This window comes from Chionomys nivalis, chromosome 18, assembly GCF_950005125.1.
Source record: "Chionomys nivalis chromosome 18, mChiNiv1.1, whole genome shotgun sequence".
NCBI lineage: Eukaryota > Metazoa > Chordata > Mammalia > Rodentia > Cricetidae > Chionomys > Chionomys nivalis.
In genome coordinates, this window is record NC_080103.1 from 18,071,035 (window position 1) to 18,214,787 (window position 143,753).

General features: G+C 43.4%; 4 protein-coding genes and 2 non-coding genes across 12 annotated transcripts; 4 read left to right on the forward strand and 2 right to left on the reverse strand.

Moving 5' to 3' along the window:
* Nucleotides 1–9,237: 9,237 nt before the first annotated feature.
* Nucleotides 9,238–11,903, reverse strand: Olfml3 (olfactomedin like 3). The gene is made up of 3 exons (XM_057793507.1): nt 11,705–11,903; nt 10,786–11,071; nt 9,238–10,480 (listed from the first exon to the last, which is right to left on the reverse strand). Exons 1-3 carry the CDS (start codon nt 11,816–11,818, stop codon nt 9,660–9,662), a joined length of 1,221 nt encoding a protein of 406 aa, XP_057649490.1. The 5' UTR covers nt 11,819–11,903; the 3' UTR covers nt 9,238–9,659.
* A 1,894-nt stretch (nt 11,904–13,797) lies between these two features.
* On the reverse strand, nt 13,798–97,977 carry Hipk1 (homeodomain interacting protein kinase 1). Of its 7 annotated transcripts, none has more exons than XM_057793973.1 (18): nt 97,516–97,973; nt 96,666–96,831; nt 95,489–95,671; nt 53,126–54,203; nt 43,923–44,046; nt 38,937–39,056; nt 37,947–38,033; nt 36,598–36,782; nt 36,235–36,295; nt 33,898–34,123; nt 29,848–29,969; nt 28,887–29,021; nt 26,419–26,561; nt 25,850–26,032; nt 25,015–25,221; nt 22,426–22,667; nt 19,571–19,701; nt 13,798–18,496 (listed from the first exon to the last, which is right to left on the reverse strand). In XM_057793973.1, the coding sequence occupies exons 1-18, from the start codon at nt 97,702–97,704 to the stop codon at nt 18,008–18,010; spliced, it is 4,071 nt and encodes a 1,356-aa protein (XP_057649956.1). In that variant the 5' UTR covers nt 97,705–97,973; the 3' UTR covers nt 13,798–18,007. The 7 variants fall into 7 exon arrangements, with proteins under 7 accessions (XP_057649956.1, XP_057649957.1, XP_057649955.1 ...); XM_057793974.1 differs by having other exon boundaries at nt 13,798–18,232; nt 36,133–36,295; XM_057793972.1 differs by having other exon boundaries at nt 36,133–36,295.
* Nucleotides 61,310–61,442, forward strand: LOC130890264 (small nucleolar RNA SNORA51). Its single transcript, XR_009058709.1, has one exon. It is a non-coding gene; the product is annotated as a small nucleolar RNA SNORA51 (small nucleolar RNA).
* On the forward strand, nt 90,846–90,952 carry LOC130890292 (U6 spliceosomal RNA). Its single transcript, XR_009058729.1, has one exon. It is a non-coding gene; the product is annotated as a U6 spliceosomal RNA (small nuclear RNA).
* Nucleotides 97,978–98,151: 174 nt separating the features above from the next.
* Nucleotides 98,152–111,650, forward strand: Ap4b1 (adaptor related protein complex 4 subunit beta 1). Its single transcript, XM_057794018.1, has 10 exons — nt 98,152–98,598; nt 100,559–100,783; nt 101,390–101,520; nt 101,851–101,998; nt 102,837–103,333; nt 104,979–105,062; nt 105,619–105,722; nt 108,448–108,655; nt 108,857–109,138; nt 109,538–111,650. Exons 1-10 carry the CDS (start codon nt 98,486–98,488, stop codon nt 109,963–109,965), a joined length of 2,220 nt encoding a protein of 739 aa, XP_057650001.1. The 5' UTR covers nt 98,152–98,485; the 3' UTR covers nt 109,966–111,650.
* A 14-nt stretch (nt 111,651–111,664) lies between these two features.
* LOC130890075 (60S acidic ribosomal protein P1-like) lies at nt 111,665–112,020 on the forward strand. The gene has a single exon (XM_057794019.1). It carries the CDS (start codon nt 111,685–111,687, stop codon nt 111,997–111,999), a length of 315 nt encoding a protein of 104 aa, XP_057650002.1. The 5' UTR covers nt 111,665–111,684; the 3' UTR covers nt 112,000–112,020.
* Nucleotides 112,021–143,753: the final 31,733 nt, after the last annotated feature.

A 143,753-nucleotide genomic window follows, 5' to 3' on the forward strand; every position in this document is an offset into this window, starting at 1 on the left:
TCTCCTGGGATTATGGCGAGGATCAAAGAAGAAAGCCATAAACAATGATAGTGACATCTATGTGCAGGGTCCTGAACTTACTGTCCCAGAGACTGCTTCACTCAGTTCTCATGACAGTCTGTCAAGCTGGAATTACGTCTCCCCATGTGGATGAAGAAGTAACTTGCTCCAAAGTCATACTCTAGCAAGGGGAAGGAGAGTGCCGTGAAGCCAGGCTTAACTACTCCAGAGCACCAACGCTTCCCACTCTCTTCTGTCATTTCATTGCTTTCCTCCCTTGGAGTCACAGGACATAGACAGGCACAGACAGACTAGTCCTGCCTGAGATGTCATCACCATGGGAAGACTGGACGGCCCTGCAGTTGAACTGGGACCACTTTCAGTGTGTATATACTGCTTGTCTTTGTCTAATTGAACAGAAAAAAAAAATCAAGAGCATTTACTGTTAGCCCACTGTGTGCTACTCCAGAGTCAGGTTCTGAGTTCCAGAGACAACATGCTCCTCTAAGAACTCTTCTCAAAGGCTCACACAGTGTGTTGTGAATGTTAAATACATATGTACCAACATTTACTCATTCAGTAAGTACTTACTGATCCCTTCTCTGGGTTCTGCATTAGGCTTTGAGGACACAAAGATGAACCAATTAGCTGTGATAACATGCCCAGAGAGAATAGGTGCTCATCGCAGAAGCACCTGACTCCGTGTGCCTGGTTGTGGAAATGATCGGAAAAAATGCCACAGGAGGTAATAACTGAGAACCACCACATTTTGCCTGTACCATCTAAGTTTGCATATGTTGTATTTATGCTACAGTAAGAATCTTACTGAGTAGATACTATTTTATAGACTTAATAATTTGTGTTAGAGAGCAGAATCTGAAACTCTTTATAATATATAGTTTGCCTCTGAAGACAATAAACTCAGCTATGATGTTCTGTGGAACATTACTTTAACTACGTGAAGATGTTAACATTTGTTTATGCTGCATTTGTTTAACGATGTAAAGATGTGTTGCGCCTGCCTAAGGTACCTGATTGGTCTAATAGAAAGCTAAATGGCCAATAGCTAGGCAGTAGAGAGATAGGTGGGGCTGGAGGCAGAGAGAATTAATAGGAGGAAGAGAATGAGGGAGAAAAAGAGAAAGACATGTGGGGTCAGACAGCAGACACAGAGTAGGACACACAAAATTAAACAAATACAAAAAGCTCCAAGGTAAAACGTAGATGAAGAGAAATAGGTTAAATTAAGTTATAAGCGTCAATGAGGGGGGGAGAAGGTGGAAATTTTTTTTTTTGGGGGGGGTTTTCGAGACAGGGTTTCTCTGTGGTTTTGGAGCCTGTCCTGGAACTAGCTCTTGTAGACCAGGCTGGTCTCGAACTCACTGAGATCCGCCTGCCTCTGCCTCCCGAGTGCTGGGATTAAAGGCGTGCGCCACCACCGCCCGGCGAAGGTGGAAATTTTTAATAATAAAAAAAATGAGTCAATGAGGGGCTGGAGAGATGGCTTAGCAGTTAAGAGCATTGCCTGCTCTTCCAAAAGTCCTGAGTTCAATTCCCAGCAACCACATGGTGGCTCGCAACCATCTGTAATGAGGTCTGGTGCCCTCTTCTGGCTTGCAGACATACATGCAGACAGAATATTGTATGTATAATAAATAAATAAATATTTAAAAAAAAATAAAAAGAGTCAATGAGACAAGCATAAGGTAAGGCCAAACATTCATAACTAAAGAGAAATCTCCAATTAATGATTGGGAGCTTTTTGGTGGCCCCAAAGGAAGCCTACTACATTTCACCCAATATGGACCCAAATTTCCACATAGGGCCTGAGAAAGCTGGACAAAAAAAAAAAAAAAAAAAGATACGGCTCCTTTAAGAGATTTTGTCATGCAGCAAGCACTTGAATAGCTGGCACACTAGGTAGAAACAAAAGGCTAAGTATAACTTAGCCTGTCACATTGCAGGCATCAACTTCCTAGAACTGGGGAGTTGAATGCAGCATCTGGTTAGACCCAGTATCCAGCTGAACACAGCTCTTAGCCAGACTCATGGGGTGTAAAGCTCAGATGTCATGGACCAAATGGGGCAGAGCCAACCACCAGTGCAAAGCTGCATAGCAGTTTAAGGTTTGACTCAAGCGGTCATAAAAGGCTAGAAACATGCAGTAAGGACAGGTCTAGGTTGGAAACAACAACAACAACAACAACAAACCTCTTTAAACAGTGTGCATAGGTGTTTAAGTAAGAAAAAAAATGGCTATAGACAGTCATAGGAAAAAATAAGTGCTTAAAAATAATAAAACATTTAAAGAGAGAAGAAAAAAGCCATAAAAAAAGTAGAAATACACAGGGAGAATGGATCATGTGTGGTGTTGTGTTGCTTTAAATTGTTTGAGTACTGAGGAGTGAATGGCAGCTGCTGAGAGACATGGGATTGTAAAATGAACTGTTGAATTAAACCAGCCTAGATACTTTAGGGATGTCTTAGCTTTAAAATAGAATTCAGAAAATGTATTGTGTTGGGGAAGAGGTTATGCTTTTGTTTCTACAGGAAATGAAAAGCTGTGGATTCCTTCAAGATTACTAGAAATCAGGTTTGATTGGGTGAGACCTTCTGAAAAATCTTGGCTACAGACAAAGAAATGAATCAAGAAAAACTCCAAGACAGGTTACAAATATCTGACCCTCTGTGTGGGAGCAGTTCTGAGACTGGACAACAATGCCACAACTAGTTTTTCCAGGGCTTGACCATTATCTCAACTTTCTCATGGCCCCCTAAAGATGCCATTGTCCTCAGACAACAGGAAGCAATCTAGACAACACAGCACCCACATTCCCAAGAGATGGGGTGGGTAGTTTTTGGTCATTCAGTGGGTTATGGATGTTTGTCATCATTTGGGGGGAATATAGGAATGTAGGATAAAAAAGATGCTATTAAGCTCAAATATTTTACATTGATATGGATTTTGGTATACTGATAGAAACTTAAAATTATTTTTGTTATACTGTATTTATGTTTCTACTCTTATTTGGAGTATTGTGCTTATGTAGCTCATTTAAAATGTAATGTACAGGGAGCTGGAGAGATGGATCAGCAGTTAAGAACATTAGTTGTTTTTCCAGAGGTTCTGGATTCAGTTCCAGCCACCATCTATAATGGGATCTGATACCCTCTTCTGTTGTGCAGACATACATGCAGACAGAGCACGCGTACCAAAAAAAAGTAATGTATAATTTTAAAATGCAGGTTAGTAAGTACTCATCTATAATAATCAAACTTGTAATCATATTAGGTATGTTATCAAGAATGAACAGATATATTTTAGAAAGATTGCTATGGAATATTAGTTTAAGATGTGTTACATTTGTTTATGCTATGAAACATTTATTTAATGATGCAAAGGTATGTTGCATTCTTTTATGTTGCCTTTGTTTGATTGATCTAATAAAGAGTTGAACAGCCAATAGCTTGGCAGGAGAGGGATAGGCAGGGCTGCCAGGCAGAGAGAATAAATAGAAGGAATGAGAAAAGGAGAGGAAGAGGAGAAGTCAGAGGCCAGCCATTCAGTCACATAACCAGCCTCAGAGTAAGAAATAAAGAAAGGTATATAAAATAGAGAAAGGTAAAAGTCCAAGGGCAAAAGGTAGATAACATTAAAAATGTTTTGTTAACATAAGGCTTTTCATGACAGTGAGACACGTCTGCTCCTGGCAGCACCAATCTACTTCAAAAAAGAAAATTGGCATCAAAGGACCTCTATCTGGAGTTTGTTTTCAATATGGCAAAGCTATCCATTTGGTCAAGAAACAGCCCTTGCCTTGACTGCTGATAGTATGTTGTACAAGACAAGATGGGGCAGTCCTTCAGAATTTCTGCTTCATAGAAAAGTGTGTCAGATATTCTAGGCATGTAGACCAAAGATGGATGTTCCAATGTTACAGAGGAAACTTGGGTGAGTTTCTAGGCAACCAGATGTCTCTAACATTTCTATAGTTTTGGGAGTGGCTTGCATTGTACTTCTGTTTACTCAGGTAATATTATATCCTTCTGGGGTCTTTTATGGAGTTGAAGACTTGAAAGTTATAGCTACAGTTTTTCTTAGTTATGATGAAGGTAAATTAAATACAAAACTTTGGATTCACCAATATAGGATAGATAATAGAGTATTTTCCTTGAATTTGCCAAATACTTAGATATTGTAAATATAATTCTTACTTGATAACTGTTCTCATTGTATATAGTTTTACTATGTTAAAATTAAAACCCTTTTTTATTTAGACAAAGGGGGAAATGTTGTGGAATATTACTTTAACCATGTAAAGGTGTGTTACATGTGTTTATGCTGCATTTGTTTAGTGATGTAAAGATGTGTTGTGCCTGCCTAAGGCACCTGATTGGTCTAATAAGAAGTTGGACGGCCAATAACTAGATGGTAGAGGGATAGGAGGGCCTGGTGGGCAAAGAGAATAAATAAGAGAAAGAATCTAGGCTCAGAAGGAAAAGAAGGAAGAGAATGTGGGAGAAAGAGAGGGAGGTGTCAGGGGCTAGACAGTTGCCAGCCAGACAGACATGGAGTATGACATACAGAAGAAAGGTAAAAAGCCCCAAAGCAAAATGTAGATGAAGACAAACAGGTTAAACTAAGTTATAAGAGCTACTGGGGCAAGCATAAGATAGGGCTTATAAGATAAGCCACTTGTAACTAGTAAGAAGTCTCCGTGTCATGATTTGGGAGCTGGTTGGTGGCCCAAAAGAAAGCTTATTACAATGATGGGATGAAAAGACACACCGTTGTATTAAGTTTTGTCACTTTGATCAAATACACGAGGCTTCGGTCCATCATAAGCTAGCCTGGCTGCTCTGAGCCCGTGACGAGGCGAACATCATGCTGGGAGCATGAGATAGGGTAAAGCGCCGTCCTACAATGGGCTAGGAGAGAGAGGAAGGGGCTAGGAGCCAAACTCTCTCCAAGGACTGACTCCTTGGGGACCAAGACTTCAGCACTTTGCAGGGGCATTCAAGATGCAAACTACGTGGGTCAGAGCAGTGGCTCAGTGACTGCTCTTGTAGAGGTTGGTTGTCAAATTCCTAGCACCCGCATGGTGGCCCACAACCTCCTGTAAGCTCAATTCCAGGGGATACAACACCCTCCTCTGGTTTCAAGGGCAGCAGGCACACAAGTAGTGCACAGACAAGCATGCAGGGAAAACAGCCATACACATAAATCAAAACAAAATATATAAACCATGAAAGAATTGAAGTGACTGGGCAATGTGGAAGAGGAGGAGGCTTCAATGAAGAGCAGGGGCATAGCAAGGGTTCTTTCATTATTCTAGTATACCTCTTGAGTCCTGCTCAGGGAACAAAACCCTACAGGGGCCTAGCTCTTTTCCTAGTAGCTCAGGCATGGTACAACTGTTTTGGTTGGGAGCTAAGGTGAAGACGAGAAGTCACTGGATTGTAGGAAACAGAAACCCAGTCACACTGGGTTAAAGAAAGCCAACAAACCCAAACAAGAAGGCATGTGGGGATTCTGACATTTTATGGGGCCTATGAGACAGAATATGTGTCATCCTCTTCCTGACCCCCAGGGATGGATGTAGACAGGCTGGGAACACTGATTAGGGACAGCCCCTCTTCCCTGCCTGCTTCTCTACAAACGTCCACTTTGGCCTGAAGTCTGGCTTTTACCACCTCTCTGTATAAAAGTGCCTCCAAAGAAAAGACATTTAACTGAGGAGGGGGAGTGTCCAAAGACTTCTTTGGATCTAACTTCTCTGATCTGTCATTTCTAAAATCCCCAGGAAGGAGAACCTGACTTGTTCCTGCCTGAGCATCACAGCTGTGGTCAGGGAGTAAGGGAGTCTAATCTCAAAGAGGCAAATATTCAGGGCGGTAGATGCCAGAGATTCCATGCACTGTTCTGGAGAGCTGAGTGGCTATTGGTAGTTCTGGTGAGCTGGGGCTGGGAGCACTTCCTTTTTTCTGTCTCTGCTGCCCTTTAGATGATACACTGGCATCTATGTTTCATCCTTCTATGCAGTTATTAAATCCATAAATAATAACTTAATCTCTGAAGCTCTGCCTCGGGAGTGTAGACCTTAAAGAGGCGGAGGAGGGGGCAGGAGAACTCCTGATTCAATTCCCAGCACCCACATGGGTGCTCACAACCATCTCTAACTCCAGTTCCAGGGATCCAGCCCCCTCTTTTGGATTCTGTGGACACCAGGCATGTAACTGGTGCATAGATGTACACACAGACAAAACAAACATACACACAAAAGAAATTAAAAGGAGAGAGAGAGAGAGAGAGAGAGAGAGAGAAAGAGAGAGAGAGAGAGAGCACTTAGCAGCCTTGGTGGCTGCAGCAGAGAAGGTTTCATCCTCTCCCAGGCTGCTGGGACCAAGAGGATCCCAACAAGCTGAACAGGTCTCATCCTCCTGCTGAAATGTTAAGCTTGCCAAGAGCATGCTGCAAAGCAGCTAGACGGGCCAGATAGAAAGCCCAAGAGACCCTAATCTAAAGGCCAGGAGGAACACTAGGGCAGGCTCAGCAGTTCTCAAAAATGAATGTGTTTTGAACGAAGCCAGCTAGACAAACAGGGAGCCGTGAGAAGCCTCGGGAACAGGAGCCTGTACAGGGGTGGGAATCAAAAAGGGGCCTGGAAAATCTGAGGCTGTGATGGCGCTCTGTCTGTTCAGCTCAGAGCCCGGTCATGGAGGAGGCAGTGACAGCTCAATCAAGGTCATCCCTCTATCTTTACCCCGCCCTCCCCACTACCTGGGGCTCACAGGCCTCCGGTTAGCAGGAACTGAGGAGCACTCCAACTTCTCTGGCAGGCACCAAGGAGGCAAGCACTTTGAAAACAAACAGGAGAGCTTGACCGGTAAGGCAGGGAGTTTGGGGGCCTGGGGTGGGATGAGAAGACCCTCCTGACCCCGACTCATGGTGGCAGAGCACAGCTGGACCGGCAGTTGAAAGGACAGTATGCAGCCCTTCCCGGATGTCAGTGGGGACTATCCTGTGTCCTGGGATACGGGAAGATGTGGAGCTTCTCCGTGGGCTTGCAACCTCGCTCTTCTCCACTAGGGTCTCTGCCCTCCTTGCTCTTTTGGTCAGCTACAGAGGTCATGGCCTGTTCCAGCCAAGGGAAGGCCCAGGAGGTGTGGGGGAGGGGGGTAAGTAAGGCCGGTTTTGATAGGGTTCAGCTGCCAGACTGTCTCCTTGAGCAACGGGAGTTTAGTTTAATGAATTTGGTCAGTTCACAGAATCTGCCCACACAGTACATCTTACCTTCTGAAAGGCTTCCAAAATAGGCCCAGCCACCGCTCAAGAGACAAAATGAAAAAAAAGAAAATAAAAGGACCAAGTGACAAGGCCCTGGAGACCTCTGCCCTTTCAGATAAGTCTAGGCAAGCTTTTCCAAGGAAATTTTAAGACAAATCAACAAAAAGCAAAAGCCAGCTGCTTTTTTTTTCTTTCCCATTAAGGATTTCGGGCAAAGAAAGATGTCCCAAGTACACACCTGTGTGGGCCAGGAGGCCCCAGTCTGTAGAAAAATGGGTGAAGCATTAAAGATACAATCCACGCAATTCTTCTGGCTGATATTGACACACACCATCTGAGCTAGTCTCATTAGGGTCATCAGAAAGCCACGCCTATATCAACAAAACTCCACAGACCCAGCTGCCCCCTCCAGTGGTTTCTCTCCAGGCACACGATCACACCACCTGCGAAGGAGACAAGTCCTATACACACACACCACACACACACACGCAGATAGTTACACAACACAGAGTTCCAGACAGTGCCCTCCTCCGTCTCTCTCACACACATAACCGCATACAGTTGCACGCAGCCTCATAGACCCACACATCTGTGCACAGGCCGTCTCACACTTGCTCAGACTCACAGCCATGCAGTGAGGCACACGAGCGCATCACACATGCCACAGTACCACACTGCACCTTCCATCCCCTGGTCCTGCGCTCCAGGCCTCCACAGAGAGCTAGCTCCCTCCTCCACAACCCTCCTGTGTGCCCTGCATTGAAGCCAGATGTTCCGTGGGCAGACCCCTCTATGGGCTGACAGGCAGTGATTACTGTTGCCAGCCCCACATTAGGAGAGAATTGAATGGGAGAGAGTCCCCTCCCGCCTCAGGATCCCTACAATAGCGCCATTGTGAGGTGCTTCACTGCCTTCCTTTCCTCTTCCTAACCAACCTACGTCAGGAGCAGCTCTGCCTGAGGAGAGAAGAAAGACAAAAGGAGGATCACAGGCCCTGACTGATCCACCCCATTCTGGGGTGGAGGGAGGGCTGTACTTTGGAGAGAAGGCTGTGTTCCTGTCTCTCCTTCCGCCTGGTAAATAATCCAGAGGGCTGCCTGAGGTAAACTCCCCAACAGAAGCCAGGGCTTCTAAACATTAGCCAGCCTTAAGCCTGTGAGTTGAACTTCGGATGGGGCCTGGGAGGGGGATCTCATGCGGAGACCGGCAGGTCCGCAGAGACACTCCTACAGTCCGCTCTGCCTCCCGGATTGCCCCCCTGCAAACTGGTGCATATAGTTAAGCTATTAGAGCAGCAGGGGTTAAGTTTCCAGGACTCCAGGGCAGACTTTAGTGGCTTCCAGGACTGGGGTAGGAGGGTGGGCAGATGAGGGTGAAGAGAAGAGGATACATTGGGTAACTGGTGAGACCAACATCTGGGATGGTCACTGCCCCTCCTCCTTGCCCAAACCGCAGACGCTGTGGCAGCAGGAAAATCAGAGCGGTTCAGACCAAGGATTGTGCAACCCAGACCCGGGAAGAGCCAGTGTTGGAGGTGGGAGTGGGGACTTGGGCTCAGAGACAGAGTCCACTTCAGAGGGGAGACTAGACCCTCTTGTATGCTGCAGGCGGTTTCCTGCACTAGACTTCAAAGCCAGTAAGATCCACTTTCTGGTTCAAAGTCTACCAAGAGCTGGAATTGGAAGCCTTGCTTTTGCTCCTGGGCTCCAGGGTCCAGCTGTCAGAGGGGCTGTGCCATGGGTGGTTCGCTGTGGCTGCTGTGGCGTACAGCGGGCGTGGAGAGGGAGGCATTTCGTCCAACCTTCTAAAGTGCCCCACAGTAAAATGTGTAACTAGAGAAGTTCCCGAGGGAGCGAGGGGAGCCCAGCCAATCCCTAACCGGCAGGAGGCAGAGAACAGTCACTGGGACTCTGATCTGAGAGCTGCCCCAAACACACACAGGAGAGGAATGGTGGGTTTTCCTTTTAATGCAAAATGTTGCCATACAAAGTGATTTGGGGAAAGCCCCCTTCTTCCCCACACTGGAGGGGTGAATGAAGGAGGGAAAAGTTGTCTTCTTGAGTTCTTCTCTCCCTTGGATCATACTCCTATCTGGGGTTGACCCTATCCGAAGGTCAGGGTTCTGGGTTTGGGACTAAAATTTATGGATACAGAGCAGGAGTGAAGATTTGGGGTGTTTGCTGTTTTGGTTCTAAAAGGTTACTCAAGATCTGGAGTTCTGTATAGAACAAGGGGGCTAGGAGAATTTGGTTGTTGTTATTGTTTAAAAATTAGGGGGTTTGAGCCCCACTGGCTTTCCTTTGAAGAAAGGACAGGAGATCTAATAAGGATATAAACGTGTGGGGACAGGAGAACCAAAAGCACAAGGTGCTTACACTTCCTCCTCTTTCTTCCTCATCTCCAGCTTGTAGACAATCTGGTAGCCATCATCCCAGGCATACAGCTGGCGCTCCCGGGGGTTATAGCGAAGGCTGGCGTGAGCACCATATCGGCGTGGAAAGTAAGAGAGTGCGGCCCGTTCAGGGGTCAGCGTACCGCTGGCATCAAAGGAGCACTGAATGCGGGCCCGGCTGGCAGGGCGGGTGTTGTAGACTACATATAAGGTCCCGCAGATGACAAAGGCCGCCTCTGCGTTCTCTCGGGGACATGGCGTGTCCCACTGCTGCTCTGTGTCAAGCGTTTGCGGATCTAACTTGGCTAGACACAAATGCCTGTCATCGTCCCGAGTGGCATACACAGCCCAAAGGCCCTCCTCGTCAGCTGCCAGGTCAATATAGGTGTCTCTCGTCAGCCCGTAGGGGGGTATCAGCTTCTCCGCCGGGAACACTGAGCTGTCCACCACTGTTCGGTTTGCCAGGTGAAATTTGATCAGCTGAAGAGTATCCTCCAGTTCAGCACCCTCTCCGGGCCCTCCAGGAGGCCTCCGAGCATAATACAGGAAGCCACCATACACCAGCTGTCCGGTACCTACCCAGGGGAAGGGCACCCGAATTCGGGAAGCTTTCCGGGCAGCCATGGCAAGAGTGAAGTCACGCAGCCTTGGGAAGACGAAAGCTGTGTCATTCTGTGTACCATCTAACACGTAAATCTTCTCTGCCGGCCCCAGTGGATCCTTGGTCCATAGACCAGAGGCTCCACCAAACCGCTTCAGGATCTTCATTGACCTCACCTGAGAGATGGTGTAGCCACAGTCTGGTGAGGAAGAAGAGAAGCACAGGAGAATACAGAGGCCAAGAATTAGATAATCTATAGCAGGACTTCCCAGGGCGGGCCATCAGGAGAACAGGGAGACATGTCCCTATGTGTGGGTTCACTCATTCATGGAGGCTTAAGACGTGGGGGACCAATAAGGCATGGGCCTCTAGAAACTCTTTATGGACTTGTCATTAGGGGTTTCCTCAAAATGTATTCTGGAAGCCGGAGCCACGGCAGCTTTGGACAAGGAGAAAAGCGGGTAAGAGGAGCTCTGAGATTGGGTCTCTTCTGAGATCTCTTACCTGTCACCATGTCATACTTCTCGTTTCTTCGGCCTTTGCCTTTGGCCCCAGGGCCTCCAGTCGCCTTCTCATCCTGCTCCACACAGGGCAAGGCTGGGTTCTGGGTCTCCAGATAGTCCACTTCCCGTTCCAGACGGTCCACTCTCCCCGAGAGGGTGTCTGCCTCAGTTCTGAGTGCTTCGCGCTCCTTCTCTGCCACCTCCAGTAGGGGCAGCATCTTGTTCTTGAAGTCCCGCAGCTCGGCAGCCTGCCGGCTACTCTGGTCCTGGCACTGGGCCAGCCGTTCCTGAAGGGACGGGAGAATCAGAGGGAAGGCAGGCTGCGGGGTTAAAACTCCCAGGCAAGCAGAGGCCCAACCAGGGAGACACGACCAGGAAAAGGAGCACTCAGCTGGGCACCAACAGGCTCTGTTGCTCCCACAGCAAAGTCGTCAGGCGCTAACCCATCCAAGGAACCTGGTTTAATTCACCTACGTACGAGTCTTCATTCAGCCTGTGCTGTCTGTGATCTGAGCCTCCAGGAAATCAAGATGCTACAGACTTCAAACTGTTTTAAAGGGAGTGGACATGGGATGCCGGGAAGAAACGGACAGGAAGTTGGAGGCAGATTTTTACCTGGGAAACTTCAACACTATAGGCAGTTAGTTCCGAAATGTAGCCCAATTCTGACTCTCATTTCCACTCTGTCCCCTTACTCCATCTAATGCCGAGGGGAAAGTGTTGCATTTATTTGCTGTGCAACTGCTTGATGTTGGGGAAACAGGAGTCTGTAATTAGGAGGGTCCTCGGCACTACGCTGTGTATTTTCTGCAGCCTCTTACCAGAGCCCGATCTTGTCACTCTCAGAGCCCTGATAACTAGTTGCACCAACAGATGTGGAATCATTCTGGGCTAGGCTAGAAGAGAAACGTATCCCTCACCTCTAAGGCAGCTAGTCGGCGTTCCATGTACTCCACAAGGTGGTGCTGCTGTCCCTGAAGGGGTCCCGTCCATGACAAAAAGAAGAAGAGCAGCAGAGGAGCACTGGGCCCCATGGCAGCCTTAAGTGGGGCCAGAGTAGGAGTGTGCCTTGGGCCTCTTTCCCTCCAGCCCGTTAGCTTTGGAGGCGGGGTGGGGGCGGCGCCTCCTCTTTCTGATCTCCGGGTGTCTCTCACTACTCTGGAATGCTTCAGTCTCTTTACAACCCCCCACCCCCTCCTTCCCGCCCAGATTGATCAAACACAGATGGCCCCTTTGCACGGTCGCCAAAAGCCTTAACCAGCAGCAGCTTAGGTTTGTAAGCTCCTCGGTAAGGGAGAGATGGCAATCTGAGGGCAGAGGCCTTCTGGACAGTCACAGGGGAAGGGAGGAAGCTTCGGGAGGCTGAGACCCCAGGAAAACTCAGCAAACTCCACTCATTTTAGGAGAGGACTCCCAGTGCTCACTTAGTAAGAGACCGACACCCTTCATCAATCCTTCCCTTCTCCAGCAATAATAGAATGGATTTTCTGCCTTGTTCAGTGAAGCCAGAAACACAGAAGAGGTTTGAGGGGTGGGGATTGGCCCGGGGCAATGTGAAGTCAAATTTCTACAGCTCATTGGCGCCACCTTGTGCTGAGCACCTAAGGCCATCGCTCATGATAAATAGAAAAACCAGAGTAGGACTTCACCCAAGTGGAAAAACTACCGAAGTAAGCCAAGTGGGTTGAATTTGTAGGCTTTTCTTTAAAATACAGGACTCTCTATAGAGTACTGTATCTCTGATTTAGCCCAAGGAAAGAAATGCATAAGATAAAAATCAACAATAAAACCTGTTGTTGTTTTGTTTAACTAGCGGCCTTAAATTAGGACCTGAGAGCTATTCAACATAACTTTCCAGGCATTCCCTTGCCAAAATGGGAGGGCACAGCAAGGACAAGCTAATTTACATTCATGGATATAGGGGGCTTAACCTGAAAAAATACAATGTAGCTAAGTCAAAACAAATACATTCTGACTTTCCCATCACTGGGAGAGAACAGGCTTTTAGTCGCCTCTCTTGGTTAGGGTTCAGTAGGGTATTTCTAAGTATTCTCATTTTTTTATTATTATCTTTAATGTTATGTATACCTTTGGGTAGCTGTATTCAGGTATGTGCATGTGGCCAGGCGCCTGTGGGGACCAGGGGAGGGCATCAGATCTTGCAGAGCTGAGTTACAGGAGGTTGAGGGGCCTGACACGGATGCTGAGAACTGAACCCTACAAGAGCAGTCCACCCTCAACTGCTAAGCCGGCTCACCAGCCCCAGGGTTTCTCATGTCTACCCAGCTAAAACTGCAAATCTGCCTAAAGTAAATGAACGGGCCAGTGTAAAGTTAGGCAGGAACATACATAATTTACTCAGGGACCTGCAGTGATTAATCTAGACAGATTCCTGTTTCTTTGCATGAGAAAACTTTGGAATCAAGAGAAATTTTGTTTTGTTTTGGATCAGAGGTTCGCCTTGTTTTTAAAATTTATATTTTTATATTTCTATATGGGTGTATATGCATGTGCCTACAGAGGCCAGAACCCCCTGCAGCTAGAGTTAACACCAATCTGATGTGGGTGCTGGGAATGGAATCCACCCCTCCCTAAGAGCAGCAAGTACTTTACCTCCGAGTTGCCTCTCAAGGCCCAGGTTATTCTTACAGAGGGGCCAAGTTCCAACCGGGCCACAGGAGGGAAACAAAAACATCTTTCTGCAGCTCTTGTTTTCACTCTCCTGCTTTAAATGTTTGGTGACACACACTGAGAGAGAAGTTAGGTAGCTCATCTCAAAAGCCATGCGCCTTTTCAAGGGCCAGAGTCAGGAGTCCAGGGCCCTGGAGACACTTTACTCCTGGGAAGTATTTCTCACAAAACTGTATTCATTTCCATTACAGAGTCCTGTACAAAGATCTCCTAATGTAAGAGTATTCTACTCATGTTCAAAACAGAATGTTTAGTCACTCCAGACATGTCATTAATCAAACCCCTTTACGCCCTAACTAGGAAGTAAAAACAGCCACAGTCAGAAAATTTACCCATTTTATTGATGCATTGCAATTGCTCTACTTTTTACCATATTATGTAGAAAATACTGAAAATACAAGCTACTTTGTAAAACCAAAGACAGACATTGAATCCAAAGATAAACTATGTTTTACACAATGGACCCTTTTCCCATAGTTAGTATTAAATTTTAAATAGCTATTTCTCTTGTTAAAATGATTATTTTACATACTCCCTAAGTACACCTGCATTACAAACAAAGCTCAGTAATTCTCAGAACTACCTGTTTCTAGAAGCTTATTGTAAAAGGAAGCACACAACCAGGAAAGGGAAAAAAAAAAAACAAGTTTAAATCACACACAGTAACTAGCATTATCAAATACATTTAATAAAGTAGGAATTCCATTGCAATAAAGGATTCAAAGCAGAAATACTAACATTACATATAATGTACATATAATGTACTGCTACATATAGTGAGATTATTTTTCAAGCTCAATTGAAACCACACGTTATATAAAGTTTAGCAACAAACAACCATGGAGACATGGAGACATGCTGCACCATCCATCAGTTAAAAAAAAAGTCAAAACACAAAGCAGGCTTGGCCATTTCTGTCACTGAGAGGCAACTTCAGTTCCTATCCTAAAACAAACCATCTCAACTAGTAGATCTCTGCATAATAAATAATGCAGAATAAAGCACACATTTCTGTGCTTGCCTGGCGATGGGCAGTCAAGCTAAGCCCCTCTAGTGGAGGATGGTGGATGAGCAACCACAAAGGCCAGAATTGTTTGAAATGGGGTACTTATTCCTGGGGTTGGCATTTCAGCGGAACCTGACAGTGACTGGGAACTCTGGAGTGATTTTGCGTCCTGGTGTGCCTGGGCGGCTCTATGAACCCTCTCCCTTTCCTCTCCTCTGGAAAGGGAGAAGCTAGAAAGGCAAGTTCTAAAAGAGGGTTTTAAAGCCTTAAGCTAGTCCACGGTCAGGCAATGCCGACCCAGGCCAGTGGCTCACTATATTCATGGGGCTTCTTTCCATGCCAGCAGGGCAGGCAGTCAATGTTTGTGCCCCGGGCAGGATGGATGTAGACCACGTCCAGGACACACACTCGGCAGAGAAGTGGGCGATCTTTGCAGACTGACAACCTCAGAGCTTGTCAGTCACACTGCTAGGCAGATGTTAAAGGCGATGATGTGAGCACTCAGGCATTCTCTTTCCCCGTGGATTGAAGACACCCATCTTCAGTAACTGCTTATTGGATGAGGGGGCACGCTGGGGGTTGGTTTGTTTTTTCCCCTGCATCTCATTCCTACAAAACCAGTAAATTTTGTCCCTTGTAGAGAGGAAAGATAAAGTACAAAAATGTTCCGATTAGAAACTAGAACTGTATTTAAACAAGAAAACCAGAATGCTTGGGGAAAAGGAGGCACAAAAATCACACACACTGACTTACACTGTTTGACACTAGTGACAAAACTACACGAACGTGTGGGTTGTCTCAACAACAGACTGCTGAATGTACAGCTTAATATGATAACTAAAGAGCAGACAGAAAATACAACATGTTCCTGGCAGGCTGTCCTGACGACCTGCCCCGTCCTGGAAACCCCACTCCCCATGATGAAGAAACTCCAAATTCGCTGACAGCTCCTCGGTGTTTCACCTGGGTCAGAGCTTGCTGACCAGGCTCCATGATCTCCCATCTCCATCCTGCACCTTCCGGACACCATCTCGATACAGAACCAACCCTAGACTTCTCACTCAAGTGTAATCTTCGATTCAGGCGGAACACATCTGTAGCTCAGGGTTAACCTTCTCCCTGCCAACCCTTCACGGGCAGGGATGTCCTCATCCCCAGTACCTTCAGCTCGACCCTAATCCATGGAGGAGCTGAGTACCAGGACAGTTTCACAGCTTGAAGGGCCCCAAGAATGTACATGTTGTTAAAAAGAAACCTCAAAAACCTTGGTGATTCAAGAGGCTTTGGTTTCTGTTTAATATTCTTCACTGATTCAGAAGCCTTTTGGTGAGCTTCTTGTCACCAGTAGTTTCTACAAAAGCCTCCTCATAAAATGGGGTCATGTTAAGCAATACAACAGGCTCTTTGGTATAAACACATCTGTTACATGCTTTTTTAAAAAAAAAAAAACCAAGCAAATAGTTTACTAGAAATGTCACCTATGCACAGGAAGGACTACTGCATGGGAAAAGAGAAAAAGAAATCCCATCCTAAGTGATTGCACATACTTTCAAATATGCATATTTAGTACTGGCTTCACTGTCTCACCTGCTCCCTGAACTCTTACAGAAGTCAGGTAGCAAGGCACAGAGAGAGAGAGAGCCACATAGAGGAATGCTTCCATGAGAACTGAGCTAAGGATCCAAAATGAAACGGGACAGCAGTGGCAGTAAAGAAGGAAGGCTGTTGTTTTGATTTTTCTCTGTTGGCAGGGAGACTGAGAACAATGCATTTACACAACACAGCTACTAAACCTGTTCTGTTAATCCCAGTGAACGGCTTGGGGTCCTCTGGGGCTTGCTGGTCCATCCTAAGGCAAGCTCACTGTAAACTCTATTAACCACTACATTATCATATAAGGCACTACAATAAGGGAAGAGAGGAGAGGGGGAAGGAAAAGACACACACTGAACAACTCCTCACCAGACACACCTGTGCAAAACAATCCCAAGGGTCTCCTCTCCTTGCAGGCAATGCCCCTGCTCACCCAGCACTACAGTAATATGCTCTAATATAATTGCAATTAGTTCACATACATTCCAACAAGTATCAGTTCATTTTGGTTTAAATACAATGGAGACATAATCCATCTCCGGGGTAACACTGGAGGATCAGATACACACTAAATACACAATTCAAGTGTAATCACTACACAGTCGATTACAAATAACATTTTGGGTTAGAGGAAAAATTGTTATATTTTTCTAATCAATATGTACATATTTAATTATGCAAAATATTAAAACACCACCATTACAAAACTTCTAAAATATTTTTAAATTCAGTAATAAACTTTTAAAATATTTTTTGCAGTTCCTACATGCACTTATTATATAAGTCTTAAGAGAGCATTCAATTTGCTGTTGGCATACAAAGGAAGCTACTTGAAAGTATAAAAGCTATACACAACTTATCTGGTTTAGTTCTTTAGCTTTCCCCTCAGATAAGTCACATGAAACAGAAGGGAGAGATGAGAAAAACACAGAGGTGCGTTATTGAAAATTCATAGAAATCTTAGGCAAAGCTCACCAGTGCCAGTATCTCTTCCTAGAGAGAGATTCTTCACTTTATATGCAAAACAAAACAAAACAAAACAAAAAACCCACCATACACATCATTCCACTGGCTTTTCTAGTAGAATTGAAGAATTTAAGTTGAACCATAGAGAGGAGGACTTTAAAAAAAAATAATCCAAGAAAGAATTCATGGTGTTTCATTGAAAAAGAATCCTCAGTGGACACAGGTCCTCTCACACCAAGGTCCAGCAAGTGCTGGGCTGCCTTTTTAACATCACTCTGCAACGAACACAGAAGCAACTGCAAACATTTCAATACTTAGCCACTTTTTGCCAACAGTAGTAATAATTGCCCAATAATGAAATACAACATGAAAAAAAAAAAACCTAAATCACTTTAAGCTTCAATGTGCCATTAGCAAAGACCAACTTTTGAGTAAAAGTGTCTGACAGGAAAAGTACAGCCTTGAAAAAGCTGCTTGTAAAATAAAAGGCAAGAAGTCTTGGTTTTTAAAAAAACAAAAAGTAATGACTTTTTCTCATCTGTTACATTTCAAATCTTTCTATTAGCATTTTTCCTCTGACTAGCAATCTTAATAAAACAAAGTAAAGAAACGCTTCACTTGTTTTAAAAGCATTTATAGAAATAAAGAGACAAAATGTATGTCAGAGGATAACATCAGAACGATCTTCCTTCCTTGGTGACTGCAGAAGATGGGCTTCTCACCTCTTCCAAGGTCCAAAAATGCTGTCACAAGAATAAAGAATTAAAAAATCGGGCAGACCTGGGAGACTACAACAATGCAGTCAACACGGAGCGCGGTTCCCGAGCAAAGCCTGCTTTCAGTGGACCCTGCAGAACAGGCTGCGGCTAGCAACGTCCATGAGAAGACAATGGAGGTGTTCACCAGAGCCCATTAAGAACTCAGGGCCAGGAGCAGGCAGCCATGAAGCCTCCCTGGAGCTCATCAACTACAAATAAGAATACTGACTGATCTTGGTAGGACTCAGCGGGTATCCAGTGTAAATTGTTGAGCCTCGGGAAGACCCAATGTAGGACTGAGTGGCAAACTGGTGTTGGTACTGAGCAGGGGCCACGCTGGCAGAAGTGAGGAGGCTAGGCCCAACACTGACCGGAACCTGGTGCACCAGAGTGCTAGGGTGGGTGGTATAAGCTGCAGCATGCCTTGAGGAGCCCTGCGGGGAGAAAAGATGAGCAATGGAACTTGTGGAACCAAGTGCAGCAGCAGAAGTAGGAGCAGCATACGTATACAGGTGAGGCTGGCTTGGCAGGTGAGCAGGGGCTGGGGCCAAGTGTGGGTGCCCCGTCGAGTGCAGTGGGCTGCCATGCTGGAAGGCGTAGGGGGCTTGGGAGAGTGGGGCCACAAATGCCTGCTGTCTGCGGGGAGCAGGGTTGCTGCTTCTTTCCTGCGAGGTTGGAGCTGACGATGACTGCTGGTTCTGGAAGGAGGAAGAAGGGAATGAGGAATCTTGAGGTCAGTCTGGTTCACAGCACCAAAGGCCTTGAGGTTCTGATGTGTACTGTTTCAGGACTGCCTTGGAACAAACTGGCAGTCGATGCTGTAAGAAGATAGCCAACTGCCGGGCGGTGGTGGCACACGCCTTTAATCCCAGCACTTGGGAGGCAGAGGCAGGCGGATCTCTGTGAGTTCGAGACCAGCCTGGTCTACAAGAGCTAGTTCCAGGACAGGCTCCAAAACCACAGAGAAACCCTGTCTTGAAAAACCAAAAAAAAAAAAAAGAAGATAGCCAACTATGCCTCTGCCTTTTGGAAGAACAGATCCTAACTGTTCAAGAAAGAAACGGTTTGCTCACAAGTATGACAGTATGAGAGGAAGTGGAGAATCGAGTTCACAGGGGTGTCCATGCCTGCATGTTAGTAACTTAACACACCCTATCCTGGAATCCGTGGTTTTTCTTTAACCTTCCTTGCTGTTTTCTTTTGCTCTCCTCTAAGGTCTCCACGGGCCTGTTAAAGTGTGGAACCTTGAGTGCACACACTAACTCCATTTCCACTTGCACCTCATGTGCTCTCCACTCTCTCCCACACATAGCTAAACCTCATTCTGATACCACATGAACACCAAAGTTTTAGTGAGAAAAAGGGGAACAGAAATGGAATAAAGTACCCCTTACTATCCCGTCAGAAGATCACATGGCAGGGCAGGAGATGTTCCAAACTCTAGGAACAGGCAGGGTTACACCCAGCTGATTTAAGTGGCTTCTCTGTCTTGACTCGGGTAAACAGTATAAGGCTCCAGGTATATAGGGCCTGGAGACACGGAAGAGAATTTGGTCCAAAGCATGTATGGTGGTGCAGTGTATCGCCAACGCACTCACAGACCAAATGAGAGACATAGCACATGCAGGTACGACGCAGGCACAGAACACCAGGTGCTCAACACAAAAGGAGCTTCATTTGGCTTTATTCAGCAGTCCAGCCAGAAGCAAGGTTCTCCAGAGAGTAACAACAGGGGAGAACTCAAACAGAAGATAGCAGCCCCTAGCGCTTACCTGGCTAAGGTTGAGTGGCTGCACTGCGCTGGTCCCCCCTCGCTGAGCTCGGTACCCTGTGGGGGTGATACAGCATCCAGATGATTGCCCACTCACTGAGGCCACTGGCTTGGTCTTACTGCTAAGGAGACCTAAAAATGGATCAAGGGTTAGCATCATTGCCCTAACTTTAGGGTATCATGCAGGTCCACATTTGTAGTTTGTAAGAGTTAAGTATCCTTATTTCTTCAATTACATTTGTACCACAATAACAGAAACTGTATTATCCATCCCTTCTCTGTCTTTCCACAAAGCCCACAAAGACCCTTAAATGGTCACTTAAGTAAAATTATCTAGTCTCCTATTACATAGAGGACACACACGGTGTCCTCAATAAACCTATACTTTTATGTAGGAATGGGGTTAAATAAAAATGACAATGGGGAACTCAGAAAGATATTTGTAATTCTTAGAATATTTAAAGGTTTCAAAGGGTCTAAGATGAAGGCAAAACTCTATCCTTTGGGGGTATGTACTGTCTTCACATTCTAAGAGATTAAAGAATGATAGAATATAAAAGTTGGCTTTTTCCTGTGTTTCTGGTAGGAAACTGGACTGTGGATTATATTATTAGGGATTAATATTATTCATGTATAATATTTATACTCCCAATAATTATATTCAGAAACCTGGTATCAGTATGTTCTACCTTGTCTCCAAGGAAGCTGACTACCCCTATGGAGGAGAAGCATAATGACGTAACAAAAGTTCTTTTTTTTTTTTTTTTTTTTTTTTGGGGGGGGGGTTTCGAGACAGGGTTTCTCTGTGGTTTTGGAGCCTGTCCTGGAACTAGCTCTTGTAGACCAGGCTGGTCTCGAACTCACAGAGATCCGCCTGCCTCTGCCTCCCGAGTGCTGGGATTAAAGGCGTGCGCCACCACCGCCCGGCAACAAAAGTTCTTAAATCAGAACCTTTTAAGGCCTATAAGCAGAAAGTAGCATAACCCATAAATACTATTTATGTGTAGGACACAGATGGCTATTGTAACACCAAAAGCCATCCTTCCCATTCTGTTGTGGGATATTTGATCACACTTTGAACCTCAAGTTTGCATTTGTGTTGATTAAATAAAATTAACCTTGGGTCAGGGGGCAGAGTTAGCAACTAGCTGACAGAAAGCAATCATAGAACATCAGAGGGCATCCAGGAGAGAGAGACACACAGGAAATAGCCAGGGTGGAGCTTGGAGTGGCACAGGTTTTTCTGGTTTGGTGGAGTGGAAGCACGGGGCTATCGGGGCTGCCAACAAGGCTACTAAGCCTCTGAGCTCGCAGGTTTTCACCACAGCCTTTGAATTTTGAGTCTTATTTATAAATAGAAGGATAGATTTTTAGTTAAAGCTACCTTTAGCTGCAGCAACAGAGCCAGTGCCGGCGGGAATAAACTTCCCGGAAGGTTGGGTCTGAGCAGCCAGGCCGGCTGCTAGGAAAGCAGGCTGTGGAGCTGCAATGCTGGCTGAAACCGCAATAGATTAAGGCCGTCACTGTGCTGAAGCGAAAACAACTTTGCAGTGAAGTTGCCTATAGGAAGTTGCTGCCTAACAAGACTCCCTTTCCTGGGCCTCTCTGCATCTAGAGTCAAGACAGGTTTGTCTCTGCAAACTTCTGATAGGATGCTAAGAATTCCAAGGTTCTAGTCCTTAATTCCATGCAAGTCTAGCAATCAGGGACACTTGCAGTGGTCTGTTATGAAATCAGGATTTGTTTGTTGAAATAGGAGCGGCGGGCCACTTCCCTGCTGCCCCGGCTCCCGCATGGCTTCCCGCCACCCGGCTAGCTTTACCCGAAATTATTACACGGAAACTGTATTCTTTTAAACACTGCCTGGCCCATTAGTTCCAGCCTCTTATTGGCTAGCTCTTACATATTGATCTAACCCATTTCTAATATTCTGTGTAGCACCACAAGCTGGCTTACCAGGAAAGATCTTAACCTGCGTCTGTTTGGAGTAGGAGAATCATGGCGACTCCCTGACTTGGCTTCTTTCTCCCAGCATTCTGTTCTGTTTACTCCACCCACCTAAAGGTTGGCCTATCAAATGGACCTAGGCAGTTTCTTTATTAATTAACCAATGAAAGCAACAGATTAGAAAGATGACCCTCCTCTATCATTTGTTACTGCACAACTAACACAGTACCCAACAGCAAAAATCGATGGAAGGAATTAGGTAAAAATGAAACTAACCAAGTATCACTGCTATCACTGAAAGCCTAAAGGGTATGTTAAAGTCATTTTTAAGAGATTTATTTTATTTTTATGCATGGTGTGTGTGTCTATGTTTGAGGGTGCCCAGAGTCCAGAAGGTGGTGATTTCCCCTACAGCTGGAGCTAAATAGGTAGTTGTATGCTCCTTGATGTGGGACTGGGAATCAAATTCAGGATTCTGGTAGAACAGCAAATACCCTTAACCACTAAGCCGTCTCCAGCTCATGGCCATCATTAATATTATTAAATTATTATAAATTAAACCTATTCTAGATCATCAAATTCAAATCACATGTAGCAGGCCAAACTGCTTACTCGGTTCTTCCTGCTACTTAGGGTATGTCTTATCAACTTTTCCCACCAGAGATAAATATACCTAAGAGACTATACTGGCACCAAACACAACCTTATTTTCATATTAAACCAAGCAAATAAATGTAGGAAGATAAATTGATGCAAACAAACTCTTGCTACTATGAAGAACTGGTTTCTGAATTAAGCACTGCTTAAGAGTATCTATGCTTAGTCTTAACCACTGGCATAGTTTAACTAAATATTAAACATATAAACATCCAAGGAAAATTCAACTCTAACAGCTAGGACCCTTTTTACCTGAGGTCTGGGTTGCTACAGTGCAGTCGCCAAGTTGAGTTTTCAGTGGAGGCACAATGATGGTACGGGTGCCAGTGCCGTCTGTGGCAGTTCTGCCAGGTCCTTCCAGAAGTGACCCACTGTTGCCCCGGAGAGCACTCAGAGTGTCAGTGGAATATGGGCTGCTCAGGGAAGAGTCAGAATCTGGAGAATCATTGACAGTAACGTAACTGATGACATTAGACCTTGCCTTCAGGCTCGAGCTGAGGAGAAGAAAATGCAGACAATTATAACTGCCCGTTTTGGCAATGTGTCCTACATGGTCTGTGGTTCTCTCATAACAATGACAGCAGTAACCACAGCAGCAAATGGCTAAGAAGCATTTATTCTGTATTTTCACATACTATACAAACCAGTGAATCTTCCTGACCCTGAACAATTGGCACTATTAACCCCATTTTGTAGATATGGAAATTAAAACATAGTCCAGGGATTCATAAAGATTACACAAAGAATAAATGGTAAAGACAGCACTCAGACCCAGAACCCAAAGATTTTAAAATCCACAACTAATCCATGCTGCCTCTTAGCTATTCTTGTTTATATTCTTTTAATAATATTCTTCAAGCACTGCCTTTTCTCCTTTATCATTTCCTTAGACTAAAATGTTCCTGACGTTATCTTTAATCTGACTTTTCACTATAGGTTTTGTTTTTGTTTCTTTGAGACAGAGTCTTGTTATGTAGCAGAGTATAGCCAGAAACTCAAAATCCTCCTGCCTCTGCTTCCCAAATATTGGAATAACAGGCGTGAACTGTAATACCATGTTTTTGAAAAAGATTCCTTTGTGACTCTCACTTTGCCATTTTCAGCTTCCTTATTTTTTAATAGGATTGGCTTCAGTCAAAGAAATCATACTGGCTCTATCTCATGCATAATCTTTACCATTACTCTGCCTTCTCTTCCCCAAAGCAGTTCAATGGTCACTTTCAAAACCTGACTTGCAAGTTTACCATCTTTCATATAGTACTTTTGAACTAAAGGCCCAAAATGCTTTCTAATTTTGCTTTTCTAAGTTTATTCAAATTTCACTCAATAGGCTGGGGCTATGGCTCATTAAGAGTGCGTGCTGCTCTCCCAGAGGTATAGAGGTCAGTTTCCAGCCTTAACCACTGTTGACTCTAGCTTCAGGGGGCCCCATGGCCTCCTCCAGCCTCCAGAGGAACCTGAGCAGAAATGTAAAATTTTTATTCCATTTACTTATTTGTTTATTCATAGATTTTTAAGGCAGGGTCTCACTGAGCAGTAGCCCTTTGCCTGGCCTAAAAATTGCAATGTAGACCAGGCTGGCTTTGAACTCATAGAGATCTGCCTGCCTCTGTCTCCTAAATGCTGGGATTAAAGACATGTGGCACCACACCCAGAAATAATAAAGCTTTAACTCTGAGTTATAATTCTGTAACACTTCTTAATTTAATTTCACATGTGAAATGTAGGTAAAAGGTTATACCTAACACCAAAAGCTCATCGAAGAATATAACACAGACCAATCAAGGCATTAGCCATTCACACTAAGAAAAAGGTATGGCACATAGTTCCTAAACTCACGGGTTACCTCTCAGTAAGCTGCCCACTTGATGATGTGGCTTAAATGAGGTGTCCCCATAAGCTCACTTGGTTCCCAGTTGGTGGCAATGTGTGGGAAGGTTGTGGAACTTTTAGGAGGTACTGCATTGCTAGAGAAAGCAGACCACTGGAGCAGGATTTGGTTATAGCCTGGCCTTACTCCCTGCTTCGCTCTGCTTCCTCTCTGTGGATCAAGGATGATCAGCCAGCTTCCTGTCAGTCCAGACTCATGCTCCTGCATCCATGTCTTCCCCTCCATGATGGAATGACCATAGCTATCCTCTCTGAAACTCTAAACCAAAACGTACCATTTCACCCCTAAGTTGCTTTCTGTCACAGTATTCAATACAACAACATAAAAATAACTAATACGAGCCGGGCGGTGGTGGCACACACCTTTAATCCCAGCACTCAGGAGGCAGAGGTAGGTGGATCTCTGGGAGTTCAAGGCCAGCCTGGTCTACAAGAGCTAGTTCCAGGACAGGCACCAAAGCTACAGAGAAACCCTGTCTCGAAAAAACCAAAAAAAAAAAAAAAAAAAAAAAAAAACCTAATATGCTTGCAAAAATGCTAGGATAGAAGGAAATAAGCTGATTTTAAGTTCCTCACCTGTCAGATCATGTAAGGTAAGGGTCCTACCCTTCCCCAAAAAGCCTTCCCAGATTAAGATATATATGAGTTTCAAATAATGTATCTGTCTATTGATTATGATGAACTATTCTTTATACATTCCTGTTATGGCTGTTTTCAGGATAGCCATATCAAATTGCTCTCTAATGTGTCTGAAAGACTGATTTATTTGATGAATAACATTACAGAAAACTTGACAGGGCTCAGTTGCGAGCACTTCTGAGTTCGACTGACATGCTTACAAATTATTTTTCTGCTTGTTCTTTTTGTTTTTTCAGTCAAAACTGAGCAAAGGGATACTAACATTAACAGTTAAAGACAAGACAATGGCTGGCAACCATCTGGTAGCTTTACCTGTTGGGCTTATATTTGTTGTCCTCTTCTTCATCGGTGTCACTGCGGATAGTGATGACGCTCACAGGAGGGCTGGGGGTATCTGGAATGATGATTGGCTGGTGCTGATCTTGGACAGGGACGAGAGAATTGTAAGAAGATGTGGTACGCAGAGGACTGCTGCCAACCAGAGAATAAATTTGGGAAGGCAGAACTTCCAGAGAGGATCTGTAGAGAAAGTTCACAAGTTCAGACTATTTGGTCCTTGCTCCTACCCTCCCAACTATGCATCTTTTCCTTTGACTTTCTAATTGCTTTCTGGTTTGTTTGTTTTTTTAACCTAATCATTTTTTACCTAATCATTACGATTAACAATTAACTAATTTTTACCTAATCATTATGATTAACAATTAATTAATTAATGAAAAATTAATGATTCTGGCTAGTGTTTCCAAAGATAAGAACAGCAAAATACAAAAGAATCTACATTTTTATGCATCTTTGTCTCCAGGTGAAGTTGCTTGCAGCAAGCCTGATGACCTGAGTTCACGCAGGAACTGATATGGCGGGGAGAACTGACTCCTCTACTTCCCTCTGACCTACAGACACCTGCCAGGCATGTGCATCACACTCACGAGCACACACCCCACATCACACGTACAAACAAGAAAAGTAACAAAAAATGAAAACTATACAAAGCTGAGCATACTGAGGACACACCTGCCCAGATGAAGGGGGCAGTTTAAGTGCAGTTTGGCAAGCACTTGCTTCATACCTAAAACACCTACACTGTAACACCCTGAATGCTGGACAATCAAACTCTCAAAGTCTTAACCATAAGCTAACACAGACTTACTTGGATGAGACTGGAGCAGACTGCTTATTCTTCTTTGAAGGGAGGGAACTAGATTGTTGTTGTCTGACAACATGGGCAACACCAACATTCAGAGGCTGAGCAGTGGCCAACGTCACATGGTTAGTTAGCAAAGAAGGCTGCTGCATGATAGTGCTGTACTGGTTGCCATGAGAGTGGGCATTCCTGTACCAACATAAAGAAACAGAAGAGTGACTCTCCAAACCTCCAAGTCCGGGGCGAACGGGTATTAGAGAGGAAGAGATTAGGCACAGCTGTGTTTACTTTTATGACCAGTCACTGGGATTTTAAAGCTTTAAGATCTCACTATGTTCTCTCTAATCACTTAAGGCTTTGTTTAAAAGAGAAGTAAATGATTCCTGACCACAGAACCTCATTTTCATATATTCCAAATTTCCTTATGACTCCTTTTCTAGACTAATGAGTCCTTTTCTCAAAGAATTTCAAATATAAAATTTTCCCTAATTTTTCTTTCCAGTCTCTTCACATCAAGTATCCCCACTCCACAGACTCCTACCCATACACATTTCCCAGAGAAAGAGAGTGCTTGCCTCCAGTCTGCGAGCTGCTGGCTACTCCCCATGGCCTCTGGAATCACTGCTGTAGGCTGGACAGAGTTATGTAGAGCCACGCCAGGCAACTGCTGCCAAGCTGAAGGTAGGAGAATTTGCTGTGTTCCTCCAGGCCAGGCTTGCTGCAAGGAAACACACAGACAAAGGTCCAGACTTGACTCATTCTTAGCTTTTGATTTTGTTTTTCAGATGAAAGAAAAATTTTTATCTTAAAAAAATGTTTGTAGACTGTTAACTTGCAGAGATAAAAGAAAAAAAGAAAGACAGTACAGAGGGCTTACTCATGGCTGCAAGAGTTGTGGGAAGAGAAGAAGCCAATTGCTCTCCTTTGGCTGTCCCCATAACCTGACCAGCAGGGCACTAACAAACAAGGGTCCCTGCAATATGAGTCTCTGTGTGTCAAGAAAAGGAAGCTGAAGGTTCAGGTATACCCTGGTGAATAAAAGCCTCTAAAATACATCCTTTAGAAAGAGTTAAGGGGACTCTCTTGAGATTGAAAAATAGAAATTTCAAAACTTGAAGGCCAATCAGATAAGACACCAGATCAATTCAACCCTTAAAATATAGGGCAGAATTGCTCCCTTTATTAGAAGGGTGGAAAACGCAGCAGACATGGATGACCAAATACCAAATCCCTTGGTAAATAAGCTTCTGCCGGCAAAAGAGCTAACAACATTATTTATAGTCATATGATAGAATTAAAAATTAAGTCAATGAGCAAATACTTTTTAAAATAATTTTTTAAAGCACCACATTATTCTTAAAAGTTGCCAAAAATTTCTGAAAAAAATATAACAGATTTGGAAGTTTCTTTTTTAAACCTGAGTTCAGTAATTCAATTATCTACTAGGGTACATATGGTTCTATTTCATGAATTTCAAATTGAAAGGCTATCAAAACAGTTTTAAAAATATTTCTGCAAGTAACAGATCCACCTGTTATAAATACTGGTTCCAAACAAGAAGCCCTCTGAGCAGAGAAACTGCAAACACGTCTGCTACCATACGTAGAATTTAAAATGAAACAGAACAGAACAGAAAACAAGAGAAGATGTTAAGTCACACCATGCGTCTTTCCAAAGCCAACACCTGCACGAGACAAAGCATGTAGTTTAATACAAAGCAAGAAATAACATTCCAATGTGAGGCAGAAATCTGGCGTTCCAAGCGACGAACTGTTTTGACAGAGGAAAAACAAAAATATGCAAAGCTTAACAAATGGCTAGAGCAAACTTAAAGAGAGCAGCAAAGGTGAAGGGTCAAACTGACATTTCCAATCTCAAAACTACAGGTGTGCAAGTTAAAACGTGGACCAACCACATTGGAATTATATCTGACTCCCTAGCACTTGGGTTCTATGCGTATGAGAAACAATCCACAGGTGACAAAGACTTTTAAACTGAAAACCAAACAAGCTCCATCCACGTATGTTTCTGTGTTTTCATTCATGAATACTTGAGAGATAACAAAAGAAATTTAAATCCACTGTGAAAGTAAGAAATACAAGGAATTCAATAGTATCATTTGGCTTGGAGAGGCTTACCTAATTGTACATTTCAAATAATGAAATGCTGGATTTAAAATAAACAATTCTAACTTGCCCAAATAAACCAAAACCAAACACACTTCAAAGCAAGCCATATTTGTTTTTTCCAGCTCTCAGCTGGACTCACCTACAATTGCAGCTATCAACACTGACTTCTCCCTCAGGACTTCCAATAACAAAGATGCTGTATTGGCAAGTTTGTCAGCCATATTTCCTTCTTTGTATTAGAATTTATTTGTAAAATATTTTCTAAAAAACATTCCTATAAATAAGTTCATCTTTTAATTTTGACCAACAATATGATCTAAGTGTATTTTAAAGGGAATATCTTTAAATGGAAGATAAAAGGTACCACCGATCATGAATGCCAAAAGTACTATCTTCAGTCAGTCATAGACAGAAGTTAGTGTTAATGATAAAACAATACCTTAAGACCATTTTAAACATTTCTATATATACAGAAATTTTAGAAGATTAAGATAACAAAAGGGGGGCACAGCTAGTGGTAGGGAGTTCAAAGTTTGGCATCTGGATACCTGTGGCAGGGCCAAATGGAAGGCCATGTTCTTCAATCTCAAGGGCCAAGGATAAGAAAGGCAGAAAGGTGAGAGTATTAAAGCGCTCCTGAGGCTACACAGAGAGCTTTAACCACACTAGGCTGATGCTCAGAGTCAAACAGTGCTTCAGCAAATGTTGGGGAGGAAGTAATGAGACATTAAAGATGTAGCAAGAACACAGCCACAAGATGGCACATGCTTCCATGCCCTCTGCAAAGACTAGGCTAGTTTGTTTGTTTGTTTAAATGAGAAAACCAGAACAGAACAAAAACAAACAGGAAAAAAAATTAAAAAGAAAGAAACCAAAGAAACTCCGTTAGTAACACAATCAAGCGAGGGAATTACCAGTACAGCAGCAGTCTGTTCAACCAGCGCCGGCCGGCCGGCTGCGCAGTTCAGGGTAAAGGGCACCGCGTACTGCGGTGTGATGGTGGCTACTTGAGGGTGGAGAGTTGCTACCATTAGTGGTGTACAGCTTCCCTGAAATGTAGATCAGGCAGGTGAGTGAAATAAGCACCGAGGTAGCTTATCTGGATTCAGAAGGGTTCTCACTCCCCCCAAGTTATTACTGACCATGAACTAATTTCATGGTACCTAAAACACACACCAAACACAACTTTTCCCTTTCAGCTGTGAATGGCTTTGGCCCACTATGTCAAAAGTCAATGGTATCAGGCAGAAAAAGTATAGGACTCTTTGTTGGACCAGATTCAGAGCATCCAATCTATAAAACATAGGCATTTCATTTATGAAGAAATCTTCCTCCTACTCACACAATAAGTTTGGGGTTTCAGAATTTCTTGTATATCACAGGCCACAAACACTAACATATAGAATTCAAAGTATAATGTTGTATACCATACAAAACCTTCATGATTTTGTCTGTGACCTTAGTTTCTCAATCATCTGGCAAAACAACATTTTAAAGTTTTTCTACTAAACTCATAAAATGAAGAAGTAGCCAGATGTGACCTAGCCTTAACTCTTAGAAAATTCTAAGACTAAACATAAAGGACACCAAAGGGAAGGATGAAACCCTAATTTTACAGCAAAAAAATATGCATGTGTACTACCTTAACCATTTCTCCAGGTATAAAATGTCACCTCTGCAAGTCTAAGGAGGTAATAGAAGAGCCACGAAAGACAGGAATAAGTAAACTGTTCTATTATAGATGCTTCATTTTAAGACCTCTGAATCATGTACAAGAAAGATTTTATACTCAAAGCAAATATTTTTTTTTCAGGATAAAATATCTGATTCTCAATAGTGCTTCAGCAATATTGAGCATGTTGTTCTGGCTTTTACCTGAGTAAGTACTCCTGACTGTATCTGTAGTGGCTGAGCAGCAGGCGCCTGGGGTACAATGGGCACAGCATTATCCATCCTCACAGGGAATCCAGAATGTTTTGTTGTTGCTTGCAGCCCAGCTGGTGGGAAAAACATTATATTCAGGTTGCTTCGCCGGGTCTAAGAATACTGTTGGTGGGCTGTCACTGGGGTACTTCTAGCTTTTTCTATTGCTCAGGTTTTCATTCTAGACACTTAAGACAAAGCCCTTCATTCACATAAATCATTAAAAAAGGAGGCTCTATTCCCTTCAGGGTTAACTTAGTGCAAAGGCATTTCATATAGGGAAGGTGGCTTAAGGGAATGTAAAGTCTTAATGTTACAAAATGATTACACCCCCATTATCAGTACAGGCAAAAGCCCAACAATCTCCACTCTAAGTCACATTTATCTCTCAGTCACTAGGGGAGTGGGTGAGGAAGAAAGTGCTTTTAAGACTGTAATCTATCAAAAACAGAGAATTGAACATAACTCAGTAATTTATAACCTATTACCCTCTTGTGTAAAGAATCTTTTCCTCCTCAAAAAAAATACAACCTAGTTCAAAAATTAGTAACATGTTGTATCTAAAGATAAGAGTAAAGTCAACAGAAAATGAAGAAATTATACAAAAGTAACAGGTATGTTAGCTTATAGAAATCCACTTCTTATCTAGAAACCTGTTCTTGTTGGCAGCTTCCTCATCCGACTCTTACAGTTCAGGGGCAGCTGGGAAAGTGGACCTACTGCTGGAAAACACTCCCTGTGTCTTACTTATCTCAATTTATTATGATTTGGCATAAATATCAAATGGCTCCTATAAATGGCAATGTCTTGAGCTGGGGGAAAGGGCCAACACCACAGTTCTTTCTGTGGAGACTAGCGAGCCCAGAAGATCTCTCGTGCCTACCCTCCTATCAGCACTCTCTACAGACTCTTAAGTTTCTGTCATGCCTCCTGTCTACTAATGCATGCGGCTCTGCTAAATGAAGACATAAATATTTCAATTAGAAGATGCTAAAACTAGTACCAATCTTAATCTCTCTCTGCATCTTTGCCCACTCCTACTCAGCAATGTCTTCTTATGCAGCCCTGAGTAACTACAACGCTATGATCTTACTGTTTCAATCTTCCAAATACTGGGATTACAGTTGTGTGCCACCATGCCTGGCCTTACTGTTGCTTTAACTTTACTACAGAAGTGTCAAGTGAGCATAATTTATAGAGCATAATACTGCTATTTTCAGTCAGTCTTCGAATTTTCTGTGTGAGTAATTTAGTAACAAATTTTGATTAAGAAAAAAGCATTCTAGGAATGTTAAGAGGGGGACTAGTAAAAGCAAATTTAAAACTGCTGAAAAAATGCTTTCTTAAAAAAATGCTACTTATATAGAAACAACTAACAAGGATATTAAAATTTAACAGTTGTTAGCCATGCTGCCTTATGCATTATCTAACAGGAAAGCTAAGCCATACAAAACTCTAGTGCATGACCAACTCCACGTAGTGTTAAGAGCTTCCCAAACATGCAGGGACTGAGGCAAACTCTGGGAGGAGATGCTCACTACAGTAGCTCCTCTATGGCTCCAGAGTGATAAAGTGAAGGGAAAATTAGAGACTAGTTACCACTGGGCAAAATATGAACACTCGTCAACTCTAACAGTACGGGAAGTGATTTACAGTATTGAGCTATACATGCTTGATTGCTCCATTTACTTACACTGAGGCCATTTTGTAAGAGAGAAATGTGAGCAACCTGAAGTAGAGGACTGATGGGTAGAAATCAGCACAGAGCAGAACTATCTGGCAGTATGGAATATTTCAATGCATATCTGATGAACCCTACCGCCTACGTTTCAAACTATCTACCATAAATGACTAGAACACTTTGGTCATAAGAAGGTTTCATCATTTATACATCGGGGTGATATTACCCACCTCCTAGAGCCAAACATACATAAGGATAAACTGCTAACTGAAGGCTGCTTGGCATATGTAATAATGTATTTCAGGTATCACCATCACTACCTTATTTGTACGCTCCCTCTGGTCCAAACATTTAAAATCTGCTCTATTTTATAGTTTCCTTAAGTTATCTAGAGTTTTAGACAGATTTTTCCCCTAAAGCTAATATTTATCAAATTATACCAAAAGGAGTTCCCCCACACTCCTCTTCCATTGCTTTAGTTTACACCTTATTCCATTAAAAGACACTCAAGAGTTCTTTCATCTGAGAATCATCTGAGAAGCAGCAGAGGATCACAGAATCTCACATTTGAGTGTTATTCCTGCAGAATTTACTTTGGAAAGGGTGGGAGAAGAGGTGGCTCATTTGCTAGGTTCTATAGAAGCATCATCAGTTTGTGACAGCCCAAAGTATAGAATTACTCCTATAAGGTACATATAGAAAATAATTTGGTAAGTTAGGCTAAATTTGCATTTACGGATTGTGAATCTGCTCCTCCGCTCTCCCTGCGGTCTCTCCCTGGTTTACATCGCTATCGCTCTCCTGGCCTCCCGGTAAGCTCTCAGTCTCCCCCAGCCCCTCATTTCCTTCCGCTTGCTCCGACTCTGTCAGAAACCAAACAAACAAAAGTCATAATCAATATTTAACTGAAGTAAAAAGATAAAAATGCTATCTGCTTCTATATAAAAAGCTCTGAGAAGTCTAGATCCTAGTTCATTCCCACAGTGATACAGCAAGTTTTTCTTTCTCTTTTTTTCAAAATTAGTGTTTTAGATTTGCATACATGTGTACAGCACTCTCATACACAGGTCAGGATACTTTTCTCTCATTCGTCCTCTCCAGGGTCCTACTCCTCCCCACTCCCCTGGCAGGTGGTTCTCTCTGTTCTCCCAGTTAGTTTCCCTTCTGCTTTCCCATTACATGTACTCCATTACCTTCTTTATTTCCCACCTCCCCTAAGATCTCTTCTCCCCACCACCATCCCTTTTCTAATTTTAAGACCTACAAACACACCCATAAATACACTCACATGAAGAGAAGTGGGGCGAGGACAGGCAGGTGTGTTAGATTTAGGGTCCACACAGAGAAGACGTGTGTTTGTTGTCTCAGTCTAGCTTGTTTCCTATTTTTACTTTGACTTTTTTTTGGAAGATGCCATCTTACTACACTGCCTGAATGGCTCCACAATCTTCCTGTCGGAATTAGAGGTGTGAGCCACTACACTGGCCTGACAGACTTTTAAGGGAAAGACCAGTGTGTTGTCAGAAAAGACTCAAAATAATTTAGCCTTCCAAATAGCTTACCAAAACAATCAACACACATTTCCCATATTTTAGGGAGGGAATGGGAAAGAATTGAGCAGACTGGAGTAGAAAATAATAATGAAAACAATAAGAAAGCATGGGAATGTGAATATTAATCTTATTGGAATGGGAGTCTGAAGACTATGAGTCAGGCTGCAGCAGATGTCTTAATGCCTTCCCCACAAGAACTTCAGCTTGCTTGTAGAATTTCACTTCAAAAATAACAGTCTGTATTACTGAATGATTTTTTTTAGTTTCTATAATCTTAACTGTTTATATCCTATAATAAAATAACATTTTATTTTAGTTTAAAATAGAATGAAGCTAGATTCAATACATAACAATTCTGATTTCGGCAATTTAAAGATGCACAAATTCTACATACTAAGACATATATATTCTACATACTAAGACATATATATTCTATATGCTAATACATATATATGCACATATTCTACATATTAAGACATATATGCTTCTACAAGATAAATGGTATTTTGCTTCAGTGGGCACAAACACATTATGAGGGAATTAAATTAAGGAAACACAAACTGAGCTCCTCTAATCCATCAAGCAATATTATTAATTAGAGAAAAATCAATGTAAAGGGGAAATTACTTTGTGACAGCTCCCAATTTCAGCTATCTTCATCATCAGAGTTTAAACTTGTCAAAAAGCAGAACTAAACAAGTAGACCTGCCTAAGTGGGAAAGTCCAAAGTCCTACTAAGTAAGAACAGGAGTGAGTTTCCACACTTACTCTGGAAAGCAGGTGGACACACTATAAATGTTTGTTGGAACGGATCTGTCTGAGTACAGATCTGGGTGGTTCCAGGTTGTAAAGAAACACCTTGCTGGGCAACTCCAGGAACTGGTGCAGCAGATGATGGGTACAAAGCTGATTGGTAGTTTAGCAGTGAGACATCTGAATTAGCCAGAGAGAGAGTAGCAGCTGCTGCAGTAGAACTGGAAGCTAGAACACTGGCCTAAAATAAAATAAAATAAAATAAAATTATATACATACATCAGTATAAGATGGAGATAAACAGCCATTTATTTATTTATTTAAGGGGAAAAAAAACTTTAGAGGCTGGATCTCAGGTAGCCGAGGCTGGCACCAAACTCTTTATGCATTCAAGAGTGGCATATGAACTCCTGATCCTTCTCTTTCCACCTCCTGAGTGTGGGACCACCAGACTTGCTTTATGCAATGCTGGGGATATAACAGAGGGGCTTTATGCATGTTGACAAGCACTCTGCCAACTGCGTTATATTCCTAGCCTCAAAACAGAAACTTGGAACAAAGGATTTGTTTATTTTATATTTTTGTTCTTTGAGACAAGGTCTTCCTGTGTAGTCCTGGATGGCCTGGAATTCATTATGCAGATCAAGCTGGCCAGAAACTCACAAAGACCTGTCTACCTTTAACTGGGATTAAAGGTGTGCACCACTATATTCGGTGTTTTTTGTTTTGTTTTAATTTATGTATTGCACCATATGCAAGCAAAGTCAGAGGACAATTTGAGGGAGACTTGGAGCTCTTCTTCTACTATAAGGCTTCTGGGGATCAAACTCAGGGTGTCAAACTTGGCAGCAAGCACCCTTACTCATGATGGAGTCATCTTGCTAGCCCAGAACAAAACTTTAGCTATCTTTGAAATAACTCTCAGCTAGGCAGTGGTGGTGCGTGCCTTTAATCCCAGTACTTGGGTGGCAGAGGCAGGCTCATCTCTCCTCGAGACCAGCCTGGTCTACAAGAGCTAGTTCCAGGACTAGCTACAGAGAAACCCTGTCTCGAAATAAATGGAAGGAAGGAAGGAAGGAAGGAAGGAAGGAAGGAAGGAAGGAAGGAAGGAAGGAAGGAAGGAAGGAAGGAAGGAAGGAAGGAAGGAAGGAAGGGGGAGGGAGGGAGGGAGGGAGGGAGGGAGGGAGGGAGGGAGGGAGGGAGGGAGGGAGGGAGGGAGGGAGGGAGGCAGGCAGGCAGGCAGGCAGGCAGGCAGGCAGGCAGGCAGGCAGGCAGGCAGGCAGGCAGGCAGGCAGGCAGGCTATTTAAGAAAATTTCCAGGCCTGGGAATACACAGTCAGTACTACAGTGCTTGCCTAGCAAACAAGAGGTCGAGTTTCAAGCTCTAGAACAAAACTGGTAATAATAGAGAAATACTACAAAGGTGAGTAAGCACAAAGAGTGACAAGTGGTTACTCTTAGTGCTGAACTGGTTTTAACTATATAAAACTCAGCTACTTCTGCACAAAATTTGCTTCATAGGAAATTCCACTAAAATTCATAAGCATTCCTATTTAAAAAGTAGACCAAACTAAGAAACGGAGAAACTTTCGTCTTTATAAACAACAAAAGACTAAGTGTTCACTGGCAAGCAAATACAATACTACCCTTTTTAGATTATTATTCAAAGAACCCTTGAAAAAAGTAAACTCCTATCGGAAAGAGTGGGTTATCTGATTAAACTTAGTAAAACTAGCAGCAAAGTAACTCCATATTCAGAGCCCATATACGCAAAGACTTGAGGGTATGGAGTAGGCTGTAGTTAAAGGCTATCAGCACATGACCAACAAGGATGTCAGTCTAGCTGGATATTTGTTACATTTGCCAAGTAGAAATTTCTTTTTTCTTCAATAGAGGAGACTGAATCTCTGAACTGACCTTCATTATTATTGAATGTGTGCGTGCACAGTAATACTTGTAGTGTGGGTATGTGTGTTCCACAGGCTGAGGAAACTTTTGGGAATCAGTTTTCTCCTTCAACTGTGAATCTCATGATGAAACAGAGGTCACAGGCTTGCATGGCAGGTACTTTTATCTGCTGAGCCAACTTGCTCAGGCCCTCAAATAGAAAATGCTTAAGAAATAACAAAACAAAACAACAACAACAACAACAAAACAAACAAACAAAAAAAACAACCCAAGGACCGGTCTCTTTGCCTTACTGCCTTCTGCCCTATTTCGGCTTGAGCTCCCCAATCATTCCCTGAGTACCTGATTGTGCACTGTGTTGAGCTGGTTGCTGAAGCTCATGGTTAGATTTGTGCTTGTATTTGGAGCAACATGTGTAGTGAAGGGACTCTTGATCTGACTCACTGTGTCATACATGTGAACCCTCCGCTTGCAGATCTCCATGTTCTGGAAACAAGACTTAACACTGAAAAAGATTAAAAAATGATTGAATGAATGCTGAAATTTACATAACAAAAAACTCAAGACAAACATGGAACAAAGTATTTCTTACAAATATTTTCAAGGAAAAAAAAGGCTTTTTATGGTAACAAGAAGAAAAATAAAGACTTCTCTTTAAGTCACACAACTTTTCAGAAAGAAAGAAAAGCATCAGTGAACCAAATACACAGGCCAAAGTTACAGCCAACTTGATAGCTCCCCATATAGAATGGCAGTTAAACCAAGAGCCACATGATGGCAAAAGTCCCCAGATGGTACCATACTCACTGGTTACTGTGTGGAAAATCCAGAAGGTGAGTCATTGTCACAAACTGGTGGTTCAGAGTTTTCAGAGGAGTGATTCTCTTATCCGCATCAATCGTCAGCATTTTCTTTAAGAGATCAATGTATTCTCTCCGATCTGCCTTCTCTGCCAACATGTCTGTTCCCTCTAAGTCCGTAGACATATTTACCTTCCAAAGAAAATTAGAAACATATTCCTTCACTTAAGTTTAATAGTAGATTAAAGATTTACTGTGTCTGTTTTTCCTCTCCAAAACAGAGAAAACAGATATTTAATACTAGCATTTCAGAAAAGAGAAACCTGGGGAAATGAAGTTTGATTATAGAATAATAATTTCCTCAGGCAGAAAATCCTCTGTGTGTGTGTGTGGGGGGGGGGGTACAACCAAGCCAAGCTAATTCATGGCATTAAAATTATTGCTTAAAATAATTAAGCAAAAAATTATTGAAATATACAAGTTTCTATCACTGAAAAGATTAAATGGCACAGTACAAAGTGTTTAAATTTGGAACATAATAAGCATTCTCAGTAACTGTAAGCTCTTACGCAATTTTTATTTTGGTAGAGAAAATAGGACAAGAAAGAAACCTTGCCGAGCGGTGGTGGCGCACGCCTTTAATCCCAGCACTCAGGAGGCAGAGGCAGGCGGATCTCTGTGAGTTCGAGACCAGCCTGGTCTACAAGGGCTAGAACAGGCTCCAAAAACCACAGAGAAACCCAGTCTCAAAAAAACCAAAAAAAAAAAAAAATGAAAGAAACCTTTATAAATATTACTTTAAAATAACGAAACAAGACCCAGTGAGCATAAGCGAGGGAGAAACAGACACAGGCTGACAATGCTTGGGCCTATTTTAGAGCCTTAAGATTTTGGAATATTGATAGCCAGGTAGTAGTGGTGCATGCCTTTAATCCGAGCACTCGTGAGGCAGAGGCAGATGAATCTCTGTAAATTTGAAGCCAGCCTGGTCTACAGAGCAAGTTCCATGACAGCCAGGACTTTTACACAGAGAAACACTGTCTTAAAAACCAAAAAGATTTGGAATACTTGCACAGACTTTACTAACTGAACAGCCCTGACACGAAACCCCAATAAAACCCAAAATCTGGACATTTTTAGTGTCACTTGTGCACAGAGAGCTTCGGATCTGAGAATACTGTTTTAGTTCGCTGTATCTGGGCTACAGACGCTCAATCAAGTATCTTTAAAGCATGCACTACTTGTATTCAAATGTTCTTTTACCACGTAGCAAAATGTTAGCATGTATAATCCTCAGACATGTGTCTCTCACTGAAGCACCACACCTGCCCGCCTTTCTAGGCTTGCCACACTTACCTGAGCCATGTCGTCTAAGCAGTTAAAAATGTACTTCCGGGCTTCTTTTGACTTTATTCCAGTCTCCAATTCATGTTCTTCAGGTGTCTATAAAATACAGATTTTTAAAAAACTCTACATTATTTTCACATTTTTCTTTTAATCTGAAGGCAGAATACAAAGAGACTGTATTGTTGCCTTGTCAACTACAGATGGCAAAGACAGAGCCTGAGAGTCCTACAGTGGAGAGACGGCGTCCTTTCAACAGTGCGAAACAAGCGTGGCAGCAGTGACGCCACACAGCGCTACGGTCAGGTGAATGGGATGTAACCATTTCCTCTTACAGATTCTTGGACATGGACACAGACCCCAATACTGTTTAACAGGCTCAGAGGCAGAGTGTCAGGAGGTTAACTGATTTCTCACACTAAAGGAGAAAGTTCAGTATTAAAAACAGACTCTTACTTCAGGAAAATCTCTAAGGCCTGAATGTGAACGTTAGAAAATACGGTTGTCTCACTGTGCTGGTGATTTCCCTGTTAACAGTCATTAAGTCTCTCTAGCTCCCACGCTTACTGAGCATGAGTCTCCACACCCTCAACTGCTGACCCTAAATACGCAGCACAATCTCAAACAGCTGAACTGGCTTATTATCTTTGTGATTTTTACACATGCATAAGGCATAACAGATGTAATAAAATCATTTTCCAAAGTGTTTTCTCCTACAAATATACCCCCTTCCCATACTTTCCTTCCTCTAAGTCAAGAAATTATTAACTAAAACCTAATTTTTTTTATATTTATTTATTTATTATGTATACAATATTCTGTCTGTGTGTATGCCTGCAGGTCAGAAGAGGGCACCAGACACCATTACAGATGGTTGTGAGCCACCATGTGGTTGCTGAGAATTGAACTCAGGACCTTTGGAAGAGCAGGCAATGCTCTTAACCTCTGAGCCATCTCTCCAGCCCACTAAAACCTAATTTTAAAGTTGTAAGGAAGACACACCTTAAGCCTCCACAGTGGGTACCCCAAATTAGGATCTCTGTTGAAGAACCTGGTTGTTTTAGTTCCAGCACTGAGAAGATATTCAGCTGGCAGGCCTTGTGTTTGTGAAATATAACGAATCTGGAAAAATCAAAACCATCAAACATCAATTTCAAGTGGAAAAATAGATCAAAAGCTTTTACACTGAAATCAACTCTAGCCAGAACAGCCAGTGTTCTTAACCTCTAAGCCATCTATCTCTCCAGCTCTAGATTTTGATATTTGTATACCAATGTTCACAGAAGCATTATACACAATAGGCAAAAAAAGTAACCATGTATATTGCTACTAACAGATAAACAAAAGGTGGTATATACACAATGGAACATCATTTAGCCAAAAAAGTGATGTTCTGATACAAATAAAATAAGTCTATCACAGAGCTCCACACTTTATATGTGATGAATATTTATGACATGCCAGAGAGGGCAAATTTACATAGAGAAAAAAAATCTTAGTATTTGTGTAGAGGTAAGAGGAACCAGGGAGTTTGGAGGAAAATAGGCATTGATACTACTAGGTGTTATTATAGAACAACAGAATGTTCTAAAATTGGTAACTAGTGCATTCCTGTAAACATACTAAAAACCCATCAATCTGTACACTTCAAATGGCTGATATGTGTAGCATGTGAATTCTAACTCTATAAAGTTATTTTTATAAAAACAAACAAACAAAAAAAAAAAACCTTAGCTGGACCCTATTGCACGAATTCTTTTTTATTTATTACCCAGATGCACCAAGATAAACTAGTTCCAGTCCTGCTCCCCAGTAGCATCCTATTTACTCAGTACAGGCAAATCACTTCTCCTATCACCCATCAACATATTACATAGACATTTCCAAAGGACCATATCCTTTTTCTTTACAAGAAAAGCTCTGATGGCTATATCAACTTCTAAAGCCAATTGTACTTGCTTCTAGGAAATTCACACTGATTTGTTGCTAAGGTTGAACGAGTACAACTGAATAGCTGGACTAGGAACTGCATTCCTGGAGGCTATGAGCCCCTCAAGTTCTCTAAAGACAACGTGTGTGCTGTCCGTGTACTACTACGTGCACTGCAGTACCTGCATGCAGCATAACACCTGCACTACAGGACCATTTGTGGCTGGAGGTTTAAACACATATGAAACAAGAATGCCCCTTTTATTGTGTTCCAGGGCAGCTTATATAAGGATCCTTAACGGATAGCCATACCCAAACCAAACCCACCAGAAACCACTCCCCTGCCATCAGGTCTCGTGCTAAGAGCAGCTGCAAACATAGGAAAACAAGTTGTTTTGCTCAGAGCAGCTGCAAGCAAAACAAGTTGTTTACAAGAAATTCAGGGTCTGGGGTCCACAACCCCCAACATGTGTGTATATTTCAAGGGTGGGATCTAAGCTCCATTAGCCTCTCAGAAGGGACCAGGAATCGATGCTCTGGTTCAGTCCCACTTATGAACTTGCATCATATCCTATCCCTCATACTTTTTTCTTCTAAATTAGAAAGTCATTATTTTTCTTACAAAGTAGGAAAGATTAAAAACTTACAAAGCACAACATAACTAGTTACCTATAATACGAGTGACCTATTTTATAATTTACTCCAAGTCAGCTCAAAAATGAGACAGAATTCTGAGCTAAGAGAAAACAATGTTTTGCTCTCTTTTACCTTCTAATTACAAATTTCTCAAAAACAAGACAAAACTTATGTCTGCTATGCGCAGTGGAGGAGGTGGTGTCAGTGGACGGCAGACTAGTGGATGCAAGTCTCTACTCTTAAAGAGCTGCCAGTACTGAGGTGAGCGAGAAATGGGATTTCAAATTATTTCCATAGCAAAACTTTCTTTAATGGACTTTTTTTTTTTTTTTAGGAAACAGTATCCTGTCTTCTAAAACTTGTCAGTTTTAACACAGTAGCAGCATTTACAGCTATGAGTCAGACAAAGTGGTGCAAACCTAGAATCCCAGTACTAGAGAGCGAGGCCAAAGGATTGGGAGTTTAAGGCCAGTCTCCACAACATAAGTTCAAAAAAGTTTTATGACTCAAATGACTGTTCTCATAAAACCTACTTCAAAAGATGCCTAATCTGTAGCATAACTTCTGAAACCTAATGTGTTTAGTTACTTTGTTCTGAGCTATGTATAAAATAAAATAATAATAGCAGTGCTGAGTGAGCCAAAGTTCACTCCCAGAACTCCAGTTAAACTTAATTTCATCTCTTAACTCACAAGACACAGTTGACTAGAGTTAATCAGTACAGAGCTAGAAAAATGGCAACCATATATAATATAGATAAAATCCTTCTTTATCACAGAGATAAAAACACAACTTTAGACCAAATAGGTGGTAGAAGAAATTGTTTTTGTTTTTGTTTTCGTTTTTCAAGACAGGTTTTTTCTGTGTAGCCCTGGCTGTCCTAGAACTTACTCTGTAGACCAGGCTGGCTTCAAATGCACAGATTCACCTTCCCATGTGGTGTGGGAAGTTCTTATGTATATGTATTGCTTTTATTGGCTAATGAATAAAGCTGTTTTGGCCAGTGGCTTAGCAGAATAGAGGTAGGCGGGAAAACTAAACTGAATGCTGGGAGAAAGAAGGCAGAGTCAATGAGAAATGTGTTAGTTTTGGATATAAGAGCTAGCTAGCAATACATTTAAGACATTGGCCAAACAATATTGCAAATAATATAGTTTCTGTGTGATTATTTTGGGACTGAGCAGCCGGGAACGAACTAGCAACGTTCAACACCTCTGCCTTTCAAGTACTGGGAAGCACCACTGCCTGGCAGAAAAAAAATGTTTTGAATTTTCAGTAACAATTAGACTCCTTTTTTTCTCTATCTAAATACTTTGCTAGCACATTTATTTCTCTAGAATATATTGCACTAGTAATAACAGATGGCCAGCCCTTAAAGAACACAGGGTTAAGGCAACAACACTTCATCCTTATAGTCAAAATTTGTATATACCTTCCCCACATCAAGGCTGGTTATTGAATTTAGCCCTCTCAAGATCTTAGTTAATAAGTGCTCCACCACTGAGCTATATCTCCAACCTGACTAGTTTGGATCCCTCAAGACTTAATTACTAACAGCCTAGCATTGGCCAGAAACCTTAGCAAAGCCATAAATGTATTTTTAACACATATTTATTTGTAATAAATGGACAAGAAGTACAAGAGATAAAGTTTTCTTAGCTACCTTAAGCAGAAATGATTAGCAGTATGCAACACTGTAAGTAGATGCTCGCCAACCTTGAGTTCAGTGTGTCAACATCAAGAGGTGACTGCAAAATAACTACAATAGCACAGCAAACACCAAATTATGAGTTAGCACTGTACTGTAATGATTGAGATCTGGTTAAGAATGGCATCAAGGCTGGGCTTGGTGGAACACTCCTTTAATCCTATCAGCCAGCCTGGTCAACATAGTTAGTTCCAGGACAGTCAGGGCTCTATGCAAAGACACCTTGTCTCAAAAAAAAAAAAAAAAAAAAAAAAAAAAAAAAAAAAAGAATGACAACATGTGTGGTCTTATGTTTAAGTTTTTGGAAAGCTTTAACCTTTTAAGAATAAATTTGTAGCTGGGTGATAGTTGCACACTGTTGTGGAATATTAGTTGAAGATTTGATCTATCTGTTTATGCTATGGACTATTTGGTTAATAATGTGTTACATTCTTTTTATGTTGCACTTGTTTAACTCTGTGAAGCTGTGTTACTTTTTGTTGCCTAAAATACCTGATTGATCTAATCAAAAGCTGAACAGCCAAAAACTAGGCAGGAGATGGATAGGCGGGGCTGCCAGGCAGAGAGAATAAATAGAAAGAGGAATGAGGAAAGGAAGAGAGGAGGACACTAGGGGCCAGCCACTCAGCTACACAACCAGCCATACAATAATAATAAGACGCCAGGCGATGGTGGCGCACGCCTTTAATCCCAGCACTCGGGAGGCAGAGGCAGGCAGATCTCTGTGAGTTCGAGACCAGCCTGGTCTACAAGAGCTAGTTCCAGGACAGGCTCCAAAGCCACAGAGAAACCCTGTCTCGGGAAAAAAAAAAAAATAATAATAATAATAATAATAATAAGACGTTAACAGAATAAAGAAAGGTAAAAGGCTGGGTGGTGTGGTGGTACATGACTTTAATCCTAGCACTTAGGAGGCAGAGATAGGAGGATCTCTGTGAGTTCAAGACTAGCCTGGTCTACAAGAGCTAGTTCCAGGACAGCTAGGGCAGTTAAAGAAACCCTGTCTCGAAAAACAAAAAAACAAACAAACAAAAGAAGAAAGGTAAAACTCCAGAGGGAAAAGGTAGATGGGATAATTCAAGCTAGCAAAGCCAGTTAGAAACAAGCCAAGCTAACACGATTACAGCACACACCAGAAGCAGAAGCAGCAGGTAGATCTCTCTGATTTCAAGGCTAACTTGATCTACAAAGCTGTTACAAAGAGAAACATTGTCTCAAAAAACCAAAAAGAAGGAATGACAGGATAGATTTGTAAGAGGGGAGGAATTTAATTATATTAATAAAAGAACTATTTTAAAAGAATAGATTTATAGGGGCTGGAGAGATGGCTCAGCGGTTAAGAGTATTGCCTGCTCTTCCAAAGGTCCTGAGTTCAATTCCCAGCAACCACATGGTGGCTCACAGCCATCTGTAATGGGGTCTGGTGCCCTCTTCTGACCTGCAGGCATACACACAGATAGAATATTGTATACATAACGAATAAATATTTTTTTAAAAAAATAGATTTTTACATATTTTTGGCAGGTATCAATATAATAGACTATTTGTCCACATCTATATTTTGGACTTACGAACACCCTTAATTTTTTTCAATATTCCTACGCTGTGTGGTCTGTTTTGTCAAGTTGTTAAAGAAGCACTCTCTGTATGTATGTGTGGACCTTGCAGTCTGAGTTTGTGTTGCTCTCCAAATTCATTCAAACAAGCACTCTTACCTGATCGTACTCTGAAGCACCAGGATAAAGAGGCCATCCCAGGAACAGCTCCGCTATCACACAGCCCAGTGACCACATGTCAATAGCTTCACAGAATGGTAATCCAAGAATAATTTCAGGGGCTCTAGCAAAATACAAAGACATAAGGTAAAATAGCAAACATCAATCGGGGAAATTAACTATAGATAGTGACTAAATCCTGCTGCAGTATCAGCAACAAGAACATTTGTTTAAGGAAATTGAAAACCATCAGTATATAACTACACAGTCAGAACTTGAATTCAGAAGCTTTAGCCAGGCAGTGGTGGCACATATCTTTAATCCCAGCACTCAGATACAGGCAGATCTCTAATCTACAGAGTAAGTTCCAGGACGGTCAGAACAAAACAGAGGAACGCCATCTTGAAAAAAATTCAGAAGTTTTGAACTGCAGAAAGGTAATACAGAACATAATCTATGTATCCAACAACCCCACCAGAGTTCATGATAGTGCCCACAATTGATACGTTACTATCTCTGTAATAATACTCTAAGTAAGCATATTAAATTGGCTAAATAAAGACATTAACCAATCTTGTATAGATTCAAGGCAGGTCCTGATGATAAAGAAGTTATATTAAACTCAAAGGAAAATGTCTGTTTTGAGAGCTTCTTAAATATTATATATAATTACAAATAAAAGATCATAAAGATTTTTTTTCTGAGCATCTTAGTTGTTTTATTGCCTTCATGACAAAAAGGACTTCTGAAAACCTGGTATTTGCAGCAGACTCAAGTGCCAACCTATGGGAGTTTGAACCTCAGGCCCATTACTTAGTAACTGTCACCATCTAATGTCAACTCTATGCCTTGGGTTTCTGATACACAATGCAGACAGTGGGAGCACCTATCACACAAAATTGAAATAAATTAATAAAATCTTGAGTCAGTAGTTGGCACATAAAAAGAATATGTAAATATTAGGTATAAAAATTATTATTATTTCAGCACCATTATTTTGAGTCTTAAAACTCTACTTTGTTTTTTTAGAAATGTGATTTTCATTAATGCTTCAAGTCCAATAATCCATAAACTAAGAGTACTCTATAGGTGAACACCTCTGAAATGAAATTACTATTACCCCTGACAGAACAGGAAACTGAGACAAGGAGACAGTTGCCTAAAACTACAGTAAGTGATAGAGCAAGGATGGCTCTCAGCACACCCCAGAACTAAATACATACTAGCTACATCCTCACCTTCATTAACTTATTTGAAATGGTGGCATGCATAAGTAGACTTTTCTCAAAGTATGACTAAAAAACTATATGCAGTGGATAAAAAGGTAAACCAAGTCTGTGGACCTGCGTACTGGCCCCAAAATCCACATGGTAGAAGGAAATCAACCTGAAAAAGTTATCCTATGACCTCCATATGTATATATATTTCTCCCACAAAAAATGAAAAACAAACAAAAAAAAAACACTAAAATCTCAACTCGCAAATATTGAAAAATAGATTCAAAAAGACATGATAAAGTTTAAGAGTAGACCTCAGGGGTAGAGCATATGTAATGGGTTATTTGATTCTCAAACAACAACGGTTGAGCAGTTGAATGAGAACAGGTAACATGAATACAGTAACGATGATAAATGACAGTGCGTACCATATGCTGTGTACTTCTAAAGTCTTCATAAATGTTGAATCATAAGCATTGTTGCACGTCAGCAATTCTTAAGTTGCACATGTTTTCACTTTTTTTTTCTTTTTCAAGTCAGGGTTTCTCTGTAGCTTTAGAGCCTGTCCTGGAACTAGCTCTGTAGTCCAGGCTGGCCTCGAACTCACAGAGATCCACCTGCCTCTGCCTCCCGAGTGCTGGGATTAAAGGCGCGCGCCACCACCGCCTGGCTTTGTTTTCATTTCCTATCGTTTCACAGATGAAGATATAGCTCCTTTCATATGGCACATAATGCGGCTGCTTGGAGCCAATCAGAGCATTTTAGGATGGATGAGATAAAGCACTATCTTCATTTGACAGATGAAGAAACTGAGAGGTTAAATTACTTGTCTGAGGCTACACTATTGAATGATGGCACCTGGGCAGACTGGATCTACGATCCAAACTCTGATACCTTCATCACTTTCTCTAAAAATGTCCTTTCCTTCCAATAAATCTAAGAATTTGGGGTCTGAAAATATATTCCTGCTACAAGTCCCTCATGTAAGAGGAAGACAAAAGGCAGACCCTCCATGAAGAGCCATCTAACTGGACATGTATCCTCACAGATTGCCTAAGTTTTCCAAATTTTGGTTTTAGGTAATACATGATTTTTGTTATACTGTGTGTGTGTGTGTGTGTGTGTGTGTGTGTGTGTGTGTGTGTGTTGAGTTGCTTGAGAAAAGATTCATTGGTTATATTGTTGCTGGGTTTTGGCTGTCTGCTGTTTTAAGTATTCTGAGCCAGGGGGTCTTGCAATGTAGTCCCACTTGGCCTTGAACTCATTTTATAACCCAGGCTGCCCTTGAATTTGGGATTCTCCTATCTTGGTCTCCCAAGCCCTAGAACTAGAGGCATGCATCACCATGCCTTGCCTAGGATATTTTTCCCAAAAAAAAAAAAAAAAAAAAAATAACTTCTACAGGTAATTAAACATCAACACCCTTAGGAAACAGGTAGGTTATACGACATTTTCTGATCCCTACCCTAAAACAGTAGACAATTTAGGCCTGTTCAGACTCATTCTGCTAGACAGCTAGAGTAGAGCAAATATCGCCAGCTTTTGTAGTATCTGATAGGAACCCCAACCCTCAGTCGTCACACCTGCACCCATACAGTGATCCATCAAGACGACCACTGCAAACCTGAGGCCCACTTGGTCTACATGGCAGTTCCAGAAACTGTCTTACAAAAGAAAAGGAAGGAAGAAAAGTGATGTGTAATGTTGAAAGTAACTGCAGCCGTTTACGACTGATGGAATTCCAAAATTCAATTAAATTCCAACCACTATGGCATGTTCTTAGGAGAATTAATAAAGCTGAGAATAGGAGTACCCAGAAAAAATATAAAAGCTTTTCTAAAATTGAAAAAAAGGGGGAAAAAATGTCTTACTTCCAGTGAGCAGCAACATCAATTTCCAAGTTCACGACAGCGCCAGAAATAGCTGGCAGGGAGAGCGCACATGGCTTGGTGCCGGAAAGAAAACTGGGCTGAGAACATTCCAAAGCATCGACTGAGAACCCGGAGGTTTTAGCAGCCCTACCTTAGAGAAAGACATTTTCGAAAAGGTAGATCAAGAGGGAATAGTGAGCCAGCTCAGTTTTTAACTTCTTTAAAATAACACAGCTTGAAGTGTCAAAGAAATTAAGGAAAACACTAATTCCAGCCTCATTTAAAACAACAACAACAACAAAAACAGTGAAGGTTGGCTGCAATCTGTTTTTCCTCGGGTCCCCTGGTTCTGGAATGACAAGAGCAGCCAACAGCTCTCAGAGAAAATTGACACAAGATAGCAACTCTTCCCTTACACAAAGGCAAGTACTAAAGAAAACTAATGACAAGTAAACAAATAAAAAAAGCGGATGTGGGGGGTGCGGAAGAAGGAGAAGGAAGAGGAAAGAAGAAAGGGAGTGTAAGAAGGAAAGGAAAGGAAAGAAAGCTGCAGTGGGGGCTTCTCCTCACTGGGCCTAAACACACTCATCTTAACCTCTAGTTAGTGAATGAAGTGTCTTCCCCTTTACCAAACAATGACAGCACCTCTAAATTGAGATTTCAATTGTTGAAATTATTGTCACTGCATTTTCCTCTAGGCCTCCTTTAGACTCTCCAGTCTTAATATAAAGTCTTTGGAGGGGTTGGAGGGGTAGTTCGGTGTAGGGGGCATTTTTAACATGTGCTAGTCCTGAATCTTATCCTCAGTACTGGAAAGTCTACAGACATGGAAACCCTGGTTCTGCTATGTGTTTAAGAAGGCCAAACCAGGCACACACTGTTACCCCAGCACTTAAGAAACAGAAGCACAAAGATTGAAGGGTTAAGGCCAGCCCAGGCTACACCAGGAGGTGCTGTCTCAAAGTTAAATAAAAGAGGAAGAAAGGAAGGGGAAAAATGAAGGATGAGTTAGATAATTACTTATCTAGTCTGTTTCCAGTTACAACATTGTAATACACATAAGGCAATAAAAAGACTACGTACTCAAGTGTAGGAGAAAGCTAGAGATGACAACAACAAACTTGGCAGTATTTTGGTTGTTTTGGTTTCTCTGTGTGGCTTTGGAGCCCCTCCTGGAACTCGCTCTGTAAACCAGGCTGGCCTCGAACTCAGATCCACCTGAAAGCACAACTGGTTTTGTTTTTGTCCCCCCACAAAGAAGACTGAACCCAGGGCCTTGCCTTCGCTAGGCAACCGCTCTACCACTGAGTTACATCACTAACCAACCAAACTCGGCAGCATTTATTTTAATAGGAACATGCTACTAATTGTGCTTTTTGAAGTAATGCGTCTCTCTCTAACAGTGGTTCTCAACGCGTGAGTCTCAACCCCTACAGGATTTGCATGTTAGATATCTGCATAAGAGATATTTATGATTCATAACAGTAGCAAGATTATAGTTATGAAGTAGCAATAACATAATTTTTTAAGGTACCTGGAGGGACAGCCATAGGTGCTGGGAACTGAACTCTTATATTTCTGGTTGTGAGCCTAGCCTTTAACGGGCTGAGCCAGTCCTCCAAGCCACAACAACATAATTTTATGGCTGAGGGTCACTACCACATGAGGAATGGTATTTTTAGTCACAGCATTAAGACAGTTGAGAGCCACTGCCTTAGAGGATACAGCCCCATTCTTAAAGCACAAACACTAAAGGCACTAATTAAAATAGCCAAATGGCAGAAACAGCAGTCCCTGCACATTCATTTCCCAATTTTGAAAAGCTCCTCCAAGGTCATAAAGCCCTAGTTCACTGGCACCCACAGCACGCTGAGTACAAATCATTCTTTGGTTGTTTTCATGAACATTCAGTTTCTTTCTTCCCTTAGCTGAGGCACCAAACCTACTTATTTACCAGATTAGAGATGTTACATAAAGTCCAACTTCCTGCATCTGTGGCTTAGATTGAAACTGTAGTTTCACTGTTACAGGAAATTAGATTGTTTGTGTAGGATAAATTAAGCTATACTTCTCTTCTCTACAGTGTCCACCCATAAATAACAAAGTGATCTAAGCTTGAAACAAATGCTGGCTAGTTTGTATAGAAGAGCAAAGCCCTGCAGTTGCAAGTGCGGCAGACCTCTGTCCCTAAAACTCCAGCCCCAAAGATAGCAGCTTTCAAACATTTCCACTGCCTGGATCATTTAGCCATGCCTATGGCTAAGTGGCAAATTTCTGCCAAATGGTAGTATCTGGGAGTGCTTAACATTGGGACAAAGCAATGAAAACTTAAAAGAGTGATAAGGCTGGATTTGAAGGCAGCTTCCCCAGCTAAAGGTTTGCAAAAGACAAAAAAGTGGGGGGAGGGGGGTGGCAACAAAAAGATATGAGGATGCTCAAGGCCCATTGAGGACAAAACCAGGGATGAGGGAGGGCTGCCTGCACAGCTCTTCTATCTGCTCATACTTGTTATCAAGCATTACTATGAGACAACACAGCACGCAGGGGAATCCTAGGCCGAGCCACAACCCCTGGATGCTGAGCTGCTTGCAGTGATGGCGTGGGAACAGAAAACACTTAAGTACACTTACTTCCCCTTGAAATTATTCTTAAAGCCAACAACCAAATTCATAAGTAGCTTTGTAGAATACTTTAAAACTTAGAAAACCTTAATTTTTTATAAGATCAAAACCAAAAGTATACAGATTTAGTAGCCTAATACTAAAAATCAATCACTTTTAGTCTCTATGTAAAGATCCTATCAAAAATTATTTCATAAAATATCCTACATCCCCTTTTGTTCTGCCGTTTTGTTCTAAAACCGCCTGGCTTCTCTGAGAGGGCGCACAAACGGTTAATGAACACCTGCACACTCGGCTCAGAGCTGAGAAGCTCCTGCCTGAGCTGCTGGGCTCTCACCTGCTGGCCTCAGAGAATGAAGTGGGGCAGGGAGCTCTCCAGCACACCTGTAAGCATGTGGTGCTTTTGAACTGTATGGGGGAGGGGTGCTCAAAGGGGAGTATCAGAAGCAAATGCAGTTGGAGCCTAAATCTCCCAAGTCATAAATAAGTAAACTGAAGTGAAAAATTTCAACATCAGCCTGGGTTGCAGGAGCAGGATGATACTGGGAACCACAGCCCTGTGAGCTCCTTTGCCTCATTTCAAGCAAAACATGTCATAGTTTTATAAAACCATAAAGATTTTTAAAAGTGAGGATAGATTAAAAGACTATCATTAAGCTGTCAGTACTGCACTACCCCCAAAAATTTGCGATGTCAATGTTATTTTTATTAAATCCTATGACTGGAAGGAAAAAATAGAAAAATCTATCCTATAGACCAGTGATTCTCCCTAATGTTGTGACCCTTTAATATGGTTTCTCATGTTGTGGTGACCCCCAACCATAATATTATTTTCACTGCTATTTCACAACTGTGATTTTGCTAGTGTTGTAACATAAATTTCTGATATGCAGGAGATCTGATAGGTGACCCCAGTGAAGGCTCATTCGACCACCAAAGCGGTCGTGCCCCACAGGCTGAGAGCCACTGCTTAGATAGACATGCAGAAATTATCAGTATGGGATACAGAAATAAACTCTTAAATATATGGTTGGATTAACTTGACAAAGATGCCAAGGCCATTCACTGGGGGAACGGACAGTCTTTAGAGCAAAGAACCTTGTGTGAAATAGTCACATGCAAAAGAATTAAACATTACTTTAAACAATAAAAATTGAACAAGCGAGCTGGGCGGTGGTGGCGCACGCCTTTAATCCCAGCACTCGGGAGGCAGAGGCAGGCGCATCTCTGTGAGTTTGAGTTCAGCCTGGTCTACAAAAGCTAGTTCCAGGACAGGCTCCAAAGCTACAGAGAAACCCTGTCTCGAAAAACAAAAACAAAAACATAAACAAAACAAAACAAAAAAATGAACAAGGGGTGGTAGCCCATACTTGCAATCCAAGTATTCAGGAGGCTGAGCCAGGAAGGAGACTGCTGAGTTCAAAGCCAGCTTGAGCTACCTGAGCACCAGGTCAACCAGAGCTATATAGCAAAAACCTTGTCACAAAAATAAATAGATAAATGTAGGAGCTAAAAGTCTAAGATTTGTAGAAGAAAACAGGAGATAAACTCCACAATGATGGGTTTGTAATGCATGACACCTGAAGAATAAACAAGGTCAGAAGATTTGTGTATCAGACATTAGCAAGAGATTCAAAAGCTATAAAAGGATACAAGATATTTGCAAATCATATCTCTTAATGCCTAGAATATATATTTTTTAATTTCTAAAACATAACAAAACCAACTGAAAATCTGGGCGGAGGACCTGAATTAAGTATCTCTCCAAAAAAAATATAAGGTATAAAATAAGGACATGAAAAATGTATCACTGATTAAGAAAACATAAATCAAAACTACCTGAGATACCACTTTATACCCATAAAGATAGCTACTTTAAAAATATATAGAAAATAACAAGTGTTGGAGGAAACATGAAGCAACTGGAACTTTCCTTCGCTGCTGGGAGGAATATAGGAGCACAGCCTCCATGCAAGTTAATAGCTTCTCAAAGCTACTCACAACTCCCTAAGATCTAGCAAGTCTACCCCAAGTCTACAACTGAAAAGCCTAAAAATATGAATTTAGATACATGTACAGCAGTGTTCAAAGCAGCATCATTCACAAGAGCTGGAAGGTGATAACAACCCAAATGCCTATCAACAAATGGATAAACAAAATATGGCATATACATACAATGAGACATTTCTCAACAGAAGAAGGAATGACATCCTTGCTGGGTGCTACAGAATAGATTAACCTCAAAACCATAAATCATTAAGATATAGAGATAGAGCTGGAGAGATGACTCTGCGGTTAAGAGTACTGACTATTCTTCTAGAAGACCTGGGTTCAATTCCCAGTTCCTACATGGCAGATCACACCCATCTGTAACTTCATTGCAGAGAACTGGATCTAGCTTCTGTGGGGACCAGGCACACTCTTGGTACACAGACATACATACTAACAACACCCATACACATAAAATAAACAAAATTCAAAGAAAACAGATAACAAATCTGTTAATCCTAATAGGCAGATCGCTGTGAGTTCAATTCCAACCTGATCTACACAGCAAGTTCCAGGCCAAACAAGGCTATATAGTAAGACCTTGTCTCCCCCCACCCCCGCAAAAAAGGACACACACACACTCCTAAGAGAATACACATAAATATGTACTTTAGAGTTACCTATTTCTGGTGTGGGGAGGCATTAAACTCAGCCTCATGCAGGCTAGGCAAGTCCTGTGTTTGAGCCACATACCCCAGTTCATGCTTCATTTCTTGACTGAATGGTTGTAAAATCAATATGCTATTTATGTTATTAAATTAAGTATCAGATTCTTAAGATCAATAACTAGGTAAAATAAAGATCTAAGAAGTAAGAGCACATTTTTAAAGCCTTGGTTTATAAAACACACAAAACTGTGTATACCAACATAAGTACTGTTATAAGAATTTAAAATAATAAAAGAGCCTTGTATTGGAAGTACTACTTTAGAAAGATAAATCACTAACATACTTAGGTCAGGCTATCTTAGGATAACTAAAGTTCAAAATATTGTAGAGATGTTCAAACAGAAGATCACAGCAATCATCTAATAAGAATAAACCGCTGCTAGGTTAAATCTAAAGGTGTTCCCAAGACATTTACATGCCAAGGTAGGAGCTAAAAAAACCCCTGCAGCATCTGCCCAGATGGATCATCTTGTACAGTCAGTCCTTCAAGTGGGAAAAGTCAGGTGTAATGGCAGTCAAGAACGAGCCAGAAACTAGCACAATTCAGCTAGCAACAACCTTCAGAATGAAATTTGAGCTCATTTTGCTAGTACTAAAGAGGATGTCAGCAAGAAAAGCATGTTACTTATAGGAATGTCACATATACATGTAAGGAGCTAAAACAAACCCTGCTCCCATCTTGGAATCTAGAAATAAGTAGACTCCTGGGTAGTATAATTAGATTTCTATTCTATGCATGTTAAACACAAGGACAGTTCTTCAGGATTTTGCACTTGCCTGTAATAGCGTGACTGCAGGTAGGTTGAACACACAGCTTTGGAAACGTGACTAGCAGAACCAAAGTCAATGACCTTCACTCGGTAGGGCTGGCGAACTGGATCAACCAGCATTATGTTTTCAGGTTTGAGGTCAGCATGAATGAGACCCAGACTCTTCAGCTTCATCAAGGCTGTGGCCACCTGCTGCAAGATTGGCCTGATGTACTTGAGTGGCAGCGGGCTGAACTTGTTCTGCTTTAGAAAATCATACAAGTTCTGCTCCAACATCTCAAACACAAGGCAGGTGTGATTCTTGTGCTGGAAACACTCGTAAGAACGGACAAAATTATACTCATCAGCATTTTCACTGCTTAGACGGGAAAGGATGCTCACTTCAATCTGCCCTTGTCTGGCATAGGACGGGTGGTTCTTCAAGATCTTAATCGCCACAATTTCCTTGGTGCTCCGCTTCCAGCACTTTGCCACCTGTCCAAATGTTCCCCGGCCTAGGAACTCCAAGACTTCATAGCTGTTGGTCATGGAGCAGAGGATCTCATGCTGGACCAGCTGGTAATCCCCTTCTCCGCTAGAACTGCTACTCTTCGTGGTCACAGTGGTGGTCGTGGCAGCAGCACCCACCACAGTTCTGTTTTGCAGCATGAGAGGGGGATGTTCTTCTATGATCTGCACACTACCGTTGCTGTCGACTTCCTCACTTTTTCTTTTCAATCCACATTTTTGATATGGCTCAAGCAAAGAAACGTTGCTCCTGTGCGTCAGGGTCTGGCTGCTTTGGAAGGTTGCCGTAGCGGCACTGCCTGAGCTATCAGCAGCTGTTACCACAATATGCTCCACTGTAGGAGCTGGGAGGAGGAGGCCCTGGTCGTAAGCAGGAATATTGAAATTTGCTACCTGGTGAGAGGAGCTGGCTTGCCCTTGTGTGGCTGGGAGGGTTTTGCTGTGGGTATAATATTTGTCGTTGCTGCTCTGTCCTGAAACATCCCAGCCAGAGGGCTCTATTTTCAGTTTCTTCGCACTGCAGAAGGCACTGGACGACACTGATGGGGGGGAAAACACCTGCAGCTGTGATGCCATACCTACGTGGAAAGAAAGCAAGAATGAGACCACAAGGGTTCGCGATGCAACACTTACCACCAGCATATTGTAGCTGATAAAAGACTGAAACCGCGCTGTTTCCCGCCTCCCAAAGGCTAATTCAGTCCTAACCGACATTCACAGATACAGGTCCACTCCTCTGCACAAGCCACACATAAAATAGTGTTCTGCTCTTCAGCCCTGGAGACCGCCATCAACCAGAAGTCACCCAGGTTGACAAGGCGAGAGGACTTTGTACAGAAAGCTATCTTTAGACAGGGTCAGGAGGTAAGACAGAGCTCAGTGGGCAAAGGCAAGTGCCGGCAATGTGAGCTTTCTTCCAAGACGCTCATGGAGGAAGGAGACAGGTGACTCCCACAAGTTGTCCTCTGACCTCCACGGTCTGAAGATGACATACACACCAGACACATACATGCACATCGTATACATGAAATCATGCTGGACTACACAGGGAGATGGAGTCAGACAAGGGAGAGAGAGAAAGGGAGAAGGAGAAAGGAGAGAGAAATGTAAAGATAAGGGGAGAGGAAATAAGAGTCAGGCCATCCTGAATTTCCCGCAGACATCTAAAGTTCAGTAAACCAAAACATTAATCACCCCCAAAGCTATTTTTTAAGAATAAAGACCAAACTCTTAGCACAGAACACATGCCATATCATCTTCATCTGCTCTCTTCCCACCAGCTGGGCCTTCCCTTCAGAGGCCTTGGGTCTCTACAGCAAACTCCTTTCCTAGTTCTGTACTTTCCCTCTTTATAACCCAATATGTCATCTTAAAAAAAACAAAAAACAAAAAACCCTAACATTTCTATTTCAAATGGAGACTCCTCTCTCTCCTCCTCTTCTACCCCTCCCACCAAATCTATACATTTGATCCAAATGCCCACTTGACTATAAGACACCTCAAGTTCAACATGTCCAAAATCCAACTTGACAGGCCTCACTCCACTCTCAATTTCCTATCTCAGTTATGGTATGGCACCAAACAGCCACCGACTCGAGTCAAGAATCAGGGAGCAATGAGCCTCGGCTTCCTCATCTCTATAATGGTAACAGCACAGCCATGTCCGGAGCTCTTCTGAGAATTGGGTATTAACGCAGGGAAAGCGGTGGCTCCTGGCACACTCATTACATGCACGCACGCCTCTCCCTGTCTTCACAAACTACTACCTGTCTGATCTGTACCTAACCACAGTTCAAGTCGGCATTCTTGTTCACAGTGCAAACAGCCTCCAAAGAACTGCCTCAAACACACTCAATTCCAAAGAACTGCTTTTATTTGTTGTTTTGGTTGAGACAGGACCTTTAGTATCCAATCTACCCTCGAGCTTGCTACGTAGCTAAGGTGGACCTTCAACTTTTACATCTTTGCTCTTAAACAACAAGCTAGATGGATAACTGTTCTCTTTTCTTAACCATCTCTCCTCCTACTCCCCCCTCCCCCCAGAAGTTTTCCATTCTTTGGGCATAAAGTTAAAAACCTTCAAAACAGGTCTTGTTGAGAGATGGGAGAATCCACAGATTGAAGGCCAGCTGAGTTTAAGTCCAGGCTAGGTAACTTAGTGAGAGATCCTGCTTCAAAATAAAGTCAAAAAACAACATCAGGAACAACAACCAAGAGAGTGTGGGGGGGCAGTAGCTAGGGAGCTAGCTCGATGGTAGGATGTTAAGGATGTTATAGCCACAAGTTGCTTAACATGTGCAAAGCACTGATATAACCCTCAGTACATGGGGTGGAGAAAAATCTTCACCAAGGGGCTAGCAAGGTGGCTCGACCAGTAGGTGTTTGCCATGCAAGCATGAGGACCTGAGTTAAGATCCCTTGCACCCACATAAAAGCCAGGCACAGCAGTATGCACCTTATGCACCTATAATCCCAACATTGGGGAGATGGAGACAGGATTCCTAAGGGTTGGTGGCCATCCAGTCTGGCTGAATCAGTAAGCTCCAAGTTCAGTGAGAGACCCTGTCTCAAAAAAAAAAAAAAAAAAAAAAAAAAAAAGGATGGAGAGCAATTGAGAAAGATATGACATTAGCCTGTAGCCTAGACACACACACTCACACACCCTGTTCCTGCAAACATACTCACATGTCCACAGACTCAAAAGCCTCACCAAAAATTCTCAAAATGTTCTTGCTGACCAGCTTTCCTACTTTGATCCATCTCCCCCTGCCTCTGCCTCTGCCTCCTAAGGGCTGAGACTACAGGCATATGCTCATCAGTTCCTGTAAGGCTCTCAACATCAGCTTCTAATACAAACCTCTTCTCTCCCTCAGCATGCACACACATGTACACCCACACACACATCCCTTTGTCCCTTCCATTATGAAGTTGCTGTTCTTCTCCTATAATTTTAAATTATTTACTGTCACATCCCTGCCCACAGTATAAATTCCATGAAGACAGGTACCATCTGTTTTCTTCCTCACTTCTATCACCCAGCCCCTTCCAGAATCTGTTAATGCAATATAAACACAACATTTGCTGGAAAAAGACTTGACCCTACCAAGTTCATTACCTACAACTCACTAACACTAATACATAAACTGGAGTACTTTCAAATGCTTTGACTTTGGTTTTGTTTTCTTTACATGTCCTTCTCTTTTGTTTGCATGGTTCTTAAGATATGGGTAAAGTCTCCACTCCAACCCCCCACAGTACAATTTTACAAGTCACAAGAAAATAAACATATGATTAGAAAGGAAGGAAACATGACAACAGATGTTACAGAACATGAAAAAGCATTGTGTAGGGGCTAGAGTGGAGTCAGAGATTGTGTCTGCCTAGAATTCACAGGGCCTTGGATTTGATCCCTGGTACTGATTTAAATGAAAGAGGGAGGGGAGAAAATACATGCACTTCTTTGTGCCTGATTACAACGTAAAACTGTCTGCACTGTAGTCAGATGCAAAGAAGAAATGTATCTTCAACCTTCAATTTCTAAAATGTGGTTTGGCTTTACTTTAAGCAAGTTTCCATAATTTATATGAACCTCAAGGAGAAAAAAAGTACAAATTAAAAGCTAAGGCCAGTGCACTTCAACTTAGCAGGTTATGAATATACAAAGTATTTTGGTCTACCTACATCACCAATGTAAAACCAAGTTAATAAAAGTCTTGGGGCTGGAGAGATGGCTCAGTGGTTAAGAGCACTGGCTGCTCTTCAAGAGGACCTGGGTTCAACTTCCAGCACCCACATAGGGGCTTACAACTGTCTCTAACTCGCTCCAGAGGATCTGGCACCTTCACACAGATATACATGCAGGCAAAACACCAATGCACATAAAAATGATAAATCTTTAAAAAAATTCTAAAAGAAAACAAAACTGAATTTGGAGTTCCTTTACAAATTTTGCCTATTAAAATAATACAAAGTATTACTTGCCATCATAAAATTGAGCCAAACTTAAAAAGAAATAAATGTTCCAAATTTGTTTTCCCTATTGAAATATAAATTTAACAATTCATCCAAACCATGGAACACAATATTTATGTAGTTAAAAGTAGTAAAAGTTTTATTATAAAATGTACAGTTTGAAGCAACTGTAAAGGACAAGGGGTCGTGGGCCAGTGGTGGCACACTTGTCATATTAGCTCTTGAGATGGTAGGAGCAGGGGTCGGAAGCTCAAGGCTAGCCTTAGCTAAGTGTGAGACTAGCCTAGGCTTTATGACCTGACCTCACAAAACCCAAAATCAAAAGACAAGGTCATAAATATCAGAATTCATGAAAGACCCATTTGTTTATTGCCTGAGTTTTAAGACAGTTTCTTACTTAACTATTTAGTTGAAGATGACCTTGAGCCCCTCCTTCCTCCTCCCTCTCTCTTCTGAGGCATGCACCACCACTCTTGGCCACTGTTTTTTTGTACCCTTCATTACCAGATACTCTTTGAAAACACTACATTTGCCAGAGTGATGTTATTGCCAACTTTTGACCTATAACAAAATAACAAATACTAATGACTTCAAATTTTCACTCAACATTACTCGACCCCACCCCTCAAAAAAGAGAGGAAAGAAAACATGTCCTAGGGCATTTTGAATATAACATACTCAGAAAAACAAACCTAGTCCATGCAAGGGAAAAAAACAAGCAGGATTTCACTAGTCTTTCTCACACATACATATTTTAGCACCAGGATTCTTCATGTGGCTGACACTCACTCAGACCTCAGTAACAAGGTGAGAAGAAAACACAGAATCCAAATGGCCTAGAAAAACTAACACTGTTATTTATAAATCCACTCTGAAATAAGGCTTAAAAAGGCCATTTCTAGACACAGACACTGTCCTACAAATCTGCCTTTGCAAATGGGGATCAATTATTTTCCTAGGCAAGACTTGTCAAACAAAAATATGGGGCAGAATTAATGACTGTATTTTACTGTATATAATGCTCTGTTAAAAAAAATTACAAATCTTTTCAATATAAATGAAGATAGCTTCCGATAAATCAAATATTTCTGACTTCCTGAAACATTTCACCTCTTGGCTCCAGCAATGAACAAAGTTTTTTATTTCAAAATTCACTTTCCAAAGACTTAACTAACGTGACACAACAAATTTGCTCCCCACAATAATCCCAAAGTAGAACTAAGAGGCAAAGGCTGTTTAGTACTTGTATCTACTGCTCACGAACGGTGCCCTGCTGGAGTGAAAGGCTTTCAAACAGGCTCTGTAAGAGCATCTCTACTCCCTGGCATGTACTGCACACCGCTTTCACCACAGGCAGGTGACCCTGCAGCAATTAAAACACAACACTGCAGGGAATGGTTGGGACCACAGGCGAGATAATCATTTTCAAAGTTTTTGTCTCACTGTGTAGCCCTGACTGTCCTGAGACTTGCTCTGTAGACCAAACTAGCCTCCTCTGACACAATGTAACAACTGATGACCTAAATAACTAAAACCAATAAATACTTTACATTGAGTTCTCCCATGTATCTGTCCTGGATGCAGAACGTATATTCTCCAATATACATTCTGACATACATTCTTATCAATAGATAAGTAAAAGAACATGGTTTATTTATTATTTCTGTTATTAGTGAGTGTGTGTGGCATGATGTGATGTGAGATCAGAAAACTGTGGAATTCGTTCTCTCCTTCCGCCTTTACGGAGGATCAGGGATCAAGCCCAGGTGGCCAGGCATGAACAACACGCACTTTCACCGCTGACTGTCTTCCCGGCCCAGGAATACATGTTTGGTAAAAGTAAAACAAGCGCTAGGGAGGTGGCTCGGGGAAAGAAGTACACAACCATGAGGACCTGAGTTCAGATCCTTAGCACCCACATAAAAGTTACGTGCTGGGTACACGCCGCTGCTAGAGGGCAGAAACTGGTGGATCCTTGGAGCTCTTTGCCCAATTTTCAAGCTCCAGGTTCAGTGAGAGATGACCCTGTCTCAAAAATAAAATGGCTATCAGTAAACAGGGACACGAAACACCAACCTGATCTCCACACTGGCATACATGGATGTGTTTGTATACACATATAAACATAAAATAAAAATTTGAGAAAATTCTTTTGCCAGAAACCTAATCTTTCTACTCCACTCAAGTTTTCTCCAGTCCTCCTGCACTAGCTACTTAAAACTTAAATTCTGAACTTTTTACTTAAACAGCCTGCCTGGTCTCCCCCAAACTGTACTTGCAAGCACCCTGCCCACGCTCATCTTTCCCAATTCACTCTTCACCTCCTAGCTGAAGCTTGCTTTAGAAATGTACATCTGGGGGCTGGAGAGATGGCTCAGTGGTTAAGAGCATTGCCTGCTCTTCCAAAGGTCCTGAGTTCAATTCCCGGCAACCACATGGTGGCTCACAACCATCTGTAATGAGGTCTGGTGCCCTCTTCTGGCCTGCAGGCATACATACAGACAGAATATTGCATGCATAATAAATAAATATTAAAAAAAAAAAAGAAATGGCCGGGCGGTGGTGGCGCACGCCTTTAATCCCAGCACTCGGGAGGCAGAGGCAGGTGGATCTCTGTGAGTTCGAGACCAGCCTGGTCTACAAGAGCTAGTTCCAGGACAGGCTCCAAACCCTGTCTCGAAAAACCAAAAAAAAAAAAAAAAAGTACATCTGGAAAAAAAATATACATTCCCCCACCCCCATATAAACCTTCAGGAAGAGCCCAAAGCCCCAGTGTTTATCAGCAGACCTTACAGAGTCTGGCCTAGGGTTACTTTTACAGACTTGGTTTACCCACTCCTTTCTTTCCCAGGACACTCGGGCCCTGACTTCTCCAGTCCAAGTTCCTTCATATACAAATGTGCTTTTCTGAACTGAACTTCATTTCCCTTCTTAACCTTTTCTTTCTCTAACGTCTATGTGTCCTAGGCCCCATTTAAATCTCACTTCAGTGTGTTAGAGCTTGTTGATTTTTATTAAAAAAAAAAAATCTACTTTCTCCTTTATTAGACGCAAGACTAGACTATGTTGAACAGTCTTCTTCGCCAGCAGAGAACAATGAGTGGATAAGGTTTGCAGAGCCCCAAACTTCTACCACGAGACAACATCCAAGCGATGGCAGAGTAACAAGATGGAAGCGTGGGTTTGAAGTGTCCCCGGAGCAGGGAGCAGACTACTAACCTGGAACACCACTTTGACACAGAACATTGACTTTAGGCTGTTACATAAAACAGAAACATTTTTCCTTCTACTAAATTATTTAATCAGACAAAAATACTCGGAAGTCTTCCCTAGGGCTACTTTATAGTAGGTCAGGCTCCTGATAAATACTCCCAAAGCACACGCTACTTTCTTTACAGTTACACTTGCTTAATTTAGTCCCTTAACAAACATGTATTGAGGACCTGATGCCTGCCTGCCAGAAACTGTTCTAGACACAGAGACACGGTGGTATTAAAGATAGGTATGGCCTTTTATCTCTTAGAGCATATATTCAGCTGGGGATAGTTTGTTCTTTCTCCCTTACCACCCCTTCTCTCTCCACACAATCACAAAGAGAGAAAGAGAAATGCAATTAATGTACAAACAGAGAGAGAGAGAGAGAGAGAGAGAGAGAGAGAGAGAGAGAGAAAGATTCAAATAGTGGTAAGCTATGAAGAAAACACAATAGATAGGCCTCCTTGTGCTTACCACAGGCTGTGTTCTTACACTGGCTGTATAGAAAGAGGAGGCATAATAAAGCCACCCCATGTACACCTCAGCCCAGGGCACTGGGCCTGGTCTGTATTGTGAATGGGGAGACATGGATAAAAAAAAAAAAAAAAAAAAAAAAAAAAACACAATAGAGATGGCATCAGGAAAAGCCTTGCATGGTATTGGTATTAAAGCCTTGTATGATGCTGGCAATTGAACTGAGATACAAATGACAGGGAAGACTAGAGAAAGCAGAGACCACTCTGGAGTTTAAGTATCACTATTTAGACTTATTTATTTAAAAGTTAACTCTGGAGATGAGGGGAAGGGTTAGACAGGTGGCTCCATGGTTGGCTTGCTTGTTGCTCTGGCAGGTGACCCCAGGGTTCAGTTCCCAGCTCTCACATGGTGGCTCACAAACATGCAACTCCAGTTTAGTGGAGCTGTAGGGGAGACCCAGCCAATCACCTTGCTAGCAGGGGGCGGGTCCCCCCGAGGATATTTTTTACTTATAAAGATTGTGGGCGTGCTCCCAGCCACCCCTTTTGCTAGAGGATGACATCCCCTCTCCCAACAGAGTTTGCCCTCAGGGTTAGGAACACCTTTTAGTGGTTGGTTTAGGGTTAAGGGGATGGTGAGATATTTTATAAAATTAGGGGTATTTTCAAAAAAAGGGGGGGATTAACTGGTTTGATGGGATGATTGGTATTTGTAAATTACTGTTTTTAGAAAATTGTATTGGTACTGTTTCTTGTATATTGATATATTAAATATTGAATGTGAGTGTTCCTACCCCTATTTTTGTATAAGTATGCTTATAACTTTGTCTATATTGTATTGATACATCTCCCATATTGCAATGTACATTTCTACCTCTGATACTATTTATATAATAACATTGTTTACATTTGATATGTAATGACATTGTTTACAGTTGAAGATCATTGTCTTCATATATTGCACAGTTGTTTATTCACTTAGTCTTCAAGTTAGATAGGTATTGAAAATTATATGTTTGCCATATTTATTTTTAGGTTAATCAGGTTTTTTAGATACATGGAGATTATATTTAGTATAAATAGTATGATCTTCAGCCTCTTCAAAGAACTGTAGAAAAATGGCCTTTAATCTAACCTAGAATTCTTTGTCAACAAGACACAATTACTCCTGGCAACACCACTCTACTCCCGAGAAAATGTTGAGCACCAAAGACACTCCACTGGGAGCTTGTCTTCTTGGCAAAACTGGCCTTTGGGTTAAGAAAAGCCCATACCTCAACTACTGACAAAGATACAAAATATCCAAAAGTGGATAAAACAGGATTGTCTTATCTTGCCAAAACAGGGTAGGATAGTTCTAAGAAAGTTCCTTGCCTTTAATAATGGTATGTCAATTATGTTAGGCCTTAGCCAAAGTTGGCTGACTCAACATTGCAAACGAGACTTTGGGTGATTGCCCAGGTAGTCAGTTGTCTCTGTCAATTGTTGCACATTTTGGATATCTCTTGTTTGTTAGGTAATATTAATTCCCTTCTCAGATCTTTGACGGAGTTAACGATTAGATAATAGTAGTTACTCTCTACATTATTTAGATTCTTTAAAATAGAACGTTTAGTATATTTATTATTTATTCCTATTGTATATAGTTGTATTTGGTTTGGCTCTATCTTATTTAGACAAAAAGGGGAGATGTAGGGGAGACCCAGCCAATCACCTTGCTAGCAGGGGGCGGGGTCCCCCAAGGATATTTTTTACTTATAAAGATTGCAGGCGTGCTCCCAGCCACCCCTTCTGCTTTCCTGTTCTCCCCGGGAACCTCTGGTTCTGTAAGTCTATTTTCCCCATTAAAGCTGTAGATATTTTTACAATCTGTCTGCATTCATTTACGCCGCTACACCGACAGTGGAGCTGACACTCTCTTCTGATCTCAGGTACTAGGCACACATGTGGTGCACATACACATTCAAGCAAAATACTGATATACATAAAATAAATAAACCTAAGAAACAAAATATTTTAAAGCCGACTAGTAGTGGTTCAGCAACATAACTGAGCAGATACAAGCATTTGATACCTGAGCTTAATCCCCAGAACTACAGTAGAGGAGAACTGTCCCGACATGTGTGTATGTTGTGTGTATGTGTATGTTGTGTGTGTGTGTGCATGTACATAATTTAAAAAATAAAAGCCAGCTTCTTTTCTCAAGTTTACATTCTGTAAGGATGATCCTTAACATCAGGGTAGTGAGACATCAGTTTTTTTCTCTTTTCTGTTATCACTAGCACCCATTATAATGGCTGGCATACAGTATGTGCCAAGTATTTCCTAGCATGACTGACTATAAAGACATCACACTATTGTTCCATACATAAATGTAGGGGAATCTCAGAAATAATTATGACTGAATCAGAGAAATACATGATGTGACAGAAATTACAGTCTTTTGTCTGTAATAATATATTACTGTTCTAAGCATAGTAACACTGAAGTAAAAAAGTAAGCTTGAAACCCTAATGAACAACATTTGAATCAAAGTTTGTCACCCCTTGGCAGTACTTCCTCCTTCATATGGGACTGTGGATGACAAACCAATTTCCCAACTGGTATTGCAAAACAAGGTGTGGGAAAGGTGATGTTAGCTGCCAGGAGATCATCTACAACTCTGTGTACCTTCAGCCATTTAAAAAAATGCCCTGGGCTGGAGAGATGGCTCAGTGGTTAAGAGCACTGGCTGCTCTTCCAGAGGTCCTGAGTTCAATTCCCAGCAACCACATGGTGGCTCTCAACCATCTGTAATGAGATCTGGTGCCCTCTTCTGGAATGTGGGCATACATGGAGGCAGAATGTTGTATACATAATAAATAAATAAATCTTTTAAAAAAAAAATGCCCTGACAAGTTTTGATAAGCTAGCTAGCTAAAGGAGGCTTTCCTTGCCGGGCGGTGGTGGCGCACACCTTTAATCCCAGCACTTGGGAGGCAGAGGCAGGCGGATCTCTGTGAGTTCGAGACCAGCCTGGTCTACAAGAGCTAGTTCCAGGACAGGCTCCAAAACCACAGAGAAACCCTGTCTCAAAAAACCAAACCAAACCAAAACAAACAAAATAGGATGCTTTCCTTCTAGGTATGATGTTTTTCCCAGTTTCAATATCTGCTTAGACTGGTTCTGCATAACAAATCTATTGCAACAGAACAAAAGAAAATAGGTCCTTTGTGTTAGAAATGTGGATTATTTTATATGTATCAGAGATAATCAACAAGATTTATAAAGTTTGATAAAGAAAATGGCACAAAGAGTTCCCAACATAAGAACAAAGTAGAGATCACTATAAAACACAAACACCACCAAGTGAGAGCCCAGTTCAGATCAGCCAGCAAAGATGAAAAGGAAGGAGGGCTTAAGTAAGGTAACAATGGCTTGGCAGATGGGAGATGAGGCTGTTTCAAGAAGAATGGGGTACCTTTTGCCAGGATCCAAGGGCTATGGAAAAATGAGGAACTGTGTAGAGGAAGGAAATATATTTGACTGGAGAAGTAGAAAGAAAGAGAAAAAAAAAGTACTGGACTTTTATAACTAACAGACTTTAAAAAGAATCTTTCTAACATCCTCTAATTCTAATATGGGAAAAAAAGAAACCCAAGAAGGCCAAATAAGTTTTACACAAAGCTAATGAGCAAAATGTTGGCAAAGAATTCAGGTCTCCTGGTTCCTTTTCATTAAGCAACAAGGAAAACATGGCACCAGGTGACTTTAAAGAATCCAAAGACATAGAACGTTTATTCAATAACCTTAGAAGACTGCTGAAGTAATACGCACCCTAAAAGGAAAAGGAAACTATAAAAGGCACTAGAGGGCCTGCAAAATAGCTCAGTGGGTAGAGGCACTTGCTGCTAAGCCTGAAAACATGACAGAAAACCAATTCCTGCAATGTGTCCTCTCCTGCACACACTGAATAAATAAATGTGACAAAGTATGCACACAGGAATACATTATACATACACTAGCTCAATTTCTACAATTAAAAAAGGACAAAAGGCAAAATCAAAGGCAAAAATAGACCCACACCAGGCACCATGAAGTTTCAGTGATGCTAACACAAAAACCATCCTTTCAGGTCAGGAGTGTGAGGTCAGCCTGGTCAACAAAGCATTAGTAACAAACAAAAAGAAAATAATCTTAATAACCAGTGTGCAAAACAACATGAATTCCAAGGGAAGAAACTGAAGAGGAACTAGTAGGGAAAGGCCTAACCAAACATAGATGGTTGTCACACAGTCCAGAAAAGGGCAGCTGACAGATCAGACTGCTCAGGCTTACAAAATTATTCAAATTACGAAATGCCCAGTTAAAATACATAACCAACCAGCTGTACAAGTTCCAAGTCTAAGAAGTTCACAGGCAGGTCTGGCTCACTGATTTCTACCAACAAACCACTGGTGGATCGGTGGATCTGGGCTTATAAAAACAAAAACAAAGGAGGAAAGAATTCTGTTTTCCAGAGAAATGTGAACTTTGACTTATTTTTTGTTCAGGAGGAAAATCTGGTTTGATTTTAAATCTCATTACCAATCAGCTTGGTCTAAAATCTGTAAAATATAATACAATGTCCAGAGATCAACTGGCCATGACACTATCACAAACCAGAGCTGGCACACAGACAAGATCGCAGTCACGGTTTCTGTCAGATGCCTTACCAGTTTGGAAGCCTCCAGCTTCGATCTCAAATACTTCAACAAAATACCCTTCAAGCTGAGAAGCTATCTTAAAGCCTTCATCATATGGTAACAACCGACTCCTAAGGAAATTGCATGCAAATACCCAAAATAACCAGCTGAATAACAGTGATTAGGTAAAATCAGTTAAGTTTTTGTTTTACAGAAAGCTTTAGGTTTTTAAATGGAAAAAGAAAAGCTAACAAAGGTTTGCATTCTCTCTAATCTTAAGAACAACAAAAAAACTTACAGACCACGAATCAAAAATAGCTTTATACAAACAAGAGCAAAATTGTAGGTTCTGCTGAGGACATCAGCCACTTAAATTAACCCCACTTCATCTAGAGCAGGAAGCCATACTGCTGTTTTCAGAGTTACTAAGAAACAAGATAAAAAGGGCGGTCTCCGGCAGGAGAATCTACTCTTGAAACTAGAATGTGGCCGCACCACACTGCTGAGACTTCTCAGTGTCACTGACTAGACAAGAAAGAGCATCTTAAGATGAGTATCCACGACCGAGTCAGTGGTTACGTAAAGATTTACTTACTGGAGCTTGGGGTTGTCCACCCCACCCCCCTTCCATTCCCAGTACCCATCCCCAAACAGGAAAGAAAGCGCGCCCAGCATAAACACACAGGCCATTGCTCATGGTTCGTCACCACAACAAACTGGAGGTTAGACCAACGCTCCTGGAGACCAAGTTTCAGGTCTTGGCTGCCAAGCACAAAGGGGGCTCTTCCCCACAGAGCTGTTTATAGCGCGGGCCCTACCCAAGTCATTTTGGTTGTTTCCACCTTTTCCTTTAACCGTTTGGGGTTTTTGTTGGTTTTGGCTTTCAAAGTAACGACAGGCTGCAAAAGTTTCTTTTGAAAAAGACCTCTAGCTTTGTCTTGGGGGGAAAAAAACCACGTCTGAGTGGCTGGTCCCCACATAGCCTCACCACCATCACAAATTACAAACTCAACGATTACAGAACATGAGCGAAGAGAACAGAAAAGCTTCCACACCAACCCGACCATCACAATGTTCTCTACACACGGCTTCCCGGTCCCCCAAAGCACAAATACGCCCGAACTAGAGCGACAGACAGTGGGGTGACATGCACACTCACAAGCTTCTCATAGGGACCTGCCACCGCAGCCAGGGGTAGGGGCGGGGAACCGGAGGGTGGGGACCGCCAGACGGGCCCCTGTCACCTGAGGACAACAGCACGCTCGGGAGGGAAGTGGCAGGAGGCAGGGGGAGTTTCCCGGGCACACGGTCGCGTCCCGCCGCTCGCGACCAGGCAGCGGGACGCGGCTCCCGGGGCCGCGCGGGGCCTGCCCAGAGAGGCTCCCGGTGCAAGCCGGCCGCCCCCGGCAGCCCGCGACCCGCTCGGCGCCACCTCGGGGCGCCCGGACCCCATCCATCCTCGCCCGGCCTGACTCACCGCCGGTGGGTGTAGTTCTCAGCCGCGAGCTGGGGCCGCCGCGAGGAGGCGGCGGAGGAGACGCGATCCGGGGCCCCGCCGCCGGGTCATCATACCCCCCGCACGAGCCGGCCCGGGCCCCGGCCCCCGTCCCCCGGAGCCGTCCCCGCGCCCGTCCCGCGGCCGGAGCCTCGCCAGCCTCCCGCCTGCCCCGCCGCCCGGCCCCTTCCCGCCGCCGCCGCCTCAGCGCCGCGCGCTCCCGCCTCGCCCTCCCGCTGCCGTCCGGGGCCACGGCCCGGCCCTTCGCTCCGCAGCTGCCGTTGTCGCCAGACCCGACAAATGGAGCCCCGAGCGCCCGCCCTCATCCGGCCGGCCCCGCCTCGCCGGAACCGTTCAGCCTCCTAGCGCCATGACACCTACTAAGGCGGAAGTGCGGAGGAGCGGGCCGGTCGGGATCATTGCTTCGTGCTGCGGGCCGCAGGAGCGGGTGGGCCTCCGTGGGGAGCCAGCGTGGACGGTGTGTGGGGACCGGATTCCCCGGCCCCCTCCGCTCAGCAGTCTCCGAGGTGGTTTACCGGCGTCTGGAGCCTGTCGGGTTTCCCGCTGCTAGATGTCATCTCAGCCTATGTGACATCACCCCAAACCAGTGTGATCCCCCCCCCCCCCACAGGCGTATCCTAGCGATTGGGCAGCGCGGGGAGACACTACCTGAGAAGCCCCGAGGATGAAGAATTATCTCAGTTTAGGCTTCAGTGGTTCGCTGCCATGTCGAGTACTTTATGGCAGCAGACGGGATCTGGACGCCTCCCTATACTGACTGAAGCGCTCCCTTTGCGGTGTGGGAGGAAAGAAGAAAACAACTACTCCGAACTCAGCTCCTAAATGCATGCAGTAAACGAAAATGTTCTTACCTCCACAGACGGTAGAGAGGCAGAGGACTCAGGAAACAGCGCACTGGGCACAATGTTCTAAGAAAACGGTCACTGAAAACTGGGTTATCTTAATACACGTTGCCAACTCAGCCTCAAGCGATGCCGTAGGCCTTTAGATGTGCCTTTTGCAAATGTTGACGCCTGAAATGGGGAACATTTTTCGAGGCTAGTATTTATGAGAGTAGGGTGTGATGGTTCCTGCCTTTAGTCCGAGGATTCAACAGGCAGAGCAGGTGGATCTGTGAGTTGAAGGCCAGCTTGATCTACAAAGTGAGGATAGGGGGAGAATCCATGTGTTCCATCTCACAGATTACTAAAGTCAGTGACTGGTTGCCACCATGGATATTTAATTTACATGCTCTCTCTGAGGAGGGGAGCAGACTTCAGAAGCCTTTCTATCTGTTATGTTTCTGACTCCTCACTATATACATCCTTGATTTCTTTGAATTCACCTCACAAAATTTTTCTAGACTATCCTATAATACCTTTTAAGGAAAGTCATTTGACTTTCTCTTCTTACCACCGGAACAGGGAAGTTCATTTCCCTGGAGAGCCAGGGTTAGCAAAAGCATTCAGTCCCACAGGGCAGGTTTGTTTGCTCGTTTTCACAGAAACTTCCTTCTTGACTGTTTAGAGAACATGAAGTCCCCACACCGGCCTGGCCCTGGAAATATCAAGACGCAAGAATGAATGAGCATGCCTGCCTAGTGAGCCAAGAAAAAGGCAGAAACTTGAGGCCTGGGGTTGAACAGATCCTGCTTTAAAAGCAGGCTTTAGTCAAGTATTTTGCCATATTTCACCAGCTTCTAATGACCGGCTTCTAATTTACTCTCGTTATGTTCCTTTTGTGTGTAAAACATCTCAGATTTTACCTGTAGAGAGCCTTTTCTGACTGACTCCCAGATCTGATCTAGCACCGTCATCTGCCTGCTATTTGTGCCTTTGTTACATTAATTACTCTCTATTTTCACTGTTCTTAACTCTTTTCCTCAATCTGTCACATTCTTCAGGGAACTTTTGTTTGCTTGTTTTTTTGGTTTTTGTTTTTTGGAGACACAGGGAAATGTAATCATGGCTATCCTGGAACTCTGTAAACAAGGCTGGCCTCGACTCCCTCTGCCTCCCAAGTGCTGGGATTAAAGGTGTTGTGCCACTACAACCCAGCTTCCAAGATTTGTTTTGTTTTGTTTTATTTGTTTGTTTTCTGATCTTCAGGGAACTTTTCAAAGTCTAGTATTTTCCTTGCTAATGTTATTCGCTCATTCATCCAACAAACTGCTTCATGCCAGACACTCCCTAGACACTGGTTCAGGTGAAAGATGAGTAAGATACAGTCTTTTCCCTCCCAGAGTTTGCAGTTTAGTGAGGAAAAATGAATACAAATACACATGACTTGAATAATGGAGTCAGAGAGCACCATCAGAGAAGACCATATTCGAGCATGCGCTAGTCAACAAAGCTCCAAGTTTGGTGCAGCGACAAGTCTGTAACCCATTCACCAAATCTCTAGAGTTAGGGTAACTGCTGTGTGCCAGACGTTGCTAGAAACTAAAGATGAAACAGCACAACCTATGCACTGATGGAGCTTGCAGTTTACAGCTCCTCTGGCTGGGTGCCAGGTTAGTGAACAGGGAGACTCACATTTTGAAAATTAATGAAGAGGCTTAATCAAAGGACTAATAAGGAAGAAGTGGGAGTAGGGAAGACAGCTGGCTGGAGTGGAGGAAAACTGGAGAGGGGCAGATGAAGTACTCCCTTCCAGACAGGGGCTGAGCAGCTGGAAAAGGAGATGGGGCTATGAGAAGCTGGAAGGGCAAAGCAGAGTCTGAACTCACTTGCAGCCAAACCTAGTGGCACAGGCCTGCAGTCCCAGCGTTTGGGAGGTACAGGCAGGAAGATCAGGAGTTCAAGGCCAGCCTGGACAACAGCCTTGGACCTTGTCTCTATTTATTTTTTCTTTCTTTTGCTTTGGAGCCTGTCCTGGAACTCGCTCCTGGAACCAGGCTGGGCTTGAACTCAGTGATCCACTGCCTCCCAAGAGCTGGGATTAAAGGTGTGTGCCACCACTGCCTGGCTCAAGTAACTTTTTAAAGCTACTTTTCTGGGAGGCAGAGACAAACTAATCTCTATGACTTTGAGGTCAACCTGGTAGACATAGAGCGATCCAAGCCACCTAGAGATACACAGTGATATCCATTCTTAAAAAAAAAAATACCTTGGTGTTTTAAGATTATCAAACTCTATTTAATAGATTGGGTAGCTAGGGGTAAGAGGAATATTTGACTCCAAGAAGGCATTCAGAGATTCGTGTACCTTTCAACCAGATTCTTTAGCTTTGCTATTTTTAGAGGCTTTCATTTCTCCACCTAATCCTTTATCTGAGCACAAAAAAGGAAAGGAAGAATGCGGATTGTAAGGATTTAAATTTTTTTAAATTTAAGTGTAGTACTGCAAGCCTTTAAACCCAGCACTCAGAAAGCAGAGGCAAGTGATTTCTGTGAGTTGAGACCAGCCTGGTCTACATAGTGAGCTCCAGAACAGCCAGAGCTACACAATGAAATCCTGTCTCCCCACCCCCACCCCCAATTTAATTTTATGCCTGTGCTTTTTTCCTGGGTGTCTATATGTGCACCACATGGCTTCAGAAGTCAGAACATGAAGTTAGATCCCCTGGAACTGCAGTTACATGGTTGTGAGCCACCATGTGAGTTATGGGGCCAGAACCCAGGTCCTCTGCAAGAGCAACAAGTGCTTTTAACCTCTGAGCATCTCTCCAGGCCAGTGTGGGAATATTTTGTAGGCCAGGCCTGTGTGCAATGAACACACACATCTGTTCTGCACATATTCAGTGGTGGGAACTCTAGGGTATGGATGCTGTTAATGTGAAGGTGTGCTGGGTGTTACAGCTGAGCAGATGTGCCCAGGGAAGAGAGAGTGTTTTAAAGGGAAAATCCACCTCTGAACCAAAGGCACTTTCCTAGCAGTCTAATCCCAGACTGCAAGGTAGAAGATCCTTTGATGTTTGCTGGGTTTTGGTTTTTCGAGACAGGGTTTCTCTGTAGCTTTGGAGCCTGTCCTGAAACTAGCTCTTGTAGACCAGGCTGCATTGAACTCACAGAGACCACCCACCTCTGCCTCCCAAGTGCTGGGATTAAAGGTGTGCGCCACCATCGCACAGCTGATCCTTTGATTTTTAAGGACGACAAGTCAAGTTCCCCCATACAATTCAGAGACTATGTTAATATAAACCACTTCTGGTAATCTGGATGTGGGTATAACATCCAGCTCTGGCCAGTGAAATTTGCAGGCTAGCCTCCTGAAGAATTTTTTTTTCCTGAAAAGATAGCACTGGTCAAAACTGGGTATGGTAGTGCATGCTTTTAATCTCAGCACTCAGAAGACAGGGGCAGTCAAATATATGTTAGTTGGAGATCAGCATGGTCCACATAGCAAGTTCTAGGACACCCAGAACTATACAGTAAGACCCTGCATGGAGCACTGGCCATGCCTAGTGGTATATATCCATAATCCTAGCATTTAGAAGGTAGAGGCAGGAGAATTACTACAGGGTTGAGGCCAGCCTGGTCTATATAGTGATTATCAAGTTAGTACAGGCTACAAAATGAAACCCTGTGTTAAAAAATAAACCACTCTGAGAGGAAAAAGTCTGTGTGTGTGTGTATTTAAAGTCTCTATATATTTATATGTATATATACATATCTGTGTATATTTACATATATATAAAATATACATTTAAAGTGTATATATACACTTTATTTTTATATATACACTTTTTTATATTTTATATTTACACTTTTTTTGAGACAGGGTTTCACAGTAGCTATGGAACCAGTCCTGAAACTCCCTCTGTAAACCAGGCTAGTCTCGAACTCACAGAGATAAGCCTGCCTCTGCCTTCCAAGTGCTGGGATTAAAGGCTTGCGCCACTACTTTCCAGAAGAAAAAGTCTTTTTGTCCTGCATCTGTCCACTTTCTGAGAGAAAGGAATTCAGACATGAGCCTAAAGCTGCCATGGGGAGCAATAGAGACAGCATTTGGGGGAACAACAAGAATAAGTGGGTCATTGAGCTGCTGAATAAACCTGGAATCGCCCCCATTTCTGGAGTTTATCTTAACGAAGCCACTGTGGGATATATTTTCTATTTGCAGGAATTTTTTTTTTTTTTTTTTTTGGTTTTTCGAGACAGGGTTTCTCTGTGGTTTTGGAGCCTGTCCTGGAACTAGCTCTTGTAGACCAGGCTGGTCTCGAACTCACAGACATCTGCCTGCCTCTGCCTCCCGAGTGCTGGGATTAAAGGCATGCGCCACCACCGCCCAGCAATTTGCAGGAATTTTTTTTTTTAATTTTATTTTTTTATGTGCATTGGTGTGAAGGTGTCAGATTCCCTGCAACTGGATCTTCAGACAGTTGTGAGCTGCCATGTGGGTGCTGGGAATTGAACCCAGATCCTCTGGAAGAGCAGTCAGTACTCTTAACCACTGAGCCATCTCTCCAGCCCCAATTTGCAGGAATTTTTAGCTTACCTGATAATAGGAGAAAGTCTCTTTGATGCTTTGGTGTGGGACAATTGTCTATATTCTGTCAATTATGTTTTAAATAAATGCTAATTGGTCAGTAGCCAGGTAGGAAGTATAGGCGGGACAACCAGACAGGAAGTAGAGGTAGGTCAATGAGAACAGGAGAATTCTGGGAAGAGGGAAGCTCCCTCTGGAGTCCTGCCCAGACAAGAAGAAGGAAGATGTGACCTGCCCTGCTAAAAAAGGTACCAAGCCATGTGGCTAACAAAGATAAAAATAATGGGCTAATATAAGTTATGAGTTAATAAAAAGCCTGAGCTAATGGGCCAATCAGTTTATGATTAATATAGACATCTATGTGATTTCTTTGGGACTTAACAACTGCAGGAACCGTGCAGGACAGAAACCTCAGACAACAATGCTTTATTTTTTTATTTATTCATTACATACACTGGATGCCTGCAGGCCAGAAGAGGGTGCCAGATCTCATTATGGATGGTTGTGAGCCATATGTGGGTTGCTAGGAATTGAACTCAGGACCTCTGGAAGAGCAGTCAGTGCTCTTAACCTCTGACCCATCTCTCCAGCCCCCAACAACAATGCTTTCTAAAAGAAAATGCTGATCTGTGTTTTTCAAATATTTCAAAAAGTAAAGAGGGGAGGGGTGACTGGTGTACCCACTAGATCTGGCAATTAAATAGCCACTACTAATCTCAGTGAGATCAAGCTTAGAGGTACCATGCAGGCAGAAGTAATGTGCTTCTGGATGGTGGTTGTCAGCTGGGAAGGGACTTCTGATCCAACCGAGTGATAGGGTTTATTCTAGGCAATGCCTTTTTCTAGCTTTCCATATTGAAAAAAAATACATGGGTCTGAGCTATCCACCTTTTTTGATTTCTCACTCACTTACCCTAGGATTAACCAAGACAAGTTTTGACCACTTAATTGGTTTCTTGAAGACCAAATCTAGCATGAATGTTGGGGGTAAGAAGACATTTTGAAGATTGAGTCCCAGAGAAAATGACAGTTTGGTGGAGTAAGAGTCTGGGAGAAGGGCATGCCTATGAGATTTAAGTGGAAGATGATGGAGGAAGGTCATTGGTTAAATAATAAAGAAACTGCTTGGCCCTCATAGGTTAGAACATAGGTGGGTGGAGTAAACAGAACAGAATGCTGGGAGGAAGAGGAAGTGAGCTCAGATGCCATGCTCCCCTCTCCTGGGCAGACGTAATGAAGCCAGCCGCCAGGTCAGACATGCTGAATCTTTCCTGGTAAAACTGATGCTACACAGATTATTAGACATGGGTTGATCAGGATATGAGAATTAGCCAGTAAGGGCTAGAGCTAATGGGCCAAGCAGTGTTTAAAAGAATACAGTTTGTGAGTTGTTATTTCTGGTGTAAAGCTAGCCGGGCAGGAGCCAGGCAGGATGAAAAGCAGGCCCGCAGCTCCTACTACAGGAAGAATGAAATACAAGGAACCAAAAGAAGGGACCTGTGTAACTGGAGAACGGTGTTCGTTGCATAGTGTGAGCTCACTGAATACCACTTTACTGTACACATTAAAATAGCTGGCTAATTGCATGTAACTTCAATTTCACCTCAGTAATAAAAGGAGGGGCAGTGGTGGTGCACACCTTTAATCCCAGCACTTGGGAGGCAGAGGTAGGTCGATCTCCATGAGTATGAGGCCAGCCTGATCTACAAAGCAAGTTCCAGGACAGTCGGTGAGGTTACATAGAGAAACCCTAACTTGAAAAACCAAAGCCTTGTCAAAATGAGAAATTTTCATTGACAGCTGTGAATTTAACATTTTTTTTACCATTATTTTTAAAAGTCACTTTGAGAGGTAGGGAGATTGTTTCAGTCTTACCTGAGGTAAGAGATAGCTCCAGGTCAGTCTGAGCTACATAGGGAAGCCCTGTCTTGAAAAGTGGAGTGGGGGAGAAGAGAGAGGAAGAGGAGAAGTTCCTTTTAAAGGCATCCTATGTCTACAGCTACCTGTTATCATTTACATCCAGTACATCTACTGGGAAATCAGAAAGTCTGGGAGATGTGAACCACAAATACTTCAACACTGGTAACTGGGGGCCAGGGAGATGGCCCCATTGGTAAAGTGCCTGTCAAACAAATGTTGGACCCAAGTTCAAATCCCCAGCATCCTGAAAAACAAGTACGAAAACCTGAGTATGGATCCCAAGCACCCATGTAAAAGCCAGGTGCACCCTAACACCAGCACTGGGGATTGAGCAAAAGACAGAAACACACACATACACACATACACACCAACTGACCCAGGTTTGGCAGTTCACACTTATGATCCCAGCACTCAAAAGACAGAGGCAAAAGCAGAGGCAAGAAGTTTGAGGCCAGTCTAGGTTATGTAAAGAAATCTCATCTTACATAAAAAAGTCACTTGTTGGGCGGTGGTGGCGCACGCCTTTAATCCCAGCACTCAGGAGGCAGAGGCAGGCAGATCTCTGTGAGTTCGAGGCCAGCCTGGTCTACAAGAGCTAGTTCCAGGACAGGTGCCAAAGCCACAGAGAAACCCTGTCTCGAAAAAAACAAACAAACAAACAAACAAACAAACAAAAAACAAAAAAAGTCACATCCCCTAAATTTATTGGATTTTTGTTAATTAACCTTCGACAAGGATTTCTGCAGTCCTATCTTAACAAGCAGAGTCTAGAGCCTTATAAAGACTGCAATCTCTCAACCTTCATTTATGTCCTGTTCTGAATGGATACAGAATATTACAACTTGGTGACTTAAATGAATAGACCCAATTCAGACAGTTTGACTAGGATGTATGTATCTTTCATGAGAGCATTGCTTTAAGAGATGGGATATCCCTATGTTAGCCAGGCTGGCCTAGAACTCTTGAGTTCAGGCACTCTCTCCACAACAGCCAGCCAAGTAACTAGAACAAAGGGAGCACACAAGAGCATCTCAATCTTACTGAAGCTTACAGATCTCTCTGCTTAGATGCAGATATTCAAAGTTACATGTTTAGGGGCAGGGCTGGAAAGATGGTCCAGTGGTTAAGAGCACTGTCTAATTGAACTAGAGGACCCAGGTTCAATTCCCAGCACCCACATAGTGGCTCACAGCTGTCTGTAACTCCAGTTCCAGGAGACCCAATACCCTCAGCCAGACATATGTGCAGGCAAAACACCAATGTAGGGCTGGAGAGATGGCTCAGAGGTTAAGAGCACTGGTTGCTCTTCCAGAGGTCCTGAGTTCAATTCCCAGCAACCACATGGTGGCTCACAACCATCTGTACTGAGATCTGGCTCCCTCCTCTGGCGTGTGGGCATACATCAAGGCAGAATGTCGTATACATAATAAATAAATAAATCTTTAAAAAAAAAACCACCAATGTATATAAAATAAAAAAAATTAAAGAGTTGTATTTTTCAGTATTCATACTATTAAATATTCATGATCATTCAAATAACTTTCAAATATCAAGTGCTTTCTAATCAATTGTTTTTTCACTGAAAAATCCTAGCCTTAGGTGGGTATAATGACTCATGTTGATCCCAGGACTACAGACTGAGGCAGGAGGATTGTTGCAAGTTTGAGGCTAGCTGGACTAGAGTGTAAGATGACTGGGTGTGTAAGAACACTTACTGTCAAGTCTGATGACTTAAGTGGCCTTTAGGACCTACATAGCAGAAGGAGAGAACTGATTGCCACAAATTGTCCTCTGACAATGTCTGTCCACAAGCTTGCCACAGCATGCACATACACAATGCAAAATGAATTTTTCTTTCTTTTCTTTTCTTTTTTTTTTTTTTTTTGAGACAGGGTTTCTCTGTAGCTTTGGAGTCTGTCCTGAAACTCCCTCTGTAGACCAGGCTGGCCTCGAACTCACAGAGATCTGCCTGCCTCTGCCTTCCGAGTGCTGGGATTAAAGGCATGCGCCACCACCACCCGGCGCAAAATGAATTTCTTAAAGGAATCCTAGTCTCTCAGGAAATGTGACCTCTGATCCCAAGCCTATGGTGACTCCCAAGACAGTAAAACATGCTTTTGTATGTTTTTAAAAAGTATGAAAGATGTCTATTATAGGAAATACTGTTAATCTATAAAATATCTGTTACTTATAAATTGGCTCACTCTAGCTGGATGTGGTATTGCAGGAGGTGGTGCTCAGGCAGGAGGATCCTGAGTGGGAAGCCAACCAGGGTACAGAAGAGGATGGATGGATGGATGGATGGATGGATGGATGGATCATGGACAGAGTTTTGTGTGTACTTTTCCTTTGTGAAAGAAAAGGTATGCCCTAGAAGCTGCTTCTGTTAAAGAGAAGACTCTAAGAGATTCACCTCAGACCTGTGGTCAAGCCTCTTCCTAAACCCCAGTAGAGCTCACTATCATCTCTCACTGCTGCCAGAGTTTTCAGACTTGGTATCCTGCCTTCTTTCTTCTCTCCTCTCCATCTATTGCTATAAAAAATGTAACTCAGATCATAGCGCTCTACTTTAAAGCATCCTATAGCTTATGGCATTTAGAAAAGTCCAAGCTTCTGGCTTTAACCTATAAGTCACTTCTGAGATCTCCTGCCTCCCTCTCTGAGTTCATCTCCCCTTTTCTCCCCACGCCCCTACCCCCTCTCTCCTTGCTTTGTTTTTCAAGACAGTATTTCTCTGTAGCCTTATTGTCCTGGAACTTGCTCTGTAGACCAGGCTGGGCTCAAACTCAGAGAGCTGTCTGCCTCTACCTCCAATGGCTGGGATTAAAGGTGTGCATGTGCTACCATACCCACCCAGCCATTGTTAGTTTCTTGAAAGCCAAGAACTCTGCTTTATTTCCTGTTTAAAAGGAATGGTATTTGTTGAGGAAGGACAGTCTAAAAGATGTTTGTGAAGGCTAATCTTAGTCGTTAACCTGAGACACCTGGGAAGAGAGAACCTAAATTTAGGAACTGCCTCCATTGGATTGGCTTTTGGGCATATCTTTGGGGCATTTTCTTGATTACTGACTAATATAGGAGGGCTCAGCCCACTTGAGCAGTGGCATACCTTGGCGGGTGGGCTATTTAAGAAGGATAGCTGAACAAGCCAGGGAAAACAAGCCAGCAAGCAGAATTCCTCTCTTGAAGCTCCTACCTTGGCTTCCCTCAATGATGGACAATATATAGACTATAAGCTAAAACCAACCCTTCCCCCACCCAAATTGGTTTTGGTCGGTGTTTCATAACAACAACAAAATGCGAACTAAGACAACATTCAATCGCCTATTCATCCAGATTCATTAAAAATGTTTATTAAGAACCTGTGATACTGTCTACAAACTCAGACTGCAGCAGTGAGCAAAACAAACTAAAGTCAACCAAATGAAACATATTGGTGTTTACATTCGAGTAGAATAAGGTACATAAGAAACAACTACAGAATATTTCAAAAGTGTAAATGGGAGGAACAGAAAGGGAGACAGATGGTTACGATTTTATTTTATTTATTTATTTATGGGTTTTTTTTTTTTTTTTTTTGGTTTTTCGAGACAGTTGTTTTTTGAGACAGGGTTTCTCTGTGGTTTTGGAGCCTGTTCTGGAACTAGCTCTTGTAGACCAGGCTGGTCTCGAACTCACAGACATCTGCCTGCCTCTGCCTCCCGAGTGCTGGGATTAAAGGCATGCGCCACCACTGCCCGGCGATGGTTACGATTTTAAATAAGGTAGCTATGTTAGTCAGTCTTCCATTGACAGGACAAACTACCTGACATAAACTATCTAAAAGGAGGAAAGATATAGTTTGGGCTATAGTTTCAGAGGTCTCAGTCCATGGTGTCTCGACTGGTCACCATGGGCTTATGTTGAGACAGAACATTGTAGCAGAGAGTCCATGGCAGAGGAAAGCTGCTTGCCTCATGGGAGGCATAAAGTAGAGAGACAAAGAGGAAGGGTCAGAGATAAGATATATCCTTCATAGACATATACTCAGTGGCTTACTTCCTCCCTGTAGACTTTATCTCCTAATAGCCCATTCAACTACGAACTCATCAATAGATAAAGGCACCCTCATGATCCAACCACCAAGATGGAAACCAAGTCTTTGAAACATGACTTGCAAAGGAGATGTCATCTCCAAATTATAATAGAAATAAGTAAAACCTTGATGGGCAACAACTTGGATGAGGGAGCCATATGAGTGTCTGTCTGAAAGGGACACTCTAGAAAGAGAACAGGTGACGTGAAGGCTGCTTCCCACACTGGGGTAACTGCAAAGTTAGTAGGTGAAGGTGGCAAATCACATGGGCCATGTAGAACACTCAAGGAACTTTGACTTTTACTCTGAGTAAAAAACCTTTGGAGGATTTAAACAGAGAGCTAGTGTGATCTGATCCAAGTCATGCCCGCTGCAGGAACAGGACTGTATGTTTGTGGAGCAGAGAGGAGCAAGGGAGGAGCAGGAGGAATGCTCAGGAGGCTCCTGCAGTGGCTCAGAGAAGACACAAAGGTTTCCTGGACAAAGGTAGTGTGGAGGCGAGAAGGTGAAAAGCAGTAAGATTTAGGATTGTCTGCAGGTAGAGGTCACAGGATTTTCCGGCAGTGTGAGTGGAAAGGGAAAGAAAAGAGAAAGGACTAAATTCTAGCCTCATGACATGCACAAACCAACGTTGGCACTCAGGACGCAGAGGTGGATGATCTCTGTGAAATGGCAGCCAGCTTGGTTTACATAACAAGTTTGAGGTTAACAAGGGTTACACAGTGAGACCCATCTAAAACAAAACTGTTATGATTTTGTGTGTGTGTGCTCTGACAAATAAAGCTTGCCTTATTAGAGGGTGGAGCTAGCCCCTAGTTAACCACAGAAGCCTAGAATATGGCAGACTTTTCTGTGAAGCAGGATATTGTCCTTATACTGCATATCTGTTGCTACTTCTGCTTAAAGTATTACCTATACAGCTCATACCTATACAATTTGCTTTATTATGCAATATGAATTTTTGGTCCTTAAAAGCTATTCAGGATAATAAAGAAACACAGGCTAATAGCCATCCATATCTATCAAACTTATAGTCATGCTAGTTAGGTTTTCAAGGTAATACAGAGGTATATTTCAGTTAGATAGATAATCTTCAAACACTTCGAAGACCTACAGAATATGGCATTTAAAATGTTTTAATAACTTAGACTTTTCTGTACATGAGGCATATCTGCTCCTGTCAGCTCCAATTACTTCAAAGAGGATGATGGGCATTGAAGAAACTTGTTATGGAGTTTGTTTTCAATGTGGCAAGGCTAGCCATCTGGGCAAGAAACTACTCTTTCATGGACTGCTTGCCAGAATGAGGTATAAACTGGACATGCAGGGCCCACAGAAAAGTGACCGTTAAACTTTGTAAAAACAAGGCAGGATGGTCCTTCAGGGTTCCTGTTTCACAAAAGAAACTGTCAGACATTCTGCAAGACACAGAGAAAAGAGACTGATGAACTTTATCAAAATAGGTGGGACAATCCTTCAAATTTCCTGATTCACTGGAAAAGTCTGCCAGATACTGTAGGCCTGTAGGCTGAATATGGATGCCCCAATGTTACAGAAGAACTTTGGGTGACTGTCCAGGCAGTCAGTTGTTTCTGTCATTTCTAGAGTTTTAGAAGTTGCTTGCTTGCACTTCCTGTATACTCAAGTAATATTATATCTTTCAGGGGTCTCTGGTGGAGTTGAAGATAATTATAGTTTTCCTTAGTTATGATAAAAGATAAGTTAGATATGAAACTTTAGACTCATAAAGACAGGAGAGTTGATAGAGTATTTTCTTTAATTTTGCCAAATACAAATAGCTTAAATATTATAACTATAATTCTTGCTTGATAACTGTTTTGTTATATGTAATTTTACTAAGTTAAAGTTGAAATTTTCCATTTTGATTAGATAGAAAAGGGGAAATGCTGTGGAATGTCTTTCTGTATGCTGTGAATATGTGTTGCTCTCATTAGTTGATAAATAAAACTGCTTTGGCCGCTGGGCGATGGTGGCGCATGCCTTTAATCCCAGCACTTGGGAGGCAGAGGTAGGCGGATCTCTGTGAGTTCGAGACCAGCCTGGTCTACAGAGCTAGTTCCAGGACAGGCTCCAAAGCCACAGAGAAACCCTGTCTCGGGAAAAAAAAAAAAAAAAAAAAAAAAAAAAAAACTGCTTTGGCCTATGGCAAGGCAGGATAGAGCCAGGTGGGAAATCCAAGCAAAGATACAGGAGAAGAAGGGCAGAGTCTGGGATCCACCAGCCAGACACCAAGGAAGCAAGACGTGTAGAAAATTAGGTAACATCACAGACACATGGCAATACATAGATTAACAGAAATGGTTCATTTAAATATGAGCTAGCTAGTAATAAGTCTGAGCCATCAGTCAAACATTTATAATTAATATTAAGCCTCCGAATGGCTATTCAGGAACTGGTGGGTGGGAGAGAAACCCCTGTTTATACAAAACCAAACCAAATCAAAAACAAAACAAGACAATCACCAGCAACAACAGTTAATGAATTCTTGGAATAGAAAGATGGCTCAATGGTTAAGAGTACTTGTTGCTCTTACAGAGGACACAGGGTCGGTTTCCAGACCCACATCGCAGCTCACAATCATCTGAAACTCCAGTTCCAGGGGATCTAAAGCTCTCTACTGCCTTCCATCAGGCACCAAGTACATATGTGATACACATACATACACGCAGACAAAACACTTATCTTTTTCCTTTTTGGAGAGAGGGTATCACTATATAGTCTGGCTGGCTTCAAATGTACAGAGATACTCCTGTCTCTGCCTCCTGAGTACTGGGGTTAAATTCATACACCACCATGCTTGGCCTAAAGTTAAAAAATAATAATAATTTCTTTAAAAGTGAAATAAGAAATGGACCCCATTAGAGAAACATAATTGGATTTGTCAGCAGTGTGGAAGGCCATTTTAGTGTATGAGATCATGACATTAACTGGCCATGGTAGTATGCCTATAATCCCAGCACTCAAGGGGCTTAGGAAGGAGGATCATGAGTTTGAGACAAGCCTAAATTGCATAGTGAGATCCTTTATCAAGAGAGAAAAATAGAGGGAATAGAGAGATGGCTCAGTAGTTAAGAGCATTGGCTGTTCTTCCAGAGGACTCAGGTTTGATTTCCAGCATCCACATGATGGCTCAAACCATGTGATATTCCGGTTCCAGGAGATCCAAACCTTCTTCTGGCCTCTAAGGGCATCAGCTATATTTGGGGTATAGACATATGGGAAGGCAAAATACCTAAGCTAGCTATATTGGTGCCCACTTGTAATGTCCCTACTCAGTAGCCTGAGGCAAGAGAACAGCAAGTTCAGGGCCAGCCTGGGCTTCATGGCAAGACTGGTGTGTGTGTGTACGTGTGTGTGTCCATCCATGTGTACACACAGACGTGGGGGACAGAGGTTGATGTCAGGTGTTTTTCTCAATTTCTTGCCATCTTATTTTTGAGATGGGGTTTTCCACTGGATCTGGAGACTGGGTGGCCAGCAAGCCTTGGGGATCTGCCTGCGTCACCTCTCCAGCACTGGGGTTACAGGCTCATGTTTTCACATTCTACACGGCTTGGGGGCTGGAGTTCTGAACTCAGGTCTTCACGTTCTCATGTCAGGTACTTTCCTGACTAAGTCATCTTCCAAGATCTTGCTTTAAAATAAAATGAAAATAGCCCGGATGAATCATTTCTCCAAAAAACATACAGCTGCTCCAGTGAAGGCAGAATAGATAGTATGATTTATCCAGACGTGGGGTTTTTCAACGCAAGACTGTTTTCGTAAGAGAGACTAAGGAAGTGGTATTATCCTGATGGGTCACGGAATACAGTCAAGTAAAGGCAGGGATTGAAGCTTACAGAATTACGAAAGCAGAACATTGGCTATGCTGGTGCTTGAGCAAAGTCAACCGGGAGAAAGAATAACTTTGAGTTGAAATGCCAGATGTAGCACAATTTCTGGTAATGATAGGGTGGCAAAGACAGAGATTAAAGCTTTAGAGATGAGAAGTCAAGGAACCTGGGCATCCGCAGCACTGACATCATCTAACAAGATGACAGAATTATGAAGGAAAAGTTCTGAGTCAGTGACTCGGGTCGTAAACTGGGAGAGGCAAAGATGGTCTAGCCAGATGGCAGCCATTACCACAGGCAGAAAGAGGATAACAGGAAGCAGCAAGAGGAGCAAGGAGGACCTCAAGCTCACTTCCATACCTTAAGCATTGGGGAGAGAAAAGTGGCTTCTATAAGCAGGTCAGGCTGGCCTCAAACCTAGTGTGCTCGGAGTATGACCTTGAACTCGCGAACTATTGCTTCCACCTCCTAAGTGCTGGAATTACAGGAATGTTCCATCAAGTCTGGCAAAGTAGCTTGTCTTAGAGAGGCTTGCCAGAAAGCACTGTGCTCAGAGGTCAACCTGTCTTCAATTTAGCAATGGGAGGTAATGGAGTCGGTAAGACACTGAAGACAGGAATTTGCTTATCACAGACTTAGACCTGAGAGCCTGGTGAAGGAAGGGAGAGATAGGTGGGGATAAGACCTTAAAGACTGAACTCCTGAGTGCCCGGGGTTTAAATTGAGCTGCAAAGTACAGAAGCATTCAATTCTGACATCCTTGGGGTGAGCGTGAGCAATCACTTATTTCTGAGTTTCAAGGGTCTTGCTTCAGGGCGTCACGGCTTGGTACTCTAGATTTCTTCCTAGGGCTTCATGTGTTGCAACAGTTTGAATCATAAAGGTTTGGAATAACCACGGAGGCACAGGGAACAGGGATCAAGGACACGTGGGAATGGAAAGCAGCTTTGAAGATACCACAGGCTAAAATTTGTGGTGAAACTCCTGTGTTCTTTTCCAGTGAGTGGCTCTACCTTCTTATGTGGGAGTTGAAAAGAAAGGCAGAACTGATTCAAAGCTAATGATTTTTAAAGATGGCGTAGGACCTAGAATCAGATCAAACAGGTCCCTAGCCCCACTTACCTTCAGTATTCTAAAGTGCTCGCCCCAGACTCCTCTGCTCTGTGTGACTACATTTGGGCCCTCTGATCTACTGCTTGTTCTGCTCCTGGCCTTGTCTGAGAATTTTCCAATTAAACCAACCATTTCACGCCAATCCTTTTCCACTGGGACAAATGTATCCTTGAGTGCTTTGGCTAACAGCCCTTCTGGTTGTAATGACTAACCTAAACCCAGCCAGAAATTTTCTATGATTGAAAGATGATTCATAAGCTATCTGTCTATAAATAGAAACAAGGTCAAGATTTGGGGATATTCTTGTGATCTAGTGGGCCGCAGATGAGAAAGCAGGGGCTAGAGAGATGGCTCAGTTCTTATGAGCACTTGCTACTCTTCTAGAGGGCCCCAGTTCATTTCCAGAGCCTATGTTCTGCAACCCACAGCTTCCTATAACCCCAATTCTAGGGACTCCAGTGCCTCTGGCCTCTGTGGGCACACATGCACACATACCCATGCACTGACAAATAACGTAATTCAAAATAAAAAGGAAAATAAAGTTAAACACAAATAGTTAAGGTAGAGGGGCATCATTAAATAAACACGCTGTGGTCAAAAGAGAAACTGAACCATTCTGTGAATCCCTCGAGGGCAGTACAAACTGATGAGAAATGAGAGAAGCACCTCCAGTTCAGGTATAGGTGGGATGTCCTGCGGAGGAGAGAGGAAAAGCACCTGAATCCTGCTAGGGTTTTTTGGGAGGCAAAGTAGCAGCAAAAATGCGTGTGTGAATCCTCACACGGAATTTCTGCTTAAGAACTACTCAAAAACCGAGTATTGTGGTATGCACCTTTAATCCCAGCACGGGTGTGTGTGTATACACACACACACACACACGCGCGCGCGCGCGCGCGCGCGCGCGGAGGCAGGCATATCTTTGAGTCTGAGGTCAGTCTGGTCTGTTCCCGGAAAGCCAGGGCTACATAGAGAAACCTTGACTAAAAAAACAAAAAAAACAACCACTTCAAAAATGCAAAAAGAGATGCTGGAGAGTTGGCTCAACGGTCAAGAGCACTTGCTGTTTGCAAAGGACCCAGGTTCAATTCCCAGCATCCATATGGATGGAGGGTCACGACTAACTCAGGCACCAGGCACTCATGTGGCACACTGACATATATGACGACGTATGGCAAAACACTCATACACATAAAATACGATACATTTTTAAAAATGCAGAAAGAACTGTCTCTCTGGGAGTTGCCTTGGAGAACCTAGGTCAGAGGCTCTTTCCTAAAAAAAAAAAAACAAAAGCCAACTCATATGTCTCCTATTTCCTACCACAAAGGGCAATCTGGGTCAGTAGTGAGAGATGGTCCCTCAAAGCCTGCTAGGAAGATCCCCTTCCCCTGCCCTATAAAGGGACTCGAGCCTGTGGAAAAATACAAGATCTCCACCAATCACGAAACAAGTCACTAATGAATCTCTAGGGAATTTTCCCCCAGGCGCCTTTCAACCTAATTGAAAGACTGTCATATATTAGGGGTGGGGAGTGTCATGCTTAGATTCTAAAAATAAGGTCATTTTAATTGGTGACTTACAGACAGATGGGACAGTGTTACTACGTAAGAGTTCTGCGAAATCAAAGCAACTGCCCATCTCTATGATGTCGGAGATTTTTATCCAGTAAAACGGGATGGGGTCTTCTCATTATTAAAGCATAAACATACTGCCAAATGCTAAATTCCTCAAAGCCTTTCCTTCTGCTCTCAGCTGCGTCCACAGAAACGCTTCAAGGAACACGTATGACACAGCATGTGCCAAAAGCAGGCAGGCCCCTTGCTGCTAGAAGATAATACGGTGGCCCTGACGCTAGTGCCAGCTTTATCTCTTCCAGCCACCTGTGGGGGGAGGGCAGCACTAAGTGTTAGTAAACTATTGCTACTAAACATTAATCAGCAACACAAGAGCAACTGGCATGTGCTAATGTGTCATTCTAGTGACTGCATCTGACCTTGTTATCTTCTGCAGAAATAATGGAGACTTTCCTGGTGGGCAGTTTGTCACAATCTATATCAAGAACAGAAAACAGTAATTCTTTAATAATTTACTGTAAGGATATAAATTAACATGCCAAAATAGATGCACAAGTATGTTCCTTGAGGGCTGCCTAGCGTGTTCAATGCCCCGAGTTTGATCCCCAGCACTGCCAGAAGTTCATTGTAATATTCATAATTAAGAACAGTGTAAAGGCGCTGGAGAAACGCGCAGCAGTTAACATTTGTTGCTCTCGGAGAGGACCCCCATGTCCAGTTTCCAGCACCCATATGGTAACCCATAACCATCCATAAATCCAATTCCAGGAATTCAGCACTCTAGCCTGACTTCCACGGGCACCAGGCATGCATGCAGTCCACATAACATTTACAAAACACTTATACATAAAATAAATTATCTAAAGATTTTTTTAAAAGTACGCAAATATTGAATAATTTGTTATAAGTAATTTCTAATAATTTAGGTTGAGAATGGCTTATTAACATATATCCATATGCCATGACCCTATTAAAATGGGTTTTTTTTGTTTTGTTTTCTTTTTGGTTTTCCAAGACAGGGTTTCTCTGCAGCTTTTGGAGTCTGTCCTTGAACTAGCTCTTGTAGACCAAGCTGGCCTCGAACTCACAAGGATCCACCTGCCTCTGCCTCCTGAGTGCTGCAATTGAAGCACGCACCACCATCGCCCAGCAAAATCGGCTTTTTATATTGGCATTTTGAATCCCATTTAAGAAAAGCACAGCATTGAAAGCCATACACAGTATTATTCTCAGTCCCCCACTCTGCCCTTAACTATTGTTTGTGTATGGGCATGCATGCCAGTCAGCTGGAGGATAACTGTACAGACTCAATTCTCCTTTTCCACTTTCATGTGGGTTCTGGGGGTTGAACCCAGTTCACCAGTTTGTGTGGCAAGTGCCTTTATCCACCGAGTCATCTCACTGGACCCTTTAAAGTCTTTTTAAAAATTATTTTTCTTTGTGTATTGTGTGAGGCTGCACGAGTTTATGGAGGTCAGAGAGCATCAAACGCCCCCGGAACCTGAGTTAATACAGGTGGTTATGACCCACCCTATGTGAGTGCTGGGGACTGAATCCAGGTTCTCAGGAGCACAGTGAGAGCTCTTAACCATTGGACCATCTCTCCAACACCTTTACATTAAAAAAAAATATCGTGTGTGTGTGTGTGCAGGCACACATGTGTGAATTACCTTAATTCAGAAATGCATGCATTTAACATATTTAAATCCTCAGAAAGACCTGAAAAGGACTCATCAGTTTACATGGAAGACAGTTTATTTTGTATTTTTTTGGGGGGGGGGAGGGGTGGCTCAAGAGATCCACCTGCTACTTCTGTGATTAAAGGCATATAGCACCACCACCTAGCTCACTTTGTATTTTTAGAGGGTTTTTTGTTTGTTTTTTGGTTTTTCGAGACAGGGTTTCTCTGTGGCTTTAGAACCTGTCCTGGAACTAGCTCTGTAGACCAGGCTGGTCTTGAACTCACAGAGATCCGCTTGCCTCTGCCTCCCAAGTGCTGGGATTAAAGGCGTGCGCCACCACCACCTGGCTGTTGTTTGTTTTTTTGAGATGGGGTTTCTCGGTAACTTTGGCGCCTGTACTGGAACTAGCAGAGAATTGTTTTGAAGACTAAAGAGAATCAAGACTTTGTTACATTATTATTATTACTGCTGGCACTCAGGATAGAACCCAGGATTTTAGCTTGCTAAACACACATCTTACCAGTGCTATACCGTTAGCTACAAAAACCAATATCTGACATACTGTCATGTCCCAGAGACAGAGCTAGGGAATTTCACCAATAATCTAATCTACATAGCAATCATGGGAGATAGGCATCTCAGCCCCCACTTTACAGCTGAGTCAGGCTCCTCTATTTAAACGATTTGCCAGGTGCCCTGGATTCCAGCCCAGACGATGTCCAGGTTTCCTGCTGTACCACATACCTCACCTGCTGCAGCTCCTGTGGGGCCCTTAGAGGTTATAGGAAGGTCACTGACAAGAACAGCACAGTACAGTGTGTTCACGAGCAAAGCCTTACTTTGCTCTCTAAATTTCACTTCTCCTTCCCAAGGGTAAGAGACCGCCGTCTTCATTGCTAAGGCTCAAGGCTCCATGCTGAAGCTGCTTTTATCCTATGCCCAGTTCCTTGTCTGCACCCTCCCTGAGCACATTCCTCGGGGATGTGCTATCGGCTGCCTTGCTTACAGACTTGGCGTTTTGTTAGGTTATGGGCGGAACAGGAGAAACTGCACACTCTGACCCATTCCAGCCAGCGGGCTCCTTGTTCTCTCCCCTGGATACTAAAACAAACAAGCTCTGCACTCTGGCTTCCTCACTCAGACTGGTGGTGGTGGTGGGATCCCAGCTATGCGAACAATCATAGAAATATCTGGCAGCCTATTTATCTTTTATAGCTTTAACAAAGTAGTGTTTCCAGGTATCCAGTAGCTTGGACATATTCTAAGCTTTAATGTCAAGTTTATTCCGGGCCAGGTCCCTAACCCCCAAATGGCTCTGTTCCAGGTGGATTTCTCAGTTACTAACCGCCTTCATGAAAGAGGAAGGTGTTGTTTTCTCAACAGTTTCAAGACCTCTTCATGGTTTCCTGTTCCCTCCCTGAGGCAGAGACAGGAAGTTACCTGGATAGGGCCACAGCAAGTCAGTGACACTCAGAATTAGGACATGCTGCCCAAGCTACCACTTTATTCTCCAGCACCATGGTTTATAATTCGAAAATGAATAACCTAAGGACTTTTTATCTAGGAACAGAATGAAGGGGACTTGAGGGATATGACACATGGGACAAACCTGGTTCATTTTTGATTCAGATTCTACCATTTCCACTAAAAAACAAAAACAAACAAACAAAAACCCTGCATGTGGATAAAAGTTTAAGAAAAATTGGGTTAAACCAAGTTGAACAGATTAAGTAGCTATGGGACTAAGAACTTTTAATGTGCTTATGAACACTGGATATTTTACAATAAAGATGTTAAATATAATAAAACTAATATAAATAATAGTTATCAGCTATAAAGCTAAGGGTTTAATAGGCACCAGGACTCCATCACAAGCTTCAGAAGAGTCACTCCAGGGTGAGCCACAGGACTCTGGAAAGGAAGACACCCAACTTTTGCCACTGGTCATCATCCACTGTTCAACACCACAGAGATCCATCAGGACTGTTACACTGTACTCTTCTGGTACTTTTCCACTTGCTGGTCAAAGTTCCTAGAAGAGAACCTGGCTCGAAAGAAATTCACTGGAGTAAGAAGGTATTTTAGCGCCAGGCCCCTGGACTCGGCAGCTGGATGAGTGTCTTTGCTAACGTGAGACAGGGGAGAATCATAGTCTACCAGGCTTCTTTGGTTCCCTCGAGCTGGTGAGCCATTGCCGCCCCTAGGTATCATGGGGGACCCTAAGCCAATTTCCTCCCTGGTTTCTGCAGAGTTAAACTCATCTGCAGGCTGTAAGTGCACAGAAAATTGCAAAGGAGCAGTCAACACAGTCGCCATCTTCTTGGAGTCACAAAGAAGGACCGGCTCTTCACACTCTTTCCTGGAGAAGTCTGGGAACAACTGCTTCCTGGGCTGCAGAGGGTGCAGGCAGAGCTTCTCAGGGTCCCCGGGCTGGGGAGAGAGGTTTTCTTTCTTGTGCTTCTTTGAGTCTCTGTCAACTTTCCCCTGATCAGCTTTTTCCTCAGGGGATTCAAACACAACACCCTGGATTCTTGGCCTCTTTAGTCTCCTTTCTAACTGCCAGAGCATGTTTGTTTTCCTAGGGGAGGAACACATGTATTGTTGTACCGAGTGTGGAATCAGGGGTACAGAGAGCCTGGGACTCAAGCTGTCCTCAAAGAACTCTCCACAAGGCTGCCGACGGACAATGGGCACCACCTGGCAGGGCCGCAGAGCCGCAACGAAAGCCCGCAGCTCGGAGTAAGACGAATGGTCCGAGTAAGGGATGGTGTAGACGCCTGGATGAGGGCTCCGTATTGGCCGGCTTGTGGGAAGAATGGCAATGGTAGGGTGAGTCTTGTTCCACTGAAGCATGGCAGAGTGGCAGATCTCCGTATGGTCTACAGCATGGATGCGCCCAGCTTTTTCCTCAACCGTGAACACATCCGCGAGGCCCAGCAGCTGTACCAACTCCAGGCGTCGAGGATTCAGTACCACCCAGGTCCGAAACTCGAGAGCAAGTTGCTCCAACAATGATTCTTTTCCTAGGCTATAGAGTCCTAAATTACATTCAAGGAGTAGGGGGAAGAGAAGACAATGAAGGTATTAAAGACTCCTGATCTACCAGATGCTTAGCAAAAATATGCAAAATCTATGTGGTAATCCAGGAAGTGTATCAAGAAGGAAATGAAAAAAAAAAAGAAGGAAATGCATTTAGGATATATAGCAGATGTAGGCAGGGCGGTGGCACACGCATTTAATCCCAGCACTCGAGAGGCAGGTAGATCTCTGAGTTCAAAGTCAGCCTGGTCTACAAAGTGAGTACCAGGATAGCCAGAACTGCTACACAGAGAAACCATGTCTCGAAAAACAAAAACAAATTAGCAAATGCAGGGATGGAGCACACAAAAATCCATTTACTCTTTCAGTTCAACAAGAGGAAGTGTCTACCAAGCACTAGGCACTGAGAGAACAGATTAAGAAGGTTTAAGCTTTCCAGGAGTACCATCCACCTGCAGACTCAGACACAATGTAAAGAAAGGCAACGACACGCACAGGCATACGGTGTTATAAAGGCATGGAAGCTGATGAAATTAGGAAAAGCGTCTATAAAGTGACAGATGACAATTGAGCCAGGTCCATTTTTTTGATAGGTGATGGAAATTTTAAGTATTTCTTTGGGGGAGAAAACAGCGCACTTCCATTTAATTAAAAACAAAACAAAACTCACTTGTGCTCACTTTGGCAGCACATGTACTAAAATTGGAACAATACAGAGAGGGTTAGCATGGTCTCTGCACAAGGGTGACATATAAATTCATGAAGCATTCTATTTTAAAAAACAACAAAAATCTTGCTTGTACGATCTAGAGTCGATTTGTTTATTTACATATCTCTATTAAGCCATGAACTCACAGATCAACACGGGCTCCTTCCCATGGGTTCCCATGCCGAGTGTTTCTCTGGGCAGCACAGGTGGGCACTGCAGTTGAACCCAGGGGTCTTCCTCTTTGGCCTTTACTTTTCTGACCATTTTCCTTCACCTGTTCTATATGCCCTTTCACTCCATACAGTGCTCCATATGCTCAAAGTCCTCTTGGCAAGAGCCTTATCTTTAACTTGCTTGTTTACAACAATGCCAAGAGCATTCTGGGTAATGCTAGTAATTGTAACACTTCCTTTTTGAACAGAACCCAGTCTCTTGATGTCAATAATATCCACCTGTCTGGACATTCACATATATGCAGCCAAAGGAATACCTCCATGTTTTCCAAAAGGTTTAGAGACTATACATGAGCTGGGCGATGGTGGCGCACGCCTTTAATCCCAGCACTCGGGAGGCAGAGGCAGGCGGATCTTTGTGAGTTCAAAACCAGCCTGGTCTACAGAGCTAGTTTCAGGACAGGCTCCAAAGCCACAGAGAAACCCTGTCTCGAAAAAAAAAAAAAAAATAGAGACTATACATGAGGTAAATTTCCTCTTCTCCTTTGTGCTTGTCATTTTGGCAAATTAATGGAAGATGATCGTTCTGGCTCAAAGGAAACTGAGCTAGATCTTTTTTTTTTTTTTTTTTTTTAAAGATTTATTTATTTATTATGTATACAACATTCTGCCTTGATGTATGCCCACACACCAGAAGAGGGCACCAGATCTCAGTACAGATAGCTGTGAGCCACCATGTGGTTGCTGGGAATTGAACTCAGGACCTCTGGAAGAGCAGCCAGTGCTCTTAACCTCTGAGCCATCTCTCCAGCCCCTGAGCTAAATCTTAAAGGATAGATCAGGGTTAACCAGCAAGGAAAGGGTATAGTGAAAAATATTTGAAGAGGACCCACCTCAGTGTTACTAAAGTGAGCTATAGCTCTAGAAAGACAAGCCAACGTCATTTATTTTTGGTTGTCCTAGCCTTTAATGGCTGAGCCATCTCTCCAGCCCAACCAACATCATTTATTAGTGGGCCTTCCAAGTACTGAAAAAGAGAACTGCCAGGCGATAGTGGTGCACGCCTTAATCCCAGAACTTGGGAGGCAGAGGCAGGTGGATCTCTGAGTTCAAGGCCAGCCTGGTTGGTCTACAAGAGCTAGTTCCAGGACAGGCTCCAAAAACTAGAGAAACCCTGTCTCAAAAAACCAAGAGTTAGAACCTCATGCTATAGACGAAGCGGGGCTGTTGAGCAGTGTGAGGTAGAAAAGTATGAATTCTAATCATCAGAATACAACGATCAAAACGTGACAGAGCTATGAAATGCCTGAATGAGAAACTGGAAATTGAAGTTCCATCTGGAAGGCCAAATGTATGCACACAGAAGAAACGCAGAATTTTAGCAGTGGCTATGAGAAGAGATACGGGAAAGGCTATTTAACCACTGTCCTCAGACTTTACAACCTCACGACTAAACCATGAACTCAGAAGAAAGTTTGTTGTTTATCCACTACCCTTGATTATGATCCAAATTTACCTCTGAGCAAAATATTTCCCGCTCTCTATACATCTTTTTCCTACTTTGCGTCCTTCCTTATAGACAGGAAGCCCTTACCCCAGACACCATATTTTATTCAGATTTATATCCCCACCTCCTACTGTATATATAGCACATTACAGGACTAATTATATTTTTGCAAAATTAATCAAGCTCTACCACAGGCATTCTCCTAACCAGCTGTATTTCTCTGAGAAAATTCAACATGTCATACTTCAAGAATGGTCAGAGAGTATTTCTTCATGAATAGTTAAGTAATCCTGAGGGTGGGGAATATTCCTCAATCAGTTTGGTAGTTACCGTGGAAGGCATATAATCTTTTTCATTATTTTTATTTAAGGCCATTTTGAAACTCCTTTCAGAGTTGGGGCATATGCTTTAAGATATATTCATTTTCCAGCCGGGCAGTGGTGGCACACGCCTTTAATCCCAGCACTCAGGAGGCAAAGGGGCAGGTGGATCTCTGTGAGTTTGAGGTCAGCCTGGTCAACAAGAGCTAGTTCCAGGACAGCCAGGACATAAGAGAGGAACCCTGTCTCGAAAAACCAAAAAAAGAGATATTCATTTTCCTTTTTTGAGGACCTATAATTTTAGGAGTAACCAAAGAAGTTATTTAGAACAAAAGCTAGGTTTTTTTTTTAAGTTGATTTTCATAAACTATTTCTCAAAAAGCAACTTTAAGAGTCCCCAAAATGGCCAGGCGGTGGTGGCACATGCCTTTAATCCCAGCACTTGGGAGGCAGAGGCAGGTGGATCTCTGTGAGTTCGAGGCCAGCCTGGTCTGCAAGAGCTAGTTCCAGGACAGGCTCCGTAGCTACAGAGAAACCTTATCTTGAAAAAAACAAACCAAAAAAAAAAGTTCCCCAAATATTGTGTACTACTAGGGAGTCACCAGAACAACCAAACAGCTGTTTTCTCTGCACCGATTTAAAGCACACCAACCTTCTTATGAACATAGCAAATATTTACTGACTACCTCTTTCTCATTATGTAGGCACTTAGGACATAGCCATAAGAAATAAAGAACCTTGTCATGGTAGAACCTACATTCTAGCAGAAAAAACAGTAACGGTTAAAAGGACTACACGTGGAAACTATGGAATATATATTATGAGACAAGCGGAATACTGCTTCTCTTTCACTTGAATCATTCAACAGCTCCTCACTGAGTTTAGAATCAATTCAAAATGGCTAATACCACTCCACCCCTCTTGCCTTTTGGCTTCCTTGTCTACTACGTATCTGTTGCACTGCCTGCTGCCTCTCTGACACACAAAGCTTTCTCTTATCTTTTTGGGGTTTCTTTTCTTTTTTAAAAAAATACCTATTTATTTACTTTATTCTATGTGTATGTATGTGAGCCTGAGTGTATGTCTGTCTGTGTACCATGTGTGCAGAAGCCTTTAGAGGTGAGATAAGAAATTAGATCCCCTGGAACTGGAGTTATAGGTAGTTGTGAGCTGCCACGTGAGTGCTGGGAATTGAACCTGGGTCCTCTGAAAGAGTAGCCTGTGCTCTTAATCACTGAGCTGTCCCTCCAGCCTTCTCTTTTTTTTTTTTTTTTTTTTTAAATATTTATTTATTTATTATGTATACAATATTCTGTCTGTGTGTATGCCTGAAGGCCAGAAGAGGGCACCAGACCTCTTTACAGATAGATGGTTGTGAGCCACCATGTGGTTGCTGGGAATTGAACTCAGGACCTTTGGAAGAGCAGGCAATGCTCTTAACCACTGAGCCATCTCTCCAGCCCCCTCCCTCCAGCCTTCTTAAGGGTTTCTTGAGGCACAATTAATAAAAACTCAGAGAAACTGGGGTTCAACCTGAAGATCCAAAAAGCAAAACAGCCAGCCACTAGCTCTTACCTTGACCTCAGTCTGAAATGGTGATCCTACCTCCAGGAATGTCAGAATGAGACTGTTTCTGAGAGCTGTCTCCTCCCATTTTATAATCCTCTCTAGGGCTGGAATTAAAGGCGTGCACCACTGGTATTAAAAGTCATGCACCACCCAGTTTCTATGGCAACTAGTGTGACTACTGGGATTAAAGGTGTGTGTTACCACTGCCTGGTCTGAAAGGCTGACCAGTGAGGCTGTTTTATTCAGCTCTTTAAGTCACTTTATTTATTAAAATACACTTAAAGTGCCACTACAATTTCTTTTCTTCCTTCCCCTCCACCAAGACAGGGTTTCTCTGTGTAGTCCTGGCTGTCCTGGAATTCACTCTACAGACCAGTCGGCCTCAAACTCCTCTAGCCTCAAACTCAGAAATCTGCCTGTCTCTGCTTCTGAAGTACTGGGATTAAAAGTGAGCTATAGTTCACACTGGTGTGTGTGTACATTATCAGAGATACAAGCAACAGCGTATTTAAATATGTACAGAACACAGCAGGACGTGACAGGTACTATAAAGATGAGTAAGTCTGGGGCTAAGGACGTAGTTCAGTCGACAGAGTGCTTGCCTGGCAGGTACAAAAGCCCTGGGTTCAATGCCAGCACTATACCAACTGGCTGTGTTAGTCTGTAATCTTAGCACTAAGAAGAAAAACATTTTTAAGAAGAGGGTTCAACGGTACGGTACTTCCTAACATATGTGAGACCCTGGAGTTAATACAGAGCTGGGGGAAGGGTTGAGAGTGATGGTGGGCAGGTTCAATTGTTTGCTTTTTAGACAGGGTCTTTCTTACTGGAACTCACTATGTACACCAGGCTGCTTCTGCCTGGGATTAAAGGTCTGAGTCACCAAGCCAGCTGGGAGGTTCAATTTTAAATTAGATTATCATAGTAGGTTTTACAAGGAAGGTGAGGCCTGCACAAAGACTTGAAAACAACGAAAACCTTCAAGGAATTTAGGTTCACTAAGCACGAACGAACGAGAGAAAAAGGGAACCACTCACCAATCTTTATGTTATGTTGCGGGAACTGCCGAATGAGCTGGACAATCTGCCTAGTAGCTTCTTGTCGGGTAGGAAGAACCAGGGCTGGATTGCAATTGGTGTTGTCGAGATATAAAGTATCAATTTGTTTCCCCAGACTCAGGGCAGGCTCCTTCAGCATGGATGGTGTATATCGAAAATCACCTGGAAGCACAACATAGGAGGCGGGAGAACGGGGCGAAGACCAAAGGATAGAAGGCAAGCCTCTCCTGCCTTTAGCAACAGGTGGGCATTAGTTACTGGATTTTTATGTTTGTTTGTCTGTTTGTTTTTAAGATTTACTTATTATGTAGATTGGGTTTTTTTTTTTTTTTTTTTTTTTTTTGGTTTTTCGAGACAGGGTTTCTCTGTGGCTTTGGAGCCTGTCCTGGAACTAGCTCTGTAGACCAGGCTGGTCTCGAACTCACAGAGATCCGCCTGCCTCTGCCTCCCGAGTGCTGGGATTAAAGGCGTGCGCCACCACCGCCCAGCTAGATTGGGGTTTTGCCTATGCAAGAATGCCAAGCCGGGTGGTGGTGGCATACGCCTTTAATCCCAGCACTCAGGAGGCAGAGATAGGTATATCTCTGTGAGGTCAGCCTGGTCTACAAGCAAGAGAGCTAGTTTCAGGTCAGCTAGGGCTGTTACACAAAGAAACCAGAAACAAACAAACAAAAAAGTCAGATTCCAGTTGGGTGGTGGTGGCACATATCTCTTTAATCCCAGCACCTGGGAGGCAGAGGCTGCTGGGATGAGAGCCGTGTATCACCACTACACTTAGCCTGCTCTTGTGTTTTTACTTGCATATTCTTTTTTTTTAAACAAACAAACAAAAAAAAAAGATTTATTTATTATGTATACAACATTTGGTCTTTGTATACCTGCAGACCAGAAGAGGGCACCAGATCTCATTACAGATGGTTGTGAACCACCATGTGGTTGCTGGGAATTGAACTCAGGACCTCTGGAAGAGCAGTCAGAACTCTTAACCTCTGAACCATCTCTCCAGCCTCTACCTGCATATTCTTAACAAGATTTAGATGGTCAAAGAGTAGGAAATCAGTTGGAAAGGGTCACTGTGCCTATATGGGATGAAGCTACAAGGCCAATCTTGGTGAATGACACAGCCGGAGAGAGGGATATCTTGGGGGAAGCTCACCTGTGTAGAGGATTGTTCCAAAGTATCCTTCAAAGAGAAACATGACGGAACCAGGGCAGTGGTTGGCATCTAGAAGGGTTACAGTCATGGTTTCTTGCCCAATTTCGTCGAGAGGCAATACATGGCTCTCACCAACCTCCAGCGCTCGGATCCACTGCTTAGACACCTGAGGAAACAGTTGGTCACCCTATTAACCACAGACTCCTCTCCTGGATCAGGAACTAACATCCATCAAGGAAAGCTGACCAACTCCTGAAACACTCTCGTGTAAGCTGTAATAAGGGTTCCCAAAAGATCTATCCTTCTTCTTCTGGCTCCCCACCTTTTGAATCGATTTAAACTCAGAATCTGAAAACAATCTAGATAGATTCTCAAACTTTCTTCTATCATAATCCCAACAGGGGAAATTCCAGTCAGGCCACCAGGGCTCCTACCGGCCAAGCCTACTGAATCAGACAAGAACAGGAGAGGTTAGATAATATGATTTTATCTAGCACAACAGATGAATTACTGGGGATGGGCAGTGTTGGGGATCTAACTAGGGTCTTGCACATGTTTAACAAATGCTCTAGCAATGAGCTACATCTTCAGTCTGATGAATTCTTAAAGAAAACCAGGGAGGCACTGGCCTAGCGTCTATGAAATGATAGGAATAATTTCCTTGTTTAAATTTACAGCTAAAATCTTCGGTTAGCTAGCAGGAGGCTAGTTTTATTCTAGGATCAACTCCCACATTTGTAAAAATTCAGTCTTCAGGGCGCCCACTCTGTGATCTCCAAACTGTGATAGATCGTAAGTCCCCACCCAGATTCCTAAAAGAGGTCTCAGAGGCCAAATCCAGCCCCAGTACCTGTAGGTGACGGTGGAGGAGGTGGGCAGTGATTGGGGAGCAGTAGAGGGGCCGTGCCCAAGTGCTAGACAAGCCCACCGTGTGGTCGGAGTGCATGTGGGATAAGAAGAACAGCCGCGCGGTACCAGCACGGCGCAGGCTCCAAAAGTCCACAGCAATGGGCGTTTGGGGGATCACGACCCCGTTCATGGTGGCAGGGTTGGAAAGCCACCCTCGGGGTCTTCGGAGGAACAGCACTCCCGCGTGAGGCTTCCACGATTGCGGCCCGACGACATGCGGACGCAAGGAGAAGGGAAAAGCAACCCAGAAGTGGACGAAGTCGAGAGTGAGCCAAAAGAAGGCGGCCAAAGTGGAAGAGCCCAACGCGGAAGAAGCCCCGGGAGCATCACTCACACCCGCGCGCGGGAACCCAGGGCCCACACTTTGACAAAGTGCGCGCGGCGGCGAGGAGACAGACCCAAGTAGCCGATCGCCGATGGTCGGTCGCGGCCCAGGCACGGCGAGCTGCGCGCCTGCGCCGAGAGGTGTGTGTGGGGGCGGGGGAGCCCTCAGGTCGGTCCCGCCTGCGCTCGGCGCTCGGCGCGTTGCAGGGCGAGGGGGCGGGATTTCCGCAGGAAGCTGGCTGGGGCATTGAGTGATGGCCTCGGCGGCTGGGACTGGAGGGCAAGGATGCGATAGATCTGCCTTTCGCTGATTTGGTAGCGAATGCCTAACCCGGCCTAGAGATAGTTGAGGACACCCGAAGGCAGAGCGAACGGCCTGTGGGGTTCCGGTCGGCGCCTGAAGGGCCGTGGTCGGGCTCGCCAGAGGCCCGAGAGGTGACATTTGTGTTCCGCCCTAGGGACGGCACTGCCAAGTGACACCTCGCCTTTAGGGTTTTCCCTGTCCACATTTCCTCTACTCAGGCGCCCACATCGGGACTAGAAGGAGTCCACGGATTCGCCACGGAGCCCCGTGACTGTTGGCGAAGATGCCATACCTTGGCTCCGAGGAGGTGGTGAAGGAACTGAAGAAGGCTCTCTGTAACCCTCATATTCAGGCTGATAGGCTGCGCTACCGGAATGTCATCCAGCGAGTTATTAGGTATCACCGACCTTAGAATTGTAATTCCCACCCCCACCTTCCCCACCCTGCCCTATTTTTAATCCTTTCCGGCACCCACTCTGAGAAAGTAAATGAACCTGCAAACACGGCAGTTGTCTCTTTTGGCTTTGAGACTGCAATTCTGGATTGTCAGTCACTGCAGTCTTCCTACCCCAGCTGAGAGGTTTCCTTCACGTCACAGACTTCAGCTAACTGAAGCTAACTTGCTGCTGACCCCTGGTGCCATGACTTAACCTAGTACAGTTCTATTATTATTATTATTATTTAAGATGCAGACCTATTTATCCCTCTGCTTGCTTGACATTTCCACCTGGATAGTTCTTCAAAGATATGGCCAAATTAATACCAGCATTCTTCTCCTCATCAGACCTGCCATTCTGCCTGTATTTGTGTTATGAATGTCACCAGGCATCCTACTAAACATGATAGTCAACTTTGACGACACTAGTGTTTTGAAAAATTCTAAAAATCCCCTTTGTTATTGAGACTGTAGTGTTGGCTCAGGCTGTCATAAGCACAGCCTATTGTGGTAATTTATTAATAAGTGGCCTTGTCTCCTCCCTTCATTTGGGACTTTTTGGTTATATACATTTGAACACATAATTAATCTGTAGCTATAGCTCAAAAATGTTAATAGGGCACAAAAGTCCCTTGGGGTGCTTTTTAAAGAAGTGTGACCTGGGAACTGACTCTGATTTCATTAGGATGAGATACAATTCAGGGACTGTATTTTTTTTTTTTTTTTTTTTTTTTTTGGTTTTTCGAGACAGGGTTTCTCTGTGGTTTTGGAGCCTGTCCTGGAACTAGCTCTTGTAGACCAGGCTGGTCTCGAACTCGCAGAGATCCACCTGCCTCTGCCTCCCAAGTGCTGGGATTAAAGGCGTGCGCCACCACCGCCCGGCCAGGGACTGTATTTTTAAGAAACTTCTCAGCTGAGCCTATGTAATAGTATGGTTCCATTTAGAAAGTACCAGTGCTATGAAGTCCAAATTTTGAATCATGTCACCCAAGGAACAAAACAAAAGTTCAGTTCCTGTCCACGCCTTATAGCATGGATTATTAGCTGTATCCCATTTGCCTAGCCAACTGATCATTAGCCAAGCATTCTGTGAGAAGTGTTTTCTGACTTCCATAGTAGCATGTGGATGTGGATCTTCTTGGTCTGTGTTCTGTGCATCAGTTCAAGTACTCACACTGGAGTTTTTAAATCAGTGATATTCTTGGTTTCCTTCTTAGTTGATCTTGAATTTCTAATCATCTGAGGCTACACCTGCCACCCACTCTGTTCGGTTTTTATCTTGCTTTGAGACAGCCTTGGCTGTTCTGGGAACTCACTATGTAGACCAGTCTGGCCTCGGACTCGCAGAGGTCCACCTGCCTCTGCCTAACAAGTGCTCAGATTACAGTTGTGCGTCACCATGCCCAGCTTTCCATTTTTACTTTTATGTGTATAAGTAAGTTTCCTGCATTGTAAGTATACAGTGTGTATGCCTGGTGCCTGTGTGTGTCACAAGGCTTCAGTTCCCCTGGAACTGTAATTATGGATGGTTACAAGCTACCATGTTGGTGCTGGGAACTAAACTCAGCTTTTTTGCAAGAGCAACCAAATGCTAGTTAACCATTGAGCTTCCTCTCCAGCCTATACCTTCGAAAGATGTTGTCCACTTATCGTATCTCTGGAATGATAAAGTTGAATGTACCATGTACCATCTCTGTGTCATTTCCTTGCAGTCGACTAAGGATTCAGGTGTTGAACACATAAGGCAACAGTTAGTTGCAGGCCCATAATAGGAAGTGTTATAATAGACAAGGTAGACACAATTATAGCTCGCTGAGAGATCATAATTTAGTTAGATAACCAGAACATATATAAATAAAATTCCTCTTACAGATTGGGGATTGTGTGTTTACTTCTTTCTGTTCTTTCTATGTTTTACAGGCACATGACTCAGGGCTTGGACATGTCTGGTGTTTTCATGGAAATGGTGAAGGCCAGTGCCACTGTAGATATTGTTCAGAAAAAGTTGGTTTATCTGTATATGGGCACATACGCACCTTTGAAACCAGACCTGGCGCTCTTGGCTATCAATACACTATGCAAAGACTGCTCCGATCCCAACCCAATGGTGCGAGGACTGGCTCTACGGAGCATGTGCAGCCTCAGGTGAGCACTTTTACTCCTGCCTGGCCCTCAGTGACTGATGGATTAACAGATTTTTAATGAGGACAGCTCAGGTTCCCTAATACTAAGGAAAGTACTGTTCTTTCTCTAACTCAAATTTTCAGCCATTACTTTTACCTTCTAAACTATATCTCATGGTTTTATTTAAATTTGGGTTTTCTTTATCTTGGTAAAATAGTTCTGAGTTTAAGTTAAATATGTTTAATAAGGCCAGGCGGTGGTGGTACAAGCCTTTAATCCCAGCACTCGGGAAGCAGAGGTAGGTGGACTCTGTGAATTCAAGGCCAGCCTGGTCTACAAGAGCTAGTTCCAGGACAGGCTGCGGAGAAAATGTGTCTCAAAAAAAAAAAAAAAAAAAAAAGAAGAAGAAGAAGAAAAGATGTTTAATAAGCTATTATTGTAACAATTTTTGCTGCCTCTGGAGCAGTATTCCAAACAAAAAAATCAAATTATAGCTTTTTAAATTTGGTAGAAGCTTTCTCCAATTTCTTGTGATCTGACAGACGTTCAAATATGAATTATTAAATCACACTTAAATATGTCAAAGCTGGTATTTCAAGATCTGCCTGACTCTAGAATGCGTTTCAGGATGCCTGGTGTGCAGGAATATATCCAACAGCCTATTCTTAATGGTCTGCGGGATAAGGCTTCCTATGTCAGAAGAGTGGCAGTCCTTGGCTGTGCCAAGATGCATAATCTTCATGGAGACTCTGAAGTGGGTAAGATCATCTGCCATGCTCAATGTTTACTTGTGCCTCTATGGTGTGTATAATTTCAGAAGAAGAAAAAAATTATATTGCTTGGTAAAAAACGACAGTGTGCATGTCTCTCTAAATCAGATGCTTGTTTTTATTCCAGCTCCTCTTTTCAGTCTTTGAAAGAAATTTCTCAATATGTATGGCCTATCTGATACCCAAAATGATGTTATTTGTTGTTGCTTTTGGTTTTGGTTTTTGTTTTAGCAGAAATATGGCTTTGTCTGCCCAGAGCCATTACTGTCCCTATGACTCAAGTTTTTCTCAATTTGTAATCTTTGGTCTTTGTTTCAGATGGTGCTCTAGTCAATGAGTTATACAGCCTCCTGCGTGACCAGGATCCAATTGTGGTTGTGAACTGTCTGAGGTCTCTAGAGGAAATTTTAAAACAGGAAGGAGGTGTTGTCATTAATAAGCCCATTGCCCACCATCTCTTAAATAGGTTTGGATGCTCTTTTTATTATGAAATATGAATCATGGTATGATCTTGTTGATGTATTAAACTAAGTCTTATTTTATTATTGTGTATAATGGGGGTGGTGATGTGGGTTTGCATATACATGTGCTCCAGCAGAAGTATGAAGGTCAGACAACTCAGAGGCATTGATTCTCTTCTTCCACTTTTATGTGGGTTCCAATAGAACTCAAATCATTAGGCTTACATAGCAAATGCTTTTACCCACTGAACCATTTGCAAGCCCAGAAGTAACTTCAAGTTTACTGCAATTATTAATTTCCTCATATTTCGCTGGGAGAATTTCTGATGTATTTGTCTTGATATGTAAAGACGGTAGAAACAATCTATGGAGATAAATTCCTTCTGTAGTACCTATTATGTCCCTGAAACTAAGCCATTTATCTTAAAATTAGAAAATCTGGACTCTTGTAGAGATGGCTAAGTAGCTAAGAGTACTGACTGCTCTTCCAGAGGACCCAGGTTCAATTCCCACCATCCACATTTTTACTCACAACTGCCTATGACTCCAGTTTTAGGGGATCCAACACCCTCTTCTGACCTCCTAGAGGGTCGCATGCAGTACACTTAAATGTAGACAAAATACTCATACACAAAAACAAATAGACCTAGGGAAAAATAATAGCAAATTTGCCTGTGTTGTGGACTGTAAAGATTATGTTTTAGAATGTAAAAATTATTTGATCATGGCATATCAAATTCTCTCCCCCTTTTGTTACGATGAACCTCTACTTGGTTTATGGCAGTCATATGTAGAATATTCCATTTGTTGTTAAAATAGTGTTTTTGTTTTCATTTTGGACAGAATGCCGAAACTGGATCAATGGGGCCAGGCTGAAGTATTGAACTTTCTGCTCCGCTACCAACCCCGCAGCGAGGAGGAACTGTTTGATATTCTCAATTTGTTGGACAGCTATCTCAAGAGCAGCAGCACAGGTGTGGTGATGGGAGCCACCAAACTCTTTCTGACCTTGGCAAAAAACTTCCCCCATGTACAAACTGATGTGCTTGTACGAGTCAAGGGACCCCTGCTAGCTGCCTGTTCTTCAGAGAGTCGTGAGCTCTGCTTCGCTGCTCTCTGTCATGTCCGCCAAGTCTTGCATAGTTTGCCAGGTCACTTTAGCGGTCACTACAAAAAGTTCTTCTGCTCCTACTCGGAGCCCCACTACATCAAGCTTCAGAAGGTGGAGGTGCTGTGTGAGCTGGTGAATGACGAGAACGTGCAGCAGGTGCTAGAAGAGCTCCGAGGATACTGCACTGATGTGTCTGCTGACTTTGCACAGGCTGCCATCTTTGCCATAGGTAAAGTACTTGTGCTTTTCCTTCTTGGGACCCATGTCAGCCTGCTAAAGACTGTAGTCAGGAACACCATGGAGGACAGTAGTAAATGAATCTTGTTTCAAAGTATCATGCATTTTGGGTCATATTTTGGGTCAGTGATTACATGCAAGGGAAAAGAGTTGTTTTTTAAATAAGGGCAGATGTTTCTCAGGGCAAACAATATATGTAAGGCAAACAACAATACTTAAAATTTATGTTGTCTTTATGTTATCGTCTATCCAAAATGTTTTTATATATATCATCTTATGGTCTTGTAAGGCAGTCAAGAATAGTGGGTATTTTAAAGACAAAGAAACTTAAGTACAGAAAGGTTACTAAGTGGCCAAAAGATCTTATATTTTTCAAACTGAATGGAACCCAACTCCTTTGACTAAAAGTCCTCTACTGTAATGGGCTATATTACAGTATATAGTGCTAAGTGTAGACCAATAGAGTAATCCCTTAATTTTAGAGATGTTCTGACTGCTCAGTCTGGAACCTAAGAGGCTTGAAAGACTAAAAGAATGAAAACAGCTGACAAGCTAAAATTGAGAGGGCTAAAACTAGATGGGGATGAGGAACCCTATATTTGAAATAAAGTTTCTCTAGAGGCAAAAAAGACACTAAGATTCTTAAACTAAAAGATTGCTCTCCCGTAGCTCCAGCAGTAATATTCCTATTTAGTGTGTTGCATCCAGAAGGGTGCCTCAATCAAATGTGGTATGTGCCTGTGATTCCAGCGCTCAAGACCGAAGCAGGAGAATCACAAGTTCAAGACCACCCTGTGTGCTACAGCAAGACCCTGTGTCAAACAAACAGACCAGAAACTGCTACCCATTCTTCGTCATTGTGCTTTCAGCCTTGTGCTTGGGGACTTTTGTTTTTTCCATATGGTTTCTTTTGCTCAGTTGAAAACAACTGAATTTATTTTAACCATAATTCCCAGCACAGCAGACTTAGAGTCTTACTTCATTGTGATTAGTGATTTTATTTTCTTTTAAAGATGTCTTTGGAAAGGGAGTTCCAGGACAGACTCCAGAGCTACAGAGAAACCCTGTCTCGAAAAACAAAACAAAACAAAACAAAAAAACAAACCAAAGATGTCTTTGGTTATTATATTAGTTATTTTTCTTGTTCCTATGACCCGAATACCTGATATGAAGCTAATTGAGGAGAGAAGAATTTATGTTGGCTTATAGTCTGAGGGGATACAGTCCAACATGACAGGAGTGTGAGGCAGCTGGTCTTTCTGCATTTTCATTCAGGAAGTAGAGAAGAAAAAGTTTACTTCTTCCTGTTAATTCATTCTGAGATCCCTACCCACATGATGGTGCCTTTCACATTCAGGATGGGTCCCCTCTTTTCAAATAAACCTTTGTGGAAACACTCTTAGAGACATACCTATAGGTGTGGTGTTTCCATGGTGGATATAAATCCAATCAACTTGACAGAGATTAACCGTCTTAGACAGCTTTGTCTTTTTTCTTTGTTTTTCATTTTTAAAATAGTCTTGCTGTGTAGTCCAGACTAGCATCTAATTTGTGGTCCTCAACTTGTGTTTGCCTCTGACTAATGGGAAATGGCTTTAGAATAACATGCTAGAATTTCACCTTTCCGCCCTCTGTAGGTAGCATTGCCAAGACTTACACAGACCAGTGTGTACAGATTCTAACAGAGTTGCTGGGGCTCCGACAAGAGCACATCACTACAGGTAATGCCTGACTTCCTAGAATCGTTTTCTTTCCTTTTTTTTTTTTTTTAACCAAGTAGCTAGCTAACAGTAATTGTTTAAAAAAATCTTTTCTTATTAACTGAATTTCAATTATATCGACTTAACCATGTCCTGTGTCATTATCTGTTGCCATCAGAGAAGATTGGCAGGGTAGCCTCTTCTGGCTGCTGGAGCGACAAGGCTGCTCTGTGGATAATGAAGGCACTAGGAAGGTCTCTTAGCTGTACCCCTCTTTTCTCTTCATCCAGATTCCAATGCTGGGCTGGAGTGAGGCAAGGAAGGCCTTATTCTCAGACTTTTATAAGTGCCAGTCACATGTGTCTTCTTAAATTGTGCAATTTAGGCACCTCATCTTCATGTCAAATTTATCTTTGTGCAAAATTCATGTGTCTCTTCTGTTTCTCAATTAATAACTACCCCTCCAAACCCTGTTTTCCCGAAGTTCAGTGAAAAATCTAATCCAAACACACGCATCTTCTCAGGATTCTTTCCTGCACGGACGCTAACCCGTGCCCTTGTGTCCCCCCTGCTGTAGTGGTGGTGCAGACTTTCCGAGACCTGGTGTGGCTGTGCCCTCAGTGTACTGAAGCTGTGTGTCAGGCCCTGCCTGGCTGTGAGGAGAACATTCAAGACACTGAGGTAGAATGTAATTCTCTTTCCACTTGTAATCACAGAAGGGATTACAGGACCTGTCTTCTGAAATGGCGTAGTGGTGTAGGATTTGTATTTTGATAAATCTTTCCTGAAGAGCAGAGGCAAAGCTAAAGCCACTAGAGGTCAGGCCATGGTGACACACACCTTTAATCCCAGGATTTGGGAGACAGAGTCAGAGGGATCTCTGAATTCAAGGCCGCCCTGGGCCACATGATCAGTGCAGAAACAAACCCAGGTGGTGGAGGCTCACACCTTTAATCCCAGCACTAGAGGGAATATAACATGGAACACAGAGAGAGGCTTAATCTGTTCAGTTTGCAGTCGTCCAGCCTTGCTAGAAGTAGCACTTCTCTAATGGCTGGCTGCTTTCCTTTTCTGGTTTTCAGGTTGAACCCCAGTTTTTGTCTCTGGGTTTTTATTATTCATGCTACAAAATGGAGTCTGTATCTGTTTGGTCTTGTGGTGCTGGGTATCAGACTCACACTAGGTATACACTTTTACCACTGAGAAAGTCTCTAGCCCTAAAATGGAAGTCAGTTACTCTTTTTACTATCCTGTGTCCAAGTAGGAACTCAAGCTTGCTTATATCTCAGGTTATTTGGGGGCATAAATAACACAAAAGTTAGAAAAAGGAAACTTATCTGTAGTTTTAATTACAAATTCTTTGATACCATTGTCCTCTTGAATAATTATGAGTCAGAGATTTAGACTATGGAATTTTTTGTTGTTGTTGTTGGTAGTTTTTTTGTTTGTTAACACCTACATAGCCCTGGCTGGTATGGTACTTGGTATGTAGACTAGACTTGCCTGCCTCCTGAGTGCTGGCATTAAAGATGTGCTCCACCATGACTGGCCTGTGTGGTACTTTTTGTTTGCGATTTTTACAGAAATTTATTTCCTTCCTCCCCACAAAATTTGCTGAATTAAATATCTAGGGGTGGGGAGATCTAGACAGATGGGCTTTTAAGAAACATCACAGATGATTCTGGTGTATCTTCTAAGTTAGTAACTACTTTCATAAAAAGATTTCAAGAAATTCTTTGAGTGGTTTTTATTGAAACATGAAATCTCAGTACACACCTTTGGTTCCAGCACTTGGAAACAGAGGTAGTGGATCTCTGAGTTTAAGACCAGTCTGGTCTGTACACTGAATCCACAACAGCCAGAGCTACATAGTCAAAAACAAACAAACAAAAAACAACAACAAAAGAAACATTAAATGTAGCATGAATTCTAATTGTTCTTAATAATAAAAACCCAGAGTCAGGTATTGGCTTAAAGCTGAAGGATCAGAGAAGCAGAGAAGCAGAATCAGAGTAGTAGCCGGCCAGCCACTAGAGTTCTTACTTCTACCAATGCTCAGACCAAAGGGTGATCCTGTCTGTACAAATCTTCAGACTGCTGCTGTCTCTATGAATCCTCAGACTGCATCCTCAGACTGCACCCATCTCTATGAATCCTCAGACTGCATCCTCAGACTGCACCCATCTCTATGAATCCTCAGACTGCATCCTCAGACTGCACCCATCTCTATGAATCTTCAGACTGCATCCTCAGACTGCACCCATCTCTATGAATCCTCAGACTGCATCCTCAGACTGCACCCATCTCTATGAATCTTCAGACTGCATCCTCAGACTGCACCCATCTCTATGAATCCTCAGACTTAATCCTCAGACTGTATTTGAGCTCCTGTCTCCTCCTGCTTTATATTCTTCTCTCTGCCCAGCCATATCACTCCTGTCTCCACCTCCCTAGTGCTGGGATTAAAGGTGTGTGATCCCAAGTACTGAGATCACCTTTGTGTGAGTTCTGTTTCTCTTTTAGACAGATTCAATCTCATGTAGTCTAGAGTTGCCTTGACTCCGTCCCCCTGTCTCCCAAGTGCTGGGATTAAAGGTGTGAGCCACTACTGCCTGGCCTGTGTGGCTGACTAGTGGTTTAGCTCTGCACTCTGACCTTCAGACAAGCTTTATTTGTTAGATTACAAGCAAAGTATCCCTACAATTAAACCTTAAATTGGACAAAAGGCCCCAAACCGAGAAAGCTTTAATTGCTTAGTCAGCATAGCCTTACAAAAGTTTTGGGTTTCCATTTATGCATTACAGTGTGTTCTCTCTCTCTCTCTCTCTCTCTCTCTCTCTCTCTCTCTCTCTCTCTCTCTCTCCCTCTCTTGTTCTCTTTATCTCTAATGTCTCACATATAGCCCTGGCTGGCATCAAACTCACTGGGTAGCTAACTTTGACCTTGGACTCTCATCCTCCTGCCTCCATCAGCTGAGTGAGGAGTTATAGGTGTGATCCTCACACCTGACAGGGTTTCTCTGTGTAGCTCTGGCTATCCTGGAACTGACTCTGTAGACCAGGCTAGCCTCAAACTCAGATCTACCTGCCTCTGCCTCCTAAGTGCTGGGATTAAAGGCATGGACCACCCCTGCCTGGCTTTATTTTTTTTAACCTCACCCCAGTTTTTTGATGCTGGGCATCAAACTCAGGGTCTTATGCCTGCTCTGTTGGCATTTTGTCAAGTGCACTGCATCCCTAACCCCAGTCCCATTGCATTAGAATTTTATTCTTGTTTATTTTCGAGAAGTAGTGGAGCAAGATGTACAGTGCACGTTGATACCAATGAAAGGGTATAGTTTATCTGTTGGCACTAGGGGAAAAACTAAACTCATGGCTGTCTTCTGTTTCCTTGTTCTCATTCCTAGGGGAAACAGGCACTTATTTGGTTACTTGGGGTCCATGGGGAAAAAATCCCCAATGCTCCTTATGTGTTGGAGGAGTTTGTAGAAAATGTGAAGTCGGAGACATTTGCTGCCGTTAAGATGGAGCTGCTGACTGCACTAATGCGCCTTTTCCTCTTGCGCCCTGCGGAGTGCCAGGACATGCTGGGACGGCTGTTACATTACTGTATAGGTAGGTTTCCCAGAGCATGGCACCTGCTGAGACTCAGCTAAAAGTCCTCGCAGCCTGCATTGCTGGTAAATCATGTCTGGAACTTGGAAAGGAAATGATACTCTCTAAAGTTTCTTGCTTTTCTCCTCTTATGGTTGGCACAAAGGTTGGAGGGAGTAGGGTGTCTGTTTGTTTGTTTAACTCAATCCGTTGTTTTCTCAGAGGAAGAAAAGGATATGGCTGTACGAGACCGAGGTCTCTTCTATTATCGTCTCCTGTTAATTGGCATTGATAAAGTTAAGCAGATCCTGTGTAGTCCTAAGTCTGACCCTTCTCTGGGACTTTTGGAGGATCAGCCAGAACGACCTGTGAATAGCTGGGCTTCAGATTTCAACACACTGGTGCCAGTGTATGGCAAAGCCCACTGGGCAACTATCTCTAAATGCCAGAAGGGAGAGCCTCGTCACCTTGAGCTGCCTCCCAATGCATCCTTGGCCACACCAGGTAAAAATAGTGTTTACCTTCTATCTTGTCATGGTAAAACTTTCCACCACCCCTTGTGGGAACTGGTGGAAAGTAAAATACTGTAGCTAAATTTCAGATGCTTGCCTGAATTTGTGGGCATGAGGAGAGTTCGTCATTCATGGCTATTTAACCATTTATCTGAAGACAGCAGTCACCGTATATGTGTTTTGCTTTTGATGTTTATGAGCTACAATGGCCTTGAGCTGGGTGTGTACCCAAGGCTTCCCTTTCAGCCTTGGTCCTCCTGCTTTCACCCCCACCCCAAGTACTAGGAGTACAAGTGGGTACCACCGTGCTTGGCAACACATTGGGTATTTTGGAATGTAAGGTAAAAGTGTTGCTGAGAGCATCTCTTATAAAAGTCTTCTGTTGTTTTAGGTCACTTGATTTCTGAAGAGAACAAAGAAGGAATACAAGAATCTCCTGATCCTGAAGCTCTCGTGCTGGTCCCCAATCTCCAGCTTACTGCTGAGTATTTTGAGAAAACATGGCTTAGCCTCAAAGTTGCTCATCAACAGGTGTTTCCTTGGCAGGGAGAAGTCCAGCCCGACACTCTTCAAATGGCTCTAAGAGTAGTGAACATTCAGACCATCGCCATGAGCAGGGCTGGAGCAAAGCCCTGGAAAGCCTACCTCAGCGCTCAGGATGACACTGGCTGTGTCTTCTTAACTGAACTGCTGCTGAAGCCTGAGAACTCGGAAATGCAGACCTCTGTGAAGCAGAGCGTGGTGAGGACTGAAACACTGCGTGGGTTCGTGTCTGTGCTAGAGACTGTGATTGGAACCATCGGAGACATAACATCTTAACACTGCCTCGCTGCCTGCCTTGGGGTGAGATGGACACTTTCAGAGTTCCTTCACTTTCTTACAGAGCTGCTGTGAGTCCACGTATCAAATGCAGGAGAGAGTGGGCAGTCTGGGAATCCCAGCTCTTATTTTTACCCTAAGTCTCTTCCCTGTTCCCTTCCAGCCTGTCAGAGATTGATCCCATTTTTAAAGGAGAGTGTTACACAGTAGTATTGGTAAGGGTAAAGATAGGATGGGGTTGTTTCTCTGATCATTTTAGGGATTATAATTATTAAATATACCTGGTGCCTGTGGAAATTGGTAGCTGTCACCATTTTTGAGGGTCTTTTTTTTTTTCCTTCAGTAAACTGTTCTTGTATTACTAGGCTGCTTTTTAGGTTAGGATCCAAAAGTCCTTAATGTGGTCTAAAGTACTCTCCAGTGTCATGGCTCCCCACTCCAGAGACAGCCTCTCTTCTGACACAGTGGTTTACCAAAGAAGAAAACAAACAACTGGCTATTGTAATCTCTGAGTGCTCTTTCATCCCAGGCCTTAACATCTGTTCCTCGCTCTCACGTCTCAGCACGCAGTGTGTCTTTCTTAGCTGTGGGTCTTCCGGGTATTTTTGTGACTCTCTCTGCCTTAACTAGGGCTCTGCACTCGAGCTGTCACAGCTGCCACTCAGGACCGGAGGAGGAAGCTCGGGGGTAGAGTCCTCGATCAGCATGCACGGACCCCAAGTTCCAGCTATAGTACCACATAAAGTGGAGTATGGTGGTGCATGCCTGGAATCCCAGGGCTCAGGAGCTGGAAGCAGGAGGATTAGAAGTTCGAGGTCAGTGTCAGCTACAGTAGGGTGCTTTGAGGCCAGTTTGGGATACACGAGACACTGTCAGCCAAAAAAGAGGAGTCCTGGTGAGATGGTTCAGCAGGTGAGGTGCTTGCTACCAAGCTTGCAAACCTGAGTTGATACCCTTGGCCCACATTGTTGAAGGAGAGAACCATCTTAACACATGTTTATTCTCTGACATCCATCCACACATATACTGTGGGATAAAGTATGCTCCACTATATTCAGTAAATAACTTTTTAATTTTAATTTATTTTAATCTTTTCTCATTTTATACACCAAATCCATTTCCCACTCAACAAATAAATTTTAAAATAATTGTCTGGCATGGTGACTTAGTGTGTAAATTACCTATCTCCAAGCTTGAGGACCTGAGATCAATCCCCAGGACCCAATGATAGAAGGAGAGAACTGGCTCCCAAAGGTTGTTGTCTGACCTTCATTCATACACTGTGCCATGTGTGTATGTGCCCCCCCAAATAAATAATTTAAAAATGTTTTTAAGTTGGCATCCATACTTCTAGCAGCTCTATTGCCATTGTTTTCTTATTGTTTATGCTCAGTTTTTATTTTATTTATACTTGACTATATTTTATACAGTGATATCACTAATGCTCTAGATGCAACAGAATAACAGCAATCTGTGTTAAGACTCAGCTGTCCAGAAAGGGAGAATGAAATACCAGTTAATCCCAGTGTGTTGGGTGGGGAAATAGATGTTTACAGAGGATAGAGCTGAGGCATTAGCCTCAGATTTGGCTTTATGAACAATTTGGGCTTTTTCCTCAACTGCTGCCACGGTGTTCGGTCCCTCCAAGGAACCTGAGGCCACACTGGGGTGAGGCCCTCACTTCCTCCAGCGACTAGCACTCTGCCAGCCGTCCACACCATGGCCTCCGCCTCTGAGCTCGCCTATATCTACTCTGCCCTCATCCTCCACCCTGGCAAGGTGGTGGTCATGGAGGATAAGATCAGCGTCCTCATTAGTGAAGCCGGCACCAATGCTGAACCTTTCTGGCCTGGCTTGTTTGCAAAGGGCCTCGCCAACGTCAGCACTGGCAGTCTCGCCGCACCAGCAGGCGGTCCTGCCTTCTCCACCACTGCTGCCCCAGCTGAGGAGAAGAAAGTGGAAGAAAAGAAGGAAGACTCCAAGGCTTCTGATGACGACATGGGCTTTGGTGTTTTTCACTCAATATTTTGTTAACATGCCCAATAAAAAGATGAACCTGTAAAAAAAAATGATTTGGCAGTCAGAATGAAGGGAAGCATTTCTTTGTCATATTTTTTTCTTACTACGTTGTGTGTGAGTGTGTGTGTGTGTGTGTGTGTGTGTGTGTGTGTGTGTAAAGTGTGGAAGTCAGAGAACAATTTACCCTGTGGGTTCTGGATATCTTCAAATTTTGTGCAATCCTATTTGACCACTCATCCATCTCTCCAGCCCTGTCACCAGATTTTAATTTGTAAGAGAAATGTGCATGTATTTCTGTGGGTGACATGAAGTGATAGGTGCAGGATCCTCATAGGAAGTTAGTAAAGAGTTTCGTATGACATTTTCCTTATGGAAGCAGAGAGCATAACAAGCCGAGCTCAAGGCGCACCTTTGAGGGCTTACGGTAGCATTTCACCAACTAGCTTAGCTCAAGAATGTCTGTCTAGATATGTAAATTGCATGGTCGGCTTTGTTTTTGTGATTTTGAGACAGGGTTTTAATGTAAAGCCCTGGCTGGCCTGGAATAGACTATTCTGGCCTCAAACTCAACAGAGATCCTCCTGCCTCTGCGTCCTAAGTGCTGGAATTAAAGACTCATGCCATCATGCCTGGTTAAATTATCTTAACAGATAATTTTTCACTCATGATTTCTCTCAACTAGGTTCTAATAGATTGAATGGTAGGTAGTATTGACTTATTTAATAGGGAAGAGCCTATGTTTTGGGAACTGCTTATCAAGGAGTCTTCCAAAAGTGAATAATTCTAAGGGCAGTGAAGGTCTTGTTACACTTATGTCTACAATACATTCACCATATTTCCTAGTGAATATTTGTTGAGTGAATAGCTGTAGGGAATTAATGGTATTCTTAAAGTATTTATTTTGTGCATGTATGTGTGGAGGTGTGAGTGCTAGGGTGTGTGTTTATAAGTCAGTACAACTTAATTTCACGTTCTGCTGTGTGGGTAACAGGAATTGAACTCAGGACATCAGGTATAGCATCAGGCAGCTTTACTCATTGGGCCATCTTATTGACTCCTAGACTAATCTGAGGTTGATGTCTGAAATATGTTTTATTATAGTCTGTTAACTATACAGAAAGTAATGGGATGCCATTTAGACCAGAATTTCTTTTAGTTTGTTTGTTTTTGTTTTTTTTCAGACTGGGCCTTACTATGTTGCTATGTAGACCAGACTGACCTTTAACCCAAGATCTGCTGCCTGCCTGTGCCTTTAGAGTACTGGGATGGTTTTGAACCACCATGTGGGTACAAGTACTCAAACCCAGGTCCTCTGCAAGAACAGGTGCTCTTGACCTCTGAGCCATCTGCCCCACCCTGAGAAATTGCTTTTGGAAGATGTACTTTATTTATTTGTCTCAGAGTCACAGGTCCTGCTGTTACAGGTAAGCATCGCTACACCTGACCTGGAAGTGTACTTTAGATTTTTAAAAAGTTTAATTATTCCTGGTGGGGAGTAGGAGGGGTATATGTGTGCATCTCAAAGGATGCTGGTGGAGATTAGAAGACAGCATTTGAGAGGAGGTGCTGTTCTTGCACTGTGTTCTGAGGATACAACTCAAGTCTTCAGGCTTGCTCAGCAAGTGCTTTTACCTGCTAAGCCGTCTTATGAGCCCCTGGAAAGTGTACTTTCCAGATGGTCTCAGGGAAGTACTGATTTTTCCATTTGCTTGGCTTTGCTAATTTGTAAACAACATGACCAACATGTTGTGTACCATGAATTTACTAATCCCTAGCACCTTAGGAGCTCCGTTTATCTTCTGTGAACAGGTGGCCTGATGAGATGATATAAATGGATGCTTGCTTTTCTTTTAAACTCCCTAGGGCACCTCATCCTAGCTTCTAAGAACAATGGCCCAGTCTCAGCCTTAGTTGATAGGTAAGCATTATGTAACCACGTAATGAGAACTTAAGAAAAACATTGCCAAGGCAGCCATTTGTATCTTAACGGACCATAGTTTATCGCTATGAACTAGTAACAGTTATATATCTTTTTCTTCTCTCTATCTGGATGAGGGTTCTGATGATTTTTTTCTTAGCTATTGGGTGTTTGGGGGAGAAAGGGAACATGACTTATTTTCTTAGAGGTTTCCATACTAAGAGAACCTACATCTGGGAAATTCACCCATATACACTTGGTGTTGCTGATGGAAGAACACAGGCTTTGGGCCAGGATCCTATAATGAGACAAGACTTTAAGGGGACTTATGCCTGCTGTTGTGGTTAGATGGTGGCAAAAAACCCAACAACAACAACAACAAAATGACTGTAAAGTATTATGGCCTTATCATTTCCCAGTAGAAAATAGGAACATGATGTTAGGACTGAAGGGAGGTGGGCTGCAGGGAAGAGATTGTTTAGGAAGGAACTGCATTGAAAGTCCAAAAAAGTAAATAAGGTGTGAAAATTTATTCCACAATATCCCCAGGGGCCTATACTCTGTTTATATAACCTTATTTATTATCGATACATTAATTATACAAAATAATACAAAGAAGTTGAGACTACATTCCAAAGATGACATTTGCCCATAAGCATATCAGTAGTGAAATGGTGGTTTACTATTGTGAGAAAAACTTGTGTTTAAGGTAAGACAGACTTTTATTACTTTATTGTTAGTGTGTGTATATGTGTTTGTGTGTGTGTGCCGGTACAAATGTTTGTGCATACCTGTTTAGCAGAATATCATTAGGCTATTAGGAATCATTTCATTGACTTTTTTTTTTTTTTTTTTTTGCCAGTTATGTCTAGGTCTATCCTGAGTCTCTGGTTCCTGGCCACAGGCAGTGTCAGGTGTTGGGAGCCCTCTCATGGCATGGGTCTCAGGTTGGACCAGTCATTGGTAGGCCCCTCAACACAAGTTCCACATCACCATTGCCCTCACATGTCCTGCAGGCAGGATTGTAGGTCGAAGGTTTTTTTGTTTGTTTGTTTGTTTGTTTGTTTGTTTTTTCGAGACAGGGTTTCTCTGTGGTTTTGGAACCTGTCCTGGAACTAGCTCTTGTAGACCAGGCTGGTCTCGAACTCACAAAGATCCACCTGTCTCTGCCTCCTGAGTGCTGGGATTAAAGGCGTGCGCCACCACCGCCCGGCTAGGTCGAAGGTTTTACGGCTGGGTTGATGTCACAGTCACACTGCTTCAGGCTCAGTTTCAGCCCCATTACTCGGAGACTTTCCTAGAGTCACTCTCATAGATTCCAGGGAGTTTCCACTGCCCTGTTTCTACATCCCACTCCAAATGCCCCCCTATTCCAGTAGTTTCTCCCAGTGCTCTTTCCCTCTGTCTCTCCCCACCCTTCTGTCTGGTTTCCTCCTGTTTTCATCCCTACCCAGCACCAGTCCACTTGCAAAATCTGTTCTATTTGCCCTTCCCAGGGATATCCATGCGTCCCCACTTGAGCGTTTCTTGTTATTTAGCCTTTCTGGGTCTGTGGATCATGGTATGGTGGATCATGTAAAGGAAAAGTTGTCTTTTCCTTTACAACTCATCCCCTCTTTTGAGTGTATGCATATCATGTTGTTTTGTTTGTTTGTTTTTCGGGTCTGGGTTACCTCACTCAGGATGATCTTTTCTAGTTCCATCTATTTGCCTGAAAATTTCATGATGTAATTGTTTTTAACAGCTGAATAATGCTCCATTGTGTAAATGTACCACATTTTCTTTATCCACTCTTCCATTGTGAGACATCTAGGTTGTTTTCAGCTTCTGGCTATTATGAATAAAACTGCAATAAACATGGCCAAAAAGTGTCCTTGTGGCCGGGTGGTGGTGGCGCATGCCTTTAATCCCAGCACTCGGGAGGCAGAGGCAGGCGGATCTCTGTGAGTTCGAGGCCAGCCTGGTCTACAAGAGCTAGTTCCAGGACAGGAACCAAAAAGCTACGGAGAAACCCTGTCTCGAAAAATCCAAAAAGAAAGAAAAAAGTGTCCTTGTGGTATAATGGAACATCCTTTGAGTATATGCCCAAGAGTGGTATAGTTGATCTTGATGTAGATTGACTCCCAGTTTCCTGAGGAACTGCCACGTTGTTTTCCTTAGTGGCTGTACTAGTTTGCACTCCCACCAGCAAAGGAGGAGTGTTCCCCTTACTCCACATCCTTGCCAGCATGAGCTGTCACTTGTGGTTTTTAATTTTAGCCAATTAGGTGTAAGATGGTCTTTCAGAGTCATTTTGATTTGCATTTCCCTGATGACTAAGGACATTGAACATTTCTTTAAGTGCTTCTTGGCCATTTGAGATTCCTTTGTTGATAATTCTCTGTATCTTATTTTTAAATTGGATCATTTGGTCTGTTGATATCTAGTTTCTTGAGTTTTTTATATATTTTGGGTATTAGCCCTCTGTCAGATGTGGAGTTGGTGAAAATCTTTTCCCATCCTGTAGGCTGCTATTCTGTCCTGTTGATCTTAGTGCCTGCACTATTGGTGTTCTGTTTAGGAAGTTGTTTCCTGTGCCAAAGTGTTCAAGGCTTTTCCTCACTTTTCTTCTATTAAGTTCAATGTATCTGATCTTTGATCCATTTGGACTTGAATTTTGTGCAGGATGATAGGTATGAGTCTATTTGATGTAAGCAGAGACTGTTTTTTCATTCCTGGCCACCCAGACACAAATAATCACACAAAACTGTATTAATTACAACACTGTTTGGCCAATGGCTCAGGTGTATTTCTTACTATCTCTTACATCTTAAATTACCCCATTTCTATTAATCTATGTATCACCATGAGGCTGTGGCTTACTGGGTAAGGTTCTGTTCTGACATCTTTTTCCTTTGGCTACATGGCATCTCCCTGACTCCTCCTGCTCTTTCTTTATATCTCTGTTCAGATTTCCTGCCTGACTTTACTCTGCTAAGCCATTGGCCAAGGCAGCTTCTTTATTAATCAATGATAATAAAACATTCATAGCATACAACGGGGAATCCCACATCATCTTCATTTTTCTGTCTAAATAAAAGGAAGATTTTAACTTTAATATAGTAAAATTACATATAACAAAATAGGTATCAAGCAAGAATTACAGTTACAATATATATACCTGATTTATTTTTTATCATAACTTAGGAAAATTGTAATTATAACTATCTGTTTTCAACTCCATCAAAGGCCCCAGAAGGATATAATATTGCCTAAGTAAACAGGAAGTGCATTGTAAGCAACTTCTAAACCACTAGAATTAAAATTGACAGGTACAGCTCACTGCCTGGACAGTCACCCAAAGTTCTTCTGTAATGTTGGGGCATCCATCTTGAGCCTACAGGTCCATAGTATCTGCTAGACTTTTCCACAAAGCAGGAAATTTGAAATACTGTTTTGCCTATATTGACAGTTTGTCAGTCACTTTCTTCTGTGTCCTTCAGAATGTTTGTGAGACTCTTTCATGAAGCAGGACCCCTGAGGGACTGTCTCACCTTCTTTAGAAAAGTTCAGCAGTGATTTTTCTGTGGATCCTACATGTCCAGTTTATACAGCATACCATCAAAGCAGTACAGGAAAGAGCAGTTTCTTGCCCAAATGACTAGCCCTTTCACATTGAAGACAAATTCCATAACAAGTTTCTTCAATGCCCATCGACCTCTCTGAAGTGTTTGGTGCTGCCAGAAGCAGACATGTTTTACTGTTGAGAAAAGTCTAAATTCTTAAAACATTTCAAATGCCATATTCTATAGGTCTTTGAAAGGTTTGAAGAATACCTGTCTATCTGAAATATATCTCTGTAAATATAGAAAACCTAACATGACAACAAGTTTGACTGTTATAAATGACTATCTATTAATCTATATCTTTTAATTATACATTATATTTTTCATACCTTAAACAAGAATAATAATATACATATAACAAAATTAACCTTAAATTTAAATCAATAAACGAAGATCCATACCAGTTCAGAGTATTCATTTCTTTATCATATTCCCCTTTAAATGAAAACAAACATTTATAAATAATCATTTTGGGAATTTGGGCATTGTTTCCTCCAAACTGCTTCCTGATTTTTTTGTTGGGCTAAGTATTTTTAGGGTTCATGGAGGTCTTTCAGGGAGTCTTGTTCCATCAAACAACATTAGCTTGGAAGGAATCCACAGGTTCTCATCTTCTGTGGAAACAAAAACAGAATCTCTTTTCCAAAGTAACATATTTATTTCAAAGTATACATTGGGCTGGAGAGATGGCTCAGCGGTTAAGAGCACTGACTGCTCTTCCAGAGGTTCTGAGTTCAATTCCCAGCAACCATGTGGTGGCTCACAATCACCTATAATGAGATCTGGTGCCCTCTTCTGGCCTATAGGCAGGATACTATATAAATAAATAAATCTAAAACAAAACACAAACAAAGTATATATTTAGACTCAGATTTTGAAGTCAAGATACCTTTATAATATATATCTTGGTTTAGCTTTGCAGCCCCCAGAATCAAATGTCTCTCTACAGTAAAAAAAATTCAATGAAAATACAATAATACACATAATCTAGACTCTCTGTGTATTTTCCATTTTTATGTGGCTTATTCTTTTTACTCTATTACTTTTTATTATTTTATTATCTCTACTACTTTAATCTATTGCTGTCTGTGCTCTTTCTTCTCTCTCTCTTAAGCCCATGTACATTTATCCTACACTATGACCCATTCAGAGGTCTTTTTCATCTGAATCTGACCTATTGTGTATCTGAAATCCTTTTCTGACAAGAAGTATGTTTTTAAATGCTAAGCAGGTATGACTAGGATTATCACTGTGGCTTTTCCAGTTGACTCTGCCCTGTCCAACATGGCAGAGGTATGATCACTGCCTCTGCAAGTCATGCTCACTGCGCTCCAGTTCCAGGGACGCAGTGGGTCTATCTCACCATTGAGCAACTAGTAGTGTGCTACTTGCAAACCCCATTCAAGTGCTCCTTAACAGGACCCCCCAAAAGAGCCAGAGCCATTTGTGCCACCAGCACGAACCAGGAAGCTGTTTCTTAAAGGTGTAGTGCAGTTTTTGCTGCTTAAACTGAGTCAGGAAGCCTTCTTTTAAAGGAGCTGCACCTCTGCTTGCTGCCAGCAAACAAAGCCTATCTAAAAATATGTGGCTACCAAGAAGCTCCAATTGACTCCCGTTTTTGTGGGTCTAGAAGCTCTTTTATTATGGTTTCTTAGGCTTTATGTAGAGGTACATTGCCCCACATTGGGTGCCATTTTGTAGATGGAGACTGCACATTGGTTTCCCAGCTGCCCCAGTTGCCCAGACCCAAATAATCACACAGAAATTTTATTAATTACAACACTGTTTGGCCAATAGCTTAAGTGCATTTCTACATAGCTCTTATATCTTAAATTAACTCATTTCTATTGATCTGTGTATCACCATGAGACTATGGCCTACTGGTAAGGTTCTGGCATCTTCCTTCTTTGGCAGTTACATGGTGTCTGCCTGACTCCACCTTCTTTCTCCCTGCATTCAGTTTAGTTTTCCTGCCTAGCTCTATTTTGCCCTGCCATAGGCCAAAGCAGTTTTCTTTTTAAATTAACAAATGGTAATAAAACAGTCATAGCATACAGAGGGGAGTCCCAACAACCTCTACATATACACTTCTTAAAAGATAAAAAAATGTAGCTGGGTGGTAGTGATGGACACCTCTAATCCCAGCACTTGGGAGACAGAGGCAGGCAGATCTCAGTGAGTTTGAAGCCAGCCTGGTCTACAAAGTAAGTTCCAGGACAGTCAGGACTGTTACACAGAGAAACCCTGTCTTGAAAAACCTAAATAAATAAATAAATAAGCATAATTATGCATGTGTTATATGTATGTGTGTGTGTGCCTACGTGCGTTTATGTGCATCACGATGTGTGTGAAGGTCTGAGGAGGCCTGAAAGGGTCAGTTCCCTCCTTCTACCTTGTGAGTCCTGGAGATAAAACTCAGGTCAGCAGTGTTGTAATTTAAAAAGTGGTGTGCCAGAGAAAGACACCATGCAGCAGAGCTCATGTGGAGGGGGCTTTTATTAAGGGAAAGGGAATGGAAAAGTGGGGAGAGGAGAGGAAAGGCCAGCCTCTGGGGACAGGAATGGTGGAAGAGAAGAGAGAGGAAGAGAGGAGGGACAGAGAGAAAGAGAGACTGACACAGAAATTGAGGGAAGGAGAGAGGGAGGGAAGGAGGGAGGCAGAGAGGGGGGTGTTGGCAGGGCCCACCTTTAAAAGGGAACATAGTGAATGTGCCTGCAGCCGAGGGTATTTCCTGTCAGAGCCCCAAGGGCAGGGTAGATGTCTGAACACTAACAAGCCATCTCACTGCTGCCCTCCCCGTTATCATTTGTAGTGTTGATATGATTTTAGACTTATGAAGAAGTACAAGAAATTCCAAGAAACCTTTAGTCCACATGAAGCATTTTGGTCTGCCTTATGTCTTATGATCTCTTTTTCCCTATAGTATTTACACAAGTGCCATACACAGCCCCATGTTTGTCTACCTTTTCTGAACTACTCGAGCTATGCTGGAGATTCACCCTCAGCTGGTGTGGACGGTCTTCCTAAGAATGAAGACATGTCCATGTACAGTTCCAGCACAGTTAGCACACTCAGGGCCTTTAGTATTTTTACAGTCCCATCTACAGGACACATCCCATTCCATCTTTTATTTGTGCTTCTATATTTTCCTAGTCAGGATCTATCCCAGGATCTTACGTTCCACTTAGTTGTCATAGCTCATTAGCTTCTTTTATACTGTAATAGTTACTAACTCTCTCTGTATTGCTTGACATTAACTTTTAGCAGTGGGGCTTGGAATCGAAATTAAATTTAGGGCATACTAGGCAAGAGGCATATATATCTCCACCCACCTACCCCTTTAGATAAAGTCTCGTGTCATTCAAACTGATCATGAACTCATGCAGTCCTCCTGCATCAATCTCCTGAGTTGATTATAGGTTGAGTCATTATGCCTAGCTATCCACAGAGTGTGTAAAGGCTTCAGAAATTTTGGTTCAGAGCTAAAGAGGTGTCTCAGTTTGTAGATTGCTTGCCTAGCCTGCAGGAAGCTCAGGGTACTATCTTTAGCACTACGTAAAGCCAGACATGGTAGTACATGCTTGTAATCCCAGACCTCAAGAGGCGGAGGCAGGAACATAAAAAGTTCAAGATAACCCTTGGCTATAAAGTGAATTAGAGGTCACCCTGTCTCAAAAGAGAAAAGAAGATAAGGTTTCTTAATATAGTCCATATTAAAAACCACACTTCAGGAGAGAACTTGATCACTCAATAGTGGCTAAAGCCCAGGTAGTATAGGTACCCGGTCAGGAGCTGAATTCCAGATCTAATATTTGCTAGCCCTCATTAAAACAATAACAACAACAACAACAAATAGCCACACAAAGGCCTAGGACCTCCACAGCCAGTCTATTGAATGAACACAATGATGCTGATGGTAACAGCACCCATGCTATCTTTTGCTGGGTTCAAAATGTGTTAGATAGGACACTCAGAGTCAGTGTTGTGGGGCATGCCTGTAATTCCAGCACGTAGGCCAGCCTGGGGGACAGCCTGGGGGAGGGGGCAGACTTAAAACAATTTTTGGGACAAAAAAAAAATGCTCAGTGTTACTACTATCACTTATGATTGAAAAAAAAAAATCCTAGTGAAACCGGAAGTGTATATACTACCCTGACCTGAAAAGACAATCAATGTTTTGCATCTTTTTGTTTGAGGTCCTTGTTTGCTGATAAAGTAATTGAGTAGGACTTAGGCACAACGATGTAAAAAAAAAAAAAAAAATACAGGACCAGGGAGATGAAGACCTGTGTCCCAGCTTTATCTTAGTCTAGAAGTTTCTGTGTGATCTCTGAAAATTCCCTTGATGTCTCTGAGCCTCTGTTTTCTCACATGAAGAATTATGAATACTGGGTATTAAGTAGTATAAGATTAACTAGGCTGGCTTTGGGTCATGTAAAACTGATCTTGGGACTAAAGAGAAGGCTCAGCAGGAGACAGTACTTGCTCTTTCAGAGGGCCTGGGTTTGACTTTCAGTGACAAGAGCAAATACTTAATATCCACCTGTAACTCCTGCTTCAGGGGATCTAGTGCCCTCTTCTGGCCTTTGTGTGCACTGGACCGGCATGGCATATACTAACACATAGAAATGAAGAAAAATAACATTTAAAATAATTCAAAACTGGGTCTTAATTGTGACCTTTCAACTTAACGTGCAAGCTCCTCACCTACCTCTTCTAAAGATACAGACTCCCAGCCAGGTGGGGTGCTGCACCCAGCGGAAGTTCTAGGCCAGTCTGGATAACTGGGGCCTTATCAGAAATCAACAAAAAGGCACAAATCCTATCATGTTCCCACTCTCACGACCGCATCTGAATCTAATCTGCCTCCCAAAGACTCTTTTCAAAAAGTCATCGAATTTATTCCATCTTTGATGTATGCCTTTTGTAGAAAGGCAAACATTTATTGCAGAAGGAACCCAAAGATGTGACTACCAGGAAACCCACTGGGGGACATTTGCAAAACGGCTGTCACAGGAAGAAATTGGATTTGAACTGTGGTGATTGTACAGATGAGGGGACAGCCTCAATCTGGGCTGCTGGGTCGAGAGTTAAGCACCGCCCAGCGTTATTAAACGCTACCAAATCGTATTAAAGGCTGGTAGAACTGTTTGTTCTGAGCTTTTGCTACATCTTTATTATAAACACCCTTTTAGTGTTTCTGGGAATGGCTGGACTGCGGGGAGTTGGCTGTCGTGCCGTGGTCAGGGAACTGTTACCCGAGCAGCTCCTCAGCTGGCACCTGGCTGGACTGCCCACATGGCAGCCTGGTTGTTTTGGGGACTTTATTGATACTCAGTGGCCAAGGTCCATTTCCATGACAGCTGAACACGTGCTCCAGTTGTGACTGTTCTGGACAACACCGGCTAAGAAAACAGCGCTGTATGCAATAGAGCAATTCCCCGGGCGTGCCAGGCATGGTTGTGCATTCCTAGGACTCAAGAGATGCACAGGAGGGTCAAGAATTCAAGGTTAGCCTCTACTGTGATTTTAAGGTCATCTTGGGCTACATCAGCTCTATCTATAAAAAAGATCAATCAATCCATAATAACTATGCTGGTTACTCTTCAGCTGTCTCGTTCAGATCAGAGGGAAGATTTCCATCGCAACCCCCACCTCCATTCCCCGACCTTCACTCTGACCCAGCAAAAAGACACGGGGTGTTGTAGATGGTAATCCTTCATTTGCATGAAGAGCTGTACCATGACTAGTGCAGGCATCCCTGCTACACACACCACCTGGTAATGGAACCAAACTTTCCAGTTCACTATTCAAATCAGCTGTGAGTCGCCCTTCTCTGCTGCTCCCTGGAGTTAGAAAAGCATTAAGGCTCAATAAATGGAGTATGGTGGGTTGAAAGAAAATTTGGCCCCCCAGGGAATGACACTATTAGGACCTGTGGCCTTGTTGGAGGAAGTGCGTCACTGTGGGGTGGGCTTTGAGGGCTCCTATGCTCAGTGTCACAGTTTCCTTCTTGTTGCCCGCAGATGTAGAACTCTCAGCTCCTCCAGCACCATGTCTGCCTGCATGCCAGCCAACATGATGAAAATGGACTAACCTCTGAACTCTAAGCCAGCCCCAATTAAATGTTTTCCTGCATAAGAGTTGCTGTGATCATGGTGTCTCTTCACAGCAAGAGAAACCCTAAGTCAAATGGTCTCTCCCAAATGGTTTTTTCTTTCTTTCTTTCTTTCTTTCTTTCTTTCTTTCTTTCTTTCTTTCTTTCTTTCTTTCTTCTCTCTATCATCTATCTATCTACTATCTCTCTATCATCTATCTATCTATCTATCTATCTATCATCTATCTACTATCTATCTGCTATCCATCTATCTGTCTGTCTATCATCTATCTATCTATCTATCTATCTATCTATCTATCTATCTATCTATCTATTATCTATCTCTCATTTCTAAGTCAGGCTCTCACTATTTAGCTCTGTCTAGCCTGGAAAATATGTAGACCAGGCTGGCCTTGAACTCACAGAGGCTCCCTTGCTTTTGCCTCCTGAGTGCTGAAACTGAACTTTGCTGATTTTTGATTTCTGTCACACACGGGCTGAGCTGCTGAGAGGAAGAGAGACAGCAGAGCAGCTACGACAGCAGCAGCAGCGGTGAGAGAGCATCCATAGTTCCCCGGAGCAGAACACAGACAGCGATGTCACACACGGGCTGAGCTGCTGAGAGGAAGAGAGACAGCAGAGCAGCTATGACAGCAGCAGCAGCGGTGAGAGAGCATCCATAGTTCCCCGGAGCAGAACACAGACAGCAAGCTGGTACAGGACCTGGAAATGGAGAAAACGTTCTCAAAGGCCCTGGGGACTAGAAGAGCTCCAGGAAGCTGCTAAGCCTTAGGAGTTAAGGATCCTTGTCCCTATGGCAGGAGAGACAGAAGATGTAGAGCTTACAGCTGAGGTTTGGGAACTCCAACACTAGCTGATAGTTGCTGTTGCTGCTGCTGCTGCAAGTCTGAGATTACATTGGCTACTACTGAGAGCTGCGACAGCCCAGAGAGAGATAAGCCTCTGACCTGAGCACCTGTAGTCATAGTCTCCGGACCCAAGTGCCTGGCACCATAGCCCTTAAGTACTCAGGACTTAAAGCTATAAGGTCCTGAGTCTGTCAGCACAGCCACAAGCCTTCGGAATTCAAGGGTCCCGGTCTACCAACATTAGACTAGCTACCTCTCTCAGAGGGTTTCCACTTGAGAGGAGCAAAGGCACCCAGTCAGCTGACTAGTAGCACAAGATGCCTCTTGATTAAAGAATATCATGACTGGCAAGATGGCCTAGGATGCAAGGTGCTTGCCCCAACCCTAAGGACCTGAGTTCAAGTTCTGGGATCCACATGGTAGGAGACAACCTGCTTTTTCAGGTTGTCCTTAGACCTCCACACCTCCCATAAGGTACATAAGCACACACATGAAATACATATTAACAATTTTAAGTACAATCATAGTAATATGAAGCAACATTACCCATTTTACAGTCATCTAAGAGTGCAAAGATACTAATAAACATGGGAGAGGCAGATAAAGGGGGAGAGGGATACGGCTACAAAAAATGCACAAGACAGGCATGGTGGTCCACACCTGTGGTCCCAGCACTGGCAGGCTGAGGAGAGAGGACTGCCCCAGATTTGAGGCTGCCCTGAGCTACATAGTGACTTGGAGGCCAGAGACAGTGAGTGACCTGACATTGTTCATTCTTCCATACCAGTCTCAAGATGGGCTTGTTCTGCCTGCCACCCTAGATAAATAACGGTGACCTTTAGTCTTGGGAGAGTTGCGGTTTCTGACTGAGGTTTTACCTGTGAGAAGGTGTGGGTACCAGCAGAACCAGCCTGGGAAGAGACCAGTTCTTCCCACAGGTGGACTGGAGCTTTGGTCAGCCCTCTGCCAGCCTGGGGACTGTGGAGACGAAGGGCTGTCAGAGATCACGCCTGTCAGTGCCCCCGGGGCCAGCGGGTTGGTAGGGAACGGAAACTCATTTAAAACTACACCCAAGGACTCAACGCCGTGTCGTTTTTTTTACAAATCTCCTTTCATCATCATCAACTCGGAGAGGTGAGCTGAGCAATCTGTGAGTCTCTGTTGGACGTGAATGCATCTAGTAAATCCGTACTGAATGCTTACTGTGTGTTCTGGGAACACAGCCCTGAACATAGCACACAGCGCTCTATCCCCACGAGAGAAGGCAGTGGTGGAAAGGGACCTTAGGCAGGAAGTAATCTGACAGGCTTAAACGGGGTGGACAGACAGGAAGTCACTGTGTTTGTAGGTGGTGGTCAGGGAAGACCTGGCTTGCCTTGGAGCAGGGACCTGAGGATGGGGTAGAGACGGCAAATGCAAAGGCCCAGGGGTGGAGCTGGGCTTGGGGGCTCTCGAAAATAATCCCTTTTTTTTTTTTTTCTGAGACAGGGTTTTTCTGCAGCTTTGGAGCCTGCCTTGGAACTCGCTACATGACTTCAGGCAAGTTATTAAACTCCTCTGGGTCTCAGTTTACCTACCTGTAAAGTAGGGTTCATGTTAATTTATTGATTGTGATAGGGAGCTTTTAAAATGATTCGTAATAATTGTGTGTGTTCATCCCTCCGCCCCGTGAATGTGAACTGAGTTAGTTGGTGGTTCACTTCTAATTTATACAACCAAGGCTCGCTTGCTCATTTTCTACCGATGCTGTCACAAACCTCCATAGGCGTGATGGCTTAAAGTAATCCGGTTTTCTAATCTGCAGCTCTGGGAGGCACTCATTGAAGTGGGTCTTCCTGAGCTACAGTGAAGGATCACACGGTTCCTCCCTCCCTCCATGCCATCCTTCCTTTTCCTTCCTTGCTCTTTCTTTCTCTCCTTTTCAACCCCAGGGCCTTGCACGTTCTGGGCATACACCCTACCCACTGTTTCTCCAGATTGGCTTCTTTCCTTCTGGAAGCTTCAGGGAAGAATCTGTTTCCTTAGCTTGTCCCTTCAATCCAGAGACTGCTTGTATGGCTTAGCTCATGGTCTCTTCCTCCATCTTCCAAGTGCATTGCTCCAAATTCCTGCCCATCATCCCACCTGTCACTCACTCTGACTCTCCTGGGCCTCCTCTTCCCGCTTAGAAGGATCCTCATGACAAGACTGAGCTCATCCGTGCAGTCTAGAACACTCTTCCCATCTCAAACTCCTTCAAAAGCAAAACCCCTTTCCATGTAAGCTGCTTTATGAACTGTGGCAGTTGTGTCCTGCGTGTTTTGAGGGGCAGGACTGTGAATTCAGTCTGCCACAGACAGGTACATCACATTTAATATGAGTAGGCAATAAAAAGACAGTGGCCTTTCTCTGGGGGGTTCTGTCTCTAACTCTTCATTTTGGGGAAAGTCAGATGCAGCAAGAGGCAGCTGCATGCAGGGATCTATTTAGCTAAGAACTGCCGCTTTCACTAAAGGCCGGCCCCGTCATCGTGAGTAAACTCTGAAATGGCTTCTGCATGCAGCCCTGGCCAACAGCCGGATCTCGGTCTCAGGGGCCAACCTGAGTGACCGTGCAGCTATGCAGCCCCCAGATTTCAGACTCAGAAGTGGTGTGAGAGGGATTACCTGGAAGACGTTGCTAAGCTTGGGGTCATTTGTAATGTAACAAGGGACAGTCACATCCATTTAGCTTATATCTATTGAGTGGCTGTGGTGGTCTGAAAGAAAATGGCCCCTAAAGGGCGTGGTACTATGAGGAGCTGTGGCTTTGTTGGAGGAAGTGTGTCACTGTGGGGTGGGCTTTGAGGTCTCTTTTGCTCAAGCTTCCCTCAGTGTGACTGTCAGTTTCTTCCTGTTCCCTGCAAGACACAGCACTCTCAGCTCCAGCACCATGTCTGCCTGCACGCGGGCGTGCTCCCCGCCAAGATGGACTGCACCTCTGAAACTGTAAGCAAGCCACCCTTATTAAAGGTTTTCTTTATAAGAATTGCTGTGGTCATGGTGTCCATTCATGACGATATTAACCTGGTCAAGTTTTACTTGATGTGTTGGGGAGTAGCCTTGAATGACACTGAGAAACCCCGTTCTCACAGACATTAGACCACCAGAGGAGACGGATGGGAACACAGTGCATAGGTCATAGGACATGTCACAAGCTGACATTATTTTGTAGGTTTTTGTTTTGTTTTGAGTCAGGGACTATGTTACCTTGGCTGGCCTTGAACTCACAGACATTCACATCTCTATGCCTCCTAAGTGCCGGGATTAAAGGTGAACGCCACCATGCTTGGTAACATAGTAAAGGATGGGTTTGCTGAAAAGCTGGTGTTTAAACAGAGACTTGAAGATGAGGGAGGGAACCATTCATTTTGGGGGAAGAATATTCTAGGTATAGAGGGCACCAAGTGCTAAGGACCTGTGCAGTGAGCCTTGCTCTTTTTCTACCAGGGGGAAGATTTGCTTGGCTCTTTATTCTGGGTCTGGCTCATTTCCTCTCAGGCGTAGACTGTAGGATGGAAGCTGCAGAGGGTGGCTCATCTCGTGAAGGGAGGGAAATTCCAGGATCATTTATAGGAGGGAAGGGAGATAAGAAAACAAAACAAAACAAAATCCCTTAGGATGCTGGACAAGCTCTGTTCTTCCAGCTCTGCGCTTCGGGAGGAGTCCTCAGCAGTGCGCCAGCGCCCCCTGGTGGTCACCAGGAAGGCCCATTTAGCTGCAGTCTGGCAGTGTGTGGAGGGCTGAGCAAGTTTTTCTGCTGGCCAGGACCTCCAAAGTTGTACCCTGTTCACTTGAGGTCCATAAGCTTAATTATTCGTTTATTTAGGGTTTTTGTTTGTTTTGTTTGAGCCACGCTGTCATGTAGCCCAGGCTGGCCTCAAGCTCACTACATAGTAGGAGAATGACTGATCCTACCTCATCCTGGCATCCCTGGAATTACAGGTGTCCCACCATGCTTGTCCTAGCCCTGGGCACTTTAAAAAGTACCTTTCTGTTTGAGGCCCAGTGCTAAGTACTTTGCAGGTGCCCTCACTTAATCCTCTTAGTCAGCCCTGTTAGGTGTGGCTGTGGCAGCTCCCAGTTTACAGGATAAGGGTGGGAGGAGACAGCTAGCTAGTGTCCACTGACTCCAGGCCCTCCTGTTTCTGAAAGGACAAGATTATGGCAGGAAGCGTCTCAAAGTGCTGGCCATAGCCACGTATCGTGCAAGTGTTAGCCCACATATCATGCATGTGGACTATTAATGTCCATTTACCAGCGGGGGAGATTGATGTGGAGGGCTTAGGTATTTGCCTCAGATCATAGAGAGAGTGAAGAGGACCAAGCAAGAACTGGAACATGGGGGCTGAAGAGAAATAGGAAAGCATTGAGCAGCTTTGGCTTGTCCCTTTGTTCTGTTCCCAAATACTAAGTGTACATCCAGGAGGTGCTGGTCCCTGTGTGCAGCTCAGTGTGCGGCATGCAGGAGAGAGAGAGAGAGAGAGAGAGAGAGAGAGAGAGAGAGAGAGAGAGAGAGAGAGATCATCTGCAAAATGAATTCCTGAACACAGGAGCTTAAAGGAGCACGGAATGGTTCAAACCCAGTCCCACACAGAAGTAGATGTGAACAGGTGACCCTGCCAGGGAAAGAAAGGAGACACCTTAAGTGAACACAAACTTTTTACAGTGAGACTCAGTAGTTGTAGCACAGGTAAGCCCCAATTTAAGGCTTAGCTGGATAAACCACTTTCAAAGAAAGCAAGGCAGCCTCCATTCTCCTGAGACAATTGAGAAGGAGTAACTCGGGGGAAGGGTATTGAAATCCTGGGTGTGAAGAGGAGTCTGGCAACTCGGTGTGATTTTGAGGGGGTGCTCAGCAACAGGCATCTACTATCAGCTCTTCTTGCTCCACACCTCTGGCCTGGCTGTGCATCAGACTCCCAGGAGTGGCCATGCAGGGTGATTGATCCCAGCCCCCACACTGGCTAGGCTGTTCCCTCCCTCTGACACAGGCCCTGCAGACCACTGTCAGAGACTTGCTCTGCCTGTATGTGGGAGAAGCCGCTACCCAGGAGGCCCCGCCGAGGTGGGTCTCCAAGGATGAGCCTGCTGTGCTGCGCCTGAGACTATCAGCGCTGGAGGAGCTCCTCACACACTTCCTCCCCAGGACAGACTATTTTTTTTCAGTATCTATAGGTAAGTCAGCTTTTGATTACTAATGCCTGAGATACTCATCTTTAAGGGAGAAAAGTTTCTTTCTTTTTATTAAGAATTTTTTATGATACAATCTTTTCCAATTTTTCATACCTATCCCCATTCTCACTCACTCCCCTCCTCCCTCTCCCTCCACTTTTCCCCACCCCAGCTCCCTGTCTCAGAAAGGGCAATGCTTCCCATGCGGGAGTCAACAAAATCTGACACTTTCAGGCTGGCAAGACCAAGGCCCTCCCCCCTATATCTAGGCTGAGTAAGATATTCTTGTAACACTATGAAAAAAAGTGTTTTTTTTTTTTTTTAAAGTTCCCAGTTTTTAGGATATGTGTTACATTGGGGAAGAGGTTTTGCTTTGGTTTCCACAGGAGAAGAAAGTCTAGGGATACCATCAAAGTTGAAAAAGATTACATTCAAACAGGAGAAAATTCATGATTAGAAGAGGTGATAGTCCATGAAACTGTGTGACCATTCAAGCTAAACTAACATATAGAACTAACAAAAGCCTTTCATAGAACAATGCTCAAATTCATACGGAAAAACAAAACAAAACAAAAAACAGAGGGGCCAAATCAATCATGTAAACAAAAGAACTTCTGGAGGTATCAAAATCCTGGACCTCAAACTCTACTATATAGCTAAATTGATGAAAACAGCCTGATATGGGAAAAAAACAGACAGGAGAACCAATGGAATTGAATCAAAGACCCAGATATCAATCCATACACATAGGATTTTGAAGAGGAAAAAGTATAAAATAGAAAAAAGAATGCATATTCAACAAGTGGTGCTGGCATAAGTGGATATCAACATGTAAGAGAACCCAGATAGATCAATATCTATCCCCATGCACAAAACTTAAGTCCAAATGGATCAAGGACCTCAACAGAAATCCAGCCACACTGAGCATCTCCCCGAACCAGTGCCATCTGCTCGGGGAAACTGCTAGGCCGTGCACAAGCTGTGTGAACACCGTGACCACAATTCACATTATAAGAAACAAACACGAACCATTTATTAAAACCAATATTTACACTAACAATACATGAAAATATCCAGAAGAATAAAAAAAACTATGACTCAGGAGAGGGGAAGCTGGCTGGGGAGTGCTGCTGGGTTAAAATCAGGGGTGATTCTGTGGGGAACAACAGGACTGGTGCTGTCTGCAGAGCGGAGAGATGAGGGATGCCCAGAGGAGCAAGGGGGCCAGGCCGTTCCTGGGGGAGTTAACCCACAGACGAAGCTACATTGTGTCTGCTGACAGGGCGAGAAGTAGAGTAGCTTCAGCATCCACAGCTGATGGCAGGAGTGGGGACCCGACTGTGCTCCAGCTGCACATGGGTCACAGATCTTTCTCATGGGTTTTCTGCTCTCCTGCTCAGTGCACAAGATGGGTCAGGCTCAAGAGTAGCTGTCTTCTTTGCTGGTTAGATCGTCCATGTGCTGCATGCAGCTCTGTGGACCTAAGGATGGAGACAGATGTGCTGCTGATGCAAGCATCTCTAGAAGGGGAAGTGGCAATGGAGAGACAGGAGGGGAGCATATGCCCAGGATGAGACCTCAGCCTTTGCAAACACACATGTCTGCCTGGATTCCCAGATGCTATCCCACAAAGGGCCATGGTCTCAGGCTAGTGTCCATTGACTGCTCCTTCAAAGAGGAGCCTCTCAGTGATGCCCCAATCATTCCAGGTCCTCCTAGGGTGTCAAGCACCCACCTATGCTTACCTCAATCGCCCTCCCTGAATCACTGGCCACTTGTCTTTGATTTGGTGTGGCGCTCATAGACACTAACGAGCACATCTGTGTAGAGCATGTTCAACATCAAGTATGTCTTCACCTTCTTCATAATTGACAGCTCCGAAGTCTTGGAAAAATCCTCTGGGACCTCGTCAACCCATGTGTCCAGGAGGGTGCGGATGATGCTGGAGGAAAGGGACAGACAGCATCGTAAGGGGTCTGGACTTTCCTCTTCCACCCCTTGCTAGACTCTGTGCATGTGAGACTTCAAGGGAGAAGATCTCCAGCCCTTATGCATATGAGGACAATGAGCAGGGCTGAGAGCTCCATGTGAACAGGGAGCTCCACAGAGCCCATGCTCAAGCTCTAATGGAGCACAGCTGAGCAGGTCCTTCATGACATGCACTGTGATGATGGCAGAGTCTCACCGGGGCACCAGAGGGCACCTACTTTTCCCATATTCCCATTTGTAAGGACCCTGCCCATGCCTTACTTCTCACCCTCCAGGTAATGCTTAGACATCAGTGTGGTAGTAGAAATCAGGAGCGTGAGACCCAAGCATCGGCTGTCTCTAACCCTTGGTACCCAGAGAGCCCACCCTGCAGAGCCAAGGCCTTTCTCATGTTATAAAGCCCACTTACTTTTTTATTTCTTCATCCTCTTCACAGTCATACCTGTGGGAAGACAAGGATGTTACCTGTGGAGTGCCAAGTCCCCACCTAAAAGACATCTAGGGGGCTCTATAGATTTCTGGAGCAGAATCAAAGTCCAGATCCTAAAAGTTCTGTCTGCTCTCAGGTTATTAGTTCACTTCTGTTAAGTGGTGTTTCAAATAATTCTGTGCGGTGGGTAAGTGCACGTATGTCTACCCAGGCATCTGTGGACACGGGTTCCCTCGCGTTACCCTCCATGTTAAACTCCAGACCTATCTCTATTCAGTGTTCCAATATGAATTCTAGAATCTCCTTTTCAGTCAGAGAAGTGCTTTGATCAAGGCTTCAGAAAAACTGGCCAAGGATAGGGAACTTCCTGAAGGTGCAGAGGACACCCACACTCACAGGGTCTCTTGTGTGGACAAGGCAGTTCCTAGGGCACAACCTGGAGGAAGCTATGTCTAACTTCATGTTCCTGGCTTCTACAAGACTAACAACCAAGTGGCTCAGAGAAAGGCAGAGGTTTCCCATTAAGAACAAGAGGACCTGAGGTCTCTGAACTTGGAGGTTGGCACTCACCCCCTGAAGAGCAGGTCGAGCACCTGCTGGATGATGGTATTCATTGAGGAAGTGCAGAGGAAAGCTATGAGAGAATGGCGGTCCTCATCCTGCATGGAGGACAACATGCTATCCACCAACACACCCAGCGAGTTGAAGGGGGACTTTGGGTCCCTTGGGGCTGACTCCGTGTCCTTTGGAGCAGTCTCCTTCGGGTCATTTAAAGCATACTCCTCTGGGTCCTTTGGACCAGACACCTTCAGGTTGTTTGGGACAAACTCATTCATGTCCTCTGGGGCAGCTTCCTTCGGGACCTTTGAGGCAGACTCCTTCTCCACCTGAGGAGACATCAGGGTGGATGGTTCAAACAGGCACAGGATTGCAACGTTATGATCGGTTATTATCATTCCACATTTTCCTGATCCTTTACACTGTCAAAGACCAAGAGTGAAATTTGGGAAAATGGAGATTTCAGAGTGGTTTACCTGGTCTATGCGGTCCTGGCCCTGGCTGCCCTGACTCAAGGTTTTTTCTTTCTGGCCAAATGGCCAGATGCGCTGGAGCCAGGAGTAAACCCAGCTTCTCTGGGAACCACCATGGTCTCCATCGTGGCCTCTAATTTTCTCGTTCTTGACGTCTGAGGCTCCACGAACTCGAAAACAACAGGAGAACATCCTGCTTTCTCTCCTGTCTGACGACAAGTGAGCCTACTGGGCTGTCTCTAGGCAGTTGGCTGCCTGGTTGCAGGGTTCTGCATTGTGATGTCATCATTGAGGAAGTGAGGTCACTCCTGGGGTCCCCTTGCTTGAGTCTTCTCCTCACACAGAGCTTTCCCAAAAGTCTCCTAGGTCCCCCTCCTCCCAGGTGCACTACTTGACACAGATACAAAGGTGCTTCTCATCCCACTGCTCCTATGGATGTCTGGGTACAGGCAGCACCTCTACTTTGCAATCTGAGCCCCTACTTTTGACCTACGTCTGTTACCCTGATTCTAAACCCAACCCCAACTGCCCCAGCACACCGTAAACCTTGCCATGTTGCCTTGCTTCTAGGCTACTATGTGTGTGTTCTGTGTGAATATGAGCACACATCACCTGTGTGTGTTGTGTCTTCATGAGGACTAGAGTGGGACTTTTTTTAAAATAAATTTTTCAAAAATTTCTGTTTTGTATTATTTTGTTTTCAGACAGGATTTGTTTGTATAGCCTTGATTGTTCTGGAACACACCGTATAGATCAGGCTGGCCTTGAACTTCACCTGTTTCTGCTTCCTGAGTACTGGGAATGAAGGTGTGCACCACAACCAGGGCCCAAAGTGGGGTGTTTGTATAGTTAAATAAAATCACGTGCTCTGTTGAACTAATGTTCAATTGGGTTCAATCTTCCTTTTCTCTTTGCTATTTTTGTTACAAAACCCCTCAGTTCTCTACACCTAAGCATTGCTGACGTCACCTCTTTTATTCTGAACGTTTGCCAGCATGGGAGGATGAGCAGGGAAGACACTGGGGTCCACTTCCCATCTTTCCCTAAGGCTGCTGCTCTTCAGTACTGTGCCCGTGTGGACGGAGAGGACACAGCAGGTGAGAACACCAGTAGAAAAGTCACCTTCAGTGCAGTAGAATCATTTTAAGAATAAGAAGGCCTAAGGGGAGGTAGGAGAGATGACTCAGCTTTGAAGCACACTGGCTGCTATTTCTGAGGCCCTGAGTTCAAATCCCAGCAAGCACATAGTGGTTCACACCCATCTGTAATGCAATCTGGTGCCCTCTTCTGGTCTGGCATGCAAACATACATGCAGACAGAGCACTGCATGCATAAAAAATATTAAACTATATAAATGTAAAACTTAGAAAAACAAAAAGAACGTCTGAGGGTAGATTTCACTGGGCAAATTGAAATGACACAGCATATCCCACAAACATGTACAAGTACTATAGATATGTCAATTAAACATAAAGATGACTTCAAATGGACATTAAAAATCCTCAAAATATCTAAAATATCTGAAAAATATATTTAACCTATAAAATATTTTTGACAACATGGAAATCTGCAAACACAGAGCCCTGTTTCAGAGTTGACTAATTAGTTATTAAGAGGTCAGTTTCCTCAGATTCATTCCTGACAGGACACTGGTCCTGTTTTCCATAAATGTTCCATAATTCCCAGGACAACTGCCATTTGAGCAGAGCCCTTGAGTGAGGTGGTTCAAGGCTACATTATTATCCTTGAAACAGAAACAAAAACAAAAACAAAAAAATACTCTGAAAAAAAAAAGAAAAAAAATACTCTGTTTTTTTTCACAGTGACAAACATGTTCTCATAAGGGAGCTAAGAGGAAGCAGGAACCTTTCTTTTCCAATATTTTGCTTCTGTGTGGCTTCTCACCAAGTATTTGGATGGGCTGCCTGCACACCTCTGGACGTCCTGCATGCCCAAGGACCGTCATCGTCTCTGAAGGTAGAACCAGCAGTCCCTGGCCACTGTGGAAGGCAGCAGTTCTCATTCAGGCTGCAGAACGCCCCTCTTTCCAGGTCTCTTCATCTGCTCTCCAGAATCTTCTCTTCATTTCCATCGTTCTTCCTGTCTGTTCTTTTGCCAATACCAGGCTGTTTTCAGTACTGTAGCTCTGTAGGAGAGTTTGAAGTCAGGGACTGTGATGCCTCCAGAAGTTCTTTTATAGTGCCCAGGATTGTTTTGGCTATCCTGGCTTTTTTGCTTTTCCATATGAAGTTGAGCACCGTTATTTCGAGGTCTGTGAAGAATTACCAGTACAGCCAAGTCAGCACGAGAGGCACCACCAATCATATTTGGGACAGAACTCTTATGGCCAGGAGCATCTAGAGTTGTAAAATGCTTCTTTTGGGTTTCAAAATAGGCACGGCCCACTTCTACCGTTTTCTCCTTGTCTTGTTCTTCCTGGTTTGTGTCTAAGGCCCAAGACGAGTACCAAGTTTCTCTGTTTTTAGGGGAGGATGGGAGGAGCTCGGGGGATTAGGATGGTTGGGATATAGGAAGGGAGGATACGGGAGCAGCGAAGTATATATCCTAACTAAGAGAGCCATCTTAGGGTTGGCAAGAAACTTGACTCTAGAGGGGTTCGCAGGTGTCCAGGGAGATGTCCCCAACTGGTACCTTGGGCAACTGAGGAGAGGGAACCTGAAATGACCCTATCCTATACTGATGAATATCTTGCATATCACCTTAGAACCTTCATCTGGCGATGGATCAAGGTAGAGACAGAGTCTCAGTTTGGAGCAACAGTCTGAGCTCTTAAGGTCCAAATGAGGAGCAGAAGGAGGGAGAACATGAGCAAGGAAGTCAGGACCACGAGGGATGCACCCACCCACTGTGACAGTGGAACTGATTTATTGTGAGCCCACCAAGGCCAGCTGGTCTGGGACTGAATAAGCATGGGTTGAAACTGGACTCTCTGAGCATGGAGGACAATGAAGGCTGATGAGAAGTCAAGGACAATGGCACTAGGTTTAGATCCTAATACATGAACTGGCTTTGTGGGTGCTTAGCCTGTTTAGACGCTCACCTTCCTGGACATAGATAGAAGACCTTCGTCTTCCCACAGGGCAGAGAATTTGGACTGCTCTTCAGTATCAAGAGGGAGGGGGAATGGTGTGGGGGGAGGAGAAGAGGAGTGGGGATAGGGGGAGAGGACTGGGGGGAGGGGGCAATATTTGGGAGGAGGGGAGGGAAATGGGAAACGGGGAGCAGGTGGAAATTTTAATTAAAAAAGAATAAAAAAAAGAAAAAAAAAGAAAAAAAAAGTTTCTCTGTTTTTTTCTTTAGCTTCTTGTTCGTATTTCTCAAGTGTCCTTTTGTCAATCTTTCCAGTCAAATACATTATTTGTCCTCCATCAACTGCCCAAAGAACACTACATTTACATGTTCTTTCTTAGGAGCACCTGGTGGTGCCACCACCGACTTAGGTTTTGGTATTTCTTCTTCTTCCTTCTCCACCATTTCTTGGGCACTTTCCCCTGGTGGCCTTCCATCTCCTGAGGAACCAACCCTGACCCTGCTTCAATTATTTCTTCTTTGTGCTCCCATGATTCTCCTGGGGACAGTTCTGTGTCTCCATTTTGAACAGTTTCTGAAAGGTCCGTGCTAACTGCTGAATGTGATGGCTGTTCTTAAGAGGACTCCACAGGTGCTGAAGGATCTCCCCAGCTGCGGCCTGCTCCGTGGTCACCACCATTCGCGCCAGCGAGGGATGGTGGCGGCCGGGCCTGACCCCAGAGGAAGGACGGCACGAATTCTGCTGCGTGGACGTTGGGGACGAAGGGCTTGGCGTTGACGGTGAGTTGCCTGCTGAAGGCCGCGCTGGGGTTCTCAAACTGGGTCTTGTCCCCGCCGCCATGGAGTCATGGCGGAAGCCGGCTCTGCAAGGCCCTGGCCTGGGGGCCTTCATATCCTCTGGTCCCAGCAGTCGGGCGCAGAGTCGCTGCTGCTGCTGCTCCCGCCACTGCCTCCTCAGCCGCCTCCTCCACCTCTGCCGCCCCTGCCGTTGCCAGGGCCCTGTGTGGTGAAGCGAGGGTGGGAAATGGAGGCGGGGGGCCGACCGGGGAGGAGCAGGCCGCGCCGACCCAGCGAGGACCCTGAGACCAAGGACTCACTCCTTTTGGGCTGCAGCTGCAGGAACTCCACCCTCCTCCTGTGTGAAAGGATCTCCTCCCACTAAACCTCAACTACTGCCGCCGGCCTCACCGAGTTTCTTGTATTTTCATAGGTATGTCCTTCTCCAGTTTGGGAATATTGGTATTAGTTCTTCTATGAAAATCTTGTAGAATTCTCTGCTGAAACCTTCTGGCTTTGGGCTTTTTTAGGTTGGGAGACTTTTGATGACTGTTTCTATTTCTTTAGCTGTTATATGTCTGTCTATTTAACTCGTTTATCTGATCTTAACTTAATTTTGGTATGTGGTACTTATCCAGAAAATTGTCCATTTCCTTTCAATTTTCCAATTTTGTGGAGTACAGATTTTTAAAGTCTGACCTGATGATTCTTGGATTTTCTTTGTGTCTGTTGTTATAGCCCTCTTTTCCTTCCGGATTTTGTGAATTTAGATATTCCTTCTCTGTCTTTTGGCTAGTTTGGACAAAGGTTTGGCTATCCTGTTGATTTTCTTGAAGAACCAGGTCTTTGTCTCATTGTTTCTTTGTATTTTTTTTTTTTTTGTATCTACATTATAGATTTCAGCCCTCAATCTGATCATTTCCAGTGGTCTAGTCCACCTGGTAAGTTTGCTGCTTTTCGTTCCAGAGCTTTCAATGTTCTGTAAATTGGCTATTGTGGGATTTCTCTGGTTTCTTCATTAGGCATTTAGTGCTATGAACTTTCCTCTTGTCCCTGCTTTCACTGTGCTCCCTAAGTTTGGGTATGTTGTGCCATCATTTTCACTGAACTCTAGGAAGTCTTTAATTTCTTTCTTTTCTCGTTCCTTGACCCAGGGGTTCGTGTTGAGCATTGTTCAATTTCTATGAGTTTGTGGGCTTTCTGCAGTTAGTGTTGTTATTGAATTCTAATTTTAAGTGATGGTGATCTGATAAGATACAGGGGGTTATTTCAATTTGTTTGTATCTGTTGAGGTCTGCTTTGTTACCTAGTATGTGGCCAGGGTTAAAGAGGGTTCCATGAGGCTGAGAAGAATGTACATTCTTCTGCATTTGGGTGGAATGGTCTGTAGACATCTCTTAGGCCCATTTGCATAGTAAAACTGTTAATTCTTTTCTATCTCTGTTTAGTTTCTGTCTGGTAGACCTGTCCAGTGGTGAGAGTGTGGTATTGAAGTCTCCCACTGTTAGTGTCTGGGGTTTGATTTGTGACTTAAGCTTTAGTAATGTTTCTTTACAAATGAGGGTGTCCTTGTATTTGGGGTATAGATGTTCAGAATTGAGACTCATCTTGATTGATTTTTCCTGTGGCAAATATGAAATGACCTTCTTCATCTCTTTTGACAAATTTTAGTTTGAAATGTATTTTTTTAGATATTAAGATACCCACACCAGCTTGTTTCTCAGGATGATTTGATTGGAAAATCTTTTCCCAACACTTCATTCTGAATATTGTCTGTCTTTATATTTGATGTGCGTTTCTTGTATGAAGGAGAAAGATGGATTCTGTTTTCATATCCAGTTGTTTAGCCTGTGTCTTTTTATAGGTGGATCAAGTCCATTGATATGAAGGGATAATAATCCAGTGATTACTGGTTCTTGTTATTTTTTGTTTTTGTTTTTTTCAAGACAGAGTTCCTCTGTAGCTTGGAGTCTGTCCTAGAAACTAGCTCTTGAAGACCAAGCTGGCCTCGAAGTTATAGAGATTGGCCTGCCTCTGCCTCCCGAGTGCTGAGGTTAAAAGAATGCACCACTACCACCCGGGTTAGTTCTTGTTATTTTTGTTTTTGTTGGTGGTGTTGGTATTGTGTGTATGTATGTGTGTATGTATGTATTTCTCTTCTTAGGGATTTGCTGATATTGGATTATCAATTGCCTGTGTTTTGTGGTTGTAGCTAACTCCTTGGGTTGGACTTTTCCGTCTAGTATCCTCTGTAGCGCTGGTTTTGTGGATATATAATGATTAAATCTGGTTCTCTCAAGGAACATCTTGTTTTCTTCATCTATGATAAATTAAAACTTTGCTGGATATAGTAGTCTGGGTTGACATCTGTTGTCTCATAGTGTCTGCGATAACACCGTTCCAGAACCTTCTTTCTGACTTTCATTCATCATTTCCATTGAGAAGTTGGAGGTAAGTCTGATAGGTCTGCTTTTGTATGTTATTTGATCTTTATCCTTTGCAGCTCTTAATATTCTTTCCTTTTTTTGTATGTTTAGTGTTTTGATTTTTATGTGGCAAGGGGTGTTTATATATTTATTTATTTTTTGGTTCAGTCTATTTGGTCTTCTGTAAGTTTCTTGTATTTTCATAGGTATGTTCTTCTTCAGTTTGGGGAAGTTTACTTCTATGATTTTGTTGAATTATTTTCTTTTATTTTTATTTGTAATTCTTTTCCATCTTTTATCCCTAATATTCTTCAGTTCAGTCTTTTCATGGTGTCCTTGATTCCCGAAATATTTTGTCTTAAGCATTTTTTGGATTTCATATAATTCTATGTCCTCTATCGTGCCCATGATTCTCTCTTCTATCTCTTGTATTCTGTTGTTTATGCTTGCATCTTTAGTTCCTGATCATTTACCCAGCTTTTCCATTTCCAGGATTCCCTTTGTTTGTGTTTCCTTTATTGCTTTTTTTTTCTTTCAGTTTTTAAGTCTTGAGTGTTTCCTTCACCTGTTTGCTTTCAGTATCTTGGATTTCTTCAAGGGATTTTGTTGATCTCTTCCAATTTTTTTTTGATTGTCTTCTCTTCTATTTATTTAAGGGAATTTTTTCTTTCCTCTGTAAGGGCCTTCACCATTTTCATGAAGTTATTTTTAGTGTCATTTTCTTCTGCTTCACCCGTTGGAGCGTTCATGTCTTCTCGAGGTAGAATAACTGACGAGTTTCTGGTGTTGCTGTATCGTTGTGTTGTTTAGTGTATTCCTGTCTTATTGTCTATCCACCTCTTCCTCCAATCTGTGTGGATGAAGCCTGTGTGACCTTCAACTGGTCCCTCTTCTGCCAATTGGTGAGGCTGGTGGTTGTGGCTCCCTTGAATGCTCTTTCTGGTGCAGGCAGGGTTGACACCCTGGCGAGGGCTCCTCCAGGTGTTTATGGCCCAAAGCTCAGATGATCATTTTTTTAGGTGTAGGCGGGGCCATGACTTCAGAGTTCTCTCTTCCAGGTGTAGGCGGTGTCCTGTCTCTGCTATTACTAGTCTTAGATGCAGGTGGGGCTGAGGCTGAGGCTTCTTTGGTCAGGTAGTCTCTGGTACCACCAAGGCCATGCTGTGTTGCCTTCAGGCAGCTCAGCCCTGTCCTGACTGGCCTTACAGTGGCCCTGTCCCAGCCGATACTTGGCAGGGCATGTGTGTTGTTTCTGCAGCTGTGAGAAGTAGACCCCGGAGCTCAACAAACCCATGTAGGAGCTAATTTTTTATTTTTATTTAATTTTTTAATTTAATTTTTTCCTTGTTTGTTCGTTATTGTTTTTCAAGACAGGGTTTCTCTGGAGCCTGTCCTGGAACTAGCTCTTGTAGACCAGGCTGGCCTCGAACTCAGAGATCCGCCTGCCTCTACCTCCCGAGTGCAAGGATTAAAGGCGTGCGCCACCACACCCAGGATTAGGAGTTTATTGGGGAAGGGCAGGATTAAGGGGATGGAAATATGGTTGACCAGTAGGCACCAAGGCTTCTCATCCCAGTCCCGGGATGGCCATTGGCCAGGGTGGCCTCCTGAGAGAGCAGGCACTTTTGGTCGGTGCAGGCAGATCCAGAGGGGTGACAGTTCACAGCTGATCTTCTGGGGGGGCGGGGCGGTGAGAGTTCACCTCCTGAGAGAGCAGGCAGTCCTCCTCATGGTGCCCAGATCCGGAGGTCTGTGACTTCACTGCACGATGTGCTCCAGGGAGTGTGACCGAGTCTAAGGAGTGGGGTGGGGGGAGCGACCACGGAACTGCATTTCTGGTGTGGGTCTTACTGCTGTGATGCCAGGGGTCATTGGAAAATACCAGCGACTCTGAGCGCGTTGCGGCCCAGTGTGCAGACTCAACAGTGAGTGAGGTGACTCTGGTGGAGGAGACAGAGGAAGGGCCTGGTGGCGGGAAATCTGTGGCAGAGGCTGCAGCTCTGGCTGGAGGCCCCCAAGCAGAGGGTCCTAGTAGAGGCCGACCTGGTCTCTGATTCAAGCTACAGAAAATGTGGAGGGGAGCACTGAGCAGGCTCAATGCGGCCTCTGCTGTGAGCGCGAGGAGGGCGGGGCCAGCATAGTGAGGGAATCCTAACAGCTTGGTGAAGCCACGGCCAGGCACCGGTGATGCCTTGCCTGGCAATGGCCTCAGAATCGTTTTAAATATGAGCACATATTAGTATAAATGTTCATTTTCTGGCTGCCTTGAGCTGTCTCAGCTTTTCTTTTTCTTTTCCTTTTTTCCCCTTTTTTTGGGGGGTAACTTTGAATTGGAGGGTTGTAAACCTCACATAGCCTGCTTAGAAAGTTTTCTTGCTTTGAAGCCTAGTTAATTTTTCAAGATATGAAGAAAATGACATAGATTAAACAATCTATTAGACTTACAGCACACATCCTTCTTCTGGATCCAAAACCATCTGATTGATGCCAAAACCCCTGCTCTCCACAGGACAGCATGCTGAAGATGTGTGCTCCATACGTTTACCTGAACTCGGGATGGGTCAGGATCGATAGAGACAAAGCATCCCGATAGTTCTTTCGTAAAAGATCCTGGGGGCGGCCAACTCAAAAGGCTGTCTGAGCTATCTGAGAGCCTTGAGACGTTGGGAGTTTGGGAAGCAGTTCTAAGGAAGCGTCTGGGGTGTATTACATCCTGTCAAGCTCTGAGGTGATGCTGATGTTGGAGTCTTGAGCGGACTCTAGACCATTTTGTGATAGCAGGATCACAAGAGCGCATTCAGACCCAGGAGGAGGCTTTTCATGTACACCTCTGTTAAGCTCCAGGAAAAGCCTTGCAGAAGAAAGTCAATAAGTTCAGTGGACTTGAGAAAGCTCTTGTCTCCCAAGAGTGGCTTTTTTTCTGGGGTCCAGGGAACTGAAACCTGGTGTCTTACATGTGCTAGACAAGCGCTCTGTCCCTGAGCTCCCAGAACATCCTTCCCCGGGGATATCTGGACGCTAGAATTCTTACAGTAAATGCACAGAAGGGGATCAACAAATGCTTTCCTTAAAGGGTCAGCTGGGGCTTTAGGCTGTGCAAGTTTCGCAGTGGCAGCTACTCAACTCTGTTGTCGTCACAGGAAGCACCTGAGCCGGGCGGTGGTGGCGCACGCATTTAATCCCAGCACTCGGGCGGCAGAGGCAGGCGGATCTCTGGGAGTTCGAGGCCAGCCTGGGCTGCAAAGGGAGTTCCAGGACAGGCTCCAAAGCTAGAGAAACCCTGTCTCAAAAAAACAAAACAAAAAAAAAAAAAAAAAAAAGCACCCGAGAGACAGAGATCAGCCCACATGAGAACAATCCAACATCTCACATCCAGACAGGCCCAGATCAGATGGCCTGTGTTGTACTCAACCTTCTTGCATGCCATTATAAACTCCATAAACTAATTCTGCTCCATGATTATAAGGGGTTTTCGTGTGTTTGTGTGGTGCTGACAGAGACTATCAGTCTCAGCAAGTTCAGATGTCCATGGAGAGATCAGTCAGTGAGCACACACTGACAATTGTTTGCGCCTTTGAGAAAAATGTCAGGACCTGGGCACCCTCTTCTGTTAGCCAAATGTATCATGGTTGCTCACAAAGCTCATGTGTAAACATCCTGTGAGAATACAGAAAGGGCGGCTCTCATCTTATAGTGCGTGAGCTGGGAGAGTGCGCTGAGAAACATGAACCTCGGAAGCCACAAAGGAAAAGATCATATCATAAGAACCTAGATGAGAAAATCGACTTAATGGTCAGAGGGAATTGTGGAATTAGCTTTAAAATGCACGACTTCCAATTATGAAATTACTCAGTTAAAAAAAAATTTAGCCGGGCAGTGGTGGCGCACGCCTTTAATCCCAGCACTCAGGAGGCAGAGGCAGGCGGATCTCTGTGAGTTCGAGGCCAGCCTGGTCTACAAGAGCTAGTTCCAGGACAGGAACCAAAAGCTACGGAGAAACCCTGTCTCAAAAAATCCAAAAAAAAAAAAAAAAAAAAAAAAAAAAAAAAAAATTAACAGAGAATCATAAACAACCTAGATGCAAAGAGATACAATCCTTAGGGTACAAATTGCCCATTAGTTCCTGTTACATGAGTGGGTGCTGAGAAAAGAAGGGCTCTATCCAGACCAGAATGGTCTGAATCTGTCTCCTATAGACAGGTCAGCTCCTGCCTTGGCTTCTGGGATCGCATATCCTTCTGCTGTTGCTTTAAAGGATACTTCCATGTGGAATTCAGCCACCATGCGAGAAGAGGCCCCTTGGAATCTCCAGCTCTCAAGTCCTGCTGGGCCCAGGCCTGAGCCTGAAATGGCCTCCTGATGGCTCCTGCTGTCCGCCTCAGAC

What these genes read in the sequence shown, in the direction of transcription:
- Olfml3 (XM_057793507.1), bottom strand. Translation starts at nt 11,818, where the DNA reads ATGGGGCCCAGTGCTCCTCTGCTGCTCTTCTTCTTTTTGTCATGGACG. An exon ending in GCCGACTAGCTGCCTTAGAG is followed by an intron (nt 11,072 to 11,704) that starts GTGAGGGATACG and finishes CCGTCCCTTCAG; the next exon opens with GAACGGCTGGCCCAGTGCCA. An exon ending in GAAGTATGACATGGTGACAG is followed by an intron (nt 10,481 to 10,785) that starts GTAAGAGATCTC and finishes CTTCCTCACCAG; the next exon opens with ACTGTGGCTACACCATCTCT.
- Hipk1 (XM_057793972.1), bottom strand. Translation starts at nt 97,704, where the DNA reads ATGAACGGGGTCGTGATCCCCCAAACGCCCATTGCTGTGGACTTTTGG. An exon ending in TCAACACAGTGCACAATCAG is followed by an intron (nt 34,124 to 36,132) that starts GTACTCAGGGAA and finishes ATTTTATTTTAG; the next exon opens with GCCAGTGTTCTAGCTTCCAG. An exon ending in TGTAGCAACCCAGACCTCAG is followed by an intron (nt 19,702 to 22,425) that starts GTAAAAAGGGTC and finishes ATCCATTTTTAG; the next exon opens with GTCTCCTTAGCAGTAAGACC.
- Ap4b1 (XM_057794018.1), top strand. Translation starts at nt 98,486, where the DNA reads ATGCCATACCTTGGCTCCGAGGAGGTGGTGAAGGAACTGAAGAAGGCT. An exon ending in GTCATCCAGCGAGTTATTAG is followed by an intron (nt 98,599 to 100,558) that starts GTATCACCGACC and finishes TATGTTTTACAG; the next exon opens with GCACATGACTCAGGGCTTGG. An exon ending in GCTGTTACATTACTGTATAG is followed by an intron (nt 108,656 to 108,856) that starts GTAGGTTTCCCA and finishes TTGTTTTCTCAG; the next exon opens with AGGAAGAAAAGGATATGGCT.
- LOC130890075 (XM_057794019.1), top strand. Translation starts at nt 111,685, where the DNA reads ATGGCCTCCGCCTCTGAGCTCGCCTATATCTACTCTGCCCTCATCCTC.